This window comes from Hakea prostrata, chromosome 1, assembly GCF_041222555.1.
Source record: "Hakea prostrata isolate BN-2017 chromosome 1, UWA_Hpros_2, whole genome shotgun sequence".
In the NCBI taxonomy this organism is placed as follows: domain Eukaryota; kingdom Viridiplantae; phylum Streptophyta; class Magnoliopsida; order Proteales; family Proteaceae; genus Hakea; species Hakea prostrata.
The window spans coordinates 28,385,669-28,529,847 of NC_142600.1; the positions used below are offsets into that span (position 1 = coordinate 28,385,669).

General features: G+C 37.2%; 6 protein-coding genes and 2 pseudogenes across 10 annotated transcripts; 4 read left to right on the forward strand and 4 right to left on the reverse strand.

Annotated features, from left to right (window-relative positions):
* The first annotated feature begins 3,165 nt into the window (after positions 1-3,165).
* Positions 3,166-11,886, forward strand: LOC149028617 (protein RDM1-like). 2 transcript variants are annotated; one of them, XM_089138294.1, is made up of 3 exons: positions 3,166-3,314; positions 3,722-3,892; positions 11,118-11,886. In XM_089138294.1, exons 2-3 carry the CDS (start codon positions 3,739-3,741, stop codon positions 11,498-11,500), a joined length of 537 nt encoding a protein of 178 aa, XP_088994420.1. In that variant the 5' UTR covers positions 3,166-3,314; positions 3,722-3,738; the 3' UTR covers positions 11,501-11,886. The 2 variants fall into 2 exon arrangements, with proteins under 2 accessions (XP_088994420.1, XP_088994427.1); XM_089138301.1 differs by lacking the exon at positions 11,118-11,886 and adding an exon at positions 10,225-10,710.
* Positions 11,887-12,113: 227 nt separating this feature from the next.
* Positions 12,114-18,253, reverse strand: LOC149028618 (homocysteine S-methyltransferase 2-like). Its single transcript, XM_089138283.1, has 7 exons — positions 17,956-18,253; positions 17,203-17,259; positions 16,878-17,107; positions 16,165-16,294; positions 15,478-15,678; positions 14,689-14,760; positions 12,114-13,015 (listed from the first exon to the last, which is right to left on the reverse strand). Exons 1-7 carry the CDS (start codon positions 18,133-18,135, stop codon positions 12,875-12,877), a joined length of 1,011 nt encoding a protein of 336 aa, XP_088994409.1. The 5' UTR covers positions 18,136-18,253; the 3' UTR covers positions 12,114-12,874.
* Positions 18,254-21,952: 3,699 nt separating this feature from the next.
* LOC149028619 (serine/threonine-protein kinase 54-like) lies at positions 21,953-38,616 on the reverse strand. The gene is made up of 6 exons (XM_089138313.1): positions 37,267-38,616; positions 28,016-28,137; positions 27,588-27,796; positions 27,328-27,502; positions 27,089-27,223; positions 21,953-22,372 (listed from the first exon to the last, which is right to left on the reverse strand). The coding sequence occupies exons 1-6, from the start codon at positions 37,589-37,591 to the stop codon at positions 22,166-22,168; spliced, it is 1,173 nt and encodes a 390-aa protein (XP_088994439.1). The 5' UTR covers positions 37,592-38,616; the 3' UTR covers positions 21,953-22,165.
* Positions 38,617-41,817: 3,201 nt separating this feature from the next.
* MCCA (methylcrotonyl-CoA carboxylase alpha chain) lies at positions 41,818-60,035 on the reverse strand. 2 transcript variants are annotated; one of them, XM_089138321.1, is made up of 16 exons: positions 59,491-60,035; positions 58,488-58,609; positions 58,098-58,245; positions 57,267-57,404; positions 56,938-57,033; positions 56,797-56,856; positions 47,614-47,706; positions 47,414-47,525; positions 46,788-46,892; positions 46,270-46,406; positions 45,350-45,584; positions 45,099-45,265; positions 44,798-44,914; positions 43,645-43,887; positions 43,450-43,545; positions 41,821-42,496 (listed from the first exon to the last, which is right to left on the reverse strand). In XM_089138321.1, the coding sequence occupies exons 1-16, from the start codon at positions 59,830-59,832 to the stop codon at positions 42,488-42,490; spliced, it is 2,220 nt and encodes a 739-aa protein (XP_088994447.1). In that variant the 5' UTR covers positions 59,833-60,035; the 3' UTR covers positions 41,821-42,487. The 2 variants fall into 2 exon arrangements, with proteins under 2 accessions (XP_088994452.1, XP_088994447.1); XM_089138326.1 differs by lacking the exon at positions 58,488-58,609 and having other exon boundaries at positions 41,818-42,496; positions 59,491-59,626.
* Positions 60,036-64,820: 4,785 nt separating this feature from the next.
* On the forward strand, positions 64,821-68,573 carry LOC149028621 (CRC domain-containing protein TSO1-like; annotated as a pseudogene).
* A 1,635-nt stretch (positions 68,574-70,208) lies between these two features.
* Positions 70,209-78,668, reverse strand: LOC149028622 (methylcrotonoyl-CoA carboxylase subunit alpha, mitochondrial-like). Of its 2 annotated transcripts, none has more exons than XM_089138337.1 (6): positions 76,452-78,668; positions 72,555-72,647; positions 72,355-72,466; positions 71,729-71,833; positions 71,211-71,347; positions 70,209-70,528 (listed from the first exon to the last, which is right to left on the reverse strand). In XM_089138337.1, exons 1-6 carry the CDS (start codon positions 76,476-76,478, stop codon positions 70,328-70,330), a joined length of 675 nt encoding a protein of 224 aa, XP_088994463.1. In that variant the 5' UTR covers positions 76,479-78,668; the 3' UTR covers positions 70,209-70,327. The 2 variants fall into 2 exon arrangements, with proteins under 2 accessions (XP_088994463.1, XP_088994470.1); XM_089138344.1 differs by lacking the exon at positions 76,452-78,668 and adding an exon at positions 74,759-75,505 and having other exon boundaries at positions 70,212-70,528.
* A 3,942-nt stretch (positions 78,669-82,610) lies between these two features.
* Positions 82,611-90,538, forward strand: LOC149028623 (CRC domain-containing protein TSO1-like; annotated as a pseudogene).
* A 28,128-nt stretch (positions 90,539-118,666) lies between these two features.
* Positions 118,667-129,527, forward strand: LOC149028624 (protein NETWORKED 1D-like). 2 transcript variants are annotated; one of them, XM_089138361.1, is made up of 5 exons: positions 118,667-118,891; positions 119,218-119,298; positions 119,517-119,673; positions 122,734-126,986; positions 128,027-129,527. In XM_089138361.1, exons 3-5 carry the CDS (start codon positions 119,571-119,573, stop codon positions 129,233-129,235), a joined length of 5,565 nt encoding a protein of 1,854 aa, XP_088994487.1. In that variant the 5' UTR covers positions 118,667-118,891; positions 119,218-119,298; positions 119,517-119,570; the 3' UTR covers positions 129,236-129,527. The 2 variants fall into 2 exon arrangements, with proteins under 2 accessions (XP_088994487.1, XP_088994480.1); XM_089138354.1 differs by having other exon boundaries at positions 119,522-119,673.
* The last annotated feature ends 14,652 nt before the right edge of the window (positions 129,528-144,179 follow it).

The following is a 144,179-nucleotide window of genomic DNA, read 5'->3' on the forward strand; positions in this document are numbered from 1 at the left end:
TTATATAAATATTTCATTTATTTTAATTGTCTCTTTTATCCGTGATTTTATTTAGTCCTCTCGGGTTGAGTGATCTGATTATACATAATAGCACTGTATTTTAACCCCCTCTTTTAAAAAAAAAATTATCAGAACATATTGGAAAAAAACTGGGCGAATAGTGAGATGGGGTTGTAAGTGCTATTTGTCTAGCTAAGAGGGGAGGTAAATGATATTTACCCCAAAAAAAAGTAACAACATTGATGAAGATTTAGAACTTTCATGGGGTGCCCTTAGAGCCTGACAGTTGTCAAGTGCTGATCGGGGTGCACCTTGAGGCTCAAGTGTCAAGGTTGTTTCGTGATGAAAAATTACCCATCAGTGCCATGTTCTGTTTTCAGGAATTTACTTGGGTCAGTGCCATATTAAGCAAAATTTTCTACGGTCGGATTGAGATCTAGGTGGAGACTATAAAAATCTCTATTAAGATCTCAATCCAACAACCCATGTTACATCGCTTAATGGTTAATTGTGTTGAACCCAAGCAAAATCCCTTTTTGAGGTAAAAGTCGGTCCATGTTCGAAAAATGGCTTTCACTTTGACCCCTAAAATTAGCTTCACTAATTCGCCCATATAGGGGAAAGAAAAAAAGATTGATTGAATCTAGATCTTCTACTATAAAATTTTCCAATTTTTTTTGAGACAAAAAATATATTAAAATTAGATGGTGCCGGTACATCTAAAGGGAACTTAATCACTGTACAACTAAGCCCTACATTTCTATGGTTAATTTGAGCAACCAATGTCTATTGGTGTGAGATAAACACTGATGCACTCTAAAGGTGGGAGGAACTAAAGGAGCCTTAGGCATTGTCATTCGAAACTCTTAAAGCATTTGGTAGCGGTATTTGAACATGCGGAGTTTGATGACATTCGAATGGGTGAAGCCTTAGCTCTTAGACATGGTCTACCATATGCTACTGGAGAGGGTTTTGATGAAGTGGTAGTGGAATCGGATAATCTTCAGCTCATTCGATGTCTCCGTGTTAGATCGACCTCAATTCTCAATTATATCAGGTTGATTGTTGAGGACATTTGGAGGCTACAAAGCTCCTTCATTTCTTGTTCCTTTAGTCATATTTCTAAGACCTGCAATGATGTCGCAAATTTCCTAGCTTTGAAAGCAGTCTTTGGCAGGGGAGCTTGTGTGCGATGTTTCCATTCCTTGGGTGCAAAACATGTGTATTGTAACATTGGTTTTGTTTGTTTCATTAATCAAGTTCATTACCCCCCCCCCCCCCCCCCCCCCAACAAAAAAAAAAAAGAAGGTCTAATGGTGTGAAATATGAAAATACAAATTTCTAACTTAATTGTAACAGTTATAACTTGTTCCAAGGTTGACATTAAAGTTGGAGAACAATCCATTATTTCCATGCCCTGTAGCATAATCCTTGTAGCTCTTCCATTACACCATATTTCTTTTAGTTGTATCCCTGTTGTTGAGCTCTTTGTATGGCTCTTAGAATGTGACGCATTAGTTCTTGCAAGACATCTCCTCGTTGCTCTATCCCTATTCTAATATATGTGGATAGTGTTATTCCAAAAAAGTCTAACACTCCATTTATCATGATATAGTTCATTAGATACCCCTACATACATTAATGTGGGTGAGTGACAAATGTTGTTAAAAAAGCATAAGCACGGGATAATATTTTTGATTGCATCAATTGGTTTTGAATAGGTTCTCTAGTAGTTTTAGGTTGTAATTTCTAAATCTCTTGTCCATTTATTGACACTATTAGGTTTCTTTAGTGGATTAGGATCCTTATTATACAAACATTGGGAGTTTCTTTCTATCCAAATATACTAGCAAGTTATTATAAAAATAGAAAGAAAAAACCCACAATTTAATATCCCTATTGTAAAATTTATAAAATCCTAACCCGATAACCAATCATTTAAGATCTTATAACACGGAGTGCTAGTAGAAGGCACTTTTACATCATTCAAGTTGAGCCTAGGAGCTTAAAAATTGAACCTATGGACTTGAATGAACTTGAAGAAGACATGACCACCCAATTTCACTTCAAGAGGAGAGAAAAAGTTAGTCCGAAAGGCATAAAAATGATATTTTAGCATAGACTAGAACCAATGCTAAAGGACTCCAATATCAAGATAAAGTATACCATTGATTCAAGCATATATAGAGGAACCTACCCTCTAAAACCCACATAAAACAATTTTCGCATGTGAAAGATTTAGGACCGGTTGATTGGGGCGGGTGGTTAGTTTGACCAACCTGTCCTCGCCCAGAAAAGGGCAGTTTATGGAATTTGAATCAATAAATCATATTTTATTATTTTCTCACATCATAAACAAATTGTTTATGCTAGGGGAGGCTGAAAGCTTAAGAGAAGAGAAGAGCTTGGAATTTGGAGAGATTCTTACACGTGAGGCGGTGCCGAAGCGCGGTTTGCGAGGATAATTGCATATAAAGGGAGCCAACCCCCACTCGGCCAATCCCAAAACAAATGTTAGCGGGGGAAGCGGGGGAAGAGCGGATTTGGGAGTTCTACACGTGGGGGGCGGTTTGCGAAGATAATTGCATATAAAGGTAAGAAGACCTAAAACCCTTTATTCCAACTACTTTTCATAGTATTTAGAGCAAATTGCACTGGCACCCAAAAATGGATGCCTTAAAGTATTGACACCCCATTTTATATTTAAAAAGCACATAGACTTCAAAATTGCATTTTCATTGGATATATCTATCAAATTTATCATTGAAAAACAATTAAATCATTGTTTATTTTTAAAAATATTCTATAATAGATAGGCTTTGGAAGGTTTCAGTAATAAATTGACAAATATATCCAATGAAAATCCAATTTTAAGGTCTTTGTACTTTTAAACATAAAGTGGGGTGTTAGTGTTTTAAGTCATTTACTTTGAGGGGTCAATGCAAATTGCTTTATTTATTTATTTATTTCTTATTTTTTTTGTAACAAAGGCGCTTTTTATATATGAAATTGGGGTTGGGATATTACATATGCGTAAGTTGACCCCATCCTCACTGAGAGGTGAGTCTCAACTGCACATTGCTTTATTAAAAAAATATATATATATATATTTTATTCATTTGGTATTGAGTGCTCTTTTTTGTTAGAGTGTTAATGAATCTATAATCTCCCTTCACCGATTTTTCCATGCCTAAGGTGATCGCGACTGATAAATCGAGGTGGACGGAGAATCCTCGTCTCTCCTCTCTATCTCACCCACTCAGACTCTGTTATTGAGATTGCACTCGGTCCTCCAGATAGGCACGTTCTTCAGTGTAAGGATTTCTTTCTCTCTTGTTTGATATCTTAGGGTTTAAGATTATGTTCCACCCAAATTAGTGTTCTCCTTGAGGGTGATTTAGCCTGTGCCACTAGGTTTTTTTTTGGTAAATGTGCCACTAGGGCTTTGCTTGAACAAGGAAGTGTTAGACGGGGAAGTTTACGCCTTCAAAATTACGGCAAAACATCTTTAACATTGAAAAATGCAAACTTTTCTATGCTTTTTTAAGTTCGTTTCCAATTGGTTGGTGATTCTGGAGTTTCATCTTTTTGGTATCTTGTTAAGATAACTATGAGTCGAAATTCACTGCACTGGTGGTTGTTAGGTTCTGCTGTTTATTTAATCTTAACCTCTCTGAATGAACTTATTTTTTGGGTACTTGTGCATGTTTATTTACTCCAGGATTTTTACTTAATGCCATGAAGAGGGCAATGCCATGGAGCAGCCAAGTGGATGTTTTATCATCAGATTCATCTTCTTCAGACTCGGATTCAGAAACCGATGGTGGGGTTGGTAATTCAAGTGATAATAAGAACACAACCAGTAAATCGACCAAGGAAGATACATTGGAAGGTATTTAAGCTCTTGATATACTGGTTATGGAGTTTCTTTATGTGCTATATAATACCAAGAAATTATGCTTTTCCTGTTTGTATTTTACATCATTTATTCAGTTGTTGACTGCTCCGCTTTCACCAGAGCAGATTATGTGGTCAGATAATATGATTAATTAAATAGGACACCTTCCTCCATTTTCTTGCTGTTACGAGGTGGCTTTATCAAGTGATGAGGTGGCAGCAGTTTATTAATTGTAGCAAGTATATAGTGTGGTAAAGGTCGGCAGTTGTTGAGGGTTGAGTAAGTCTTTTGAGGGCATATTAGGGGAAATAAATATCTTCTTTTTTTTTAATGGGTATGAGAATTGGTTGTAGCGAGTAACTTAATCCTCAAAGTTTAGAGAGTCGGTGTGTGGGTCTCTTTGTATATGGAATAATTGATATATTACAAATAAGGAAAATATTATTTATCTAATTAAGAATTTTTTTTATTGGGAGTTTGGTTCACTTGAAGAAACCATTTCTTGTTCCCCTATCATCTAAAAGTATAAGGTCAAACAAGGTTACTCGATCCAGTGTACGTAACCTTAACAAAGTGGCATCAGAGCTAGGCTTCACTGAACAATGACTTTAATGCGTGGAAGCTGATATGTGTAAGATGGCTACAAACAGGATTCCAAGTTTCAGGAGATGTTGGATTTGATGTAGCAATTTTTACAGCAATGAATACGAGGTTGGACAACATGATGTTAGTAGAGAATGCAGGGAAATTAGTCAAACTAGTATGGAAGTTGCATCCATGTTGACCCAACTTTAGGATCGATTAGTTGAACGTTGAGCACCTCTCTTCCTAAAATGGTGAAGATAGATTTTCCTAAAACGTTAGGTATGGCCTCACTTCATTTCAAGATTTTTTTTGGATATCTAACTAAGGTGCAACAAGTTGGAACGGTTAAAGAATATCAAACCCAGTTCGAAAGATTACTTTCGAGTGGGTTGGTTGACACAAGTGCAACAAGTTGGTTGTTTTGTTAGCAGATTCAAGGACAACTTAAAGGTGCATGTACAAGCTTGTAGACCAATAAGTTCATCGGCAGTGGTCGTGCTTGCTTACCTTTATGAGGTAAAAGCCCAATTTATGAAGCTTGGTGCACTAGCAGAGCCAAGAAAGACCGTCTTAACTGTACCTAGTTCAGGTCAACCCACTATGGTGATACCAAAAAAATCACTGAACCAAGTGATCTAAAGGCTTATGTTTTAATTGTGACGAGAAGTGGAACCCTGGCCATTGATGCAAAATGCTTTTTCTAATTGAGAGTATGGGGTGAGAAAGTGAGGGAGATGAAGCTACTGACACTGAAGAAATAGAAGAGGTGGTACCCGAAATATCCATTCATTTGATCTTAAGAATGCGGAATCTTCAAACCATGCAAGTCCAATGGAGGTTGGGTTGCAAACGGTAATATTTTTAATTGACTCAGGTAGTATGCTTGATTCTCTAGATACTTATATTAATGACAAAATGGGTCTGATTCTCAATGGTGAAGGCAAGTTTGAAGTAGCTACGGCTAATGGAGAAAAATTAACGAGCTCTGGACGTTGTAGGGGAGCTTTTTAACATGGTATTGCAGGGAATCCCAATTATGGTAGACTTGTATTTACTGTTGTTGGAGGCATATGATGTGGTATTGAGAGAGCCACCTCGTAACGTTCTCCATTGTGCTCCCATTAGTTGGGATATCTTTAAATTATGGATGTCTTCCAATATGGATGGAAGAATGGTGGAATTACAAGGTTCGAGATCAGTAGAAGACAAAGTGGTCGACATTGTTGAGTTTAATAAAGAGTTTAAAAAAAAGAAAAAGGCCCACTTTACTTCACATTAATGCTCTATCCAAGCAAGTGAAGGACAACCAAGTTTTGAAATTTTTAGTGACTTTTTTGATGTTGCAAACACCAAATTCTAGCAACTATCGCATGCTTTTAAGGATGCTTTTCAAGAACTGAAAGAGCTTCCTCCTAAGCGTATTCATGACCATCGTATTCCACTAAAAGAGGGAAGTGGGCCCGTTTCAACTTGGCTTTATCGACACCCTCATTATCAAAAGAATGAGATTGAGAAGATGGTTGTAGAATTATTGAAGTCGGGTGTTATTCATCCAAGTAATAGTCCATACTCTTCCCCAATTCTGCTAGTAAAGAAACATTACAATTCGGGGTGTATGTGAGTAGACTATCAGGCGCTCAATAAATCAACTACAAAGGATATTCTCGATGCCTATGATTGACGAATTGCTAGATGAGCTATACAGAGGTGATTACTTCACCAAACTTGATTTGAGATTAGGATATCACCAAATTTGCATGCACACATAAGATGTTGAGAAGATAGCCTTTTGCACACATCAAGGTCATTATGAATACTTGGTAATGCCATTTGGAGTGAGTAATGCTCCTTTTAACTTTCCAACCATTGATGAAGCCTATTCATCAAGGAATATCTTTGTAGAAGTTTTTCATGAGTATCTTTTTGATGATACCTTAATTTATAGTAAAACCTTGGAAGAACATGTTGAACATGTCAGCATTGTACTTTTCATTTTAAGATCTCACCAGTTGTATGCAAAGAAGGAAAAATGTAGTTTTTGCCAACAGAATTTGAGATTTCTTAGGCACATCATCAGCAAAGGGGTGGCGGTGGACCAAGAAAAGATAGCAGTTATGCTCGAATGGCCCAAGCCCCAATTAGAAATGACATTGGGAGCCTTTTTGGGATTGATAGGGTATTATCGTAAATTCATCCAAAGTAGCAGCAAAATTGCAACCACTATTGGTGCTCTCACCAACATGCTGAAGAGAGGAGGGTTCAAACGGGAGCCAAGTTCTAAAGAAGCATTTGAACAACTCAAAACAGCGATGACTCAGGTCACTGTGTTAGCACTCCTAGATTTTTTGTAAATCTTTTGATATTGAGTGTGATGCATTTGGCACTCGTAAAGGAGGAGTTTTGATGCAAGAAAAGCTGCCACTAGCTTTCTTTAGCCATGCATTGCAAGGTAAAAATTTATTTTTGTCCACCTATGACAAAGTACTGCTTGCTCTAGTTCTTGTAGTGTAATGTTGGAGGCATTATCTACTGGGTCAACAATTTATTGTGAACGGATCAAAGAAGCTTGAAGTATTTATGGAATCAAAAGATCACTACACCAGCCCAACAAAGATGGTTGGTCAAATTAATGGGGTATGATTTTGTAATTTCCTATGAAACAGGAAGACAAAGTGGTAGCAGACGCATTATCTAGACGTGAAGAAAATGGAGAGAACTTTACAATATCCAATCCGGTCCCACAGTGGCTTGATTTAATTAAAGAGAAGTTGTAGACTATTCCAAAGTTGCAAGAAATCAAGAAATGTATACAAGACGGAGAGGCAGTTGGGCTATGGAGTTACAATTTTGTAAAAATAAAATCTATTTGTTGGAACACCATCCACTAATTCCTATTATTGTGGAAGAGCTCCATGCTAGCACCCATGAAGGCTATCTCAAGTCTCCAATGGATATGATCCATTTTTTTATTGGAATGGAATGAGGAGAAAAAGCAGGGAGCACATCAAGCAATGTGACACTTGTTAATGACACAAGGGGGAAAATGCCTTTCTTGCAAGAGTAGTCCAACCACTTCATATTCCCACCCAGGTATGGACCAATATTCCAATGGATTGTTGTAGATGGATTGCCAATTTCTAAGGGAAAATCTACCATCTTTGTCTTGGTAGATCGACTTCCTAAATTTGTACGCTTCTATCCTATTTCTCATACATTCAGCCACCTTAGTGGCTCAAGTATTCTTTGAGAAAACTTTTAAATTGTATGGGATGCCTTAGACTATTGTTTGTGATAGAGATCTGGTCTTCATGAGTCAATTTTGGAAGGAATTGTTATGTTTGCAAGGAACCCATTTCAATTTTTCATTAGCATATCATCCGTAGACAGACGGTCAAACTAAGGTGGTGAATCGGATGGTGGAGATGTACTTGTGGTGTTCTACTAGTCATAAGCCAAAGGAATGGGTCCATTGGATTCCATGGGCTGTACAATACTAGTGTGCTTTCTACAACAAAAGTCTATGGTCATGTTCCACCCACGCTTTTGTCTTATGTCCCTGGCACAACTCAAGTGAATTGGTAGACAAAGAACTCAACATGCGAGATCAAGTTCTTAAAAAAATACAGGGAACAGTCGCAAGTGGTGCAAATCGCATGAAGTGTATGACAAGAAGCATGTGGACAGAAGTTTTGATGTAGGAGATTTTGTCTACCAATGACTTCAACCTCACTGACAAATCTCGATAGCACTTTGAAGAAATCTCAAGTTATCAGCATATTACTGTGGATTATTTGAAGTCATCCGAAAGATAGGTTAAGTGGTGTACAAGCTTCAGTTGGCAAGTATCTTGTCTCAAGAAAAGATCCAAGTGCTTGGGAGCTTCTGGACATCCAAGAGGAAGAAGACGGTTATTGTTCAGCCACAAGTTTTGTTAGATCAAAGAGTTTGAAGAAAAAAGGATGAAGTTTTGGTGCACTAGAAGGATTGGCTCCTGCAAATGCAACTTGGAAGAATTTAGAGGAATTAAAGAAATGTTTCCTACCCTGAGGACAAGTGTGAAATCAAAAGGGGGAGGGAACTTTACAAGATGGCTCTCTCAAGTGATGAGGTGGCAGCAGTTGATTATTTCTAGCAAGTATATAGGGTGGAACCGGTCAGCAGTTATTGAGGGTTGAATAAGTCTTATGAGAGCATCTTAAGGGAAATAAATATCTCAATGTTAGGTTGTTTTCTAAATTGTAAGTAGGGAGTTGGGGAATTGGTTTAGGGTCTAACAGATGTATTGGTTGTAGTGGGTAACTTAATCCTCAAGTTTAAAGAGTCATCGGTGTGGGTCTCTTTATATATGGGATAATTGATGTAGTACGAATAAGGAAAATATTGTTCTCTCATTAAGCATTTGCTCATTGGGAGTTTGGTTATTTCTTGTTTCCCTCTCATCTAAAAGTAAAGGTTGAAACAAGGTTACTCGATCCAGTGTACGTAACCTTAACACCCACATTCTCTTTTGACATGATCTGAACTTATCAATTGTGAAAAATGAGAGAAGGTTTAATGATTGTTTTACATGAGTATATGGTCAAGTGTTGGTCTGTATAAAGGTATTCTACAAATGATCCCCTACTAGTTGACTGCCCATTCATTGATGATTTCCCTTCTTTCTTGCCTAAATATAACAATTAAAAAGGAAAAGGAATATCTCCTCGCAGAGAGTCTGCAGGCTGGAGGAACATGATGCATTTTTAAGGAAGGAAGAAACTTCAATATGTATAGTGCTTTTCTATTCATTTTGTTTCTGTAGCTTTTTGATTTTGCTGGTTTCTTAATTATTCCCAAACAAATCAGTCATTTATAAGAAGATTGTATTCTATTGTTTTTCCTGTAACTTTCTTGGTTTGGAATCAGAATCTTAACTTCCCTCCTTTGTTGGAAAGTATCAATTGTCCTATCCCTCAAGCTAGAAACCAATTCAGGATCGGATCACAAAAGGGTGACTCAGTTAGGGTTAAACTATTGGAAAATGTTAACGTTAAGGTTAGATTTTAGTGGAAGTTAGGGTTCAATGACGTATGGAGTTCTTCAAGGGAATTGAGGAAGCTGATGGGGAGTATTCCCTATTTGATTCCCTATGTCATCTACGAAAAAAGAAAAAAAGAAAAAAAAATATTCAGTTAGAAGGATAATTTGGTCAAAGTAAACTTTATTCTAATGTTTTCTGTCTGATAGCGCAGGTCAGCTGTTGTGGTTTTAGGACTTAAGGAAGCCATATGTCATTTTCAATGTCTGATGGGTGTGTATTTAATTATGTGATACCTCCAGGGAGGTACATGTGAATCCCCCCTTCCTCCCTCCCTCCCCCCCCAAAAAAAAAAAAGAAAAGAAGAAGAGATCTGTGAAGATATGTCCTTATCTGTGGCCCTTTTCACCTCTGGCTAGCTCATGAGCTAATGTGTAGCATGATTGAAGTCTATTTGTTTACTACCCAGTTTGGTTTAGCTAGGTTGGAAATGTTGTGCCTAGTAAATTTATGATCGGTATGTTGACTCCTCGAAGGCTCAAACTAAATTGTCTATGCTTCAGACTGGTTTGGGTACTACCATAGATTCTGTCATTCACATTCTCTGCATTCTAGAAGGTTCCATCTTGTGTATCCTAAGTATTTCCCTCCTCTCTCCCCCCTTAGTTTTTATTTAGATGCAGGACCAGTGTCAGAATGGTGTAAAGCATGATCCATGATGCAGGTTCAGTGACCAGACGAGCAGAAATTTATCAGGAATATATGAAGCAGATTCAAATTCCTTCTCAGCGTGCTTCAGTCATTCCATTTAGTTCATGGGAGGGACTGGCTAAATCCATCAAGCAGATATATGGGCAACCCCTGCATTACCTCACCAATGTCCTCCTTAAAAAATGGGACCAATCAAGGATTGGCGCTGATAATGAACATCAGCCACTGGATACCATCATCCATTCATGTAAAGCCGAAGCTATCATCTGGCTCATGGAAGAAGTTCACAGGCTGACTGCTTCACACCATCATATAGCAAAACTCTGGCTATCTGACCCCATGTATCATTCTTATGTTGATCCAATCTATCCAATGATATGAAGACTGTCTCCAAAACCTGCTTGTTTCCATACCCAGATTGGTATGCTGGCAATTCTGTAAAATTTGTAGACATGGTTTTGGATCTGAATTCTGTCAGTGAATGAATAAATTTTAGTTCTTCTTCTCCTCCTCTCTCTCTCACTATTAGTCTTCTGATTATTTACTTGTTAATAATGTCTTGCAATCATATCACTATTCTACATGCATTTAGCTTTCAGTCGTGATCCAACATTAATGTCTTCCACCTAGGATTACCTAGTAGGAGATTCAACCTACTTGCTTGGAGTAACTCTGCCAATCTATTTTTGGTCAACAAAGGTTAAGTAGGTTGACAAATTTCCATTGAGATAATTTATGTATATTCTCAATGTACATTGATATGCCTTCTTTGGAATCCAATTAGATCTGAACATAGTGCCACCAAATTTGCATATACTATGTTAGCAATTTTCTTGCTCATTTAATTTCTAATATTTCTTAGATATCCGTAGACTTTCTTGACCTTGCTTACCTGCACGGATACAGCCAAGACTGGAAGATCAAGGAGCAATGTTATAGACTTCAAGGCATTAAGCGAGCATGGGTACAAAGGTGGCCCCTCTATATTGAACATTCGACCACCAAAGATGGATGAGAAGGAGCCAAACTGGTCCTGGTCTACTGGCAAGGAAAAATCTGCAGACAAAGACAATGAAGAATCTTATGAGGAGCGGCAGAGAACCAGAGCTGCATTGGCTGAGGGAGAAAGGCTGCCTAACGTGCAAACTCGGAAGGATAAGAATATTTCTTTTTCACAGAAGGAGAAGAGGAAGAGAGAACTTGGTCAGGCCAGTAGGGGAAAGAATTACGTTGAAGAAGAAAAAAGGTTGTTGAGGGATAATGGTGTCTACTCTGGCTTTGATTCTTAATACTCAGGTTTTCGTGTACCACCAGGAAGAGTGAAAACAGAAAATGTTGGTTGGGTCATATTGATAGTTTTCCAGAAGGATAGTTCTGATGTAGAACTATAAAAGAAAAGCTACGATTACAGCTTGTGGGTTGTAAAGTTGTTTACTCTGGTTTATATTTGCAGGACTGGATTTGTCCACAATATTGGTTAAAACTTGTATGTCTTTAACGGTTAATCAAAACAGTTAAGAAATCACCAACACACCCACAGACAGTATTGTGGATGACAATTGATGAGATTTGGACTTCCAAGGGTTCACAAGGTGTCGGCTGACATGTCCTCCTTGTAGCGATGTATTGGGATCAGGCCTCTCTTAAAACTGGATTTCTTCTCTGAGAAGCTCAATTCGGATTCTATTGCTAAGGTTCTCGCAGAATCTGGCCCATTTTTTTATGGAAGTGACATAGCAGAAACCTTACTCTGATTCAAATTCAAATGACCTTGGCTGGGATTAAATCATACTGAAGATTTAAAAGAAAGCGGTAATCTCCACGGATGGCAAAGGCATATACAGATTCCAGACCCATGAACAAGGGATTTTCCTGTCACCTTGTACATGGAAAAAATGCCAAGGGGAACTGCCACCATTCAAATAGATAAATTCGCTTCCATTCCATCCAGACATATTCTATCCAGACATAACCATCTGTGTCTGGATAGAATTGCGACAATTCAGATAGATAAATTCGCTTCCATACCATCCAGACACTCGTTAATTCTGTTTTTTCAGGGGTAAGTACTCATTAACTTGTATGAGGCACAGTGATCTTTTCCAAATGCGTCTCTCCTCCCGTTTCTGCAACTTCTCTCTACAACTCCCCTTGTCTTGGCCTTTTGTCTCCGTGGGACGGCGGAGGGAAATCTGTGAGGGAAATCTTATTTTCCCCGGTCGTGCTACTGAATTTCCATTGTCTCCAACCAAGACATAACAACCCCTGTATGTGCCAACTCTAGCTTATGAAATTCTACAGCAAACGCATACACAAATTTACTCTTAACAATTTAAAGCAATAATGCTACAGAAGAGGCACAAAATCTTCAGGTGGGAAAGAAAATAATTCCGTTCAAACTAAAAGTGATAGCGGTTTATTTTTATTACATACAACCACTGAAACCCAGAATAACCTCTCTACTGTTGATGCTCCTGGAAAGCAAAGCTGTTGCCTATAGGCTCCAAGTAAGAGATACCAGTCACTTACAAGCTCAAGACAATAAGAGATCTCCAGTAGAGTCAAAACTCCAAAACAGATGTGATCATGTCTGATGACCCTCCTATTTACATTTCATTCTCTCTTCCTTCTGACCCTTTGTCCACACTGCAAAGATTAAGCTGCTATACCTTGTTGAGAGCTCTAGCTATACCTTTGATGGTGTTTGGAGTTGTCCTGCAACAACCTCCAATAAGTGAAGCACCAGTCTCATGCCACTTGCCAACGAATGAGACAAAATCTTGATCTGATACCCCAGTGGATGGCTGCAACAGTAGAATAAGAGGAATGGGTTAACTTGAATAAAAAAGCTTGGAAGGATGTTGGAACCAACCCGTGGCAAATAGTAAAAGATTTTTCAGTTAATATAATAAGTAAAAACTGCAAGATATCAGTTGAAATCACTGTTTCAGGAAAATTCAAACGTCTGCTTCGACAAAAAGATATAAATTTTTAGTACAAAACCCTAGTTTCAAATCAAATGGTTGGTTACGCTACTTTTGACTCTTTAAGATTTGTGGAAACATTTTACAAATTTTGACCAAATCCAACTTACTTGTTGAGCAACAGTAGAACACATTGAAGGTAACTAATTGCTGCGTTTGCTATTGGCAAGGTTCAAGGTTGAAGGCATATACACACTTAACCAAAAAACAAGGTAAAGAATGGTGGTTGGCCTCCAAAATTTTACATGGTCGACACCATATATGATGTGTGGAGTATATTAGAGAATGTTTACATTCATAATGCTTGCAGTTGTTTTATTTATGTTGCCAGACTTGTGTGGAGATATTAGAGAATGTCTACCATAACTGCAGTGTATGTTGCCAACTTGTGAATTAAATCTACCATTTTAGTGGCTATATATATATATTATATTAACAATATAAGCATTCCAAGATATTTAAAGGGCCTAAAATAGGGTTTCCTAGAAGTTCTGAGACCTAATTTGGTAACTTGAGCCTCACAACCACCACCGAAATTTCATGATTTCACAACATATTTAACCGTTGACCAGACACTAAAGAACAAAGAAATGGAGGGGAAAAGGTGATATGGCATATGGAAAAAAGAAACTTCTTTTCTCAAGTGGGGTAGACATCCAAAAATCAAAGTTCTATCCTCTAAAATATGAATGCATGTGTTAATCCATGAAGAGAATGCTGCACTTGGAATTTGTAACAGTATGTAAAAGATGACAATTATCGACCACATTTAGATATTTCTTTGGTTGTAAATGCATCAATCAGATGCAATTGTTATTCAATGAAAAATGAGGGCAGACCTCAATGCAACAACAATGTTCTTCCAATGTGAACTCGTGGTCCCAGGTTCAAGTTGTTTAAGTCAGGAACTTCTCCACAAAGAGGAGATAGGGACAAGCACGCTATGTCACTCCCCAGATGCCACAGTGGTGGGAGCCTCTTGGATTGGGTAGTAGACTACCCCATAAAATACGGATGTTCTGACATCTTGATTATTTAAATTTTGCACTTGAGCTACAGATGTAAAATTATATGGTTCATTTGGTTAGATGAAAATTCTGATATCTATATGAAGAAACCTGTAAACAATGTGGCAGGCCCTTTTTATGCATGTTTAAACTAGAAAACTTCTAAGCAATTCAATAAAAATTGGATTCCTCTCTCCTTTTTGGAGACATAGGACCATATGGGGTTTCCAGGACATGAAAATGTAACCAGACAGGTCCTCAGGATATGCATGTTAGGAGAATCAAATGATGAATCCCCAATTCATTTGTATAGGTTTCAGTATGACAGTCATTTCATTACTTCAGAGTTCAGACTATATAAAAAGCAGTAATTTCTACTGACAAAAAATAGAGGGAAAAAGGGGTGATCAACATTTTTTTGGGGGGGGGCTATCAGTGGAAGCAACTCATAAATTGCAATAGACGAGACCAGACAAGAAAACTCACCACCCACTCTTTACGATCACCATCATATGTCTCACCACTGTTTGGATAAATAAGTAGTGGTTTGGTCGTTACCTGCAGGACCAACCAGGAAAACAAAGAGTTTTTAAAAACAAGACATTTTACCAAGAGGGAATAATCAAATTTTTTAACTTGATGTGATGTAAGGACCAAATCAATTTTTGATTACTTGAAGATTTCAGGCTCTCCATATCAGTGCATCAGCTGTAAATGCTTTCTTATCATCATGCGTCAGGAATATCTTCTCATGACCATATTTCTTAACAGCTAGTTTCTAGTTTAATTTCTGAAACAGTCTTGAGGATTATGTTATTCTTCACATTAGAATTCCCATGAGTCATAGTTGTACTTATTTTAATGGGATGGAGCAAAAGGTATCATTACAATGACAGGGTTGCAAGGTTCCATGCAAGTGTAGCCTAAGATTCACCCATGGCAAGACAACTCATCTTCTGGATGGTCTGCTTTTCAAAAGAGGGATGGGGGTGGGATGGGGGGGGTTTGGGTTGGTAGAGGGGCACTTGCTACACAACCATTACTAAAACACCATTTCTCCTTAGGATCACCATAGACCTTTTTAAGCATCATAAATACTGGTCAAAAGTGGTTTCTACATGGCAGAGCACAAGTGACACATAATGAGAAGCATTAGTGAGATTTAATCTTGCCTGGACTAAGCATGCAGCATGAAACTGAGCACCAAAAAATGTTAAAAGTTCTTAAGCTAAAAAAAAACTCAATAATCTAGAACCCCTCTTTGCAGGAATATACCTTTTTGGCAGATGAAACAAGTCCATGAATAAATCTAGGAGGGGTACAGTTGATTCCAAGAGCAACAACCTTCTCACATGAATCAGCAATTGAGACACAGTCAAGCCAAGGATCTCCACTAACCACATTCACACCATCTTTAGAGTTAAAAGAAAACCATGCAGGAATATTAACACCTTCCTCGAGAAGCTGAGCAAAAGCCTGCATCAGTAAGCCAAATCCACAGAAAAGATCAGACCAAAGCCAAATCCATAGAAAAGATCAGACCAAACTTAGGCAGGTACAATCAAAAGATCCCCAAAATCCACACATTCTCTCATAACGGGAAGAAGAAAAAAAATCCCTCCAAATAACTGGTACCTCCAAAGTAGGACAAAAAGAGGACTAAAGAAGCTTATACCTGAAAATTTCCTTTAGATGTTGATCTGTCTTACTTACGTAGGGCATCCAAAATTTGGGTGGTCTACATTATAACATTCAGATTAGTCAATCTGAGTTTATGCCCCATCATGTTGGTTACAATATACCATAGTACATTTCATTGAGTTTGTCAGTCACTCAATAGTATGAGTTAGGGAGACAATGATGACAATGACAGACCTTACATGCATAATGCATGTTGAATCTTAGCCCCAAGTACAAATGGACAAACTAAGTTATCACTGGTTACAAGCAGTCTAGAAATACCTGAGCTTCCAGCTTATTGGGAATCGTTTCAAATGCAATTAGGTCAGCACCAGCACCAGCCAAAACCTGAACTCTTCGCCTGTGAAAATCTTTCAAAGTCTCCAGGGTGACTGCATCTCCATACTGCCCACTGAAAGGTGACACAAAATAGCAACATGGATTGTGGGACTAAGAATTTAAGCATCATGTCATTTAAAATTTGAAGAAGACAAAGCAAATCAATTTACACAAAAAGAAGTGAGCAGTCTAGGGAGATTACTTCTTTCCAGCCCAAGTAGCCCTACTGTCAAAAAGAAGAAATAAAGCAGAAAACTAAGGCCAGGTAAGCTACCATCATCTCAGTGAATCTTTTTTCACCTCTATAGAGAGAGAAAGAACAACCCAATTTAAAAGGAGAGAAAAATATCCCTCCTTGGCATATCTTACGGGTCTAGATTGCAAGTAGTTAAGGCATATAACTCGATGAATACTAACCAAAGAACTATATATTTTGTTATGGACCCTCTCAATACTATATATTGTTTCCCTACTAAATATCTTATTGATGAAGAATATTTTGTTATGGACCCTCTCAATACTATATATTGTTTCCCTACTAAATATCTTATTGATGAAGAACTGTTTTTCAACCTACTCTTGGGAAACAGGACTTTGTCAAGCAGCAAATTAATATACAGATTTATCTCAGGCAACTCGCTTCAATAAGAACCCACCTGTATTCAGATCCATCAGCTAAATAAGCACCATAGCTTCCTACAGATGCTGCAACTAAGATCGGACGTGTTCTGAAAATTCTTCCATCGCCAGCATCATTTGTTTTACAATCTTTACATCTCTTATAATAGACATTTCGTGCATCCAGTGCAATCTTGACACTCCTTTGCAGCAAATCTTCACTTTCTTCTTTTGAAAACCCTTTAGTCTCAAAGCCCTGAATGGTAGCCTGCCACAAATGTAAAAGCCCTTTTTTCAATTTCAGCCCTCCTTTCAAACATGATCATAGGAAATATCAATTACAAAGGGAGACAGTTCAAGTACCTGGTAAGAAGATGTGATTATAATATCTGCACCAGCTTCAAGGTAATCCAGGTGTACCTGTTTCATTGAGAGAGCAGAAAACTTTACAAAAGGATCATTGATTCTTAATCTACACGTAAAAATCCAACCACCAAATGGGCCTTCAAAGTCAGCAATAACTCAAATTGACTGCAACCTAAGTGTACAGGATGTTCATGTTATTGTCAAGATTTTATGGTTTCTAGGTAAATTTGGGTCAACAGGCTCTTCTAAGCTATATACCACTAGAAAAGAAAAAACCAAAAAAGAAAGAAGCAGAGGAACTCATAAATTAGCAGGGGAAAGCAGCCACACAAGTAAAGCTCTGTTTGTGCTTCTAAGGGAAACAGCAGTTTGGGAAATATCGAGATATACCTCGTCACTTCTTTAAGGATAAGTCGGACGTATGACTCTAACAAACTAGTCTGTAATAAATTGCAACTTTGGACCAGTTTAAACAAATTGTGAGCAACAGGGCATGCAGTGATGCAAGTATATATATATATGGTTCCACCTTGGTCCTCACATTAACAACTCAATATAAAAATGTAACATTCGAAGAGTACGAAGAGGGTTCTTAAATCTTTCTCCAGCACAGAAAGAAGAAGAGAAACATCAAAAGAATAGCAAAATGAGATCTCTCACTTGAGGATCATCAAGATATTGGATCTTTCCAAGTTATTAGAAAAGAAATCACTTGTCACACATAGAAACGAAATGGAGAAGAATTATTACCCTTTGAATGAGTTCAGGAGAACTTAAGAGGCATTTGGCGCTCCAAAGAGGATCATTGAGATCAGCACCGTGTCTTTCGAGCTCCGTTGCAAGGCCTCCATCAATAACTGCACAACCACCGGATTTTTGCAGGAAATCCTGCATTAGTGAGGGTTTTACGCTTCCTAATCCCATACCCATCAGTATCAAATCAAACCCAGACAAAGTTACGAGGTGGGGCGGCGAGTTCTTGGCGACTGCTGTGTACGACCGGCTTATGGAGAGACAGCGAGTGAGAGCGGCATTATATATAGCAAATAGATGTAAGACTTGCAACAAGAACAAACCAAACAATGCCAACGTAGGCTTGCTTCATTGGAAATATAGTTTTAATTACCAACTAATCAAACTTTTTTTTTTTTATGAAATCACTCTTATTTCCCTCATTTTCAACGGTGTTAAAGAGACTAATAAAGTTGGATGTGTAAGCGTCAAAATTACTGATGTCAGCTTGTATTATAGCTTAATCACTACTTTATCCACTATATATATTTTAAATTATTTACTTAACCTAAGACTTCGACAAATATTACTGATGTCATTATCATTAATTTTCATTAATTAATTGATAATGTGATTTTTCCTTTTTGGTAGAAGTTTATTATTATTTATGTAATACTAAAATATAAAGATAAATTACACTCTATATAACTTTTCTAATGGAATGTAAATCTTTTAGTTTCAATTCCATTGAGGGCAAAAGTATTACATACCAAACTTGAACAATTTTTAAACCATCAAAGTAGGAAAGTAAAATTAATTTTACAAAAAGCATGATTTTTTTAGTAATTAAGGTATAATACAATGAGATGCACATTTACTATTTTCGGTAAATAATAAATTCTATACTGATTCCCTACCAAAAAAAGAAAAAGAAAAAGAAATTCTAAAATGGTTCAGTAGGATGATTCTGGATGCCAGTGGAGTCATTCTATTTATGATTGAATCATATCCAAAATAGTGAATGAAATTTGATTTGCATTATCAAAAGAAGAGAATAAATGAGATTTGATATTTGATATGCTCTTTTTTTAGGTAGAGATTTGATATGATAAGAGAACCAAAAGTGCCTCACGGTTCAGCCTCGCACGTGGCATATATTTATGTGTTGGTAACACGTCTCTCTCTCACATGGAATCGCCGACACGTGTCACAGTCATGTGACTCATGACTCATCATCTTCGTCATATCTGATATGAATGGTTTCTATCCAAGTATGCTTTTCTTCCTTTCTCAACTTTCTACCAAAAAAAAAAAAAACTTTCTACCAATTTATGGAACATGACCAAGTTGCCCAAAAGAATTTCTATCTATTCAAAATAATAATAATAATAATTTATGATCTATTTAGTGGGACCATGTCTCCCTCCGCATCAAGATGATATAGATTGATGTTTAGTTTTTTTTTTCTTATTTTTTTTTTTTCACAAGAAAGGGACCAACAAGCCCAGACACACCCAACTATGTCAAATAATCTGTCAAATTTGTCTGAAGGTTCTCTATCAAGTTCAGGTGAAGATTTTGAAAGAACACTGAAAATAGGTTGGAGATTCTTATGCAAGTCAAGAAAAGAGCTGCCAAAGACCGGCATCTGGTCAACAAACCCTTATTTGGGTTAAAGGAATTGTAGATTAAAGACTAATGACCATGCTACTAGGATGCTCTCTCCATGGTGTGATTTTCTATTTCATTTTATTGAAGGACTTGAGCAAAAGTCATTTTCAATGGTGAAGTATGTCTAGATAGAATGCCCAAATAGTCTCAATGTTTATGTGTAACACTCTTGACACGAAATTCATAAATTGAGAGAGAATTTGAATTTGTGTTAATGTGCATTCTCTACTCGCTCGCGTTTGTCTTAATAACATGTCTTCTAGATGAATGCACAACATGCTATTATCCCATTCCACCCACATGATGTTGAAAATGACCAAACACCTAAGGATGATGTGGATTTTCTTCAAATTTAATCAAATTATTCTATTCCTACCCAAACATATGCTTTCGCATATCTCCATTACCAATTACTCAAGTGGAAATGGTCCTCCTCACATAATTAGAATATCGCAGGGAATATGGTCTACCTTCGTAATGGAAAATGAACAAACCAAACCATTAAGAAGGTTATGTTTAGCTCTCCATTCCTTTCTCTTTATCATGTTGTCTTCTTTTGGGGTCAATTCTTTGATACAATGTTCAATATCACAAGGAATATGGTCTACCTTCATAATAGCAAATGAACATACCCATTAAAAAGGTTATGTTCAGCTCTCCATTCCTCTCTCTATCATGTTGTCTTCTTTTGGGAGTCAATCAATCCATTGGATATAATGTTCAATGTCATCTCACATAATTAGAATCTCTTGGGGAAAATGGTCTACCTTCATAATAGCAAATGAACATACCCATTAAGAAGGTTATGTACATTGTATGTTGAAATGACATTCAACAGTGTATCAAACGGATCGACCCCCAAAAGAAGACAACATGATAGAGAGAGAAGAATCACAACCACCCCACCATAAGCATTTTAAGAACAAAGTGGAAACTCAAGTCACCTTCAGATAAGATAATTTATCTGTTCCAACCTCGACTTAATCAGGCTGGGTGGACCAACAGTAACCCCATGTTTTCATTGGTCTCATGAGTTATGATGCTGCTGTTAAGGGGAAACTAAATTAATGAAGAGATGGAATATAAACCTAAGAATATCTTTTCAATCCTTGCTTTAAAAACAAAATAAAAGTATTTATATATCATTACTATCATATTATTATTATATAAAAACATGTACTTCTCTTTCGGATAGAATAGGAATATTCTTGGAATTGAAAGAAAATTAACAGTGATTTAACGGTTTTCAGTGACAAATTAGGACTAATATACTCAATGAAAATCTAATTTTGGGGTGGCTATGTTTTTCAAACATAAAATAGGGTGTTAGTGCTTTAAGGCCTCCATTTTGGGGAGCCAATGCAATTTGCTCTAAAAATTATGTTATCTAGTTATTTAACATATAAATAAGAAAACCACGAAAAACTTTAGCTATTTTTTCATGAAAAAAAACATTATTTAGTAGATAAGGATAAAAAATTAAAAACTAATGAGTTGTATTAGGTAATTTTGAGAAAAGAAAAACTTTAATATCTATTTAAACATCAACATAATATAATAAAAAGTCGATTCCCAAGGCATTTTCTTTCTTACCTTACATATATGGTCACACGTGTTGTTTTTACTAGTATATATAATAATTTAAATAAATTATGTTATCGTCGTTTGTAACTTTTTCCTATTTCACTTCTTTACTATTTCTTTCATTTGAAAAGATACTCAGCATCCCATCCCATTTATCAATATCTGTATGGTAATAAGGCACTGTTTAGCTTCAAATGACTTTCTTGAGATGAGAAGTATTTTTCATAGCAACCATCTCCTTCACTTCCCTTCACTTCCCTTCTTTCATTTCTAATTCATGATCAAAGATTATTGTCCCTAACCCTAAGCCCTACAGGGCCAAGCCAAGCCCATTCCTGCCCTGATTGGCCATGTCCCTAGCTTTGATTGATCATATCCTTGGCCCTATCCTTGATTGCCTATACTTGGCCCTATCCTTGTCCCTGTTCCTAATTCATTCAGATCAAGCATTAGGACCAAAATAAAGGGGCCCGCCCTTGATCCTAACTCACCCTCAGGGCAAAAATCTTAAGCCAAACCCTATTTGGGCTCAGAGTTGATCAAAGCCGTCAGTGCCAAACTTGCGCCCCTATTCATTCCCTAGTACAAATAGAACCAAGAATTGTTATATATGATGGATCGCTCCAAGTTTTATGTTTTCTTCAAGCTTTTTGAAAACTATGAGTTTCACTAAATATATGAGCTCCCCATTCCCCACCGCCACCACCGAAAAAAAAAAAAAAAAAAAAAAGAAAAAGAAGAAGAAGAAGTAATACAGTAGGCTACAAAGTCAGCAAATTTTCCAATGACCATATATGTATCATGTGCTACAGAATCTTATAGTCTATACACAATAAGCCTAATTAGTAAGCTAGCAATTTGAGGATTTGAACAGCTACTTCACAGTGCAAATTACCAGGAGAGTTGCTCAATTGTCCTATTGTTCATTAACCAACTTATGAAGGGGGAAGGAGGGCCCGGGGGGGGAAGAGAATCAAGGACCGCGAGCAGCACTAAAGCAGAAACATCCATGCTTCTGATCTTCAGGTATCATGCCTCCTCCCTTGCTTGTATCAATTGCTTCCAACAACCTCACCACTTCATCCATGTCAGGGCGTTTCTCTGAATTTGCATCCCAACACTTTCGCATGATATTGGCCAACGAGCTTGGGCAACATCTGGGGATTTCTGGGCGTAGGTTCTGTACAAAGATAAACCACCAAGTTTTATGCTTTGTGTAAATTAAGCATGAAAACCATATATGTACTTTACAGAAACAAATTTCAGAATGTATTGCAAGTGGGAAGAAAAGCATAACATTAATTCCTCTTGACAATTGAAAAACAAATGGCAAAGTAGAACAGAACAAGCTACTCTTCACATGGCGTACAAAGAGGACATGTTGGGCCAATAATATTATCTAGTAAGTAAATTTTGTAAACTGCATATCCAGTTATACTTCTGTGCTTTTTGTCGATAAGAATGGTACACAACAGAAATTAATGATGGAAAGGAGAATCCATTAAGCATCAAGAATAAAGGTGGAATTCTCCAATTGATCCCAAAATGTTAGGTGCTTTTCACCATGATGTTGAGATGCCTGTTATCCATGACACCTTGAAAATGTTGAATATAAAGTCTTAAAGGACCCATAAGCTGGGATAATGTCAAAGAACTTCTTGTTCGTGGAAGCTCTGTGTTGGTTCAGTTCTACTAGGAGTTCAACTCTATTAGAGTTTTCATTCATGTAATTTTCTATTTCTTGTTATCTACGTAATGGTATTTATGTAATAGTATTATTTCCACTTTATTATAAATAGAGGGTTTGAGATCACACTAATCAATTCAAGGAATTCTACCAAAATCGTGTTTCTCAACATGGTATCAAAGCTTAAGTTCAATTAGGAAAGAGAAGGAAGAAAAAAGAGAAAAGAAAAATCTCCATCTTTCTTGTTGACAAAGACCTACCTCCACCGCCACTGCAACTGCTCCATCGCCAAAAACCTCAACTTGCAATTACACCACTGCTGCTGCAACCTAACATGATCTTCTTCACCTACAACTGCTCTAAAAGCCATCTCCCAGTCCTAGAAGCCATTTCAGAAACCTATCGCTCAACACTATTCCTTCCACCTTCTTCTTCTTCTTTTTTTCTTTTCTTTTTTATTTATTTATTTATTATTTATAGTAGAAAGGGCACATAGAAGGGGAAAACCGAATGGTAATATTTTTGAGACGGTTTCCACAACACCTTTTGCAGACGTTGGTTTTTCACAAGAGGAGTTAGCTATTTTGCGACGTAGTTTTAAGTCTTCTACTACCATTACAGTCACTACTACTACTTGCTTCACTACCCATACCAATTCCTACCTTACTACTTCAGGTAAAACATTTACAGGCTCCATGTTTCTTCAGTTTTTGCTAATTGAATCATCGATACAGGAACCACAAATCATATGACAAGTTCATCCTCCTTTTTCTTACATTATTCTACAACTTCCGAAAAAGATAAAGTTCGAATGCTAATGGCTCTTATTCTTCCATTGCTAGAAAATGGACCATTCAACATTTTTCATCACTATCTTTGTCTAAAGTTTTACATGTTCCTTTCTCTACTAACTTGATCTATATCAATAGTCTTACACATAACTTAAATTGTAAAGTGATTTTTTCCCATCTTACTGTGACTTTTAGGATCTGGCAACGAGAAAGGAGATCGGACATGATAAACTAGACAATGGATTTGGAGTGCCATCCATTTTGATGTCTCTTCTAGGCTGGCAGCTATTCCCCATCCCCCTGTTGATGACACCCCAAGGAGCAGGTTCATTGTTGTATCCTAGGGTTTTAGTTATGCTTTTTGGTCCTCTTCTTAAAGGCCTTGTTGTCTTGTTCTCGTTTCTTTAATATATTTATTTATTCATCTAAAAAAAACAAGACAATGGACTTTATCTGCTAGAGCCAATTGGAGGATCTACTTCTACTCTGGTTAAATCTTATAATCAGGTCCATTCGGTAATATCAGACCTTCATCAGTGGCACCGTAGGCTAGGTCACCCCCTTTAAGAACTCTTAAGAAAGTATTTCTTGATTTAGTTTCTTCTTGTAACAAGGATGATTTTTTTTGTGAAGCATGTATTTTTGCAAAGCAGACTCATTCTATTTATTTACCTTCTCTTCATAATAGAAAATCTATTCTTTCTGTGCTAATTCATACTGATGTGTGAGGTCCCTGCTGACATGTGTTTATTACTCGCCATAGGTACTTTGTTATTTTTATTAATTGTCACTCTTGTTCCACATGGATTTATCTTTTAAAATAGAAAATTGAGGTTTTTCGATGTTTTCGTGATTTTCCTAATATGATTAAATCCCAGTTCAATGCCACTAGGAAGATCCTTTGCAATAACAACGTCATAGAGTATACTGGTGGTTAATTTCATAAATATCTCTCTGACTCTGGCATAATACACCAGACTAATTGTGTTGATCTTGCTTCCCAAAATGGGATTGCCAAAAGGAAGAATCATCATCTTTTAGAGATAGCCCGTTCAATTATGATTGCTATGAATGTCCCTAAAAAATATTGGAGTGATGTTATACTCACTGCCACTTACCTTATAAATAGGATGATCAGTTGGATACTTGGTTTTAAATGTCCTAATGAGATTCTCCGGGGAGCCTCTTCTTTTGTTATTCCCCCAAAAGTTTTTAAATGCGTGTTATGTCAAAATCATAGCACCCCCAGAGTAAACTGGCTCCCTGCGGTCTACGTTGCATATTTATGGGGTATTCAGCAACTTAGAAAGGGTATAAATGTTATTAGCCTCCTTCCAAGAAAACCATTGTATCCACGGATGTAATTTTTAATGAGTCTTGCCCTTACCATCCACCTCTCTAAGGGGAGAGTCCTAGAGGAGAGTTGTTCTTTCCAACTCTGGACCTTCCTATCACACACATAGACTCCCACACACAACTACAACACAACTTAGGAGTTCAATAATAGTTTCCTAAGCAAGGGGAGACTTTGGCCAATACCTGAGGACTCTACTTTCCCCTCAATTATCTGAACCATATGAAGAACCTGATTAGGGGGAGACCACTCCTATGAGGCGCACTACTGAGGTCTTTCAAAACAAGATTGACCAAAATAAGGAGGTGCAGACTTATCAGAGAAGAATTACAACCGGCCAAAGCAGGTGGGGAAAGGTGACACGTTACCACTTCAATCCCTTGCTCCAAAATAAGATTCTATTGCTCTCCCTGAGGTATCTTCTTTTGATCTTCCTATTGCTGTTAAAAAAAGAGTTAGATCTTGTACTCAACATCCTATAGCTAAATATGTTACTTATGACTCTTTGTTTAACTTTCACCTTGCTTTTATATCCTCTCTATCATCTATTTATATTCCTAAAAGTTGGCAAGAAGCATATACTAATCAGAGATGGAAGGCAGCTATAGTAGAGGAAATGCATACAGTGAAGAAAAATGATACTTGGGAGCTGGTCACACTTCCCTTTAGGAAAAAAAAAACAATGGGTTGCAAATGGGTGTTTGTGGTTAAACAAAAGATAGATGGATCAATCAACAAGTTGAAGGCTAGACTAGCTGCAAAGGGATTTACCCAGACCTATGGGATTGATTATCAAAAGACTTGTCCTTGTTTCAAAACTTAACACTGTCATAGTTCTATAGTCTATAGCTGTGAACAAAGACTGGAACTTACACCAACTAGACGTAAATAATGCCTTTTTACATGGGGGGGGGGGTGGAGGAAGAGGTTTATATGGAAATCTTAAGACCCAGCCTATCTCTCCCCCTCCCTAACCCCTCTTCTAGGCTTGACCCAACCTTTTCTTCCCCTTCCCACCCATTCCTCATTCCCCACCCCCACATTTGCAGTTCTAATCGCCAGCAGCAATAGGGCCTCTTTCGACATAACACCCCTTCTCCTCCACTTCGGGGTCACTGGAGAAGAAACAGTGTGCATGAGGAAATTGCCCTTGAGATTGTTCCCGTGGCTAAAACCCCTCCCCCAAAAAAATAAAAATCACTCATCTCTAATTGTGAAGGCTATAGAAGAGCATTTGAGTTCCAAAAAACAGCTACCATCCTAATGGACATTTTCTAATTGATTTTACGTCTTCTAGGAAAAAAGAAAGAAAGAAAGAAAGAAAGAAAAAGCATAGGACAAAATCCTAGTCTAGTGTCTTTTTCTTATTTCTTTGTTGCTTTAGTTGTTAGGTTGGTGCCTCTTTTGCACTTATTTGTTGGGAGGCTGGGCTCTACCATTGGTCCTTTATATTCTTTTCCCTCCCCCTTTCTCTCCTTTTGGTTAATGATTTTTTTTTTCATTCGAAGAAAGAATAGAAGTGACTACAATTTTAGTTTCATTTTCTTTCCCCCTAAAAGCAAGTCAACAATCATAACCTTATTAAACAGTAAAATTCCTGTTAAACAGCCCCATCTGATCGAAATAAATCCACCATTTTGAGTCCTTTGAACAAATGATGTAGCACTTCTGGCCATAACACTCATCCCCAATACCATGTCTACTCTATTTGCCACTTGAGAAACTCAGGTTGTCTGAAACTAGATATATAAGCAAGTAAAATATGGGTTTACCAACTAAACATAATTTGAATCCCATCTGAGTTTCCATATGACAGTTTTTACGGACGCATCTTAAACCATTTACTAAGCAAAGAATTTGCGAACCCTTACCCTGTTAAAGAATAAGGCAGCAATTACTCAGGGAATTAGCACTTCTTTTCGGAAAATGCATCAAAACAAGTTTGAAGCAGCTAGCTTTTATCACACACAAAATCCTAGAAATTTCTCTTTACCAAAGTAAGTAATTGGCTTATGTATTCTTTTGTGTGCAATTCTTGTGAATTTATAGGTAACGATATATTACCTGCTGAACCACTGCGGATGAGACTTCAGAAAAACTAAGATCAGCGTATGGCATGTCACAACAATATATCTCCCATAAGCATATACCAAAGCTATAGACGTCACATCTTCTATTATAAGGTTTTCCATCAAGCACCTATAGAAATCAGTGTAACAATTCTTCAAGTAAAAAGAAATAAATAAAGCTTCTTCTATATACATCATATGGACATCACATTTGATGTTAAAAGTTGTGAGTACCTCTGGGGCCATATACCCAAGTGTACCAGTTTCAGTAGTCATGTCCCTCGGATTTTGAGCTTCAACACGAGCAACACCAAAGTCTGCGATTTTCAGATTTCGATTAGTATCTAGCAACATATTTTCTGTCTTAACATCCCTGTGTACAATCTTCTTCGAATGTAGGTAACTCAAACTGCAAGTCAAACAACAAAATTAGTCTCCGCTTTTCATAAAATCATCAAACTTTCAAATTCATGTAAAAGAGAACTCGCACTAACCCTCGAGAGAGGTCTAAAGCAAGTTGAATGACAATTTTAAGGGCAAGTTTCTTTCGCCTATTTCTTATTAAAAATTGCTTTAATGTCCCTCCTGGAAGATACTCCACAATGACACAACAAGCTCTAGAAGGAAGAGAATTCTGAGAGTCGCTTGATGCATTCTGTGAAGGAAACTTAAGATTCGAAGTTCCCATTGAAGCTCCAATAAACTGTGAGAAAAGACTATGTGATTAGCACATTGAACTTTTAACCATAAAATGCATAAAGATAACCGCTTGCTGCACCATTTTGAGTCTTAAAAGGATGAGCTCTTCTAGAAGAAAAAATAAAAGAAAGTTCACTTCTAAGAAAATAACATTCAGCAACGAGATTTAACCAGTGCAGGATAACAAACTGGATCATGCTTATTGCATAAAAAACAGCATCACCTTTGTAACATTCAGATGGTCAAGTTTGTGCCAGACAGCAACCTCTTGTAGAAATGTTGCCCGAAGACTGGCAATTTCAGCTGTTGTGGCAATAGCATCCTCTCCCCAATTCAATATCTTCACTATAATATTGAACATAACACCAAGTAATATGAAGCAGTTAGTATTTAATTGACTGACTGCAGTTCAAGATGGACGGTGAAGAAAAATAAGGATCTATCTCATCAAAGTGACTGCATAGTGGATTCTCAATGTATGAATCCCAGTCTAAGGCGGGAAACTAAAATCATTCTTAGAGCCATTGAGAAAAGCAAGAATTTATATACATCTTTCAACCTATCCTAATGCATTGTGAATCTTATATACTCCACCTATCCACCAAAGACAGTCCTATCCATTTTCTGACCATGCCAAATTGTTCATCTGATAAAAAATTGAAGCAAAAGGGTACATGGGCATTACAAGACTGGGGGAGCACTGCACTTGTACATTCAACACTTTCATATTTAGCCTATCCAAACAAGCAAAATAATGAAATCCTACTTTGAAGAATATCAAAATACCACGAAAGTATCTAAAATTTACTCCATCAAAATTGAACATTGGTTTTACTCAAAGATAATAGTCTCCTGAAATTTGTAGTGGACCAGAAAATGGCCTAAGTATCAATCCTATGTGATAACATTCAGAAAAAACAAGAAGACAAGCAGTAAAACAGATAATTAATAGGGTTAGGTTAGACATAGAACTGACTAATAGGCTTTGGATTATGACTGTCCAATGGGTTATATATGCCATGGGCTTAAAATGTTTTGGTTCTCTAGTATAATGGGCCAAATCTAGGTTATCAATGCCTATATGGGATTGGTGTTAGTTTCTATTTTAGCAAGCTGTACTATTTATTTTAGTAGTGTTTCTAGAAGGCTGGATAGCTTTCCTATATTCCAATCCCTGGTTTTGTTGTAGCTCTAGAATAGTTTCTGTTTGGAGAAGATGTTAGTTATAAGAGGTTCCCCCTCACCATACGTGGGGGTTTCTTAAATCCTTATCTTCTTATGTCTGTAAAAGTATACTAGATTTATACACACCTGAACAACTTGAGAAATAAATTAGCTTTGAGAGTCTTTGACTTCTGTGACAAACTTTTGCTGATCCACAATCAATTTGAGGCTTCTTCTTTAATGGAATAAGCCTATGGATGGGACTGTTCTAAGTTTACTTCATCAAGGGCCTTCCCTACAGGCCTAAAACATGTTGTACCAAGGTCGTACACATATTTTATAATTTTAATTAGTTTAATTATGTTACACAACAACCAAAACCAGGAAACAATAAAAGAGATGGTGAGACAAGAAGGAGAGAGAGAAGAATGGAGGAGAAGAAGAGATAAGGAAGAAAATCTGCAGAACCACATATCTCACCCTAATGGATAGATTATATAGATTAATTACAATATTATGTTTAGGAAAAGTTCCTAACACGTTACAATCAATTTAGATCTTCTTCCTAGCAATCCAGAAACAAATAAAATCAAATCTGTCCCACATATATCTTTCCTACAATAACCAAAAGACTATTGATCAACATAAGATCCACGAATATCCTATGATATCTTACTGACCAAGTAACAGTAAAATATTATTCTGACTCCATCATTAACAATCCCCCTCAAGCTGGAGCATACAAGTCAAAGGCTCTAGCTTGTAATAGCAAGAACATATATTGAGAACTTCGTCAATCTTCAGCAAAAGCCAACACTAGTATGCTCCGATATCATGTTAGAATCTCAGGATCCTGTAACCAGCCCAATAATTAAGAGAGAAGAAGAGGAAGAAGAGAGAGCTCATGTGTGTTGAGGCTCTCCCCAATACTTTTGTTATAATATGAAATGAAATTTTGGCTTAGGAAAACTTTCCTAAATTGAGTTATAGTAAAAAAGATAACTACATATTGCATAGAATCTCACATTACTTGTAAACCAAACAATAAGAAAATTAGAAAGTGACCAAAATAGAAACCTAAGCTAAAATAAAAAGTGGAATATCAACACTTCCCCTCAAGTTGGAGTACACATATCAAATGCTCTAGCTTGGAATAACAACAACATATGTTAAAAACTTCATCAAGCTTGAGCACAAGGAGCAATAGCAGACAACAGTAATCACTGAGAAAATTTCACCCAAAAGATAATCAACAACTACTTTAAAAAACCATCTTCAATTCTTCAAGTCGAACAAACCATCAAACAATGAAAATGTGTAGCTCGAACATCCATATAAGTAGGTAAAAAGTGTAGCTCTAATGTTGCATACAAGCTCTTCGCAAGAATGCAATTAGTAGTTAAAGAGTATGGGCTGGTAAAAGGCAATATTGGTCATTATAGACCAAGTAGGAAGGTAAAAGACAATATGGGTTATTGTAGACGGCATAGATAGGTAAAAAGTAGTATGGGTTACTGTGATCCAAGTAGGTGGACAAAAGACAATATAGGTTACTGCGGACCAAATAGGTAGGTAAAAAGCAGTATGGGTTACTGTAGACTAAGTAGGTAGGTAAAAGGTAGTATTGGTTACTACTGACCAAATAAGTAAATAAAGGCAATATGGGTTACTGTGGAATAAATGGAGGTATGTAAAAGGTAGTGAGGGTTACGAACCAAGTGGATAAGTAAAAAACAATATACATTACTATGGACCAAGTAGGTAGATAAAAGGTAGTATCGGTTACCGTGGACCAAATGGGTAAGTAAAACAAACTAGATAGATCTAGGGTCATAATAATGACACAAATTAAAAAACAAAGTAGATCTAGGGTCCTAATAACATGCTGGACCAATGACACCCTAACCTTGGACTCCATGAAAATTGTCAAAATGCCCAAAATACCCCTAGTATGGATAGGGGCCATAGGGTTTGGGGAAGGTAACCCGCCCTATTGCTGCCCCTGGAAACAGTTAACATTACTTCTAGTTTCTATTCCTATATCCTCATCTCATTCACCTACTTTGTGTGTTGTTTAAACATTACTTGTGGTTTTCCTATGGTTACTAATTCTAAATTCCAGCTTCAGCAAGTTAAAATTCGGTAATCTACTACTATACTCAATTCAGACCATTGGTCTTGTTCAAACTCAAAGGAATTATTTCTCTTTCCCTTCTAATCCACTTAACCAGAATTCTGGCGATGCAGTTGCTCTAACCTGGTTACAGAAACATGATCAACTTTGAAGGCCCAAACCAAGAATCAGTCCAACCTGAGTTCTATTGGTCCAACAAGGAGTGGAAGACTTAATTCTTTTAAATTTTTTTCTTTGTTTCAAACCGAACAGGTAATTACAAATTATTTTTCAATTTAGAGCCTATATATGGATCTTAGTGTTTTACATCTTGAAAATGAGCATTGCTAGTAACTGATGGACAGAACTGACGAAACATGGTAGGGCTTTGCTTTATGTTTGTGTATGATGAATGTGTGATCCTCTCTGCACTCTGAGACTATTACAGACTCCCCTTTGTAACTGGCCCTCTACCAACTTGGTATCATAGACGAAGTTCCCCACCTATCTTTTTAGTTAATCTTTCTGGTGGAGGGATAGTTAGGAGAAAATCAGGACTGAAAGAAATCAAAGTTGCAGGGGAGAGAAGAATACACAAGATCTTTGTTGTCTTTCTTTTTCTTTTTTGGGGGGTGGGGGCAGCGCCAGAGCTCAGACACACCCACAGGCTGCTCAAAACCATGAGTCAACAATACGCTTCAATAAGGAAGCATATACTAGGACTTTTTTAACAATTTAAAACTTGCTAGAACTAAAGACCTCTTTACAAATTATCCCAATATTATAAATAATAAAATCCTATTTACTAGACTAAAACCCATATTTGGACGCAGTTCTTTATCTAGGTTCCATACGGGTGGTTTGGTTAAAAGTGGTGCTACATCTGTTACCCCCATTTAAAGGGGGGGGGGGAAACTCGACTTTGAGATTTATAGAATGATAGAAATAAGGACTTATAAACAGGAAGCTATAGGTTACATGTCTTCAAATTCAAAAGGAGGGGGGAGGGCGCTCAAAATATGAAGCTTTGAGGTATGGATGGAAACCATGGGAAAGAAGAATTCATGATGGAGAATAGCTTTCACAACACTGGATTGTGTCATTTCTTCATCCACAATCTCTACATCCTCCATGCCACTATTTTCTCTTCTAATTGAAGTTGTATCACTGATGCTGCCCTTTTTTGGTCCGAAACAAACATCATCAATTAAGCCATGAAGAATAAATATCTTGGATATGTAAAGGATGTAAGATTCACAAGTTCTCATGATGATCTATGGTGGCTATTTGATCTTCTAGCCACTTGCATCCCAATTTAATAACAGACCAAGGAGAATCAAATACTTCACAATAAGTACCGTCAAAATGATAAGAAAAAAAAAATCCTCAGAATGAATAATGATCTGTTGTTTTTTCACTTCTTTGATAACATCTGCACCACAGATCAGAAGAAACTTATAAGGGAATGAAGGGAAGGAGGTGAAGTTCATTAGGCTGGGTTGAAATTATACACATTGTAAGTTTTAATGTTTAATGGAGGTTCAATGGTGAAAGAATGAAGAAGGAAGATGATTGGGTTGCAGAGGTAGTGATAGGCTTGAAGGTTAGGTTGGAGAAGGGGATTAGAGGGCCTAAAATATGAGAGAACTCTAAGACAGAAGTTCTCAGCGGTGACAAGGAAAGTATGGCTCAAGTGGGCTGTTTAACCTCAAGGAAAATGGGAAATTAATGAGAAGGAAGGGGGACAGGTGTACAGTATTGTACCTGGGCTAGTGGAGAATGAATGGTGGCTGTTGAGGACTGATTCCACAGTCAATTGAAGGAGAAGGCATGCAGCTATGCACCACAGAGCTGCTTCTAGGGTTCCCCACCTAAGTAGCAGCTGTCTTCAATCCTTTGGCAGATCTCAAGCAAAAGAATGCCAGAGCAAATTTGAATTATAAAAGGGGTGAACCCGGTATTGAAGGCTTACACAAGCAGAGTCTTTTCTTTTTTTTTTTTTTTTTTTTGGGGGGGGGGGGGGGGGGGGAATATTCCTATGCAGCCTTACCCCTGCAACTTGTTGCTGAGATGCTGTTTTCATACCTTTACCTCAGGCAACAATTATGGTCCACCTACCATTGCGCCGAGGCCTGCCCCTTTTGGCAAATTGCAATTATAATTGTAGTTAATCGGTGTAACTGATGTAGGTACAGTGCCAAATTGGACTGTTTCCATTTGAAATCAACTTAGGATTGATAGATACGGGTGTTGGGCCTTAGTTCAGGGGGTCTATGAGGTCATAGTCATATTCTATGGGCCCATAAGTTATTGTTTAGGTCAAGTACAAAAATAGATTTTTATTTTAGTTTAATTGGTTTCATACGTAAATTCTCCCCAACTTAAGTTACAAGGGTAGAACACTCTTTTTCTTATGTTTTATTGTAGTTTTAAGAGCTTAAGTCAGTCTAGGTTATGTCAGGTCTAAAAGGGATAATGTAATTAATTAAATAGACCTCATAAGGAATCCTTTTAGGTTAGTGAGAAAAATCCTATTTGAGTTGAAGTCAGAGTACATGTTGAGTAGGAAAGTCAAACTAAGGCTATAAATAGAAGGCCTGTGCATGTAACAAAACTCAGAATTCAGATAAATAAAGAGTTTTGTGGCCTAAGAGCAAACTGTTAATAGAGCTTCTCATTAGAGTGTTGTAACTTAAGCGCAAACTGTTAATAAAGCTTCTCATTGGTCGTAAGGGACCTCCATGTCATCACGTAAGCAACCTAAGGCTTTTTATTTGAAGGATTATACTTTGATAGTGCTTGCAGCCTGCCTTCACTACTCCACCATCATCTCAGCCATTTAGACTTGAGTCACAGGAAAGTAACAAGTCAGCACTTATCCTATATCCCCATTCCCCTTCAAATTTTTGGTTTTGAAAATTCTACCCCATTCAACCACTTCTTCTTCTTATTCATAAACCCTGGAATCTATATCTCCAAAACCCTCAATCAGAATTCTACCTCATTGCAGATTTATTATCCCTTTACCTCCACTATCACTCAATCCCAATCGCACAGCGCTAATCACCAATTCACCATTCCAAACCCCTAGTTTCTTACTGTTCTACATCTCTAAACTCTACCCTAAAACTGCAAAACCCTAACTCTAAAACTACACAAAACCCTAATGCTGAAAGTATAAACCCTAACCTGTACTGTAAGAAACCTAGCTCCACAATTACCAAGCTTTCTTTATAGAACCCTAACACCTTAACCCCAACCAGTCCCCTTAACAGCCCGCCCAGAGCTCTGGAGAAAACCTAAAAACAGAGGCCATTAGAGTCCCCTTTAAACCCTAACCCTAATCTCCAAATTCAATAAGTTCAGCTCAGCAGTTTGTTATACCAAGAAGTCAAAAACAGAAAACATATTTGAGAGATCTAGAAAAGAAGGCTTAGTTTGAGACTTCAATTTCCATGTCAAAATTTTGTTCTAGCCCTAAAGAGTAGCGTGATTCAGTCAATCCCAATTTATTCACTGCTGATCATCTAAAGCTCTTGCAAGAACTGGTCCTCATTCACTTGAGGCTCCATCAAAATCTCATCCCTCAAAAGGGTTTGTAAAGGCAAAATTGCATGAGGAATAGGAGTCCCAAATAGGCCCCAAGTACTCTAACTACTCTGCTAAAAAACTAGGTAACAAATCTCCTACTTGTAGGAGAGCTTTTTCAACAAGTGAACCGAAAGTAATCTCATCTAGACCAGCAATCCAAAGCCTTAATTAAGCCTAGCCTTCTTGCGGATCCATTGATCTGCATCAGCTGCTGCAACTCTTGCTTTTACTGGTTAAAGACAACCAAAATATCCTCACAAGATAAGTCCTACTTTCTTAAACCCAACTTTTACAACTTTACTCATCCCTTCCCTTTTTATTTTGATTTAACCTTTTTTCATTGAGTTTCCATGTCCCCCCCCCCCTTTTTCTCCAATGCATAATACTCTCTTGTGTTTTCTTATTAACTTCCCATAATTATTATACAGACTTCCTATTAAGACTTTTACTTTACATAGAATTCTGCACTTTATCAAAGAGATTCTTTTATAGAAGTTCCACCACTAACTCATTGATTTGAGTATCCTCTTAATTGTGTAATGCTGTGAACCATAGAAATTCTAAATAGGATTTCAGAACTCCGAGATTGTCATCAATTTGAGATTCTATCAATATCTTAACCTTGGTGAACTATAGGTGAGATTCTTCAACAGGTTAACTTCTGCAAAGGTGAGACAGATCCAAAAATAGACAGACACCTTCACCGAACGTGTTGAAAACCTGACTCCAGTAATCTGTTCCCTCATAATATGATGACATTCATGAAAAATTCTAACAAACAAATAGTGGCTTCTAATGAAAGAAGAGTTCCATGCAATCTGGGGACTGATGCAGGGCATCCGCTATTCCAGCGGTTGGCACACCCATTCTCCAAGAAATACTTGTGCAGGCCCAACCCAAGCCCATAAACCTAGGCCTAGGCTGGCGAAGGAATTTATAGGCCCTATGGCTCTGCTGAGGTGCATATAGTAGCCTAGCCACTTGAGTTTATCCCAGTTTTCAGTACTCATCTTCTAGTACCAAAGGGGTGATTATGAACCTTTTCTTACCAGCAGTTAGTCTTTTCAGTTTCTAACTAGTAGTCTATAAAGTCTATTGCTAAGTCATAGTGCCACCCCTCCCCCCCCCCCCCCTTTCTTTTTTTCTCCTCTTCCTAAGTAGCTCTCTAAAGACTTTTAGTTAGTCTGTTCAATTAAGAACCTATTGAATCCTGACGATTTCATGTAGGGCTGAAGGCATATTCTTGAAAGAAGAAGCCCAAGGGGTCAGTCAATGGCCTAGGAAAATGAACCAAATCAGTCCATATTTTTCAAAAAGCCAGAACTATTCAGGTGGATAAGAGTTAGCCCACATATTACGGTCTTCTTGAGCTAGACCTAAGCCCATGTCTAGTCTAATTTGAAAGGAATTTGAGAAATATCTCAAAGTCAATAAAAAGGGTTGTAGTGTGAGAATAAGAAGCTCCTTTGTCAAAGAAGCTTTCCTTTGTCAAGAGTCGGCTAGTAGTTGAGTTAATGTTAGGTCTGAGTTATCTACGTCTTTAGGTTTGCTATATAAAAGGGTTTACGTAAGAGGGTTGAGCACATCACTCCTAAAGAAATTTGAATTGCTATTTGCAAACTTGTTCCTATGGAATCCTCTTGTGTTTGGTCAAGTTAGGTTAACATCTCCAATCAATTCACCTTGCATTGTTATTTTGATTGCCCTATCGTTTCCTCCTCTCATCATCCATTAGCAAGTCTCCTTTTTTTTCTCTCTTTTTCTTTTGGGGGGGGGGCGCTAAAGCAGTAGCAAATCTATTTCAGCGATTTATTTGCTGTTTTCAGTTATTAGTCAAATCTACCCACCTGAATGATATCAGATTTCAGGGTATTTATCTCACCTCTATTGGGTGAACCTCACTTCCACCTTATTCTAATTCTGTCAGGCAGATCTGCACCTATAGTGAATTTACAATTCTGCCCTAATGTTATAATATATTCTTCTAAAGTTATCTTTAAGATATCAGTTTCAGTTTCAATTCTATTTACCATCTGGTGGTTTTGTGTTATTGATAATATTCCAAATCTGAACTTCCTTCTCTGTTATCTTGACTGGCTACTATTTTGATTATTCAAATAGGGTACAAATTACAAATCCATGTATAATACCAAGGGCTGAGTAAAGGAGGAAATACGGCAAGCTCTAAACACATAATTAGAATTTGAATAAAAGATGCACATAAACAATTTCTTGACCACAACGTCAAACATTCTCATAAATAACCTCTAAGATCTCAGACATCCAAGCAAGCAAGTGGATTCCATTACACAGGAATCCTGAGGCATATTTTTCAGCCTCAAGAATCACACAGTACCAAGGAAGCAGTTAACAGGCTATAGATTGATATGGAATTCCTTAATCCCAGAAAGTAAATGCTAACCAAATACCAAATTCACACATAGAAGCAGAGGCATTTTCAGCACAAATACACATAGCAACACATCCACCAAAAATAACAATAATAACAATGCTAACGTAAAAGACGCATACAGATTCTGTCACCAGATGAGATAATCCAATTTAATAGCAAGGAAGGAAGAAGGAAGGAAGAAAATCATAATTACCAGCAACATCCTGGCCATCATAAACACCCCGATAGACAGTACCATAAGTCCCATGGGCTACAACATATCTTATATCCAATTTAGCTACATCAATTTCCCACGGTTCCTTTGGCTTCGGGGCTATCTGGTCCTTCGACCAAACCCTGCTAAGGTGCTTCTCTAGCTGCAAATCCAAGCTCTTCAAATCTATCTTATCTGCTCTCAAAAATAGGTCTTTGCTACTAATACTTCCAACACCTGTCTTTGAACCCATACCTCTACCTTGAACATTGACGTTTTCAGCTGTCCCAACCCTTCCATCTTCCTCACCAGTTTTGAAATCCATGGTAACAAATTCTGTCTGGAACAAAAGAAATCCCCCCAAACAAAAACACAAGAAGGCGGAAAAAATACCAGAGAAAGAAGAGGGGGATCTCTATCAATGACAAAATCCTGACAGACTGACTACAAATAGTCCTTCATCATAGAAAGATTAGGCTTACAGCATTTCTGAAATTTTCCAAACAAATTCAAACTTATACTAACACCCGGAAAAGTTAACTCCCAAAATCAGCAAAATTAATATAAAATTTTCTTTTAATTACTCAACTTTACCCTTGAATTCTTAGGGGAACCATGCAATAAAACTCCAACCTGGTCAACTGCCGTAACTCAGAAACACATTGAACCCCCAATAACAAAATCCCAGATTAAGGACCAATTTCTTAAAATAAGGATCACAAAGTAGAAAATAAAATATTAGAAACGATCAAAACGCCAGCAGAAAAGGGGAAGGGGGAATGATTCGATTCAATTTGTCTCAGAGCATACTGATCCTGATTACCACTTTCCAGCATCGACCTAAGCCCCAAAACGAATAAATGGTAAACACTAATCAATAAGAAAACAAAGACCAATCACCACTCCCTTCCCCTACCCTAAAAAAACTTCACCTTATTCACAAACCCTGAATTACAAATCCCCACCGACTTCCAAAGCTTTTCTAAGAAAAAGAAAAAGAAATTCAACACCTTAGGAAAACGACCTAATCTCTACCTCTAAACAGTAATAACCAAGGAGCGAAAACGAAAATAAACTGAAAATTGAAATTTGAGAAGACCCCACGTCCAAATCCTACGGCTAGTGAACAGAGGGGCAAAAAAAAATCTCCCAAATACCAAATTACAAAGTCCAGAACACCCAGGGCCCCAACAAAAATCAGGAGAAAAGGGTAAGTAAAACCGAACAAATATATTATTTACGGCACAAAGAGGGGTTGACCAAAAAACTAAACTTCAATCGTTAATAGTAGAGAGAGATTAAAGAAGAAGTTTCAGATGACATCATGGTAGACATCATCAGCTCTCAATCAATTGTTGAAGACGCTTAAAGAAATGGAAAGAGACAACAAAATAAAGAATCAGAAAAAACAGAATTAGAAGAAAGAGGTGGAGCACAGTTCATTATTTTTTTATATTATTATTATTATATTATTTATTATTTATTAAAAGTAAAAGGCAGAAAAAGCGCGGGTAAACCTAACCGAATATATAAATATTCAATGCCGCAAAATTCACCCAAGATCGACACGACGTTCACCCACCGAAACTTTCTCTTCACTCTCCTGTCAAAAGAATTTACCGGTACATCATCGATTATTTTATGTCGATTGACAAAATTACCCTTCTGACATAAAAAAATTATTTTTTAATTTAATATTCAAACCCGTCACTAAAATGAAGGTCAATAAGAACTCAATACATTCTTGGTACCCACGGAATCATTATATAAAAAAAATCCAAATAAAATACAAACAATAAGTTGATGTCTATTCTAGTTGGTTAGACCCACGAGGCATGTCAAATTTGAGACTTTTTATCGTTTGCAAGATTACTATAATTAATAGATAATCTCATAATCAGAAAAAAAGGCCAAAGCCTAATAAAGGATGTTTCAGACATTCTCGCGGTGGTAACTGAGATATCTTGAGAAATCTTAGATTAGATAAGGACTTTTTCGGTAAATCCTGTCCGACTTGCCGACCATTTTAAAGGAGCTGTACCGACTACCGATTGATAAAAAGGGAATCCAGAGAACACGAATTTCGAGGCAGGCAAGACCGTTGCAATCTTAACCGTCGAACACATGCAACGGTGTCAGATGATGATGTTACGTGGGTAGGGACTAGGGAGCACATGGAGCATTTTCCTTAAACGGGAATCGCGATAATTCCGTTACTTCCGTATAATCTGTACTTCACCGGATGACCGTGCCAATTGAATGTTTTGTTATGTCATTTTCCGTCGCTTTATCCCAAAAGAGAAAACTGACATCACAATGGCCCCACCATCAAATATTATGTTTGAAGCAATTCCACCAAAATAAATAACAAAAGTGAGCACTTTGCCAATGCAGAGATAGTAGAATAGTTAAGAACTTAAACTTCTCAAATGAAGTAGTCGTGGGTTTAGTCTTAGCCGGTTGTATACATAATATTCCTATCCCTAATTTCTGTATATAAAGGTAGACCTATAAACGGATCGGATTCGGCTCGGATACACTAGTATTCGATTGATAATTGTCACTTTTTTATATTTTTTTATTATAAAATTCTAATTTCCAATTACTGAATACCAGTATCTGCAATCCGATTATCATCCATTTTTAAAGAAAAAAATATTAAATACTTTACTTTATTCGGATAAAATTTGATTCGGATATTATCCGATTCGATAAGCAATTATCCAAATCCGGTTGCTTAGCGGACGGATACAGATATTTTCCGGTAAGAAAAATTCCGGATACGAATACCCTTAAATGAATATGAATGCAAATTCGGAGGCGGATTTCAGCTATCCATTTACAAGTCTATATAAAGGTGTTCTTGTACCCAAAAAATAAAAATAAATAGCCAAAGTGATCATAACATGGTTGCTCAAGTGATGATCAACGCTTTTCAGTGAAGAAAAATGTATTCGACTCTTTGGTGGTATATATAGTATTTTCCACCCTAATATAAAGTTACCCATCTCAAAAATAATAATAAATAAATTATTTGTGTAGGTTGATTTTGGATTTTCCCCCTTCTTTTTGTACAATGAAGCTTTTTATATATATAGGGAAAGGAAATATTATATGTATCACTAGGAGCATCAAATTTATGAACTCTTCACAAAAGGTGTTGTATTAAGTATGACCTTTTTATTTTTTTGGTTGTTGATACGGGAAGATTTATACCCTACTAGCTTAAGCCCCGGCATAGCTGGTCGAGATTATTGGTCGGGACTTATGCCGACCGAATGACTTAAAGCGTAATGTACGTAGGACTTATATGGCAAACACTCTTAAGATGGAAGGTCAACTCAGTGGCAGATTGAGCAGGACCAGCAATAAGGAGGCATAATCTTAGGAGAAACAACAGTCCTTGTCGGGTAAACTTACCAAATACAAGAAAGGTAATACTTACAATATAAAAGCAAGGACATGCCCCTCTGGTAAGCATCTAATACATTTTGAACATAGTCTTGTGTAGCTCTTGCACGGGATCTTAAGATATTCACTGTCTAACTAAGCCATCGGAGGCGGCTGCCTAGCACACGAGTCGGCCCTGCGTCTAACCTTTCTCTCGAGAATGAAAGAGGCTTAGTCGAGATCAGAGGTATAACTGTGACACATCAGTTGTAAATATTAAGTACAACCTTGAGTAAAACTAATTAAAAAATAAATAAATAAATAAATAAAGATAATTTTATTCTAACTGCTCAACACAATTCAAGTACAAAGCTTCTGAGTGCCTAAGAGGCTAAGAAACAAAGAGCTGATACAAACATCTTTGTAACCATTCTCATAATGAGAATGTAGTTACTTGCAAGTCAAGAAAAATTATAGAAAATTACAAATTTTACTAGAATAAAATAATATAAAAATTTTGATCTCTTATGTCAAGACCTGCACCTTATATGCTAAAAAAAAATAAATAAAAAAGGAAACACAATCTATATCTTATAAACTCAGCTCAAGTCAACCTTATGCCAAACTTCCGTGGGGTTTTGAAAAAACAAAACAAAAGAAAACAAGGTTCCTAATGCACTCATGGTAGAACAGGTCAAAGTGGCTTGAATCACGATGTCCTGGTTATGAAACCCTAGATATAACTAAAGTTAGAAAATTATTTGATTGTCCTTTATCATCAAACATGCTAAAATCCATCCTACATATGTTTAATCAGATGAACCCCAGAAGACCAAATGGCCTGGAAACACATAAATAATTGTTGTTACACGTTTTTTTATATTTTGTTGTTGTAAAATATACAGTTAGGTCATTTTGGTCAGATGTGGGCCTCAATGAGACATCATCCATGTCTTTATCAAACAAATAAGCTAAATAATAAATATGAACAGTTGGTTTGACATGCAGGAAAGGGACAATTCATGAAGTGAATACAAGTTGCAGAAAAAAAGAAAGCAGAGCATGCAGCATTCATCACCACAATCCTTGTCACCATTCCATCAAAATCGTTGCCATCATTTTGCATTGAAATGCATAGGAATTAGGGTCGGAATTGCGGACTTTGCTTCAGTCGTGTGCATTTACGTCAAGCAAGACCATGTGGACCATTGGATTGAAATCTCAACCGAAATTTCAAATCCAACGGTCCAAATGCGCATGACTAAGCTTTTCTGGTATTGACGAATATTTCAATAATTACAGATCCCCTTCCCATAGAGCCACTGAAAGTCAAATCCTCAGTCATTAACTACAGAGACATTATTAACCAGGGAGATAATCTGGAAAGGATACAAAATCTTATCAAATGGAACTTAATTTCTTGGTACTAATATTTTTTCTTTTTAACCTTCAGGTTGTATAATTATTAATGTGAAAGCCGTGTAAAACTGTGTACCAGTGAGGAAATCCAAAACAATAAAAATACTTAGTCATGATTCATGAGTCATGATGCTCAATACTGATGAACTGAAAAATTCATGCTTAATTTTATTGAACCACCCAAAATAATATACAAAGTTTCTTCCATTACAACAGTGATAGCTTATCCCCAAGCCTTGTTTTCGTACCAGGTAAGACAGGGGCAAAAATAATTTAACATCAAGATCAGTGTAGATCATTTTCGTACCACAGAAATGAAACCAAGCTTAGTCAGCTCCCATAACACATTGATGCACAAAACAAGCTTTGTCAGATAGAGGTTTGTCTTGGTAGAGGAGCTCGGTGACAGAAGCTATTCATCCTGGAAGAGGCATGCATCACTTCAGAATTAATATAAGAATAAATCTCTATTCAGGGGAAGTTTTTAACAGTTTAGCACATCATAAACCATGAAAGAGAAAGCTGTTGTTTAAACATATCACAAAGAGGCGTAAAGCCTTAGAATGTCATATGCATTTTCCCATCAAAATACTTGATATTAAAAACATATCACAAAAGCAACCACATTAAAATTTTATGGATGCTCAAAACATTTCAGGTTGGGAAATTACAAGCAAGAAATATGATAGTGTCTTAAAGATTCCATGAAGTATAAACAAGAACAGGGTTTGAATAAAAAAACAATATTTTGCAATATGGTGAGATTCTATTTCAAAAGGAGGAAGGGGATTTTATCTTCTCAAGGCTTAATCTATAATTTTATCTGGCAGAAGTAACAGTTTGACAACTCTAGGTGATGGGCTGAAACGACTATTTATGAGAAGCAAGAAAAGACATGCATAGATTAGGACTAGAATAAGTATGGCTTTAAATAGCGCTGATTGGATAAACATGATCTGTTTATCCATTTAGCCTGCACTATTTAGTTGGGGTAAAGCCTTAGTTGAATTAACTTTCTAGAGTATAATTTCAATACTCCAGATGCTTGTCATTTTATTTTAGAGGGAACAAAAGATGACAGGATTAAAGAAAATAGTTGAATATCACTTCACAGGGGGCAAAACCTCGCCTTCTTTTGCTTACTTCCATTATTTTCAAGGGGATGCATTTAATTATTATGCCTCAGGTCTTCAAGTCAAAAGAACTAATATAACTACGCAGTTCTGAAGCAGACTAAGAAACCTACGCCCTTGTGGTTTCATTAGGGTTCCCAAAATCTCTGTAAGATTTATGTTAATAACCGGTAAGCACCATTGGTAACTTCCAAAGGCATCTCTGTGTTTGCTCATGGTATCAGCAAAATGTAAGAGTTACCTTAATCCTTAGGAGAATGCCACCATCAAAGACTTGCTGACCAGTCTTGACCTGAAGCCCATGAACATTTCCAGCACACGGTGCCTTGACAATATGCTGAAACAAATTACAGGAAACTCCATCAGTTTGTTTGCTTTATTTTACATTCTTTTTCAAATTAAATTTGCAGAGGTAGACACTGGCATTAGTACAGACCTCCATCTTCATTGCTTCCATGACTAAGATAGGCTGTCCTTCATCCACCTTTACACCATTCTCAACCAAAACCTTAACCACCAAACCAGCCATAGGCGCCACCACAGTCCCTTTAGGATGGGATGCTGTCTCAAAACTTGGCTTATGCTCGGATTCATCATTATTAGACAGCTGAAGGCCTATTCTCTGTCTGAAAGAATGATGATCCTTACCATGCCATATATGAAGGTGCTTAGTATCTCCCTGCCAGCAGAAACCAGAAATTTTAAATCAATCGAAGGCATATGTGCATGCCTATATGCTTGTGTTTATAGTGAGAGAGAGATTTTGTACCCAATCATGATATTCCACTTATGATCTAGCCTGGATCCAATCATGATATTGAAGGACAGGACCTTTTCTCAAAAACTCTGAATCCCAATAAGAGTTGTTTTTTCATTTTTACCCCCTTTGCTTATATGTGTCAAACGAAGAGCCATCTATATATGGCTGGACATAGGAAAGGGTACTCAAATCATATCACGACTCAATATAACAATTTGTATTTCAATCAATGATCAAGAGGAAATGGTGCTTGGTGACAAATAGCACTACCCCCATAAACCACCACCCCCCCCCCCCCAAAAGGAAAAAAGGAAAAAAAAAAAAACAGTTTGTATTTCAATCAATGATCAGGAGGAGACAGTGAAATGAAGGGGGGGGGGGGAGGGTAATTTCATTTGAACCCCTTGAGCTTTGACCCAAGTCATTTTTATCCAAACAAAATGACATTTTGCATTTGCCTCCCCTTTGGGATCCAAAAAAGACAAACTAAGGACACACCGCTATTTTGTGACCAAAATGTCTTGTGCCTTTTCAGTTTGCCTTCTTCAACTTTACCTAGATCTTGAACCAATCTTCTAACTGAATATGCTGCCCCTTCATTTCTGCAGATCTTTAAATCAAAAGAGCATAAGGGCACTTTGTTCATAAAAATAACGATGTCCCTAGTTGGTCCTTTTGGATACCACAGGGGAGGCAAATGCAAAATATCATTTTTTAATTTTTTTTTTATAAAAAATGACTTGGATCGAACCTGAGGGTCCAATGAAAATAGACCAAAAGACATGTTATAGAACCCCAAAAACCAATTTTCAGGAATACAGGAATTCACCTTGGTATAAATGGCTAAACAAACATCCATGCATATCCCGTCAGCTTCAACTCTGAAATCATGGTGTTCTACATGCAAGACCTTGATTTCCAAACCTTGAGAATCACTATGATCTGTCTGAAGCAACATGCACAGTATACTGAGTCGGCACAGAGTATCTAAAGATAAACAATACAGGCTTTACAGGGAGAAAAAGTGAATAAATATACCATAAAAACCAATGGATCTGAGGACATTACAAAATTAAAGTACCGAAACCAGCCTTTAGAACCATCTATAATCCAAATTATAAGGAGGGTACCTCGACAAAATAGCTCCCATCTGGGGAATAAGTGATAGAAAGCTTCAAAACCTTTGACCTACTGGTATCATCTTCGTTCTGCAACTCAAGTTCCATTGTTTGCCTTGCAGGGTAATGGACCCTGAAAGGTGGATGAGCATACCATAATGAGAGTAAACTGTTGCCCCCTACATATACAAGGTTAGAAAGATTAGAACTCTTTGAATGGTTAAACAAGTATCAGTAAGGAATTCTGGAGCCCCCAACTTTACCTGAAAGACTTTCCTTTGAAGCAGTCTGCTCCATTTTGCAAACACAGGCAGCAACCAATGCAGCACCAAATCTGGCAGCATCACTTACATCCTTTTGCACTGTTGCACCATGTGAATCAACGAAAAGATCATCCTTAAAATGCTCTATAAAATGGGTTTCAACTAAACCCTTTTCAAATGCCCAGTGGCTTGCAAGCTTTTGGAGGAAATTGATATTGGTTGGCAAGCCTGCAACCTGAAAAAAAAATAATAAAATTGGGGAATATTATATCAACATTTTCTGAAACAAATTTTTGAAGATACCCAATAAAAAGACTTAAAACTGGGAATTTTTTTTTGGAGGGTGGGGGGAACAAAAAACAACTGCAATCTCGGTTCAATGTTGAACTTGTACCATCACAACTACTTTTACCTAACAAAAGCGAATGAGCTAGCAGTCTATCGGACATAAAGTATTTATGAATGTAGTGATACACTTAAAACATTTGTACAAGGGATTGTCCACCTAAACCTCTTTCCAGAAATTAAAATGGTCAGAAAATCCTGACATAATGAGAAGTTAGTTTGTCTCTTTCTAAAGAAGGAAGAAGAACATAGCATTTACAACAAAAACATAGATAGTGACAGGAGAAATGCTGATAAGCAGGGGACACAATACCACAATTCCTGAGCACATCCACCATGTCTGATGCTGAAGCCCCAAAAGTAAGAAATATCCAATTACTGTGATCCAATTAAGTTCAATCCTGAACTAGGAAATATTCTCGGGGTCACCAATCAAAAGTAAGTGATGGGCTCCAGATGATCTGGCAGCTCACTCTTAGATTGATGCATTTGAAAGTATTTAAAACCATAGTTGACTGACATTATAAATTTTATTTCACAATGTACAGCTGACAGAAGTTGAGCACTACTTGTACCTGAAATTTTGACAAGCAATCTTTCATCTTAACCAATGCCGCATTCCGACTTTCTCCCCAGACCACAAGTTTAGCAATCATTGGATCATAGTGCATGCTAACAGCATCTCCCTGTTCAACTCCCGTCTCAACTCGAACTGCCCAACAATGTGAATCAAAAAATAACTAACACAAAGTAGTAATGCTGGCCATGAGAGAATACAAGTTAACAACTAAATGAATTGACCATCTGATCTATAGATTTCTCCCCCTGCTCCACTCTAATGTCAAAAATAATCTGAAACTCTCAAAGTATCATGGACCATAAGGATAGAATAGATAATTTGAGTTGGTGAACTTCGAGTGACAGATCCCATAAACGAACCCATGATTTGTAGCGCCTAACCACATAGAATGCATATATATGGGCTTTCTAAGGAAACTTCTTCATCTACTCCAATTTTAACTAAGATATCATCTAGGTAAACTAAAATATCATGATATTTGAGTAGACTTTTGTCACAGAAATGTGTGTGTACCTGTTGGTGAAACAGGGGCAGGATGGTAATGATGAAGGATTCCTGTTGCTGGGAGAAATCCTTTTGGAACATTTTCAGCATATATCCGAGCTTCAAAGGCATGACCTGTTATTACAATTGGAGAGTCTAGCTCAAATATAACAATTATTCAGCTTATCATGCTGGAAACTATACGAAACACAACAAAAATGAAGAGCAGATGAAAAATAGACAAGCTCCATATGGATAATAAATGGAATGTTCAAGGTGGAGTTGTGACATCAGCTACTCACAGACTTCAAACAAATAATTGCATATTCCATCTTAAGAGCCACAAATCAGTGGCAATGTTTTAGATCAAACTTTAACATAATAATAACCTTGTTGCAGGACAAAGGTTCGGTGCTTAGTGGATCAGCAAGCGGAAACATGTTCCCAGTCTGTTCTCTCAACAAGCTCTTGGATATGTTGAGTACAGCCAGAAATTCACATTTAAGTTTGATAACAATATTTGATAGAAGATGGTTAATTTATTGAAAAGACCAAGTAGAAATGATCTCAAAATTTTCACTAGCAATACCAGGAGCTACATCATGTTTTGAAATTGAATAACATTCTCTATGCAAGCAAGAAAGGAACACAGATACCTCTTAAGGGCACCTGAGACTGGCTCAAGGGAAGAGGTTCTCCATTTGCAACACGGATCTGCCACTCAACAAGATCTTGACCAACAATCATCTCAGTTACAGGGTGTTCCACCTGCAAAAGTTATTTATGCTCTCAAGTAGTACTCTTTATTATCTTTCCTGCTTCAAGGAAAAGAAGACAAAAGAGAAAGGTGATGCACCTGAAGACGGGTATTCATCTCCATGAAATAAAATTTGCCCGTGTCTGTATCTACTATAAACTCAACAGTGCCAGCATTATGGTAACCAACTGCCTTCTCACCCAGTCAACATCAAACAGAGTCAAGTCAGTGCAAATGATGATATCGGCTCAGTGATGAATATAACATAAGACAGTCCACTTACTAAGTTCCCTAAAGTGCATGATCAGAAATACGAGGTTGTGAAGGAAAATGAACATTTGGTCACTAACCTAAGGGTCTATAGCTGACAGTAAACCTTACCAATTATGCAGATTCATCACAAAATTAGGTTTCTTTTCTTAATAATAAATCTACAGCTTGGATTGTATGTGTTAGGGCTTTGATCCAATGGGTTTTCTATGTAATAGGCTACTACTATAATGGGGCCTAAAATGGGTTGTTAGGTTGCACACGGAAATATCCTCGTTACTTGGTTCATTTTAAGTTGTTCTGGTTCATTCAGTAGAACCAGTTCTACATCATTCAATCTAAGTTGCAATTAATTGTTAGCAAGTATTTCAGTTGGACAGGGTCAGGACTTCACAGATCCAGTCTTATTTTGACTTTTGAGTCACTTTTCATTTCCTAGTCACACCCATCTGTTTTCAGTATGGAGTCTATTTTTGAGCCTTTTGGGTGAACCTGGTGCCAAAGGCTTCCGCTCAACCCCATGCAAGCAATTTTTGCTAAGAGTCTGTTTTGATGCCTTGACCTCAGGCTACAACTGTGGTCCACCACCCATTGCACTGAGGCTTACCCCTTCTTTGAGCCTTTTATATGAGGTTAGAAGAGGGTCCATTATAATTGGACAAGAATTTGACTAATGAAATTGCTATTGCGCTGCCTTCTCCTTGCATAAGGGCTTTTAGCTTATCTAAACAGGTGGGACTGGTTGGACCATCAACTCCTTGATGGTGTGAAGCCTAGGGAAGTTCTAATCAAAGCTTCCTCTTCAACTAGGTTGAAAATTTCTCTCCATCAACAAGCTTCTAGTTCATTTTGCAAGCTGCTGCAATTCAAGGATTGCAACCACAGTGGGATAAACTAATGAATTTTGCAATTTATCTTCTAAACCCTCTAATCCCCAAGCCCTAATTTCCCTTTGTTTTGTTTATGAAAACTGTAATCCACAGAAACCCACCCACTGCCTATATCTACCACTCAAATCCATCCTACTTCAACCTACAGCTTCCACCCCCCCCCCCAACAAAAAAAAAAAACTTTAATCCAGCCTGTTTCCTCATAAAACCATAAAAAACCCTAGTTCTCCCAATTCATCATTAAGTTTCTGATTATATAACATTTTCAACTACTTGATGTCTAACCATAAGAAACCTCACTGTAGTTTGATCACAAACTCCCCATTTCCTTATAACAAAACCATTTACATTTGATTGTGATTCAAACTCCCCATTTCTTTCTGGTCCGTCCCTATCTCTCCTAACCCTTCCTGGATCTGGAGGAAACTTCTTCTCCTCAGACCCTGTGCTCTCCCTGCCTTCACCATTCAAATCTCCTCTGGCCTCTCCACCAAGTTCTAGCTAGATCCTTGGCATCCGATGGGTATTCTCTTTTCTCTTTTTCCCGCCCGCACCATTTATGACTCCCGCATCCCCAAGTCTTCTCTCTTATCGGACTTCATCTCCGATGGATCTTGGGCCCCTGTCCCCCACCCTAGCCTCACACAAGTCTGGAATTCCCTTCCACCAACTACCCCCTCCGCTCATGACACTCTAGTCTAGCTCCCCTCTACTACAAAATCCTTTACCTCGGCTTCTGCTTGGAACCTTGTTCGTTCCCCTTCCCCTTCCCCTTCCCCTTCCCCCCTTGGCCTTCCCTTGTCTGATTCCCTGGCCACATTCCCCGGCATGCCCTAACCCTTTGGAGAGCCCTAAACCTCGCCCTCCCAACCTAGGCCTTCCTCATCCCCCGCCACATCCCTTCGAACCCAAACTGTACCCTTTGCTGGACTAGTACCGAGGACATTGAGCATTTATTTTTCTCTTGCCCCTTCTCCAGTTCTCTCTGGAGAAAAGCCCTTGCTTTCATCTGGCCCCGTTCCCACCGCTCATTTGGGTTTGATCGTGATTGGGTTTGGATTTTGAGTAATTTCTCAGGCTCCTCTATTTGCGATCGGGTTGGTAAGCTTGTTTATGGTGCTATGATCCATCATCTCTGGTGGGAGCGGAATCTAAGGCGTTGGACTTCTAAATCCCGCTCTCTTGATTCGATTTGGAGCGCAATTTATTTTGATGTATCGGCTAGACTCATCAGCATTCCCCATCCCCCGGTTGTTGACTCCCCAAGGAACAGGCTCATTGTTGTCTCCTGGGGCCTCAACTCCCAAATCATCCCTTCTCCCTGAATCCTTTTGTTTGATTTCTTCTTGTAGTTCGCTGTTCTCTTAATATGATTATTTATTCATCCAAAAAAAAAAAAAAAACCCAAAATTTTAATCTTGCAGCTTTCTAGAGAAAGACCCAATTTTCAGATCTATTCTGTGCAAATAACACTCTTCAATAGTTAGGAAATTAATCAAGCCCCTTCCCCAAATTGCGGCCCTAATCCCTTTGCCCCCTCCCCCTTTTCAAAACCCAAAACCAAACCCTAATTTGTTGGAACTTCAAATTCAGGATTAAATCCTCTTCCACAAGTCCTAACCTTCACTGTTAGATTCCTCACATGCATTGGTCCTAACTCCTAACCATACCTTCAAAACCCAACCTTGTTCTATCCTTAACCTTTAGTGGGCCCCAGACACAACTGTTATCTACCAGAATGGCTAGTCCATACAAGATTCTGGTTAACTGGCACCTAGTTGATCCTTTCAATCTTTGGACACATCACCAAGACCACATTTCAATTCCAAGCAACTTTTCAGAACTGGAAGAATGATGATCTAAGAAACACTTAAAAAGAATGTCGGATTTCAAGTACCTGTGATCAGCCTAAGATCAGAAAGAAGAGAAATGATAGAAAAAAAGATAGAAGAAGAGAGAGAGCAATCACAAGCCTGGAAGAGGAAGCACGTGAATAGTTAACTTTATTCTAATTGCAGGCCCTCATATATGTTAAGTTTTAACAAAACAAAGTACTGTTCTGCCCCTGACTTAGTGGCAGCAGGAATACAAAACAAATCTTAAAAGAAGAAAAAAAAATCCTAAAAGTAAACTACCAGCAACAACAAAAATAAGAAGAGATCTGACCTACAGAAAATAGGACAGATATGAAAGCTCTTCGTATTGCAGATGGCTTTTAACACTCCCCCACAAGCTGAAGCATACAAATCACCCATGCTCAGTTTGGTAGAATTAGACGAAAGCTAGGAGCAAACAGCCCCTTGGTAAACATGTCTACCAGCTGGTTAGAAGAGGACACAAAGGGTGTGACGATTAGCTTTTCAATCACAGCAACTCTGACAAAATGACAGTCTACCTCTACGTGTTTGGTGCTCTCATGGAGCACAGGATTACTAGCAATATAGGTAGCAGTTTGATTGTCATAATACATCTTCATTGGAGAATCCACAAAAAACCCCAATTCAAGAAGTAATGACCTAAGCCACATCAATTCAATGGCAATATGGGCCATGGCTCTGTATTCAGCTTCAGCATTAGACCTGACAATTATATCCTGCATCTTACTCCACCATGTGACTAAGTTTCCTCCAACAAAGGTACAATATCATGTGGTAGAACGTCTACCACTGGCTCAACATGCCCAATCAGCATTAGAAAAAACCACCAAATCCATGCATGTTGGGATGATAAATTATCCCTTTTCCTGGAGCACCCTTATGATATTGAAGAACTCGAATTGCAGCATCCCAATAAGTTTTTCCAGGAGATTGCATGAACCAACTCAAAACTCCAACAGCAAAGGTGATGTCAAGTCTTGTAACAGTGAGGTAGATCAATTTTCCAATCAAGCTCTTGAAGTGATGAACATCATCCAGTAACTCCTCATCATAAACTCCAAGTTCCTGGCGAGGATTCAATGGAACATCCATTGGTTTTGAAGCAAGAACTCTTATGTTAATTAGAAGATTCAACACATATTTCTGTTGGGATAGGCTAATGCCTTTCTTGCTGCGAATCACCACTATCCCAAAATAATAGTGAAGGTCCCCAAGGTTTTTGGTTTGAGAACGTGATTGTAGTTTCTTCACTTATTCAATGCTAACCTTGTCATTTCATGAAATGATTATGTCATCCATATAGATAACCATGATGACAACCTTGGTCTTATGGTTTCAGACAAAACTGACTGGTACATTGGTTAAACCCATTAGCACTAATAGTAGTACTAAATTTCTCAAACCAGGCCTTAGGAGATTGTTTGAGTCCATAGATTGCTTTATGCAGGTTGCACACCCAATGTTTATTCTCCCCTTGAGCAAACATACCTTGGAGGTTGCTCCATGTAAACCTCCTCCTAAAGATCTCCACATAAAAAGCACTTTTTTATGTCAAGTTGTAGAAAGGGCAATCAAATTTAACTACTTAGGAAATGATTAGACTAACCGAATTCAATCTAACTACTGGAGAAAAGGACACAAATTAATTCACTCCCTAAATTTAAGTGTAACCTTTCGCAACCAACCGGGCTTTGAGCCCTCTCAATAGAGCCCTCAAAGTGATGCTTATTAGTAAACACCCAGCAACAGTTAACCACATTCTTACTAGGAGGTAAGTCAACCAAACTCCACATGTTTCTTGAGGGCAAGGCATCCATTTCTACATCCATGGCAGCCTTCCATTTAGGGTTTTGGAGAGCCACAGAGTGATGAGAAGGGATTAAAAAAAGTGGAAAGAGACACAACAGGATTATGCAAGTGGGGAGCTAAGATAAAGAAACAAATTGGTTAATGGATAAACAATATTAGAAAGTAGAGTGCGAAAATGTTTACCTTTACAAAGAGCCACAGGAAAGTCATTGGAGGCAAGGAGGCACAAGCTTCATCTGAGAAAGACAATGGTGCAAGGTTGGTGGCAAAGGAATTGTATTTGGTGGATTTGTAGTGCCCATCATAAGTTGCCACTAATATACTTGTAAAGGAGGGGAGGCAAGAGTAGGGATTAGAGAGAGGATGAGGGGTTGGGGGAGAAACAGGTCATCTAGAGATTCCCTCGAGTGAAAAAAGTAGGTGTGTCCTCAAAGAAAGTCACATTGGCACTGATGAGGTGCCTATGAGTGATATGGTCATAGCACCAGCCGCTAGTACACCTTTTGTGTGCAAGAGTAACCTAAGAACACACACTTGGTCAACCAAGGTGAAAGCTTGTCAGTGACAAGGTGTAGATGATTGACAAAGCAAACTCAACCAAAAACCCTAGGCTATAAAGGAAAGGGGATACAGTCATATAGAGGGATGAGCTACAAAAAATGGGGATTTGTTAAAGAGCACTCTAGAAGGCATCTTGTTAATGAGGTAACAGGCAGTCAGAAAACCATCACCTCAATGTGGTTTAGGAACACACAAATGGAACACTAGTGCTCAGGTGACCTTAAGAAGGTGGTAGTTTTCCATTCTGCAACACCATTTTGCTAAGGGGCATAGGTCTAGCTAGTTCAATGAGTCATTCTATTTTTATCACAAAAATTAGAAATATCATGTTGAACATATTCTAAGGCATTGTCAAAACGAAAAACTTTAATGAACACAGGAATTTGAGTTTTAATTTCACTAACAAAAAGTATGAAAAGTAGGCAAAAACTCTGCTCTATCTTTTAACAAATAAAACCATGTGAGACGAGAACAAATGTTGACAAAAGTAAGAAAATAATGAATACCATGTCAATTAAGAACAAAAAAGGGTCCCCAAATATCAAAATGAAATAAATCAAATAAAAATGAACTACGATTAATAGAATGAGCTGAGTAGGAAAGAACCACTGGCAATAAAAATAGAGAAAGGGTGGTTAGATCTGAAAAATAAAGTGAGTACTGATGACTTACCCATCATATGAGCAGAAGCCCAAGAGTCAATGGTCCAAGGAGAGGATGTAGGAGTTAAGAAGGGATAAGGTTGCATTAGACGTGGAGGTTCCATGTGCACTGGAAGTGGATGGTTTAATGTACTGTAGGCAGCGCATGAGTTGACTTACATCATCACATAGACTTTTGGATGATCTATTAACATAGAAATTGGCGTAGTACCAGTAGGGTGGACTATATCAGGACCACCATCAAATGCCACATGATCAACTAGTCAGTGAGCCCAATTAGGTTTCCCATTTTTGCCCAACAAGATTCCACCAGATGACCAGACTTGCCACAAAATGTACCCTATTGTGAGGCATAATCAATGTGCTGTCCACCACGACCACCAGATACTACCTTCCCCTGAACCACGACCATGACCACGGCCACGGGAAGTGGCAAATGCCGAGTTACTTTAGAGATAGTTGATGGAGTAGAGTCATCGGATGAAACAATGTGTTGAAGGCAAAATAAGAAATCATTTAGTGTGGGTACACTTTCTCCAGCTAATAGATGCCCCTTTTGTATGCTTGTGTTCAAGTTCAAGTTCAGCAAGGAATTTGGAAACAAGGAACTCATTATTCTGATTCTTAAGATTCTCAATACCAGTGGTGATGAGCTGAAAAAATGTTTAGTTCTTCTATCATACCTTCAAAGGAGCTCCGGGTTGTAGGTGATGCACATTGGCACTTTCAGCTATTTAGGCCTCTAAAGACCAAGTCCCATAAGGCAGCAGATGCTAGCATTTTAATGATACTATTTTATGATTCTAGTGTTTATTAGTTAGAAAAACATAAGAAACAGCAGTTCTTAAAGACTAGATGATGTAACCCAGGGTATGGGTTAGACCTTCCATGACCCTCTTTAATAAGAACCAGCACAAATTAGTTTAAGCCTTTCTGTTCAGGTTGAAACCTAAGTGGACAGCAGCTATTTTACTCAAAATACCCCCACAGAATAGGCTATCTTGCAGCCCAAGTCTTAGGTTAAGATTAGGGTAGTCTACCGTTACATTAGGAAGGGGTTTTAGGGTTCTGTCAGCTTAGGTCTAGGGCTGGAACTAATGAAAAGTATTCTGTATTAACAGAGGTGTTAGTGCAGAATTTTCACAAGTTAGGGTTTCTACGTTTTAAGGCTTCTAGGGTTGAGTATGGAATGATTCAAGGGTTAGGTTAGGCAAGAACTAACTCTGATTTTGTTTGTTTTACAATTTCAGAATTACTCCTTTAAACCTGTGGTTTAAACTAGGTTTCTTACTTTGCTTAGGACTCTTGGTTAGTGTTAGGTCATGGTCTGATTGCATTGAAATTAGGATGGAGGATCACTAGGGTTAGGGGGATGATGTTCCTAAAGTTTGGGACAGATCTAATGGTTAGATTGCTGTACATCTGACCTTGAATTTTAGGTCTAAGAAAAAGTCCAAAATTTCGAAGAAGTCTGGAAGATAAAAAGGAAGTATATGGGGAGGTGAGGAGAAGCTTTCAGGTGATCTATAAGAAGAGGAAGGGGGTCAGGAAGGGCTAGGGTTTCTGTTTAATTACTTGGAGTTGAAGGTAGGCTGCTGTAAGGGTTTAACTGCTGCTTGAATTGAAGGCTGTTTGCCAACAGTGTTGCTGGATTGCTCTACTTGGGTGCTTGAAGAACACTTGCCGGAAATTCAGAATGGTACTGAAAATTGAAGAACTTTACTAAAAATCTGCCGAGGCCCCCTCAACAGGAACCCCAGTCCTCAACTCAATAACCTTTTTCTTTCTAAACCTTTTTCTTTCAATAATTTGACTTCAGGAATTAGAAAGAAAAATAAGCTTATTTATAGCCTACTAAAAGACTCTTAACACTAAGTGGGATTCCCTAATGAACTAGGATCCCATCGCATTATCTGGACTCTTGAACTGGAATCTAAAAAAGACACATGCTGAAAATAAAACTTTAAGTTATCTCAAACTCTAATAAGCACATGCCTGGATTCTATTTTACTTACAAACTCTAATGGTCCATGTGCAAGAGTTTAAAATAACTAAGGACTCAATGACTAGCTCAAAACAAACTCTAATCAAAAGAAAACTCCTAAAAGATAAGAACCCTCCTAAAATATAGGAACCCTTTTTGTTAAATAGTCCTATCTTGTCTATACCTTAACCAACACAAACACAACTCTTTAAGAAGTAAAACCCAAATAGAACTCTAATAATAAATCTGGAATTAATTTCAGCAATAAAAGAGGCTGAAAATGCCCTAAATACCCCTACTAGGGGGTTTGGCCAGCCTATGGGGCTCTTTCGAGCCATCTAGGGGGGCCCACCTAGGGTTTTGGCCACAGGTCAAACTCGTGGTCACATCAATAGAAGGATGAAACCCTACTATTGTTCCAGAGAATAGTTTCAAGAGGATTCAGTGAAAAGTGTTTTCATGAGACATTTAAAGGACTTGAACTCGATGAGCATCAGATCTTCCCTGCAATGTCTTCGGGTTGTAGTTGCATCTTTCACCAATGTGACTAATGGTGATTTAAGGTTCCTATGCAGCTCCTCATACTTTATTTAAGTTACACTTTAAATATTTTTATTCATTGTCGCAACTAAATTTCCTTAAGCTCCATTTATTCTATGTAAAAGCCATGTGAAACAAAACTTCTTAAATAGTGAGAGTAAGGATTTTACTTGAAAGTTTTCTTTTTACACAGGTTTTACTGTGCCATCTCATTCAATGCTTCAAAAGAATAAAAGTACAAATATCAATTTGGAAACTGAGGATGTAGGTCTCTAAATACACAACCCTCCTCTGTCTTAATAAGTTCTAGGAAGTTTCTCTATCCTGATGTTACTCTGGGTATGTCCTACTCAATTTAGTACCTGCATAGAGGTGGAATTCATTTGGACAGAAACAGAAATTTAATAATGGAATATGTTGTAAGGAAAAAGATTTGCAGATGAAAACAGGAAGCAGACATTTCATTTTTTATTACGTGAAAATAATATTTATCAAGAATCTAGAAACTTCTATATTCAAGTTCAGTTCTGTAAAAAACCTGTAAATCATTGATGCTATAGACACTCAAAAATTTAAGGCGTACAATGTTTCAGAAAACTCAATTTCTCCTCTTTGTAATAGCATATGTCAACCACAACTGGCAACAGATATTACAACAGTTCAGAAATCAAATATCAAAAGCATATCACCTTAGCTGCAGAAACAGCAGCTTCACCCAAGTGGGAGCGAAATTCATTGGCGACATCTGGCTGCAACAAAAAAGATTCTCTTACAGATGCAGCAAATCTAGAAACAAAATCCTAAATAAGCAATATGACAGTGTGCATTACTGCTGGTGCTTCTTCAATTATTTTCTGGTGTCTTCTCTGCACACTGCAATCCCTTTCATATAAATGTACAACATTACCATGTTTGTCCCCAAATATCTGCACCATTAAGCAGAGTCAAAGTGATGAATACCAACATAAAACAATTAACAAATAAATACATATTATTCATTTGAATATGCAAATTCTAAAATTTGTTACACAGTTTGAATCACAAACTTCATCTATAAAAGAAGCCCAAGGGAGGAGGGGGGCGACTGTTTTTCCAGGTGTCAAAGTCCAAGTCTCATTGTCTAATTGAACAGAAGGCAGTTAACAATATCAAAAACTACCTGGACTTCTATATGTCGTGGTCGAGTAATGTATTTCTCCAGTAATATGGTACTAACACCAAAAGAAGCAGCAGCCTCACGCTGGGCTCCTAAGAAGGATTCAACAAATTCATCTTGACTTCGAACAATCCTCATACCCTGAAAACAGAAGTCAAGATTTTCGCAAACAAGTATGTGAGGGATTTAATTGTAAACATAATCAGTTTCAATAATAACAACAGAAAAAAACTTTCCCATTTCTCTGCATGCTGTAAATCACATACATATAAAATGGGTAAAATTTTCCACATATAACAAAGTTCAAGACTTGTAACAAAAAGTATCCAGTGTGCATCTATGTAATTCTTTTTCTATACTTATTGGGGATGACATGGATTAAAATGCAGATATCAGAAGAAATAAGAGGACTAGAACATAAATGATCTGGATTACTGAAGTGTTTTCTGAGAACTGAGATTGCTTGAGAAATGGCATGCTTGTCCTGTATTCCTCACTTTTCTCAGTGGAGTTTTTTTCCACATGGGACCAACAAAGCATGGGACTGATCTGCCAGCCCTTCATGTACTTCTCAGATTTAAGGTGCTAATATATTAAATTTCAAATGACTGATGCCAAAAGTGATGTAGGAAATTTTGTCACTGATGCTCCCACAGCAGTAAAATTCATCAACAAGTTAGGCAAAGTAATTATTAGGGGGTAATGTACACCAAAAGAACAAAGTATCAGTTGCTATAATAGCTTCCCAGTTAAATTTACATTCCTAGTGTATGACACTACAACAGTCATCATTAGTACATTCAAATTAGTGAAAAAAATATGAAAAATCATAACCTTTCCTCCCCCGCCATGGGTTGGCTTTATCAAAAGAGGATATCCAATTTTTTCTGCTTCCAATTTCATTATGTCAATATCTTGCTGATTGCCATGATATCCAGGAACAATAGGCACCCCTGCTGCACCCATTATCCTTTTCGAAGCACTGTCAGGGAACAAAAAGATTTGAAAAATAAGAACTTTCCTTCTAGACTTCGAAGGAATTATAGTTCAAAGTTTCACCATTATAATTTAAAGATGTACCAAAGTGGATTTATGTATGCATATTATATATCCTATAAATACATTATATATACAATGATTTTGCACAAAAGCACATACTCATGGAAATGGGCTCATTCATGTACAAATATGTTTGGGACCACAGAAGAAGATGTTAAACTTTACCTTTTATCACCCATGTCTCTTATTGCAGATGCGGGAGGTCCAATAAAAGAAAGCCCCTCAGATTCACATAGTTGAGAAAACTCAGCACTTTCTGACAGAAAACCATAGCCCGGGTGTATAGCCTAAAGACGAGATGCCCACACAGAACTCCTTCAATCCAGAGCCATTACTTACTTATCTTTACCAATGCTATGAAATTGAATTCAACCAACAATAACTTGATGCTAAACTGATGGAGATTTAGAAAAGATAGCCACAAGTTAAAGAACAAAATAAGCTGAAATTTAGTCCCAAAGAATATCGGGGAATATGACATGGGCAGTGGCTTAATCATAGCAGACATGTCAAACAGCTAAGCTTGTAAGACACCAGATACAGAGAAGATCTTATCCAATCCCTTTTCTTCACAAGTCAAAGAGAATTATATACCATATAATTATAACAGGGCTGTACTGTTGTGTATAAGATTCCAATATCTAAACCCTCCCGCTCATTGAATAATAAAAATCCACAAGTAACAGAGATCCGCAAGCTTTTTTTTCTTGTGAAGAAGATAATTTTAAATTATAGAAGATCGTAGAATTGAAATTTTATCTAGGATAAGTATACAGTTCTCACAGGAGGAGTCTTCTTAGTTTACCACTATTGCTTTAACCCCACCAAAATAAAATAAAAAAATGGAAAAAAGAAGAAGAAGACGACCAACTATTGATTTAGTTGAGACATATGTTTCCCAGTGGTAATATTCAGGATATCACTGCTCACTCAATGACATGTTGATATCCAGCTATTTATTCATTTAAGACATATATGCTTCCCACAGGTAATATTCAGGATACGACTGCTCACTGAATAACTTGCTGAAATCCAACTAAGGAAATATTTAAGACTCATTAAGTAATTCCAATCAGAAGTATTTACATGCCATCTTATCCCAGTGGCATAAACTGATTGATGTAAGGAAAACAGAGAAATAAAATTAGGGCAAGTTCAATTATATAACCTGCGCACCAGTACGAATTGCAGCTTGAATAATCGCCGAAGCATTCAAATAGCTTAGGCGAGCGGGAGGTGTCCCGAGTCGAACAGCTTCATCTGCCGTTTTAACATGAAGACTGTCTTTATCTGCATCACTATAAACTGCGACGGTTCGGATACCTAGTCTATTCGAAGTTCTCATAATTCTGCATGCGATCTCTCCTCTGTTAGCTATTAAAATTTTCTCTATACATTGGGTTCTCTTTTCCGTTGTTGATGACAACGTTTTTCTGTTTATGAGGATGTGGCTTTGCACCAGATGATTTGGATGAATTTTCCGACGAAAAATGGACGCCATTAACGACATTATTGAAACTCTGCAAATGTGAAATAAACAGGCAAGAGGATGGGAGAAAGATCAAAGAGAAAGCAATAGTACAGAGGAAACGACTGTAAGTTCTGGCTGTCGATAGTTAGATTGGGATCGGGGAGGTATTTAACTAATTCAAGTTATCAGATAGCTGCGAATCCAACAATTGTTCTTTCTTTTTTTAGGAAAATATAACTGAACCAGTCCTTTTTCATGTTAGGTAAGGATAAATCATATGATCTGGTGCTTACGTGGAGGATGAGTGGTTCGCTTTTCAAAGTTCAAATGCCCTACATGCTGGTTTCGGATGGTCTCCTCTGTTTCCTCTCTTTTAGTGTAATAATAAATTTCGTTAACTTTTTTTTTTTTATTTTTTTTTTAATTCGGGCCTAAACTAGGGCTGCAACAAGGCCGGGCTGGGCTGGACTGGACTTTTGCAATCCTAAACCCAGCCCTATATATTCTAATTTAAGCCTATTCCCACCCTGAAAGACCTGACCCTAATTCAGGGCCAACGATTATTGTCCCTGACCCTAAGCTCTACAGGGCCTGTAGAAACTAATGCTTCAGGACATGGCGTTGGAGCAATTCTATCCCAGCACGGGCATCCCATTGCTTACTATAGTCGCAAGTTATCCCCCAAATTACAAGTTGCTTCAGCCTATACTCGTGAAATGTTCGTTCTTACTCAAGCTGTTTCCAAATGGAGACAATATCTTTTGGGTAGTCGATTCATCATCCGAACGGATCACAGAAGTCTTAAGGATCTCACCAACCAGGTCATTCAAACACCAGACCAACAATACTGGTTGAGCAAGCTGTTGGGTTTTGAATTTGAAATCCAGTACAAACCTGGAAAAGAGAACCAGGGGGCAAATGCTTTGTCTCACACACCCTCCTTCAATTCATTATCAATTGCGCTTCCTTCCACTATTTTCCTTGAACAATTACTCATCGAAACCAAGTCCTCCACAGAGCTGCAACGCATATACGAAGGCCTCCAGACAAATGCAGCTGAGTTTCCACTGTATACGGAACGTAATGGTATTTTATTGTATAAAGGGCGTGTCTTATTGCCGTCTACTTCAGCTTTATGCCAAGTCTTTCTTAAAGAATTCCATGATTCTCCTTCTGGTGGTCAAGCGGGGTACATGTGCACACTTAAACGGCTTACTGCCAATGGATGGTGGAATGGGGTTGCCAAAGATGTTCACAAATATGTCTCTGAGTGCCAGGTCTGCCAACAACTCAAAACTCCTACACAACACCCTGCAGGGTTACTCCAACCCTTACCTATTCCTGATCAAGTTTGGGAGGCAATTTCCATGGATGTCATTACTGGGCTTTCCTCCTTCTCCAAGGTAAAACCTCTGTTATGGTGGTTGTTGATCGACTTTCTAAATATGGCCACTTCAACCCCTTGCCAAGTGCCTTCACCAGTGTACAGGTAGCTGAAGTTTTCTTTTCTGATGTGCTACGCCATCATGGGGTTCCCCGCACCATTGTGAGCGATAGAGATCCTCTATTCTTAAGTCATTTTTGGAAGGAACTTCATCGTCTTCAAGGAACAACATTGACTTACAGCTCTGCCTACCATCCACAAACTGATGGCCAAAGCGAGGTCCTCAATCGCACCTTAGAGATATACCTTCGAAGCTTTGTCGCTGATGCACCCCAACGCTGGACCAAATACTTGGGTTGGGCCGAATTGTGGTATAACACTGCCCACCATTCTGCCGTCAACACCACTCCATATCATGCTTTGTATGGATGTCCTCCTCCAGTTCGAGTCGTTATCTGCCTCATACAACTACTAATGATACTGTGGATACCATCTTATACACACGTGAGCAGCTCTTCTCCACTCTCAAACAAAATCTGCTTCGCGCCCAAGAACGCATGAAACTTCAAGCTGATCGCCATCGTCGTGATGTGGAATTCCACGTAGGGGACTGGGTCTTCGTTTGACTGCGTCCCTACCGACAATCTACTAGTTGCTCGACGCCTTAATACCAAGCTCGGTCGCCGTTATTTTGGCCCATATTAGGTGTTGACCCGAATTGGGAAGGTTGCCTGTAAACTTGCCTTACTGCCAGGTTCCCAAGTGCATCTTGTGTTTCACATTTTGGTGCTCAAACCCTGCACAGGTAACCCACCACCCTTTACTATCACTCCCCAACTTCCTCCTTCAGATCTTTTTCCTGTGGCCATCCTTCAAACTCGCCAGCTTGTGCTTGCCGGCATTCCCACCACACAGTTGTTAGTACAATGGGAAGGCCTACCTTTGGAGGACACCTCCTGGGTCACTTTGGCAGAATTTCAACATAGTTTTCCTACTTTCAACCTTGAGGACAAGGTTGTCTTACATGGGAATGGCAATGATACACATCAGACACCAACAGCAGGCCCACCTAATTTGCCACGTAGATCATCACGCATAAGCAAACCCCCAACCTCACTCCAAGATTATATTCACTAGAATGTTCGAAAGTTATTAGAGGTGAAGAGAGTGGTGAAGAGAAAGGATGAAAGGGATATTCTAAGATCAGAACCAAGTGCCCGTTTGGGTTTATCAATATAAATGTAATTGAGTAACAGAGGATAGCTATGAAAGAATTGATTCCCAAATTTCTCTTGCTCTCATCTATTCTCTCCCATGTTCTTCTCTGTTCTACTCTCTCTGTAACTTCCCCTTTCCTCTGGTTGTAACATTTTGTGTCCATGAAAGTACGGCAAATGCACTGAGTTTGAGTTTGTATTATGATTTTTCCTTCATCGAGAATTTATGTCACCGACATTCTTTTTAAGAATGTTTTTGGCGAAATAAGAAGGCATAGATGTAGTTTCTCGAGAACTCTTCCAGAAAAAGCTTTTGTTTCGTATGGGATTGATGAATTGGTACTTAGATATCGCATTGCATCGCGAAGAGTTCATCTTGATGTCTCTGCATGTTTCATGTTAAAGTTTGTCCACATTTCCTCTCAGGCGTTTTTTAGTCGGATTAGGGTTTGCATTCATAGTCCTGAAAGCATTTCTGCGATGAGCTTGAGGAACTTTTACGTTCTCTAATTTGAGGCTCTGATGTGTGTGGGTTATCTTTCCTTTCTGAGATGTTGCGGTGATGCCTTTTTTTTTTTTTTTTTGGATGAATAAATAAATATATTAAAGACGACAACGCTAATACAACACCGCAAACAAAGAGAAAGAGCTAAAAACACTAGCAAACCACATAGAAAGGATGAAGAAAATTGGGCCGGAACAACAGAGGGCCAAACAACTATTTAGCGGATTTCTTCTTTTTCTTCTTTTTCTTAGAAGACTTGAGGTCCACTAAGAAATTCGTCTCCAAATGGGTTGTGCTCTTTAGCAGGGCGATTGCTCCTACGACACTCAGCACGTTCAAGGGCAAGCGAAGGGGGAGAGAGGAGAGGATCCGAAACGATGTTGGTAGTGGTCGGGCTACAGGCCTGAGGTGAAGAAGTGCAAGCAAATTTGGGGGAGTGGGCTTGGAAGTTTTGAGGAGGGGAGATGGGCGAGATTAGAGCAAAGCTAGAGATGGGCTGATTAGACCCATGGGCCAAAGGGCGAGGAGAGTGAGGCCAGCTTGTGGAAAGAATTAGGAAAAGAGGGCTTGGGCCCATTGGGTAAGGGGCCCAACAAAGAGGGTGTAGGGGTTAAATTGGACAAGTTGAAAACTTGGGAATTAGGGATGCAATTGGGAGCATCGACTAGGTCAATGACCGAATTGGAAGGGAGCAGAGACGGAGGCGGGTTTGCAAAAAAAGTAGAATCTGAAGAATCATGGAAGGGGAAAGCTGCAGGTTGGGGTTTAGGCAAGGGTTGCGGTGACTCGAGGAGGATGGGAGAGGAGCTCTCGATCTCCGTGGAAGCAGCAGGGATGGCAGCGGCATCGATGGTCGTGAGATGGCAGGGATTCGATGGCTGGGAAGACTGAGACTTAGGACGACGCCTCCGGTAAGTGCAGGCTACCGGCGCCGGGGAAGAAAGAGCAATAGAAGATGTTTCGGCGGTAATTTGGGGGGCCAGCGGTAAGGAGGAAGAGGTTAGGGAAGCAGATGACATATTGGTAGAAAGGGAAAACGATGGATGGGGACGGTGGGTTAACAGAAGCAGGAAAAATTCTAGTTGCAGCATCAATAGAACATTTTTTCAAAGAATCGATGATAAGATGAGAGGGCAAAGAAGCAGGAGCAGGAACAGGCATCATTTCATTGATCGATGGTGGCTCACGAGCGAGGGATGAACCCAGTTGGATGGAGGGCATAGGGTCTATAGGCAACGACAATGGAGAAGACAACTTCGGGCCAGAGATTACTTGAAATTTCGAACCAACAGGGCATAGCAAGTCATCGTGGCCGAAAGAAGCACAAATGGAGCATCTGATGGGGATCCAGTCATAGACAATGATTTGGTCGTAATGGAGACCAAGATCATCTTCAATGGAGATTCAAGGGGGAAGGGGCTTATCAGCAGAAATCTCCACACAAATACGGGCATATGAAAGTCTTTGCAGATTGAGAGTCTTTGGGTCAGCACGTAGAGGGCGACCGAGAGTAGAGCCAATACGACTGAGGCAGTCAGGACTCCAGAATTCGAGAGGGAGACCAAGGAGATTGATCCAAAGGGGGAGAGAACGAAACAAGTCCCGGCGAAATGGCATTGAGGGCTCCCAAGACTTGGTGAAAACAAGAATCTTACCAACGAACTAGGGAGAGCCTGCAAGAGCTTTGGCTTTGCTGGAAGGGGATGGGAGCTTAAACAGAAAGATGCCTGAGTCTATGGAAAAAATTTCAAAGGAGGAGTGAGCAGACCATTGCTTGGAAAGGGATGCTTTGATAACGTTTAAGGGGGGACATGGGCCTAGAAATTGACCGATGACTGCCAATTTCCAAGGGAGGGCACCAGGATTGGTTTCAGAAGAGGGGCAATGAACGAGGGGGTGGGGAGCCGAACTTAGTGGAGGGATGAAGGAAAGCGAGCAGTCAGCGGGGGGTGATTCCAGAGAGGAGGTAGAGAAAAGGGAGCTCCAAGGGAGTGGTGGCGGAGGAGATGGAGAGGAAGAGGAGGGGTTAATGGGAGAAGCAGCAGAGGGGGAAGAGGAGCCACCGGAGCCATCAAACGCAAGGGGAGAAGCCATTACAGGTCATTATAGAACAGAGAAAAGGTGAGAGGCATTGTTCTCATTGCATCTTACATCTTCCATTCGTCCGAGAGTGCCCCGATGCGGTGACACATCTTAATTCATCACAGACACAAGAGAGGACGGGGAAAAGTGTCATCTTTGGGGCATGAAAGTTTCCATAATTATTTAGACGAACGGAGAAAAACTGAAAAGGTGTAACGCTACAAGGGTCTGCGGTGACGCATCTTAATTCATCGCAGACCCTTGTAGCATTACACCTATTCAAATTTTTTCCATTCGTCTAAATAATTATGGAAACTTTCATGCCCCAAAGATGACACTTCTCCCTGGCCTCTCTTGGGTTTTAACTTGGTTTACTAGTACCGCCTGATGAAGCTATTAAGCTTGAGGTTCTATTTGTCGGACTTCAGGTGATGTTGTCATTTTTCTCTTGCTTTTGCTCTCTCAATTTCACCCATTGTTTTGGGTAACGCTGATCTAGCGGCACCCATATTTATCTTTCCATTTGTTGTTCTAAGTTGATTTGCAAAATGTCTGGGCTACTTCAATCTTTGATTCATAAAAATCGACCTAAGATTGACTCCTCAATCCTCACACACAATAATAAAGTCTTGGGATTGCCTGTACATGAGAGAAAATAAGTCTTGTTCTAATAAGCCCTTTTTTGTTTGTGCATCTTTTGTGCCCATCAACTCTTTACCGTCATATTATTTTTTGTTATTAAACAATCTTGTTTTAATAAGCCCTCTTTTTGTGTGTGGTTTTTGTGCGTATGAATTCTTCACTCTCGTATTTTTCTTTCTTATTTCTTATTCCTTGTTCCTGGTTATGGTTTCCTCTTTCTTTAATGGTCTCTTGAGTTGTGATTTAACCATGCTAATACTTATGTCCATGCAGGACTTTCCTCTCTTTCGTTTTACCAGCTACCTTTCTTTTATTAATCATGTTGAGCCTCTACATAGAGCTCAAAAATTCAACTCACCTGCTTTTGCCTCAGTACCACCAGTGTTTACTTCACCAAATCTCAATTCATACAAGGATTGTGGATTCTTAAGAAGGTGACTCCTGCTTCATTTCATGTTCATGCTCTTTGAAAACTAATTGCCCTAGTTTTATGTAGTGTTTTATAACTTGTTGCTTTTGTTCCCATTTCTCAGTCATAATTTATCAGATCTGTCAAAGCCTGATTTTTCTAGTAATGGATATGAAGTCAATCGACTCAATACTAGTGCTGGGTTTTTGGATTCTGTTCAAAGCCACAAGTGCTTTTCATCACAGGAAAGTTTTGATCCGGAGTGTTCTATCACAGAAGTTACTGTGCCATCTAATGAACTCCCAAATCTGGCTATTGAGCAGCAAAGTAATTTGAAGAAATACTATGGTAGTCTTGATTGCAACCCAATGCCTTCCCATGGAATATACACTGACCTTCTGCCCGAGATCGGACCACCAGCATTACCGGTTCATTCTGTTCAAGAGGTGTCAGAAGGAAGACAACATTTGTTTGAAAGTAATGTGGAAATTCAAGGGATTTGTCAGGTTAATCAAAACAAAGATGAAGAGGCTGAATATGATTGGAAAAGATTTGTTTATGATGAATCTGATCTATTAAATTTTGACACTTACAAGGACGTTGAATTATTGTTGCATTTCTGTTTTCTTTTGGCTTGACTTTTTAATGGAGTTTTTGATATTTCACAAAATGAAGGCGTAAGTTGGAAAATGTCGGAGAAAGTGGAGGATGCAAGCGTTGCAACTGTAAGAAGTCAAAATGCTTGAAGCTGTAAGTTCCATACTGTAGGAATTCATACTTAGTAGTGGTATATTCAAATTTGGTGCCAACTATATGAGAATTTTTGTTGGTTATGAGATTTAGTTATTTCCTTTTCTAATATCAAAGGTTACTGTTACATTCTAGCTTGCAACTCTTATTTTATGAGTTTTCCATCAAGATTTTCTCGAGGTTTTATTGATGCCCAAATTGAACTTTGGAGTTGCACCCATCCAATTCCTTATGATGTGCTTATTTTTAACCAGACAATATTTTGTATGCAGTTATTGTGAATGCTTTGCTGCCGGTGTGTATTGTATAGAGCCTTGTTCTTGTCAAGAATGCTTTGACAAGCCTATCCATAAAGATACTATTCTGGCAACTCGCAAACAGATTGCAGCCCGCAATCCGCTTGCATTTGTACCCAAAGTTATTAGAAGCTTTGAGCCTGTTCTGGAAATTGGGGTTGGATTATAGATCTCTTACCTTGTTAATTTTATTTCTGAAGAAATTTCTAAATTGTCAAATTTGAGTTGACATATCAATTGAGGTATTTTGAACTTTGTAGGATGATTCCAACAACACTCCATCTTCTGCCCGGCATAAAAGAGGATGCAATTGCAAGAAATCCAGTTACCAAAAGAAATACTGTGAATGCTATCAGGTGCTGCAAATAGCTCATTCTACGTTTGTTTTTTTATTTAGTATGCCATTGACTCGGATATATTGGCTTCTCTTTTAGGGAGGAGTTGGGTGTTCAATCAACTGCAGATGTGAAGGGTGCAAAAATACATTTGGTAGAAAAGATGGTGAGTCTTTGTTTGATATGATTCACTTGGTCTACGAAATATGAAATAGGGAAAACTAGAAGCTTCACCCCAGCAGCCCCTCCTCATTAAGATCCTAGAGCAGAGTGCTCCAATGTGTTCACTCTTTCTCATTCTAAAGTGATCATAATGCCGTCTTCTTTTGGGACACAATGGCTATTTTCCTTTCCCAACCATTTTGGGTTCAATCCAACAAGATCAGTTACTCAAATTGAATACATCTGAAGGTTTTGGCACATCTCCCCATGCCCCGATGTTCTCTTTCCATCCATTCTTCCTATTTCGTATTATATGTGGTTGTTTCCTTAGTTGTTGTTGATCCATTTTTCTCATTATGTACTTTTGAAATGCAAGATTTGTTCGATTAGGACCAGAAGAAGTAGAACTAGAACAGGAAGAAACCTATGAAAATAATGGGCCAGATCAAATTTTACAGAATACTGAGGTCTAGAAGAATGGGGAGAGATACTCAAACTCTTGTCTGTCAAATACACCAGCTATCCAGATTTGCAGGTTTGGTCTTCAATAATAAATTTGTTGGGTAGAATGTTATTGCATTTTATTTCAGGTATCATCCTAAATATCAAACATTATCTTGTATTCCAAGCCACCAATTCCACTGCCTTGTTCCTCTAGTGTTAGGCCACCACAATTTGAACTTTGTTCACCTTTTCAACTACATTCCATGCAGATACTAGGAAATTCAAATGTTATGTAGCTTCAGTCCATGTTTGGGAGACATTGTGGGACTGCTCCAGAAGATGAAACCCTTGAGATCCTAAAATACAATTCTTCACCTATCAGTAGCATAAAGACAGTCTCTCCCAATTGTAAGAGAGTGTCACTTCCGCATAATGAGTTTGGAATGTATCCTGATCAGCAGAGTGGGCGGAGCTTGATATTTCAAGCTATCCCTTCATTCCCATCTCTCACTGCTCACCGTGAAACCAGTGAATCCTCACTGAAGTTTGAATGAAGGTGATGTCTAAATTGTGGGGCAGGAGGTATTATTTCTAGTTATGTAAGTAGTTGGCTTATGGTATGATTATAATGTGATATACACCCCATTAGTGGCAGAATGATAATTTTCCATTGATTTAAGCCATGCCATTCTTTGTAGTATACTAGACAAATTGTGAGGTATAGCCGTAGTAGCACAATTTTTTTGTCTCTGCCTTTTTTCAACTGTGTGTGCATAGTTATGTTTTGACCTGATTGAAAGAGGAATAATGTCGTTATCTTTGGCCGTACATTGTAATTTCCAGCTGCCTATGAATAATCATCTGTTATTATATTCTGAAGAGTTCTATGTTTCCATTGTTCATTTATGGTTCTCTACTGTTGTATACTGAGTTCAATTCAAGCATGCACCAGAGTGCATTGTGCAGCCTTTGGGATCAATATCAACCATAAACTCAGGAAGCTCCAATGAAACTTTTATTAGCCGGTTGCATATTTCAAGGATTTACATCTTTCATCAAACCTAGAATCACTCTTTTGCTATATTTATTTTCGAAGGTAAAGCTATTAGTATAAAATTTGAATAGTTATTAAAGGCTTCTTGTTGGATTTTTGTTTTAAAATAAAATAATATTATAATATAATATACTATTTAGATAAGTTTCAAAACATTAAAACTCTATCTCCCTAGTTTTTGTTTTAGGACTCTTGTTTATTCTTACTCTATAGGATTTTTTTGGATGTATAGATTCCAATCAAAGGGTTTTGGTTATTCAGCATATATATTATGTAATTTAGATTACCATATGTGTTTAGTCCCACATCGGATGGAGTTAATGATTTATATATACATATATAGCTCCTAAGTGGGTGTATGCCGGTAGAGAGCTAAGTGTGGATCACGCACATGCACCGAGCTGGACCAAGTCGGGCGTGGTTGCGGTAGTGGTCCGTAGACCATAGTCTAACCAGGCCATGGGGCACTATAATATTATATAAATAATATTAAGTGTCTATGATGAGACGGGGGTCGTGGGAGGTGACTGATCATACAGTCACAACTCTTTGAAGGTGATCTTACGTACATGAAGGTGTCCATACGAGCCTATAAATAGAGGTGAAGCTCTGAACAAAGTACTTACTCGGTTTTGGTGAAAGGAAAAAAAACAGAAATTCGAATTCTAGAGTTAGAAAAATTCCATTTTGTTTTCTTCATTCCTGTGCTGTGTATTACCTTTGTAAGTAGACTTTGTTGGAGTGCTGCATTCAAATCTAGGAGTTGTTGTATCTTGGAGGTGAGAACGTCAAGGTCAAACCCAATCTGCACTAAAGGGGGCGTTCAAATACCTTAAGGAAAATTACTGTTTGTACAACTCAAGTCACCCTGTTCGAGTTCGTGTTGGTTTTCCTTTCGCTTATTCTACTACATTCGGGTAAGTGAATATATTTATTTCTCCTTGATTCTGTTATTGGTCTGCCTATACTGTGCCTCTGGTCTTCTGGTTTTAACAAACCACCTCTAAAACAAAACTAGGGAGATAAAGTTTTAATGTTTTGAAACTTATCTAAATAGTATATTATATTATAATATTATTTTATTTTAAAACAAAAATCCAACACTTCTCGATCTGTATGATTATCCTTTGCTCAACATGATTGAGTTTGTCTTACCCCAAAAAAGAAAAAACGAAAAAGAAAAAAGAACATACTTGAGTTTGTTATTTATAATAGGGAGTTACATTGTAATTTCACTCCTACATCCAGTTGTGCTTAAAATATGACACTAGCCCATAGAAGAAAAGCAGTCCTGTATGAGTTGGTGTCTTCTTGAAGGAAACCTAGCCCTTGTGAATCAACGAAAAGATCATCCTTAAAATGCTCTATAAAATGGGTTTCAACTAAACCCTTTTCAAATGCCCAGTGGCTTGCAAGCTTTTGGAGGAAATTGATATTGGTTGGCAAGCCTGCAACCTGAAAAAAAAATAAAAATTTGGGGAATATTATATCAACATTTTCTGAAACAAATTTTTGAAGATACCCAATAAAAAGACTTAAAACTGGGATTTTTTTTGGAGGGTGGGGGGAACAAAAAACAACTGCAATCTCGGTTCAATGTTGAACTTGTAACATCACAACTACTTTTACCTAACAAAAGCGAATGAGCTAGCAGTCTATCGGACATTAAGTATTTATGAATGTAGTGATACACTTAAAACATTTGTACAAGGGATTGTCCACCTAAACCTCTTTCCAGAAATTAAAATGGTCAGAAAATCCTGACATAATGAGAAGATAGTTTGTCTCTTTCTAAAGAAGGAAGAAGAACATAACATTTACAACAAAAACGTAGATATTGACAGGAGAAATGCTGATAAGCAGGGGACACAATACCACAATTCCTGAGCACATCCACCATGTCTGATGCTGAAGCCCCAAAAGTAAGAAATATCCAATTACTGTGATCCAATTAAGTTCAATCCTGAACTAGGAAATATTCTCGGGGTCACCAATCAAAAGTAAGTGATGGGCTCCAGATGATCTGGCAGCTCACTCTTAAATTGATGCATTTGAAAGTATTTAAAACCATAGTTGACTGACATTATAAATTTTATTTCACAATGTACAGCTGACAGAAGTTGAGCACTACTTGTACCTGAAATTTTGACAAGCAATCTTTCATCTTAACCAATGCCGCATTCCGACTTTCTCCCCAGACCACAAGTTTAGCAATCATTGGATCATAGTGCATGCTAACAGCATCTCCCTGTTCAACTCCCGTCTCAACTCGAACTGCCCAACAATGTGAATCAAAAAATAACTAACACAAAGTAGTAATGCTGGCCATGAGAGAATACAAGTTAACAACTAAATGAATTGACCATCTGATCTATAGATTTCTCCCCCTGCTCCTCTCTAATGTCAAAAATAATCTGAAACTCTCAAAGTATCATGGACCATAAGGATAGAATGGATAATTTGAGTTGGTGAACTTCGAGTGACAGATCCCATAAACGAACCCATGATTTGTAGTGCCTAACCACATAGAATGCATATATATGGGCTTTCTAAGGAAACTTCTTCATCTTCTCCAATTTTAACTAAGATATCATCTAGGTAAACTAAAATATCATGATATTTGAGTAGAATTTTGTCACAGAAATGTGTGTGTACCTGTTGGTGAAACAGGGGCAGGATGGTAATGATGAAGGATTCCTGTTGCTGGGAGAAATCCTTTTGGAACATTTTCAGCATATATCCGAGCTTCAAAGGCATGACCTGTTATTACAATTGGAGAGTCTAGCTCAAATATAACAATTATTCAGCTTATCATGCTGGAAACTATACGAAACACAACAAAAATGAAGAGCAGATGAAAAATAGACAAGCTCCATATGGATAATAAATGGAATGTTCAAGGTGGAGTTGTGACATCAGCTACTCACAGACTTCAAACAAATAACTGCATATTCCATCTTAAGAGCCACAAATCAGTGACAATGTTTTAGATCAAACTTTAACATAATAATAACCTTGTTGCAGGACAAAGGTTCGGTGCTTAGTGGATCAGCAAGCGGAAACATGTTCCCAGTCTGTTCTCTCAACAAGCTCCTGGATATGATGAGTACAGCCAGAAATTCACATTTAAGTTTGATAACAATATTTGATAGAAGATGGTTAATTTATTGAAAAGACCAAGTAGAAATGATCTCAAAATTTTCACTAGCAATACCAGGAGCTACATCATGTTTTGAAATTGAATAACATTCTCTATGCAAGCAAGAAAGGAACACAGATACCTCTTAAGGGCACCTGAGACTGGCTCAAGGGAAGAGGTTCTCCATTTGCAACACGGATCTGCCACTCAACAAGATCTTGACCAACAATCATCTCAGTTACAGGGTGTTCCACCTGCAAAAGTTATTTATGCTCTCAAGTAGTACTCTTTATTATCTTTCCTGCTTCAAGGAAACGAAGACAAAAGAGAAAGGTGATGCACCTGAAGATGGGTATTCATCTCCATGAAATAAAATTTGCCCGTGTATGTATCTACTATAAACTCAACAGTGCCAGCATTATGGTAACCAGCTGCCTTCTCACCCAGTCAATATCAAACAGAGTCAAGTCAGTGCAAATGATGATATCGGCTCAGTGGTGAATATAACATAAAACAGTCCACTTACTAAGTTCCCTAAAGTGCACGATCAGAAATACGAGGTTGTGAAGGAAAATGAACATTTGGTCACTAACCTAAGGGTCTATAGCTGACAGTAAACCTTACCAATGATGCAGATTCATCACAAAATTAGGTTTCTTTTCTTAATAATAAATCTACGGCTTGGATTGTATTTGTTAGGGCTTTGATCCAATGGGTTTTCTATGTAATAGGCTACTACTATAATGGGGCTTAAAATGGGTTGTTAGGTTGCACATGGAAATATCCTCGTTACTTGGTTCATTTTAAGTTGTTCTGGTTCATTCAGTAGAACCAGTTCTACATCATTCAATCTAAGTTGCAATTAATTGTTAGCAAGTATTTCAGTTGGACAGGGTCAGGACTTCACAGATCCAGTCTTATTTTGACTTTTGAGTCACTTTTCATTTCCTAGTCACATCCATCTGTTTTCAGTATGGAGTCTATTTTTGAGCCTTTTGGGTGAGCCTGGTGCCAAAGGCTTCCGCTCAACCCCATGCAAGCAATTTTTGCTAAGAGTCTGTTTTGATGCCTTGACCTCAGGCTACAACTGTGGTCCACCACCCATTGCACTAAGGCTTACCCCTTCTTTGAGCCTTTTATATGAGATTAGAAAAGGGTCCATTATAGATGGACAAGAATTTGACTAATGAAATTGCTATTGCGCCACCTTCTCCTTGCATAAGGGCTTTTAGCTTATCTAAACAGGTGGGACTGGTTGGACCATCAACTCCTTGATGGTGTGAAGCCTAGGGAAGTTCTAATCAAAGCTTCCTCTTCAACTAGGTTGAAAATTCTCTCCATCAACAAGCTTCTAGTTCATTTTGCAAGCTGCTGCAATTCAAGGATTGCAACCACGGTGGGATAAACTAATGAATTTTGCAATTTATCTTCTAAACCCTCTAATCCCCCAAGCCCTAATTTCCCTTTGTTTTGTTTATGAAAACCGTAATTCACAGAAACCCACCCACTGCCTATATCTACCACTCAAATCCATCCTACTTCAACCTACAGCTTCCACCCCCCAACCCCCCCCCCCACAAAAAAAAAACAAAAAACTTTAATCCAGCCTGTTTCCTCATAAAACCATAAAAAACACTAGTTCTCCCAATTCATCATTAAGTTTCTGATTATATAACTTTTCAACTACTTGACGTCTAACCATAAGAAACCTCACTGTAGTTTGATCACAAACTCCCCATTTCCTTTTAACAAAACCATTTACATTTGATTGTGATTCAAAACCCAAAATTTTAATCTTCCAGCTTTCTAGAGAAAGACCCAATTTTCAGATCTATTCTGTGCAATAACACTCTTCAATAGTTAGGAAATTGATCAAGCCCCTTCCCCAAATTGCGGCCCTAATCCCTTCGCCCCCTCCCCCTTTTCAAAACCCAAAACCAAACCCTAATTTGTTGGAACTTCAAATTCAGGATTAAATCCTCTTCCACAAGTCCTAACCTTCACTGTTAGATTCCTCACATGCATTGGTCCTAACTCCTAACCATACCTTCAAAACCCTACCTTGTTCTAACCTTAACCTTTAGTGGGCCCCAGACACAACTGTTATCTACCAGAATGGCTAGTCCATACAAGATTCTGGTTAACTGGCACCTAGTTGATCCTTTCAATCTTTGGACACATCACCAAGACCACATTTCAATTCCAAGCAACTTTTCAGAACTGGAAGAATGATGATCTAAGAAACACTTAAAAAGAATGTCGGATTTCAAGTACCTGTGATCAGCCTAAGATCAGAAAGAAGAGAAATGATAGAAAAAAAGATAGAAGAAGAGAGAGAGAGAGCAATCACAAGCCTGGAAGAGGAAGCACGTGAATAGTTAACTTTATTCTAATTGCAGGCCCTCATATATGTTAAGTTTTAACAAAACAAAGTCCTGTTCTGCCCCTGACTTAGAGGCAGCAGGAATACAAAACAAATCTTAAAAGAAGAAAAAAAATCCTAAAAGTAAACTACCAGCAACAACAAAAATAAGAAGAGATCTGACCTACAGAAAATAGGACAGATATGAAAGCTCTTCGTATTGCAGATGGCTTTTAAGACTCCCCCACAAGCTGAAGCATACAAATCACCCATGCTCAGTTTGGTAGAATTAGAAGAAAGCTAGGAGCAAACAGCCCCTTGGTAAACATGTCTACCAGCTGGTTAGAAGAGGACACAAAGGGTGTGACGATTAGCTTTTCAATCACAGCAACTCTGACAAAATGACAGTCTACCTCTACGTGTTTGGTGCTCTCATGGAGCACAGGATTACTAGCAATATAGGTAGCAGCTTGATTGTCATAATACATCTTCATTGGAGAATCCACAAAAAACCCGAATTCAAGAAGTAATGACCTAAGCCACATCAATTCAATGGCAATATGGGCCATGGCTCTGTATTCAGCTTCAGCATTAGACCTGACAATTATATCCTGCATCTTACTCCACCATGTGACTAAGTTTCCTCCAACAAAGGTACAATATCATGTGGTAGAACGTCTACCACTGGCTCAACAAGCCCAATCAGCATTAGAAAAAACCACCAAATCCATGCATGTTGGGATGATAAATTATCCCTTTGCCTGGAGCACCCTTACGATATTGAAGAACTCAAATTGCAGCATCCCAATAAGTTTTTCCAGGAGATTGCATGAACCGACTCAAAACTCCAACAGCAAAGGTGATGTCAAGTCTTGTAACAGTGAGGTAGATCAATTTTCCAATCAAGCTCTTGAAGTGATGAACATCATCCAGTAACTCATCATAAACTCCAAGTTCCTGGCGAGGATTCAATGGAACATCCATTGGTTTTGAAGCAAGAACTCTTGTGTTAATTAGAAGATTTAACACATATTTCTGTTGGGATAGGCTAATGCCTTTCTTGCTGCGAATCACCACTCCTGAAAAAATAGTGAAGGTCCCCAAGGTTTTTGGTTTGAGAACGTGATTGTAGTTTCTTCACTAATTCAATGCTAACCTTGTCATTTCATGAAATGATTATGTCATCCATATAGATAACCATGATGACAACCTTGCTCTTATGGTTTCAGACAAAACTGACTGGTACATTGGTTAAACCCATTAGCACTAATAGTAGTACTAAATTTCTCAAACCAGGCCTTAGGAGATTGTTTTAGTCCATAGATTGCTTTATGCAGGTTGCACACCCAATGTTTATTCTCCCCTTAGCAAACATACCTTGGAGGTTGCTCCATGTAAACCTCCTCCTAAAGATCTCCATAAAAAGCACTTTTTTATGTCAAGTTGTAGAAGGGGCAATCAAATTTAACTACTTAGGAAATGATTAGACTAACCGAATTCAATCTGACTACTGGAGAGGACTCAAATTAATTCACTCCCGAAATTTAAGTGTAACCTTTCGCAACCAACCGGGGCTTTGAGCCCTCTCAATAGAGCCCTCAAAGTGATGCTTATTAGTAAACACCCAGCAACAGTTAACCACATTCTTACTAGGAGGTAAGTCAACCAAACTCCACATGTTTCTTGAGGGCAAGGCATCCATTTCTACATCCATGGCAGCCTTCCATTTAGGGTTTTGGAGAGCCACAGAGTGATGAGAAGGGATTAAAAAAAGTGGAAAGAGACACAACAGGATTATGCAAGTGGGGAGCTAAGATAAAGAAACAAATTGGTTAATGGATAAACAATATTAGAAAGTAGAGTGCGACAACGTTTACCTTTACAAAGAGCCACAGGTAAGTCATTGGAGGCAAGGAGGCACAAGCTTCATCTGAGAAAGACAATGGTGCAAGGTTGGTGGCAAAGGAATTGTATTGGGTGGATTTGTAGTGCCCATCATAAGTTGCCGCAGATATACTTGTAAAGGAGGGGAGGCAAGAATAGGGATTAGAGAGAGGATGAGGGGTTGGGGGAGAAACGGGTCATCTAGAGATTCCCTCGAGTGAAAAAAGTAGGTGTTTCCTCAAAGAAAGTCACATTGGCACTGATGAGGTGCCTATGAGTAATATGGTCATAGCACCAGCCACCAGTACACCTTTTGTGTGCAAGAGTAACCTAAGAACACACACTTGGTCAACCAAGGTGAAAGCTTGTCAGTGACAAGGTGTAGATGATTGACAAAGCAAACTCAACCAAAAACCCTAGGCTATAAAGGAAAGGGGATACAGTCATATAAAGGGATAAGCTACAAAAAATGGGGATTTGTTAAAGAGCACTCTAGAAGGCATCTTGTTAATGAGGTAACAGGCAGTCAGAAAACCATCACCTCAATGTTGTTTAGGAACACACAAATGGAACACTAGTGCTCAGGTGACCTTTAGAAGGTGGTAGTTTTCCATTCTGCAACACCATTTTGCTAAGGGGCATAGGTCTAGCTAGTTCAATGAGTCATTCTATTTTTATCACAAAAATTAGAAATATCATGTTGAACATATTCTAAGGCATTGTCAAAACGAAAAACTTTAATGAACACAGGAATTTGAGTTTTAATTTCACCAACAAAAGTATGAAAAGTAGGCAAAAACTCTGCTCTATCTTTTAACAAATAAAACCATGTGAGACGAGAACAAATGTTGACAAAACTAAGAAAATAATGAATACCATGTCAATTAAGAACACAAAAGGGTCCCCAAATATCAAAATGAAATAAATCAAATAAAAATGAACTACGATTTATAGAATGAGCTGAGTAGGGAAGAACCACCGGCAATAATAATAGAGAAAGGGTGGTTAGATGTGAAAAATAAAGTGAGCACTGATGGCTTACCCATCATATGAGCAGAAGCCCAAGAGTCAATGGTCCAAGGAGAGGATGTAGAAGTTAAGAAGGGATAAGGTTGCATTAGACGTGGAGGTTCCATGTGCACTGGAAGTGGATGCTTTAATGTACTGTAGGCAGCGCATGAGTTGACTTACATCATCACATAGACTTTTGGATGATCTATTAACATAGAAATTAGCGTAGTACCAGTAGGGTGGACTATATCAGGACCACCATCAAATGCCACATGATCAACAAGTCAATGAGCCCAATTAGGTTTCCCATTTTTGCCCAACAAGCTTCCACCAGATGACCAAACTTGCCACAAAATGTACCCTATTGTGAGGCATAATCAATGTGCTGTCCACCACGACCACCAGATACTACCTTCCCCTGAACCACGACCATGACCACGGCCACGGGAAATGGCAAATGCCGAATTACTTTAGAGATAGTTGATGGAGTAGAGTCATCGAATGAAACAATGTGTTGAAGGCAAAATAAGAAATCATTTAGTGTGGGTACAGTTTCTCCAGCTAATAGATGCCCCTTTTGTATGCTTGTATTCAAGTTCAAGTGCAGCAAGGAATTTGGAAACAAGGAACTCATTATTCTGATTCTTAAGATTCTCAATACCAGTGGTGATGAGCTGAAAAAATGTTTAGTTCTTCTATCATACCTTCAAAGGAGCTCCGGGTTGTAGGTGATGCACATAGGCACTTTCAGCTATTTAGGCCTCTAAAGACCAAGTGATGATGTAGTCCCATAAGGCAGCAGATGCTAGCATTTTAATGATACTATTTTATGATTCTAGTGTTTATTAGTTAGAAAAACATAAGAAACAGCAGTTCTTAAAGACTAGATGATGTAACCCAGGGTATGGGTTAGACCTTCCACGACCCTCTTTAATAAGAACCAGCACAAATTAGTTTAAGCCTTTCTGTTCAGGTTGAAACCTAAGTGGACAGCAGCTATTTTACTCAAAATACCCCCACAGAATAGGCTATCTTGCAGCCCAAGTCTTAGGTTAAGATTAGGGTAGTCTACCGTTACATTAGGAAGGGGTTTTAGGGTTCTGTCAGATTAGGTCTAGGGCTGGAACTAATGAAAAGTATTCTGTATTAACAGAGGTGTTAGTGCAGAATTTTCACAATTTAGGGTTTCTACGTTTTAAGGCTTCTAGGGTTGAGTATGGAATGATTCAAGGGTTAGGTTAGGCTAGAACTAACTCTGATTTTGTTTGTTTTACAATTTCAGAATTACTCCTTTAAACCGGTGGTCCATTGACACTGCTTGTGAGTAGTGAGAGTGAGTGCGAGAACATTGTGGGAAAAAGCTGGCATCTAATTTCTACTGCAAAATTGAGCCAAATCCTATATTTGATTTATATTTCTATTACCCAAAAAACAGTTTTCCATTTTACAAAAATCAGTGCGAATTTCTGAAGTAGTTTTTACCCTGTGAAATTAAATATTCATTTTTCATATGTTAATGACTAAAATAGTCATTCTACCCTGACCGGTCCGACCAACGGGTTCAATACAGTTGTCTCGACCATAGTGTTAAAGGACGGTCCGACCATCGTGTCAAGAGTACTCGAGATCAGGATAAACTTCTATCATCTGCCAACTTCCTAGAAAGGATAAGTCAGGTAAAAGACTATTTCTAGAGTTATTTTCCTAACACAACTCTTCTTAGAATTATATTCGGAGTCTAATTTTGATATCTAAAACTATATAAGCACCTCAGGCAAGCTTTATGTAGTAAGTATTCATACTCTATGTGATCAATTACTTGAATTCTCTATTTAGTAGTTGAAATCATATCATTGGTACTGACTTGCTTGTTGGAGACGTACCTTGACCACACAAGGTCGAGCTCGTATTTTGCAGATTCGTGACAAGAGAAGGACGACAGAATTTCGTATCAACACCATAGTTTAGAGTTAATTTTATATCAGAGTAATTTGATGTATACATTGTGTATTCTGATATTTTGGTCCAAATTTTATCAGTTTCACAAAAACCCAAGATTGAACCTATCAGACGTAGATGTGATGAGGATTTGTTTTGTATCTTCTAAACTTATATATTGTATTATAGAAAATGGTTTACAACATTGATGAGTCTAGATCTTTTATGGCTCTATCCAAAATCTAAAATGGAGAGAAGTTTTTTTAATCTACATAGTTAGATTTATAACACATGTTTAATCTCAAAGTAAGATTTTTTTTATAAGTAATGGTGATTTATGGTGTTAACTGTTAAGTTATATTTTAGTTAATTTACTAAAAAAAAAAAAATCTTACTTTAAAATTGGATACATATAGAGTATTCAATATATTGGGTTTGAAATTTTTTTCTCCATTACATGAACTTCTTTTGTTTCAATTGAAAACTCGGCACACCCCTCAAATTGAAACCTTACAAATCCCCCCTCAACATTTACCACCGTCAAGTTTCCATTAGTTTCAAATTTGTTTTTACAATTTTATCTTCACTTGATAAATTTTTTTGAAATCTTAAATAATATTTATAATTTTTTTTTTTACATAATTCTCCCTTTGTTTTCATTGGAAACATGACACACTTCTTCTAAATTCAAAATCTTACAAAACACCATTCACATCTTTATTGAAAGTATATAGTTAACTGATTAACGTCAAATTAATTTGTTAATATGACCATATTGGCCAAGTGATAAAATGATCATACAAGAGTTTTTTCAATTGGAGAAATGGTCATTTAATCTATAGTAATATGATGACAATAATAATATTTTTTAGGATTTTAAAATAAATATAATAAATATTATTTTAGATTTTATATGAATTTATTAAATGTGGCTGAAAAGGTAAAATCATATTTACAGTTAAAAGAAAACTGATAGTGCGAAATGTGGAGAGTGACTTTATAGGATTTTGATTTTAGGAATGTGTAGAGTGTTTCCAATAGAAATTGAAGAGACTCATGTAAAATTCTTTAGGATTCCAAATATTAAATGATGGTAAAATTGTAAAATCAAAGTTAAAACTAATAAAAACCTGATGGTGTTAAGTTTGGGGGAGCATTTTGTAAGGTTTCACTTCTCAAGGGTGTGCCAAGTTTTTAATGAAAATGAAGAAGACTCGTATAAATTTTTTTTTATTTTTTATAAAAAAACCGTTTCTCAAATTTATGGAAAAAAGCTAATCAAACGTAAGAAGTTAAGAATTATGAATGGAGTTTTTTTCTCTTCTCTCTTTTGAGTACAATATTCTCAATGGAATCTGAAGTCTACAAACACGTGTTTATTTACCATTCACACGAGTTGACAATGTTGATGAGTCCGGATCAGCTACCCGAATTTGTGGTGGTAAATCCGTCGGGGAGCGTGCTCCCCGTCAAGGGTGATGATCCGGATTCCAATGTTGATATCTCCAAATTCCCAAGCCTTAGGTCGAAGGACAAAAAGATAGAGATGGGTAACCGTGTAAAAAATAATAATAATAATAATAAAAAAAAAAGAAATAAAAAAAAAGAAAAATTGGCCCAAAAAAGAGAGAAGTGAAAGTGTGTGAATGCCCCGCCCTTTTTTTTTTTTTGGATTGAAGTGTGTGAGAAGAAAATTAGGAGACATTCACTCAATTTTCTCCCGTTATAACCTATGATTAAAACTTAAAGAAAATATTTTGTAATTCCCTCATAAGATTGTGCTATGTGGCATTCAAGTAATCCAACGGTTATCTAATTTAAAATAAATTTGAATTTTATTTAAACCCACCCATAAATTTGAATTTTATTTAAATTCTAGTTTGTTGGGTAACCTTTGGATTACTTAAACCTGCCACAGCGGTTCCCCGCCTAACTAAAATCTAATCTGAATGATGGGTGGGAATTGCAGGGAATCCTGTCAATAAACAATGGAAAGGAATTACAGAGGATGAGAATGCCTCCTTAATTTTCTTCTCAGACACTTTCATGTCTCTTTTTTTATTTTTAATTTTTTATGAAAGTGTGTGAGAAGAAAATTAAGGAGACATTCACTCAATTTTCTCTCTGGTTATTATAAACTATGTTATTAAAAACTTAAAAGAAAATATTTTACAGTCATCACACACATGAGAAAAAAAAGAGTGCTTCACCGAAGCCTTGGGCTTTAAAAAAAAAAAAAACCATAGCCCTGGGTTTTGTTTTTTTTTTTAATTTTAAAAAAACATAGCCATGGGATTTTGTTCTTAAGCACAATGCTTCGAGTCTGGATCTCCGTTGGTTAGCACAAAAAACAGGAAGGCCCAGGGGTGGTGATGGGAGAGGTTTTTTTTATTTATTATTTTTTTAATATTTTTAGTGGTGGGGTCACCATTTTTGTGGTGGAAAAATCATCCGGGGTGATGATCCGGATTCCAATGCTTCTATGGGACGTGAGGAACAATGGGACGTTTTGTTGATTTCTTTTTTTTTCTTTGGTAAATAACCTGTTCATTGTCTTGAGTGTTAATGAGAAAAAATGTTTCACCATGAAAAAATGAGAGTGATGAGAAGAAACAAGACTTTTTTTTTTTTGTGGTAAACAGAAGAAACAAATTCATAAATATGATTGTCATTGTAAAATTTATCGCATTGGTTTTCATGAGAAAGATGCCATTCTCTTAATTGTTAGTGGCGTAATGTATAAGTGGCATCATGTGAAGAGATTAAAGCCCGCCGTATGATAATGGCTCTTTAATGTGCATTGGATATAGATGAAATTTTGTATATCTTATCACTGAGAGTGGAATCCACAACCTATGTTAACTCTTTACTAAGACGGGTTGATCAAAACGAATAGAAAAATTATTATTTACATCATTATTAATAGTTTTTCCGTGTTAGGGTTCCCTTTATTCTGTATATTTTAATATTTATTCCTGATTTCATAAGTGGTAGAGCCCAGCTGTAGCGGTGACGTGGATTGCTCCTGGTGCATAACCGTCCACGAGAAGAACTCTTTTCCCGCCTGGCTCTCTTCTTAAATCAAATCTCTCTCTCTTTCAAAGTAGTAACCAGAGTGAGCGAAAGAAGGAAAACAACCCTGTTTCGAAACAGATATGTAGACACAGAAGACTCATACCTATCTCGCTCTTCTATTTCTCGCCATGAGCACGCCGGCGAGAAACCAGTTCGGCACTCCGGTTTCCGAAGTTGAGGTGAAATTTTCTTGCCGGTTGTGATCAATTCACTCGTTCTCTCTGTTATCTAAATTTTCTTCTGGATTTCTTCTTTCGATTTTTTTGATGGTTATTTTTTTTCCAAATTCTCTTGTCGTTTACTCTGGCCTGTTTCCATGAAAGTACGGCAAATGCATTGAGTTTGAGTTTGTATTATGATTTTTCCTTCATCGAGAATTTATGTCACGGACTCTCTTATCAAAGAATGTTTTTGGCGAAATAAGAAGGCATAGATGTAGTTCCTCGAGAATTTTTTCAGAAAAAGCTTTTATATCATATGGGATTGATGAATTGGTGCTTAGATATAGCATTGCATTGCGAAGAGTTCATCTTGATGTCTCTGAATGTTTCATGTTAAAGTTTGTCCAATTTCCTCTCTGGCGTTTTTTAGTCGGATTAGGGTCAGCATTCATGGTCCTGAAAGCATTTCTTCGATGAGCTTGAGGAACTTTTACGTTCTCTAATTTGAGATTCTAATGTGTGTGGGTTATCTTTCCTTTTTGAGATGTTGCGGTGACGGATCTTAATTCCTCGCCGACCCTTAGCGTTAACCTTTTCAGTATTTTTTTGTTTGTCGAAATAATTATGGAAATTTTCATGCCCCAGAGAGACACTTCTCCCAGTCCTCTCTTGGGTTTTAACTTGGTTTACTAGTGCCGCTTGATGAAGCTTTTAAGCTTGAGGTTCTATTTGTTGGACTTCAGGTGATGTTGCCATTTTTCTCTTGCTTTTGCTCTCTCAATTCCACCCATTGTTTTGGGTAACGCTGATCTAGCAGCACCCATATTTATCTTTCCATTTGTTGTTCTAAGTTGATTGACTCCTTAGTCCTCACACACAATAATAAAGTCTTGGGATTGCCTGTACATGAGAGAAAACAAGTCTTGTTCTAATAAGCCCTTTTTTGTTTGTGCATCTTTTGTGCACATCAACTCTTTACCGTCATATTATTTTTTGTTATTAAACAGTCTTGTTTTAATAAGCCCTATTTTTGTGTGTGGTTTTTGTGCATATGAATTCTTCACTCTCGTATTTTTCTTTCTTATTTCTTATTCCTTGTTCCTGTTTATGGTTTCCTTTTTCTTTAATGGTCTCTTGAGTTGTGATTTAACCATGCTAATACTTATGTCCATGCAGGACTCTCCTCTCTTTCGTAATACCAGCTACCTTTCTTTTATTAATCATGTTGAGCCTCTACATAGAGCTCAAACATTCAACTCACCTGCTCTTGCCTCAGTACCACTAGTGTTTACTTCACCACATTTCAATTCATACAAGGATTGTGGATTCTTAAGAAGGTGACTCCTGCTTCATTTCATGTTCATGCTATTTGAAAACTAATTGCCCTAGTTTTATGTAGTGTTTTATAACTTGTTGCTTTTGTTCCCATTTCTCAGTCATAATTTATCAGATCTGTCAAAGCCTGATTTTGCTGGTAATGGATATGAAGTCAATCGACTCAATACTAGTGCTGGGTTTTTGGATTCTGTTCAAAGCCACAAGTGCTTTTCATCACAGGAAAGTTTTGATCCAGAGTGTTCTATCACAGAAGTTACTGTGCCATCTAATGAACCCCCAAATCTGGCTATTGAGCAGCAGAGTAATTTGAGGAAATACTATGGTAGTCTTGATTGCAACCCAATGCCTTCCCATGGAATATACACTGACCTTCTGCCAGAGATCGGACCACCAGCATTACCGGTTCGTTTTGTTCAAGAGGTGTCAGAAGGAAGACAACATTTGTTTGAAAGTAATGCGGAAATTCAAGGGATTTGTCAGGTTGATCAAAACAAAGATGAAGAGGCTGAATATGATTGGAAAAGATTTGTTTCTGATGAATCTGATCTGTTAAATCTTGACACTTACAAGGATGCTGAGGCTTCAAAGGAGTTGATTCTGAATTTAGGTCATCATGAGAGTTGTTTCCTTGCTTCTCGTGAGTCAAAGATTCCACTTGGTAGTAATGATGACTTGCAGATAACACAGCCCATGGGTCTGGCTGACCCTGGTGAAGAACATAAAGTGGAGGATACTGAGTCTCAATCAGAAGCAATTATGAAGCATAATGAAGTGGATAAAACACTGCATGTCTCTTCAGGTTCTTTTTCAAGCGAGCAAATGAATAGTAATCCAAATGAGGGAAATGATGAGACAGTTGAAAAGTATATTTCAGTTAGTGTCAAGGTGAAGTGTGTGAGCTTTTCTTTATTATTATTTTTTCTAACAGTTTACTCTATGAATGCTTTTGTATGAATTATAGCAATTTGCTAACAATTTACGTTTGTCATCCTGGTTCAAAGTTTTTAATCTCTTTATGGATCAACTACTGTCTATCTTTTTATATTAGACAAGCACTCTCTTGTTCAAGTTGACATGTCTTTCATGTTTCACCTCTGACTGTTGTCCTTTCAAGTGTAAGCGTACGTAATGAATTTAGATGTTATGTGTTTATCTCATTTATCAAGTTTATAACTTATGGGAGTTATACTTAGTAGTTATGGCTATCCATATCATTGAATACTAAAGTGGTAGAAGGAAAATTATGCATATGGGATTTCATGGTTTATTGCTTTCAGAATGATCACTGGGTTCATATGGTGCTTATGCAAACTTCTTGTGGAACTTTGTATTAAGATTCCATCACTTCCATCACTTCCAATTAATTTTTGTGTCTTCTACAGTATCTCCATGGCTTCTATAGTTGCTATGAAGTATGTGTTTTTCTTTGGAGTTGGAAGTTCATCCTTAATTGTAGCATGGAACTAAGGCTTAGAATCTAGCTTAGTTAATAAATTTTTATGAAAGTGAATGGTTAATCTTCTGTGCTTTTTGTATGTTCAATGTCCAAAAAGGCCAGAAAGAATCTTCAGATTCATGATTTATTTGACTCCACTTTCCCATATTTGATAAATCCAATTGTATAACTTTTGACGTTATGTTCCTGGGCTCTGATACCATTATTCTCTCTTCTCTTTGATTATGATTGTGGTTTTGGTTAATATTGTCCACCTGGTGCCAGAGAAATCTTAATCAGTTCTTTGGAAATACCAATGATATTTTTTTAGAGATACATTTTGGATTTCTCTTTTGTGGCATGCAGTGACACTATAATTTTCTACACTTAATACCTAGTTTTATGTCAATAGAAAACCTGTCTTCTTTTTGGTAATGCTACCTACGTGAAGACTACTTAATGCAGATCAGTTGCCAAAACAGGCTTGTTTAGGCTTGTTTTATGTGGAATAAGTTTAGGTTGGGTTATGTGGTATTGGGTTGATAGGACTCTTGTAGCTATGCTCTTCTCATGGCAGCATACGTGCAAATCCCTTGACACACCATCCTCAGTTCAGTCACGACTCATACACGTGCACACACACACATTCACTCTGCAATTGAATGGAATGAATAGGAATTCTAAAAGTAAATATTTTGATTAAAACATTACAAATGGATTAAAGACAATCTGCAATACAATATCTCTCCCAATTCCTATGTATCCTATTCTAAGTGCCTGTCACGTGAGAATCCTCCTCTCCTCACAAGCAATCTTGCCCTGTTTTCTACTTGTCCCCCACCTTTCTGTCTTCTCTACACGCTAATATAACCCAAAACAAATCCTGACTAACCCTCTTTCCACTTAGGCCATATCCCTTGTTGGAATCTTAGCATGAGTGTAGTTGCTCCTCAATAGGGCCTGCCACCTATCCTTGTCTTTACCATCCCACCATGACAAGAATCTTGAAATCCCATACAATCAACTTATACATCATTGGACTTCACTAAATCCCATCCCTTATTGCCACACTACTTATTGGTACCAAAACAACCACTAACCAAATTTGGCTGCTTTACCCATAAACAACCTAATTGGAGCTTTTTTTCTGAGATCTTGCTTTCTTGGCTCTTAGTTCTTCCATGGCTACATCGCTACTGCTTACAACAGATCCCCATGGAGTTACTTGTCTACTTGCATTAAGTTTTGAAGTTCTATATTTCATATCATTTCTGTTGACTCAATCTATTCCTTTTGGCAGTTACAATCTGGCGATAACTTTCAATTGAATTTTAGCGATGTATTGAGCCCTCAGGTATGAGCACTTGTTTCCTGGTTGATGACTAATAACGGTTTTTAAATTCTATTAAAGAAGTTATGCAAATTACTGCTTGTGGTACCCGGTTTCAGGGTATTTGTTTTATTTATTAATCTGAGTCTGGCCATCCATATTCAGGTATCCTTCTAGGTCATTAGTCGACCTCTTTGGAAGGTCCTTTGACCTTAATTTGGTGGCAACCTGCTTCTCAAGTTGGATTTAATTCTGAGAATCACCCAAAATTTGGTTGTTCTATATTTGGAGTAGAGCATATTGACCAGTGTTGCCAGGTTCTCATTGAATTAGTGTCACATTGTGGCATTTTCCCCTTGATTGCTTTATTCTATATCTCCAGTAGAGTTTGGAACAACATTTACTATATTTTCCCCATGACTTACTTCTTGTTGGCCATTGGATCTGCACTTTGATCTTTCTTTGAGAAAATTAGTGCATATTGCTGGCCTTCTTTGTGAAGTGCTAACTACAACTAGCCTTCTTTGTGAACTGCTTTTGATATTGTTGTTGCTGGTATGATGGTGGGTTGCTCCTTGTGTTCATCACTGCCTATTGTGCTCTTGCTGATGGTGGGTTGATCCAGAGATTACTATTCTAAAGCTGCTGATTTTTAGGCTTCACTGACCATATGATAAGGAAATGTTCATATGGTGGTACACATTAGGTGTTAGTGTTAGACTTTTTGAAGTTCTTTTTCTTTTGGATGATTGAGTTGTTATTGGTATGGTTTTTCAGACTTCCAGTACCTTGAGGACAAAAGAGTTTCTAGTTTTTGTGCTGTTGAGTGTTGTAGTTGGTAACCTATAGATACAATGTGACTGGACTCCCAATAGCTATTTAGGCATTCACTATTCTCTTTTTCAGTTTTCTTCTCTCTCTTTTCCTTTTTTTTTAAGATTTCTGGTTATAGCTTTGACATACTCAGATTTTAAATCATTGACATTCACTTCAAGGTTGTCTGCAAAGAAACCATTTTGTATGTTGTTTTACTAACTTATGTTGATGATTGGTTTTTCCTCCTTGTTTATGTAAATTCCTTTAGAAGTCTGTATGGAACCACACAGACTTCCTAGGTGATCTGCAATATGATAAACTTCAGCAATGGTCGGAAAGTGTTTCATATGGAATCAAGTGATTCTTTGATGGGCATCTCATACTCTTTATTGAAAGGAATAGAATGAGACCATAAATAGCATTGTCTATACTATGTCCTGATGTTCTATGTTCCCTCCTCTCCCCAAACAAATTATGTAATCCTGAAATAGTGTGTTTGAACTCATTGATTATTTTTTAGGTGGCCATTAGGTTGTTTCAAGAATTAATTGCTTTAGTCTGTTTTTGTGTAGCTTGACTCACAGTTTCAAAATGTCACGAGAAGGCGCTGTCCAGTTTTAGAGATGGCAAGAGCTCAAAATGAAAACATGGGTGAATATTTTAAAAACAGTTCTTCAATCCCTTCTCATTCCGATGATAAACAAGTGGTTCCTATAAAGCCTGGAAATAACTCTTCACCACGCATGCTACCAGGTATCGGTTTGCACTTGAATTCCCTTGCAAACACAATTATACCTGAAACTTTCGGATTCTGGAGGACAAATAATTCACATGAGAAGTTCCATTGCTTTTTTCCACTGTCACATCTAGTCAGATAACTTTGGCTAGTTCTTTTATTTATTCTATGGGTTTAAAATTGGTTTAGCTAACAATGAAAGTTTGGTTATGCAAGATGCTTCTCAAGAATCTAAATTTGGAGAGAGTGAAGAGTTCAATCTCCATAACACAGAAATGAAGAAGTATGGCTGGCTTTTAATTTTCTTGGCTGAATTATTATTGCATTTCTGTTTTCTTTTGGCTTGGCTTTTTAATGGAGTTTTTGATATTTCACAAAATGCAGGCGTAAGTCGGAAAATGTTGGAGAAAGTGGAGGATGCAAGCGTTGCAACTGTAAGAAGTCAAAATGCTTGAAGCTGTAAGTTCCATACTGTAGGAATTCATACTTAGTAGTGGTATATTCAAATTTGGTGCCGACTATATGAGAATTTTTGCTGGTTATGAGATTTAGTTATTTCCTTTTCTAATAACAAAGGTTACTGTTACATTCTGGCTTGCAACTCTTATTTTATGAGTTTTCCATCAAGATTTTCTCGAGGTTTTATTGATGCCCAAATTGAACTTTGGAGTTGCACCCATCCAATTCCTTATGATGTGCTTATTTTTAACCAGGCAATATTTTGTATGCAGTTATTGTGAATGCTTTGCTGCCGGTGTGTATTGTATAGAGCCTTGTTCCTGTCAAGAATGCTTTAACAAGCCTATCCATAAAGATACTGTTTTGGCAACTCGCAAACAGATTGCAGCCCGCAATCCGCTTGCATTTGTACCCAAAGTTATTAGAAGCTTTGAGCCTGTTCTGGAAATTGGGGTTGGATTATAGATCTCTTACCTTGTTAATTTTATTTCTGAAGAAATTTCTAAATTGTCAAATTTGAGTTAACATATCAATTGAGGTGTTTTGAACTTTGTAGGATGATTCCAACAACACTCCATCTTCTGCCCGGCATAAAAGAGGATGCAATTGCAAGAAATCCAGTTGCCGAAAGAAATACTGTGAATGCTATCAGGTGCTGCAAATAGCTCATTCTGTTTGCTTTTTTATTTAGTATGCCATTGACTCGGATATATTGGCTTCTCTTTTAGGGAGGAGTTGGGTGTTCAATCAACTGCAGATGTGAAGGGTGCAAAAATACATTTGGTAGAAAAGATGGTGAGTCTTTGTTTGATATGATTCACTTGTCTACGAAATATGAAATAGGGAAAACTAGAAGCTTCACCCCAGCAGCCCCTCCTCATTAAGATCCTAGAGCAGAGTGCTCCAATGTGTTCACTCTTTCTCATTCTAAAGTGATCATAATGCTGTCTTCTTTTGGGACACAATGGCTATTTTCCTTTCCCAACCATTTTGGGTTCAATCCAACAAGATCAGTTACTCAAATTCAATACATCTGAAGGTTTTGGCACATCTCCCCATGCCCCGATGTTCTCTTTCCATCCATTCTTCCTATTTCGTATTATATGTGGTTGTTTCCTTAGTTGTTGTTGATCCATTTTTCTCATTATGTACTTTTGAAATGCAGGATTTGTTCGATTAGGACCAGAAGAAGTAGAACTAGAACAGGAAGAAACCTATGAAAATAATGGGCCAGATAAAATTTTACGAAATACGGAGGTCCAAAAGAATGGGGAGAGATACTCAGACTCTTGTCTGTCAAATACACCAGCTATCCAGATTTGCAGGTTTGGTCTTTAATAATAAATTGTTGGGTAGAAAATGTTACTGCATTTTATTTTCAGGTATCATCCTGAATATCAAACATTATCTTGTATTCCAGGCCACCAATTCCATTGCCTTGTGTCAAGCCACCACAATTTGAACTTGGTTCACCTTTTCAGCTACGTTCCATGCAGATACTTGGAAATTCAAATGTTATGCAGCTTCAGTCCATGTTTGGGAAACATTGTGGGACTGCTCCAGAAGATGAAACCCTTGAGATCCTAAAATACAATTCTTCACCTATTAGTAGCATAAAGACAGTCTCTCCCAATCGTAAGAGGGTGTCACTTCCGCATAATGAGTTTGGAATGTATCCTGATCAGCGAGTTGGGCGGAGCTTGATATTTCAAGCTATCCCTTCATTCCCATCTCTCACTACTCACCGTGAAACCAGTGAATCCTCACTGAAGTTTGAATGAAGGTGATGTCTAAATTGTGGGGCTGGAGGTATTATTTCTAGTTATGCAAGTAGTTGGCTTATGGTATGATTATAATGTGATATACACCCCATCAGTGACAGAATGATAATTTTCCATTGATCTAAGCCATGCCATTCTTTGTAGTATATTAGACAAATTGTGAGGTATCGCCGTAGTAGCACCATTTTTTTGTCTCTGCCTTTTTTCAACTGTGTGTGCATAGTTATGTTTTTACCTGATTGAAAGAGGAATAATGTTGTTATCTTTGGCCGTACATTGTAATTTCCAGCTGCCTGTGAATAATCATCTATTATTATATTCTGAAGAGTTCTATGTTTCCATTGTTCATTTCGGTTCTCTCACTGTTGTATCCTGAGTTCGATTCAAGCATGCACCCTAGCGCATTGTGCAGCCTTTGGGATCAATATCAACCATAAACTCAGGAAGCTCCAATGAGACTTTTATTAGCCAGTTGCATATTTCAGGGATTTACATCTTTCATCAAACCTAGAATCACTCTTTTGCTATATTTATTTTCGAAGGTCAAGCTATTAGTATAAAATTTGTTTAGTTATTAAAGGCTTCTTGTTGGATTTTTGTTTTAAAATAAAATAATATTGTAATATAATATACTATTTAGATAAGTTTCAAAACATTAAAACTCTATCTCCCTAGTTTTGTTTTAAGACTCTTGTTTATTCTTACTCTATAGGACTCTTAGGATGTATAGATTCCAATCAAAGGGTTTTTGGCTATTCAGCGTATATATTAGGTAATTTAGATTACCATATGTGTTTAGTCCCACATCGGATGGAGCTAATGATTATATGATTATATATACATATATAGCTCCTAAGTGGGGTGTATGCCGATAGAGAGCTAAGTGTGGATCACACACATGCACCGAGCTAGACTGAGTCGGGCGTGGTCGCGGTAGTGGTCCGTAGACCCTAGTCTAACCAGGCCATGGGGCACTATAATATTATAAAATATATTAAGTGTCTATGATGGGACTTCGGACTTGGGGTCGGTTGTGGGTCGTGGATCCAGAAAATCCGGTTTTGGGTTTTGCAATAGGGAGGTGACTGATCATACAATAGTCACAACTCTCTGAAAGTGATCTTACGTACATATGTAGCTCTTTGAAGGTGTCCATACGAGCCTATAAATAGAGGTGAAGCTCTGAACAAAGTACTTACTCGGTTTTGGTGAAAAAAAAAAAAAGAAATTCGAATTCTAGAGTTAGAAAAATTCCATTTTGTTTTCTTCATTCTGTCGCTGTGTATTACCTTCGTATATCCTTTGCAAGTAGACTCTGTTGGAGTGCTACCTTCAGATCTAGGAGTTGTTGTATCTTGTGGGTGAGAACGTCAAGGTCAAACCTAGTCTGCACTGAAGATGGCGTTCAAATACCATAAGGAAAAGTACTGTTCGTACACCTCACCTCACCCTGTTCAAGTTCGTGCTGGTTTTCATTTCGCTTATTCTACTACATTCGGGTAAGTGATTCTGACATAAGTTATATTTTATATATTTGTTTCTCCTTGATTCTGTTATTGGTCTGTTTCTATACTGTGCCTCTGGTCTTCTGGTTTTAACAAACCACCTCTAAAACAAAACTAGGAAGATAGAGTTTTAATGTTTTGAAACTTATCTAAATAGTATATTATATTATAATATTATTTTATTTTAAAACAAAAATCCAACACTTCTCGGTCTGTATGATTATCCTTTGCTCAACATGATTGAGTTTGTCTTACCCCAAAAAAGGAAAAAAAGAACATATTTGAGTTTGCTATTTATAATAGGGAGTTACATTGTAATTTCACTCCTATATCCAGTTGTGCTTAAAATATGACACTAGCCCATAGAAGAAAAGCAGTCCTGTATGAGTTGGTGTTTTCTTGAAGGAAACCTAGCCCGTAGAAGTTTCATTATATGCTTTTCAAGAGACAACCTAGCAATCTGTAAGATATGCCTTCTAAGCCCTTGGAGAATCCCTCTCCGCTGAACTGATCTAAGGGAAATTAATTTTCTTATTCTTGAATAAAAAAGAAACGTTGAGATTTTATAGTGCGCTCCTGAACATCTCAAAAGAGCTTCATCTCAATCGTGTTTCACCATTCAACTCTTTCAAAATCATATTTGATGTCACCCCTAATTTGGCATGTCTTTTCTCAGGAATTCTTACAGAATCATCCTTGATATTGTCGAACTAATTTGGCTCTTACTACCATGCTTCCATTCATATTTTTGCTGAAGTTACATCAACATACCCTATACTGTTCGATTCCTCTTAAAACATACCATGAACCAAAAACTGCAGAGGCCATATCTTGCCCTAGAATTAATTAGATTTTGTCCACTTTACAACAACCGCTATCGTGCCCAGTAGCCACAAGCTTGCTCATCATCCATTTCCAGTCAACCAAAGTAGGCATCATATGGATCATTCTTAAGAGGCAATTAGTAAATCAACTGCTTCGTCCATCTGGTTGACAATATTAATAAGCTCTAATTAGCTGGATTTGTTACTGCTAGATATATAGGTCTTGAAGATGATCGATTTTCAAAGCACTGTTCATGTTATTAATCATATCATTATTTAATTACTTATATTAGAAGGTCTGCAATTGGAGCAATAGGTGCATATGTGGTTATGGTTATCTCTATCCCATCATCTACTACCAACTTGGTTATTATTTAGTAACTAATGTTTGATCAATTGTTGCCTTTTGGAACTGAGGTTCGTCCACACCAGCTTCCTTTTATTTTGACTAATGCTTAACTCTTGATATTTGTCCAGACCAGATTTTTATTTTGATAGGAAGGGGTTTGGGTGGGGGGGGAGGGAATAACTTTTTATACATACAGGATTTGATTTCTCTGCAATTCTAAGGAGATTCGGAACTCTTGACTTTTTATTACGAGGTATTGGCCTTTGCTTACTAAGTCAACCCCTTAGCGTATTAACTTTGCAATCAATTACTTGATCTGTCATGTTGTTCGCATTTCATCGTCATAATTAGCACCTGCTAATAAATCCTAGCCCCTTTTCCTACCTCCCTTTTGGGTATACTGTTAATAAGTCTTAGTCTAGACTTCATTATAGGACAAATCAAAATGCATATTTTTAATTAAATTTCCAAAATAATATAAGTGTCATATGGTATAGATGCTGACCGGCAGTATCGATCAACTAAACCTAACATTTGGAAATTAAACATGTCACGATAGATGTTAAGTTGAGAAGGGAAGTTTCAACAGAAAACGTTTCTCTAATCCATCTTGAAGAAGTTTGGATCCTGCGCTAGTGCTCCCCCTATATCTTATATGATGAAAACGAAAAGAACCTAGATTCCAAATGAAGAAATTCAAACTCAAAAAAATCTTTTTGATTCTTGGAGAATGTATTGTTAATATATTACCACAGGCAATCATATAAGACAAATAAAGGGGTACGAACAGACCTGAAGAAGAACGACCCTATCAAAGATGATCTCTCACACCATTTGAAGAAAGGCTTCTCTCGCCATAGATCCATCTGATTTACTTATTGTCTCAGTGACCAAACAACCACAAGCACATTGCTATGCAGAGTTAAACCAGACACAACCAAAGGTAATCGTGTTTGTATAAGCACCATCTCTGTAACACAATTGATGGCCTCTGTTGTTGTTGGCCAAGTAATTTGTCCAGACAAGATTATACCTACAACCACTCCATACAATCCAAGTGCACTATGGAAGATCTCCATAGCCAGAATTTTTGCAAATTTTGCAAAAGTGAGGAGTCCAAGACATTAATGATGACATCAAATCAGATGAGAAACGGATTATGAAATACATCGGATAATCAATCTGGTAGAAAGCCAGACGTCTAATATGATTTAAAAACGTCGTCGTGTTAAACCCAAATGGTGAATGTTAATCCAAAAGTCTTATATGACATTTAAATACCTTAAAATTGTTGGAAATACATTAGCACATGGGCAATCGTATAAAACAAATGAAACATAATTATAGAAATGAAAACTTATCTTATTTTGAATAGTATAAATGATCTCCTTGTTGAAAGCATTGTTGTATACATCCATCTAATGATGCACGAAAAGTGGTAGAGTTGAAACGTGCCGATCGTGGTCGGTACTTTCTTTAAGGTATTTAAACATCCCGAATAGTGCACACGGGTCTGAATGCGTTTTCACCCCCAAGATCAGTCAACCCCTCCATCATAGACGGTGCACCCCGTAAGTGATGGACTAAGGGATCCGTAAAGCTACATTCACCAATTGACACAATTTAAAGGAAACTAATGCTTCTCAAAAACAGGTTTCGCGCGATGAAAAACAAAACATCTCCCACCTTTATATAGAAGAGTAAGAGACACCGCCAAAGGTTGTCTCTCAAAGCACAAACCTCTTCTCTTAAGGCATGTTTGTTAGCAACAACACCTATTGGCCATTTAGGTGTCTTTAGAAAAATAAATTGTTTGAATTTTTCAAATAAAACTATGAAAATTACAACAGAATGAGGGACAAAGGAATTGATCGAGAAAGATCTCGTCTTTATCACGAATTGTGATTTGATATGCATATGTTTAGAAAAAAGAGTAATATTCTCCTCTGAGAATAACGAAAAATGATCATTATTTGGACCTAAAAATGATGGCATTATTGTGATGTGCCCCAAAAATTTCCTTCTCATAGCCACCTGACATAGGTGGGTTATTTGATTTGTGTCAAGTGGTCTGTGAGTGGGGATTTTGGGATACTGGGTCGTGGTGGAAAGGATCTGAATTGATATTGTGGTTTGGACTTGAAGATGATGGCATTCATGTAAGGTCCCATACTTGATATTTCTTAATCAAATTCAAAATCACCCCTTTGCTAGAAAGTTATCGTCTAGGGTTTTAGTTTGATCGTCACTTATTCCTGCTACACATTCATTTCTTTCTTCCACTTATCCTAGAAGTAATGGGAGCAATTGTGGGTTTCTGAACCCTGTGCCGAGTATTGTTGTGGGCATGCTTGCAAGGTCGACAGGTAGGGGTGTTGGGAGTTTTACTCAAAACAAGTTGCATTACCTGCAAAGCAATGGACACATCATGACGACTTCTGGCTGGCTTTCAACAAAGAAATCAATGCTAATGATGACACCAATGGTAGGGAAGATTCAACAAAGAGGTCATCTATTAATGAATGGAACACTCACCACAATTATCGATACCTCTTCTGATGATGGTATTGGGATCGTCAAGTGTCTTAGACGAAAGCGGTTTTTAATTAGTTTTTGTGATGGGGATTTCTTACTTGTAATGACACACAATTATACTGACTTTTGGCTCCCCTTGGGAGTTGAATTAGTTTTTGTGATGGGGATAAGCTTATTCACAGTTGTGTGTGCTTCTGAGGAACACCGAAATGGGGTTGTGTCTCTTTCACCATGGTGGCTAGCAGGGATCTTCTTACTCCACCTAGCTGTCAACCCTATACCTGAATAAAGAAAGGGTGATGTTGTATGGGTACAATTGAGGTGGGTCAAATATGATAACTTTGCCTTTGATAACATAAGAAAGGCTGCAGGGGAGTGTAGAAGAATTGTTGAAATACATCTGAACCCTGAAAAGGTTGGGTTACCTAATGATGCAGCAAGAATAAAAACTTCATACAAAAATGTGAATGCTGAGTGCGTCCCACTCAAAGTGCTCAATGAACTGAGGATGTTGTATATGAAATGTGGAAAGATTACCCATTCTATCAACCAATGTACTAAGGAAGGGGTGTGTGGGTTCGATGTGAATCTTGAAGGTCTGTTGACTGAACCTATTGAGGGAGGGGTAACAAGATGTCACTCATCTCAAAGTCTGGAGATGATGTACTCCGTCCCTTCTATTGACCGCATCAGCAAGCTGAATGATGAGGTTGAAAAACAATCCTCAAAATCGAAGTTTAGGGATGAATGTGAGGAAACCGCAACCTTTATTTCACAATCTCTAGCTTCCCCTCCAAATCTTATGGAGGAAATGGCACTGGGAAAGGAAATTTTTGAAGGAAATACTGCCAAAAATTGCTATCAAACACAAGTTGAATCAAGAATCACCAACTTTGTGGCCCCATGTTCAAACGTGGAAAACTCGACAGAACTTCTTGCTTTTATCACCATTGATGAAAAGAACTTACAACATACACAAGCTGTTAACAACCCTCAAGTGGTGAACCTGGAAGATGCAGGAGATATGATAGTCTCAAGGGTATAGTTCGGGTTGTCGATAGGGTCAACAAAAGGTAGAATTTTAGAGGTCCTTCTTTTCTTGCAGATGGTTAGGCTGCCAGCAGTAGTTCCCATTTCCCCTTCATTTGGATCAAAATGTGGCGCTTGGCTGCAGATGTGGAGCATTGGCAACATAAGCATGTACACTGTCATTCTCAGTGATCTTTTCTTTTTCCTTGATATGATAAATTATTCTCAGAATCAACTCATCTTCTATCAATCTCCAACCACAATGATATGATAAATAAAAGAGAAAATTACTGAGACCTTATTTATTTTGACAAATTATTCTCATTTCTTTACGTTTTACTAAATTATTAATAGACCCCTGAGTCCACCTAGATTTGAGGGATATTGCTTGATTGGTGGGTTTGACATGGTGGATCCTATGGTGTCCATGGATTTCATTTTTTTTTTTTTGGTAAACAGCACTTCATTTAGATAACTAACAAACATACCTGCATGAGAACACAAGGTTCAAATCGAACCAAGGAGCGGCAAAAGACCAAACGCGGCAGCATGCAATGTAGTGGGCCGGCCGGGGGTAAGGGTTGGGTCAAGCCCAAAGTGGATCACAACCACAAAACCCTTAGAACAAGAACACCAAAACAACACCAACACCTTCGAAGGGGGACAAGTTACACGCCTCAAGGGCGGACATAACACCCACATAGGGGGACAAGTTACACGCCTCAATGGCTGATTCAAAACTCCTACAATTACAGCGATGGTAGCAGCAAAAGTGTGGATAAGGTTCAGACCTCCCATCCAGCAATGCCGTATAGGCGTACTGGTCAAGCGCGACACAGAAAAACTTGTACCCGGACTTGGAGTTGGTGCGGACGGGGTGCACCAAAGAGCCGCGGCAATCAGAAGGAGCTGTTATGTAAAAAAAAAAAAAAAAAAAAAAAAAAAAAAAAAAAAAAAGAGAAAGAAAGAAAAAAAAAGAAGAAGAAAGAAAGAAAGAAAGAAAAAAAGAAAAAGAAAAAGAAAAAGAAAGAACGTGATGTTAATTTGAATCCATTAAATCTCAACTCACACAAAAGAGCATGTGCAGATTATATGAACTTATGTGATGTTAATCAAATTTTCTTTGATATGAACTAAACATTCTTTTGTGCACTTGAGATTTAATGGAGTTCATGTGACACCCATCCAACACCGGACGCCACAATAACCATGTCTGATGCCCTAATCTGCCAAGATGGGGATTTGTGTGTGGTTGGAAACAATTGGATGCACTACAAAAAAGCCTTTTTTTGGCGACAGTTTGAAATCGTCAACAAAAGCCTCCAAACCATCACCAAAATGTTCCACTACGGTTTATGACCGTCGTCGCTATTGTCGCCGAAACTGGCGTCATGGAAAATTCGCTACGGTTTTTTATGTTCGACTGGGAAAACACTTTTGGTGACGGTTGCCCCAAAAACCGTGGCCTAAAATCACATTTTCGGCGACGGTTATAGATAAACGTCGCCGAAAAGTACACTATTGGACGACAATTTCTCTTAAATCGTCGAAAATATAATTTTTTTGTGACGGTTTCTCATAAACCATCGCTAAAAAAATATTTTTAATGTGTTATCGTTTTTGGCGATGGTTCAACAAGTAACCGTAGCCAAAAATAACATTAAAAAAAAAAAATCGGTACAAATCTATCATCCTAATCATTTAATAACATACACTTAAAAGTGACAAATAACATTTAGAATTATCAAAATCCTATTAACATGCAACCAAAATAAAAATAAAGAAAAATTTTGTATAACAATCAATTTTTATATAATACAATATTGAAAAGTTGGTAAAATTGACCTATGAAGTACATGAACAACTAGCAATTCCAAATGAACAAAAATATATAATATGTTACTACAACAAAGGAAGGAAAGAAAAATATTTTTACAAAACTTACTTTGAAAATGACTGATATTTCTTGTTATATGTAGAGGCAAATGCCAATGCTAAGTGCCTCCACGAACTTAGATATCAATTGCATCAAATTCATACCCTCTTGCTTGACAAATCAGCTTTCTCATTAACTTCTGCATCAATTCAGGTTTCTTGAGAAGCAAATTGGATTCATTTTCCATACCTGAAACACACAAGGAAAAATTAAATGATTTCATATAGAATCCTGACCACTACATGTGTTAATATGTACCAAGGCAAATCCATATATTGAAGGGTTCAAAATTCCTATAGGATGAAAAGAAAATAGTTGAAAGGTTAGTTCAGATTTTAGGAAAAAATTGGGAACTTCTCCAAAACTCTCTCTTTTCTTTCTTTTTCTTTGATTCTTTTTACTATTCTTTTTACCATTCTATATTCATCTCATTTTTTCTTTTTCTCTTTTTTTCTTCTTTTTATTTTTTTTCTGCTCTTTGTTGTTTCTGTTTTTCTGCCAGAAACAGAACAGAGTACAGAGGGAGAGGAGAGGAGAGAATTTAGCAAATATAGAAGATAAATATATAAGATTCTGAAACATCCATTGAGACAATCATGAGATCTACATTTTTAACTACTGATAAAAACTCATATCAATTCAGAAGTTTTGCAAATAGGAGCTGCTTACCAAACAACTTCTTTTTCAGGACACTAACTCATCTAGATTATATTTGGTTTGTTTGTAAGCCTCGATCTTGTTCACCTCCTGCAAGACATGAATAAAGTGAAAGTTTTTATTAAGAGAAAATTACTTAGGGCTACAGAGCAAGGAGCAAGTAGGTTTGGCTTAGTGTAACACACTGTCTTGTAAAATTTCATGTTTTGTGATTCCTTTTCTTATCTAGTACATATATGAAACTGCCTCTTTCTATGAAAGACATTTACCATTAAACTAACCATGTGCTCTTCAAAGAGCAGGACTAAATCAAATTTCCATTGCAATGAAACATTTCATCAGTTATTTCAGAATTTTTATTCCCTTTGATTTCTATCTATCTGAAATAGCTGTTTGAAAAATGCAAAAGCCAAAAAAAAAAAAAAAAAAAAGAAAGGAAGGAAAAGGTAACCGTTTCAGAAATTGAAACAGAAATCCAATCAAATCAGGCCTAAACCGTTATTAAAATGGTTGAAACAGAAGACAACATAAACATTTATAAACAACCACAATAATCCAGAAGAAAGGTATATAAACAGTGAATTACAATAATTTGAAAGAGACGGGGCAAGATTAGGTGTATAGAAGGGCTCCTATCGAATGGAACTGCTGCTGGCTTAGCAGTTTACATGGAAAATAAGCCTTGGCAGGCTACAATCACAGCTGAAGGCTTCTTCAATTGAAAAACTAGGGAACACTACAAAAAACAACCTATATATGTTTGTGTTGCTCACTGAACCCCAAGTAGATTCAATATTTCCTCTACCACTTTCATCTCTTTCTCTACATCCAATCCAGTGGTTCCATTGAGAGTTTCTCCCATAAGAAGTGGTTTCTCCTGTATCAATCCTTCTCTCTCTCCGGCCACATAAGCTGATGAAACCAGGGGCGGACCTATGAAGGGGCCGAGGGGGGCCGCCGAGGGGGGCATGGCCCCCGGACTTTTAAAATTTTTATATAAATTCCCTTAATTCCCTTGTTTTTTCCACTTTTTTCTCTTATTATATGTGAAATGTTGCTATTTGGCCCCCTTAATATTGAGAACAATTTTTAAAGGTAAAATAATGGGCACATATGTCATTCCTGATTAAAAATTAATTACTCAATCCCTATTTATTCTCCCCACTATTCTCTCTTATCTTTTCTTCCTATTTATTCTCTTCTGTTTCTATAAACATGGTTAAAGAAAATTTTTGAAAAAAACATCCTATTAAGTATTCAAAAATCAAAATGTCATTCATAATTAGAAATTAACTCTTTAATTCCTATTTATTCCCTTCTATATCCTCTCTCTCCTCTATCCTCTTTTTTTCTTATTTATTCTCTTCATTTTCTTTCTTTCTATTTATTCTCTTCCCTTTCTATAAGCGTGGTTTAATAAAATTTGGAAAAAAAAATCTACTTCACAATTAGGTACTCTTTCTCTTTCTCAATTTATTTATTGTTTCTCTTTTTCTCCTTTTTTTTATTCTTTTTATTTGATTTTATATTCTATGTTTCTTTATTTCTTTTGCAATTTTTGTTATTTGAATTTTAATTGTGAATAAAATATCTATAGTTAGTAGGTAATTAATTGCCATTGGTTTGCATTTCTTACCTAAAAAAAATTTGGTTTACATCTCCTACCAAAGAAAAAATTGGTTTGCATCTAACTTTTTAGGGTTGAAGTCATGTGTATATATTTTTTCTATATTGTTGTTTTAATTTTATCTATATTTTGTCAGAAAAAAATATCATTGTCAATAATTTACCCATTTTTTTCAAAAATATGTGAGCCCCACAAAATATATGTGGGTCTATTTTTTAATATAATAAAATAATTTAGAGTTGGGACTTCAAAAGAATCTTATAAGGGCCCACATAATATGTGTGACAAAAAACATTAGTGTTTCCCTAACGGGAAGGTTATCTCGCTTTCATTCTTCGGATGAAACATATATTGATTAAGTAAGAACAACATAAAGAAGGCAAACACATTGTTGACAAACTTTCATTAGCTAATAAAAAAGAATGCACCATATGGATATCTTTTAATGTTCATCTGTAATGAAAAATATTTTTCAATTAATACTTTTCAACTTTGATAAATGACTAAAGCTTATATTGCAGCGGGCGATCCTTTTTTTTTTTGGGTAAAATAGTAGTTTATTGAAGATTAAAACCACGAGTTTTTCTACAACCTAAGCATCAATCTGCTACTTTATTTCCTTCCTGAAGAATATGAATAAACTGGATTGAATCAAACTCATTTGCCTAAATTATGTCGTCGTATAATGGACTTAATTTTCTAGCATGGGTCCCTTTAAGGATGTAAAAGAAGATCAATGACATCCCAATTGTCTCCTTCAAAAATAATATTTTAGAGCCCCAAATTCTGAGCCGGTATTAGTGCTGCCCTTACTGCCTCTGCCACAATTGCCGATTGTTCTCCAGAGCCTTCATAAAAATAAAATAACATCCGGCCCAAATCATCTCTCATGATTCCTCCATAACCAACTTGAATCTTAGAAGCAGCATTCAAAAGACAAGAATCATCAACGTTTATTCTTAGCGATACTTCTTTTAGTGTTACCCAGTAGATCATTCTGTTGTCTTTTGAATCTGCCACCTATTTTGTAGGCTTGCTCATATACTCCTCAGTTAAAATTGAAGCAGTTCTTGCTATTACCCAAGAATCTTGAAGAAATGATTATGAGTAACATAATTGCAGTTATTCTAGATTTAACCACAACATTCAGATGAAGAAGTAAATTTGTGCGTTCATCCTGTTGTTTTCCTTCATGCAAAATCATCTCCTTTACCTGTTTTGTTGCAAGCGATCTGAATCTCTAATTTTGGTGGGTAATGATTTGTGAGTAAACAAATCCTTTAGTTGAATGCCAATTTTAGTTAGTCTTTCTCATCATTTGATGACATGTCCATGCTTTCTCCATTCATGACCAGACAACGAGCTTCCTTGTGCATCAATCTCTTTGGTGACAACCCAGTAGTTGTCATGACATGTCCATTGCTTTGCAGATCGCAACACACAATTACTCCCCACTGGGAGAAGTGAAACAATTTAAGGCTAGACGAAGAAATTAAAGAAATGAAGTTGACATAGGAAAGGAAAACACATATGGATTAATTGAGTGCAAGCTGAAAAGGTTCCGAAACCCATTCACTTTCCACCATCACCTATGCAAAATACATGATTTCCTTAGTATTTTTGGGATCAGTTGTTATAGCAGGAGGTCTGGGAGCAGTAGTATTACTTATCATTTTCCTTTTTCCTGCATTCTCATTGGGATTAGATGGATTTAGCTACTGTATAGTCCTTTATTTAGCTGCGAGTCATAAATGTCTTAATTATATTTGCCAGAATATTAGAACGAGTGTTTTTCATGAAAGGAGCCTTTTTATATATTGGGCGGAGCAGGGGTGGACCCAGAATGCAATATTGGAGGTCCAAAGAATAAAAATCAGATAACCTTCTCATTGGGGAAGTACTATTATTATATTGTGGGCCCTTATATGACTTATTTGGGGTTCCACCTCTATATTATTTTATTATATTAAAGAATAGATCCACATATATTTTGTGGGGCCCACACGTATTTAGAAAAAAAGGTAAATTATTGATAATGATATTTTTCTCCAACAAAATATAGGTAAAATTAAAGCAACAATATATAAAAAAAGAATATACACATAACTTCAACCTAAAAAGTTAGATAAATGCCAAAATTTTCTTTGGTAAGAAATGTAAACCAATTTTATTCACAATACAAAATTAAATAATGAAAAATTGTAGAAGAAATAAAGAAACATAGAATATAAAAAAAAAAAAAAAAGAAGGAAAAAATCAAATATAAATTGTGGAGTAGATTTTTTTTTCCAAATTTTCTTAACCCACACTTATAGAAAGGGAAGAGAATAAATAGGAATCACAATACAAAATCAAATAACGAAAATTGCACAAGAAATAAAGAATCATAGAATATAAAATCAAATAGAATGAATAATAAAAAAAGAAAAGAAAAATATAAACGATAAAAAAATTGAAAAAGAGAAAGAATACCTAATTGTGGAGTATATTTTTTTCAAAATTTTCTTAACTTATAGAAAGGAAAGAGAATAAATAGGAAGAAAAGAAGAGAGACCTGATAGGAGATAGAAGAGAATAAATAGGGATTGAAGATTTAGTTTCTAATTATGAATGACATTTTGATTTTTGAATACCTAATAAGATTTTTTTTCTTTTTCTAAAATTTACTTTAACCCACATTTATAGAAATATAAGAGAATAAATAGGAAGAAAATATAAGAGAGAAAATAGGAGAAAATAAAGAGGGTTTGAGGAGTTAGTTTTTAATTAGGAATGACATTTATATCTATTATTTAACCCTAAAAACTTGTTTTCAATATTGGGGGCCAAATAGTAAAGTGGTTAAAGAACCAACCTCTCTAAGGGAGGTCTTGGATTTGCACTTATTCGGTGGCATTAATTATATAAAAGCTCTCTTGAGGATGTAATCGTGGTATCTCATTCTTTATTTTACCTACTTAAAAGAAATGAATATAAAAATAAGTTTGGTATATCAAAAATTAAAAAAATTAATAAAAATAATAAGGAATATTAAGAAAAAATGATTAGGGTTTGTGAGCAAGAAAAGATGTAATAGGGTTTTCATCAAGGAACGAACTTTCGTTTGTTTCGCCCGGTTCGGCGAGAAATGGTTCGCCAAGAAATGTTAAGTTCGCTTGATGTGAATTTAATATTATCCAACAGGTTGGGCTCCCAAGTCTCAAGGTCATTTTTTTTCTATTAAATATTTGAAATCAGAAATGTCCGGCTCCCAAGTTTTTTATACATGAAATATTAAATCCAAAACTAACACGTGAACTACACGACAAAACAAATGAACCGATGAAAGTCTGAAACTGCATTTAATACTTGAGGGATGAAAATTCGAAAAAACACTTGCGTGTGACAGAAGAAAAAGGCAAAACCCATTTTTGAAGTTTTTGCATATTCTTCATTTTGTTACAAGGACAGGGATGAAGTTCAGTGTTTTGGGACAATGGCCTTGGCGAAGTTTATGGGTCAATATGGCTTGACTCAACCATCGTTCTATTTGCATGTAAAACAATAACAAGAAACAGAAGAGAGAACAGAGCAAGGATTTCATCAGATTTCGGCGATCGGAGATATAATGGTGACTACCGGATTTCTTTCTCTTTCTTTCTTTCTTTTCCTTCTACTTCTCCTTCAATGATCCGGCCATTTTCTTGTGATTTGTTGGAAAATCGGCGATTTTTCAGCACTTTTCGCTGAATAGCCAACGATTTTCCAACGATATACTACAAATCTTGTTTCCCCCCTTGGTATCGTTTTGCCATATGAGAATATACTAGCAACCGCCACTAGCAACCGCCCCCAAGTATATTGTTATACAATGGTGCTTTGCTCAAGGGGTTGAAACCCAAACACAACCTTACCCAAAAAAAACACATGGGGGAGGTCTTACCTTCATTCCGGACATCTCCAAACACCACTTGCCTTCTACCAGAGATCCAACTTCCCAATAAGACAGATTCTTCAACAAGAGAATCCAGATCCATGGATTTTGGATATGGATCATGGACTTCTATTTGGACACTCCACAAAATTAATCCGACTAGACCTTCGGGTTCTTGGACCTGCAATACGGATTCCGGGTTAGAAATACGGGGGTTGTTACGAGATTACTTGAACTACCAACAAGTCTTCTATCACCATAGCTTTGATCACAACTTAAAAGGCTTGTCTCCTTCCATTAGTGTTTCAATATGTACAGAAGGGTGAGTGACTACACCACTTGGATTGAGAGTGGAAATTAAGTTTTGATCACTTGGGATAATAAAGGTCTTGAGCACTTGGTTGGTTTCTTCAAATCAAGGGCTTTTGATATTTATGAAGTCTTAAAACCCCCTTTGTTTCAATTCCCAACAAATAGAAAAAAACAACCATTTTCTGACTAAAATGCTACGCCATTTGGGCAAATATAGCTGTTGGACTTGGAAAACGGTGTGTCGTTGGACAGTAAGCCTGGACTTGTGTTTTTCATGAGATTTTGGTCCTCCTAACCAATCCTAAGTCCATATAGACTCTCCTAGCATGTCCGAGCCATTCCAATGACCTTATGCAAATGTTTTACTGAAAAATGAGTGCAAATGCATATAGGTGTGCATATAAGGCGTCCTAGGGCCTAAGTGCACTAAATCTTCGTCTTGAGCTTAATTTGTTTTTCATCTTTGCTCTTGAATCTTCTTGTGTTCAAGCATTGGTCTTCATGTCCAACTCGACTTGGTCTTCATTTCCAACTTGACTGGGTCATTGCATGGGACTTGAGTTGGGCCTTCATTAGTGTCTCAATCATGCTTAACCCATGCTTATAGAAAGGAAAGAGAATAAATAAGAATCACAATACAAAATCAAATAACAAAAATTGCACAAGAAATAAGGAATCATAGAATATAAAATCAAATAAAATGAATAAAAAATATATATATAAACGATAAAAAAAATTGAGAAAGAGAAATACCTAATTGTGGAGTAGATTTTTTTCTAAATTTTCTTAACTTATAGAAAGGGAAGAGAATAAATAGGAAGAAAAGAGGAGAGAGCTGATAAGAGATAGAAGAGAATAAATAGGGATTGAAGAGTTAGTTTCTAATTAGGAATAACATTTTGATTTTTGAATACCTAATAAGATTTTTTTTTCTTTTTCTAAAATTTACCTTAACCCACCTTTATAGAAATATAAGAGAATAAATAGAAAGAAAATATTAATTTCGCTTGATGTGAATTTAATATTATCCAGCAGGTTCGGCTCCCAAGTCTCAAGGTCATTTTTTTTCAATTAAATATTTGAAATCAGAAATGTCCAGCTCCCAAGTTTTTTATACATTAAATATTAAATCCAAAACTAACACATGAACTACACGACAAAATAAATGGACAGATGAAAGTCTGAAACTACATTTAATACTTGAGGGATGAAAATTGAAAAGACATTTGTGTGTGATAGAAGAAAAAGGCAAAACCCATTTTTGAAGTTTTTGCATCTTCTTCATTTTGTTGCACGGACAGGGATGAAGTTCAGTGTTTTGGGACGATGGCTCCGGCGAAGTTTATGGGTCAGTATGGTTTGACTCAACCATCGTTCTACTTGCAAGTAAAACAATAACAAGAAACAGAGAGAACAGAGAGCACGAATTTCATCAGATTTCGGCGATCGGAGATATAATGGCGACTATCGGATTTCTTTCTCTTTCTTTCTTCTCCTTCTACTTCTCCTTCAATGATCTGGCCATTTTCTTGTGATTCGCCAGAAAATCGGCAATTTTTCAGCACTTTTCGCTGAATCGCCAATGATTTTCCATTTGAACTCATTTCTGTAGTTGTTTTAGTTGTCTTAATAGGTCCAATTGCTATGGTGCGTCAATGATTTAGTGGAAAAAAAAAATGCTTATAATTAGAAGTCCAAATAGATAAAACTTTATAAGAAAAAAAATCTGTTTTATTCCATCTATTTTCACTTCAATTCCATTTTGAAAAATTTTCATGTATAAATGAAAATGTAATGTTTTTAGCTCTGTCTATGTACCACTTACTATGGCTCTTTTTGATATCAATTATTACTATCAATTATGAGAATTTTTCATTATTTTAAGTTATTTGGATTATGTTGAGAATTTCATTCTCTTCATTTATGTGCAAGTTTACTTATAGTTTTATAGTTAAGATGAGGGTAAAATAGTCAATACATATTATTTTATAAAAACTATACTTTTTCTCTCATTTCTCACTTGTTTACTATCATTTTTTAATAATTTTTTATTTCGACACCAAACTTATTTTTCATTTCATAATTTATTTTTAACAAAATTCGCCAAACTATTTTTCATTCTTGACTAATAATGAATTTTTGTACTTATGTCTTTTAAATATGCATAATAGAGAATGAGAATTTATACCAAAAAGAGCCTAAGTTTATTCTTTTTATATCCTTTCTAGTTAGCCACTAGTCAATTGAGACGGCCAAATTTTTGTTCATATCCTAACAAATTTAGATTGATGAGAACCAATTCAGTCATGCTGTCATCCTCAAATTGAAAACAGTCCCTTTTTTTGTTACTCTCAAAGGAGAATATTACTTTTTTTTCTAAACATATGCAGATCGAATCACGATTCGTAATAAATACGAGATCTTTCTCGATCAATTCCTTTGCCCCATTCTTAGTGAATTAAAAAAAAAAAAATCTTTTTTGAGTTTGAATTTCTTCATTTGGAATCTAGGTTATTTTTTCTTTTTACCAAAAGACCAGAAGACCAGAGGCACGGAACAGACAGACCAATTACAGAATCAAGGATAAACAAATATATAACGTATTCTTTATGTCAGAATCATTTACCCGAATGTAGTAGAATGAGCGAAAGGAAAACCAGCACGAACTTTCACAGGGTGAGTTGAGGTGTACGAACTGTACTTTTCCTTAAGGTATTTGAACGTCCCCTTTATGCTGCTGGGTTTGACCTTGATGTTCTTACCTCCAAAATACAACAACTCCTAGATCCGAAGGCAGCACTCCAACAGAGTCTACTTGCAAAGGAAATCCGAGGTAATACACAGCACGGAATGAAGAAAACAAAAATGAAATTTTCTAACACTAGATTTTCGAATTTCTGTTTTTCACCAAAAAACGGAATGGATTCTTTGTTCAGAGCTTAACATCTATTTACTGACTCGTATGGACACCTTCAGAAGGCTGCATATGTACGTAAGATCACCTGCAGAGAGTTGTGGCTGTATGATCAGTCACCTCCCTACTGCAAAACCCAAAATCGGGTTATCCACGACCCAAGAATCCCAAGTCCCATCATAGACACTTAATATTAGTTATTTAATATTATAGTGCCCCATGGCTTGGTTAGACTAGGGTCTACGGACCACTACCGCAACCACGCCCGACTCGGTCCAGCTCGTTGCATGCGCGTGATCCACACGTAGCTCTTTACCAGCATACACCCCACTTAGGAGCTATATATGCATATATAATCATATAATCATTAGCTCCATCCGATTTGGGATTAAACATATATGGTAATCTAAATCACCTAATATATATCCAGAAGAATCCTATAGAATAAGAATAAACAAGATTCCTAAAACAAAATTAGGGAGATAGAGTTTTAATGATTATGAAACTTATCTAAATAGTATATTATATTATAATATTATTTTCTTTTAAAAACAAAATCCAACAATGCTGAGTAGGCCCAGATTTTTTTTTTTCACATCTGTAGGAGCAAGCAGGGATGGGCTTACCATTAGTGGCTGTCGACACAAGTCCATGAGGAACAAAAGGAGGCAAGATATCACCAGTAGGCTGCTCATCTCTCTTTTGGTCCAGGTTATCACGTATGGATTAAGCACATTGAGATAGACTTTCATTTATTCATTAAAAATGTCTATCAAAGTGACCTTTGGCTTTGATTTGTGTCCATTTCTGAGTGGTTAAATTTTTGAAACAATTGAAGTTAATGGGCTTCTTTCTAACCGAAACAGAAAGAGTTCATGAGCTTGGTGTCATTGAGTTCAAAGGGATCGATGGATTCCTCTTTCTGCATCCCACATGAAAGATATTTAAGAAATATAAATTTCTGGCCCTGGCCCGATCAGCTAATCATTCCATCAACCAAGTTCTTTTTCTTCTTTCTGGTGCAACCATCAAGAAATTCGATGGTCAAGTCACTTGGGGTGGCGTGATTATGAAGATCAACTAGTCAGCAAACCCGGCCCTCTGTGAGTTGTTTTTGACAGATAGATCTAGGCCTTTTTTTCTGTTTGAATAAAATTGTTAACTTATGGGAACTGGAGGTTCTCCTACAAATTTGGTTTTCCATTGAACCATCAAAATAATAGCTGGAATTTAAGAACATGTGGGTGTTTGCTGGTACTTTTCTTCTCTTTTTTGTTTATTATCTTCGATGGTATTGGTTGAATCGCCTGTGATTGATCTTGATTTTGAATATTCTGGAATGGTGGTTCCAGAATGTAAGTTTATAAGATTGAGAGATCAATTCTCGGATTTCTGGGTTGATTCGAATGGTACATTCGACCTTCAATTCCTGAATATAATTAAGTTGATCACTGTCATTATTGCTCATAAGATAATAAGAAAGTTAGGCAGGTGAAGTGTTATCTGCTCCACCACAAAACAAAAATATGATTTGGAATCGATCTTACCTATGGCCTGGCCCATCTGATGGGTTCTCCTTGGCTTGTTTATGGGATTAGAGAAGTGAGGCACTCAATAATGGTGTTTGAAAGGGGAAGGTATGATTGAATGGGTGGTGCTTTGTCTGAGATTTTGTAGATGGGAATGAAATCTTACAGGTTACAACTTACAAGTGACTTGACTGACTTTTAGGTCTGAACCAGTGAATTTCTGAACTTCTGATCTCTATTAAGTAACTTTTCCATATTTATATTAGTTCAAAGTTTTAGTAATGATTCAAAGTGTCATCAAATGGAAATGGATAATTGGATATAGACTATAACATGACAGCTTAAGCTTCTATTAATGGGGAGAAAATTTTCCTACGCTGCCCAAGTGCTGCTTTGGTTGAATGAGCAAGTCTTTAGGAATTTGACAAAAGTAAGGACATTTATGACATATCACTCCTCACATGAATTCACATGGAAAAACAATTCGTCAAATTTTGGCCGTTTCGATAGTTAAATAATTTTTTTAACTAAACCAAGACGTACCATATATCTTCGAAATCATATATCGCGATATCTCGTGATTTCTTACAATTTTTAGACGATTTCTCTTGCAATTCTTTAGTGGAATCTTCAAAGTCAGTAGACAATCTTACCAGTTCTGTCTCAATGATTCAAGCCTTAGAATGCAATGTACCAAATGTTATTAGGGGGGAGAGTCTACATAGAATAATTTTTTGAAATAATTCAAATTAAGAATACATTTTGTAGCAAAATCTGTAAGATCAATGGGCAATCTTATCAATCATATCCTAGTGATTTAAGCCTCAAAAGGCAACGTGCCAAATGTAGTTAGAGAAGAATATACACATGAAAAAATTTATGGAAACAATTTAAATTATGAAAATATTTTGTTGTAGAATCTTCAAGATCAACGGGTAATCTTTTCAATGATGTCTCGATGATTTAAAGGTAACGTGCTAAATGCGGCTAAGAATGAGAATTTTGCATTGAAGAATTTATTGGAAATAATTCAGATTTACCAAGTCCTAGTGTGTTTATTAGCATCAAATTAGGCTAAACACCAAATTTGGGCACAAAATGTCTTAAAAAATTCCTAAAATGAGGGGTCGAAATCTGGCCTAAACTGGCCAATACTTCGGCCAAAATATCAGTAAAATTCGCCGGTTCGTTAGGCGGCGAGCTGGCGAATTTCACCTAAACTTCACACTCTTGAATTCACATGAGAGTGAGTTTATAAATTTTGTTTTGTGATAAACATTATGCACTTTTTTGCATTATAATTTTAACTACTACGTCTATTCATTTTAAGTTGAGATCGTATCAATGAGAATACTTGTTTTGTCCTCTATTATAGGAAAATAAGCCTAAAAGTTTGCCAATGCAGGGTTGCTTGAGTCGTAAAGATCCATACTTTTCAGTAAAGAGGTTTTGGGTTTGATCCTTACAGATGGCATTATATTTCCAGTATTAAAAAAGCACCAGCACTCCAAAAAAAAAAAAAAAAAAGCCTAAAAGGTAGTGCATGTAGCCTTGTGTTAACATAATGGACAATAATAAAAGTTTTTGTTCTCCATAAAAGATAGAAATCATATCCTTATTGATACTTTAAAGAATGCTTGCAGTGGATGAGTAGCATTTTGTTTCGGTGCTGCGTAATTAATTCGTAATACTTTGCAACGGATGATTGGATGGTGCCCATCTTATTTTTGTTAAATCCTGACCACTGAAATTGAACTTGAACTATTAGATTCACTTTAACCAAAACAAGATGGATGATGCCATTCGACCTTCCAATGTATAGTACTGTACACTAATTACGCAACACCGAAGCAAAATCCAGTGTTGGCATGTATTCATATTTTTTGAGGAAGAAAAAAAAACACTAAGGGTTTTCCAAACGAAAGACCTGAAATGTGATGAAGAGAATCAAAAGCTAAAGAATCTGCCAAACAAATAGAAAATCCAAAAATGTAGATGGTCCCAAACATAAACGGAAAGCAGCCAAGCAAAGACTCAAAAATGAATAACGACCAATTCAACATTCCAAATCAAAGTGGCCCGTTATACCTTATCTCCTCCTAGCTTGTCTAATTCTTCAAAAGAAAAGTCTGATTCTTCACGATAACCATGTTCTTCAACTTTCACAGGAATATTCATAACCATTCGGGAGGAGTTCTCCACCATTATTATTTATTTATTTATTTTCCCCATAGGCTGCTTTTGAGTTACGACTTGCAGAATAGAATGGATGGAATGATTGCTTCTAACTCATTTCGAAGCACTGTGGTTATGGTTTTTGGTTGTTAGATTAGAAAAATTACTTATGATGCAGAATAATAACCTTTGAGAATTACTTTAATGAAAGCATTTAAGGTGTGGACTTCCCATCATCTCAATCCATAATTTACTTGGTTACAAGTTACAACATCAAGATCTTTTTCTTCTGGTATACAACATCAAAATCTAGATTTTCAATTCATTTAGGAATCTCCACATTTCAATTGTACTATAATTTTCCCTTTTCTTTTTTCCTTTTTTGAGCTAAAAGGTCATTTTATTAAATTAAAAACAAAAAATAAGAAGAATGAAAAAAGAATATAAACAAAAAATTACATTTGCAAAACAGGATTCTTGCCTTCTACCATGAAATTCCAAAAGAATATCAAAGAAAACCCCTTCCCTATCATAAAAGGCAATGATTTAAGTTCAATTGTTCATTTTCTTTCTCTTTTGTTTATGCTTTAAAAGCAATTTCTCTTTGTTTCATCATTGGAAGATTAAGGTGCAATATAGGATTTCAAGACCGCATGCTCTAATTTGGAATAAGTCATCTGCGGAATGGGTTTCTCTCAATTGTGACGGCTATGTCGTGGGGAATCAAGGAGGATATGGGATTCTTGCAAAAAATGAAATGGGTGAAGTTATCTTTGCTATTGCTAGTAGGTGTCTGGAAACAAATGTTATTTGCATGTAGCTGCGGCCATTTGTCGAGGATTGATGCTAGCTTTGGAACATTCTATCCAAAGAGTCCAGATTCATTATGATTCATCGAATGCTATTGCAATGATTTTAGGTAGATTTGTCATACCCTGGTATGCAGCAAAGGATGTTTGTGACATCCAAGACTCATTGAGACGATTTTGCCAATATGAGCTCCGTCATGTTGTTCGTGACCTTAATGATGGGAGGCAGATTTTTTGGCTAGGCTTTACCCCTCTATATATGAAATTTCTTTCTCTCCTCATTCTTTACCTGAAGTGTTGTCTCGTATTGTAAGAGATGACACTGAAGGGAAAACTTATTTTCAGATTGTAACTTTTCTTTTGTTTTTTAATACATAGCTACCTTTTTCCCAAAAACAAAACAAAAAAATATTTCTTTGCCTACTTTTTGAGATTTTTCCCCTTCATTTAAACCTGCAAATATTGAGCAAAGCTACTTCATTTCTCCTTGTCAACCAAGTTGCACTGTTTTTTTTTTCTTTTCTTTTTTTGCCTCTAATTGATCTCATAATTCGTACCAAAACATCTTGGCCTCATTGCAACACCAAACAGTTTATGTTGTAATTTTCTTATTTTAAGTGTTTGTAAGAAATTGTAATATAATTATCCAAACAGTCCCCTAGTTCCATATAATACTTGTGCAAGTAGTATTTGTATTATGTCACATTTCAACATATTACTTCCTACAATAATAGAACTTTAATGGCTATTGTCTTACATTAAACCAGTCGACCAATGGGAGGTTGAAGAGACCCTTCAATGGTCACCTATCACCTACATGATACAGCTCACTTTAAATATAAAATTAAGGATTTAAATACCTACATAAATAGACTTGACATATAGATATAACAAAAATATAATAGGTAGAAATAGAATTCTAATGTCTTTCGCTTTCAAATCCACTTGTTCAACCCAAAACTCATTATTTTCCATATAATGACTGAACCATCTATAATGTGGCTACCAAATTAATTTCATTTAAAACCTAACATTCAAAGCCTCCAAAGTCCAAACTGTCTCTTGATTAACAGTTACAAAAATCAGACTAAACAATCCAAACCCCAAATATTCTTAATTAGCTTATCCTTTCTTCAATAATTCAACTTGGAATTTCTTTTTCTATGTCAGAAAGTAACCAAGAATATTAGAACTACAATGACATATAGACTTTTGGAATTTATATATATGAGAGAGATATACATATGCATGACAATATGACAGGACATTCAATCTATAAAATAAAGAAATAGAAAAATGTCTCAATCTGTACCAACCTTCTCTGGTAAGCATCATATTAATTAGGGAAGGGACTTTATAGGTGGAAGATATGGTAAAGATATTAATCATCATTTTGAGGGTATTTTTGAAATCTTGTCATGTCCAAAGTATTTATTCCATTGTTGTTGTGATAGTATTGTTTCAAATAATGATAATTTTTTTCTATTCTTTCGAATGCATAGTATGAGGTCAAGGGCGAAACCTGACATGATATTTAAATTATGTATAAAAGCTATCATGCAGATGTAATCGAGGTGTACGTGGACTTACCGGATAATGATCATTTCAATTACATCCCTGGTTGGTAGCCTTATATATAGGAGGATAAGTGGGTAACTACAATAGACATATGACAAGGTCTTACCATTGATTCAAAGGAAATTCAAACTTTTGATCTCATTTTATGGACATGTTGTGAATAAATTATTCCAACTCATGTTTACACTGGTCCGACCGGATTCAACCGGAGTCACAAGTTATAGTATGGGTCTGCCTAAAAATTAAAGAAGGATCAAATCATAACCATGCATCCAATGGCTATTAGCAATGGAAAGCCATGCGGAAAAGCAATAAATAGGGACGAAGCACACGTAGAAGGTAAAAACATTCAAATTCTCAAAAACTCTCACACTCTTCTCGCTTTTTTCCATTAAAGCTCTTCAGAAGCTCTCAATGAACTCTGAAACATTCTCTTCAGATTAGTTGCTAACTAGATCGTCGAGAACGGAACGCTGATCCAGCTAATCGGCACCATTTCTAACTGATTCGTTTGTTTTACAGAAAGTGTGAGCTCAAACCAAATCGATCAAGATCTGTGTTTGGTGCGAAGTTCTTGGTTCATAGATCCCGGCGAAATCTACACCAACATGACCAAATTAAACGAGTCCATGAGGTTAATTAAAATTTTCCAATTTATACTAACACCTTTAGTGGTTTCTTTATTTACTATGCAAAATTAATTGGATGGTGATCAACATATAGTTGTGAAATCAAAAATGAAAACCTCTTAAGAAATGAGAAATCAAAAATGAAAAAGTCCACATGGGTCTTGATAGATGGCTGGCTCTATACCTAACAATATAAAAGAGAATTCAAGCTTTGCCAACTACTTTATCAGGTCATAGGATTAATGCATCAAATATAAAACAATGGAGAAGTTTAGTTTATAGGTCCTACTGATTTTAAACCGATTGGTCCATCTTAACCGTCCAACAGCTCATTCCGGTCCACCAGATCAGCTTTTAGATGCTTTTGATTAATTCTTTAATAAAGATTACTTCTTTAATTTCAAGTGGAGCGTAGCTGTTCACATTAATTAGCTATCTCATCCTTCAAAGTTGAAGAATAAAACATTGAAAACTCAGTAGAAAACAGTATTCCTGAAAATCATGTTTCTAGTAGCGAATGGGGAATAAGATCTTAGTCATCAAATCAAACCAAATGACTTTATCATTTTATTTATTATTATGAGTAAAGAAGGAAAACAAAAGAAAGAAAGAGAGGCGTACCTTATAATCTTTCTAATGGTTGACGTATCAGCTTTTTTGTGCAGCGAATTTCTGTGGCCGAAAGTGATGACCGGCACCACCGTCCAGACATCACTGACGAAAGATGAGAGATGAACCACAAATATTTTCATAAAGTGTGAATTAACTAATCTATTTCTCAAAAATAATTTATTATTATTTCACCAATTTTCTTATTTTTCTTTATAACGATTTGATGTTCGGATGAATCAGTTTACATGCGCCTCAACTACATCTTGAAGGTAGTTTTTACATATAATTTAGTTATACCTTCAAGGAGATAGTAACGATGAGGTTACTTGAAATAGCTATCGCGACTCTGGGGACTCAGTGAGTAAGGATGCAAGCTTAGGCTTGATGATCTAAACTTGCCTTAGTTTGCCTTTTGGTCTGGACATGGCTTCAACATTGTTATTATGCGGGCAAGTTAAGGTTGGGCTAGCGTTAAAAGTGTTTGCTAGGACCTAGGTGACCCTATTACCTTGTAGGTTATTTTTTTTCGTTTCATAGTTAAGGCCAAGGTCACGCTAAGGTCAAATGTGTAACTTGACCTACCTACCTAGTGTGGCTCAACTTGGCCTATTAGAATTAGGGTTCGGGTGATATTAGGGGTTTTAGGGTTGGATTAGCAATTTAAGAAGCCTAGTCCAAGCTGACCTTATTGCAACTCTAGCATATATAGAGAGATTATTCATTTCAGATTCAAACATTTACTTAAGGCCTATTTGGTTACATGAATCTAGAGAATTCAAATAGCTAAAGATTTCAAATCTATGGAGTCATAATTTATAAAATTAACTGTTTGGTTAACCGAATATGTGGATTCATCAGTGATTGTTTTGGAATTAGCAAATTTTTAGTGTTTTTATAATAGGGATGAAATCCAGAGATTTCACCTCATACCCATAAATCTATAGATTCATGTTTTTAGTGTAAAAGATGAATATCTAGATTTGATGAATCTATAAATTTTCAAAACCAAACGGGTATAAATCTCGTATTTATGAATTCAGAGATTTCAAATATTTAGATTCATGTAACCAAACAGACCCTAAACAATTTTTATTTTTCTCGTCTACATAATCAATGTAGAATTGGTACCACAAATTAATTCAATGTTAATGTTATCTTTTGTGATTGATTACATTTCCATAGATGAAGCACAACCTTGGCTTCATGAACTAATTGTCAATAATCTTGGATAGTTCATGCTTGTCACAAAAATATTAAACTTCTCTCGTTCTAAAGAAACTAATATCATATTTTGATATTGATGATTTAGTGACTTTCGAAGTTTTGGAAAATTAATTAGTGTGATTTTATGATTAGGACGATGCACCAATAAAATCAATAATATTTATCTAATAATTAAAAACTTTTGGTGATTCAATAATATTCTTTCATTAATATTAGAAAGGTATCATCTTATTCATCTATCAGATAAAGACAATTCATAGCCTTGTTTCCTATATATGCTACCAAAAAGAGTTGCATCACCTTAATAAACTTATTCTTGTATGCAACATGGGATTGTGACCAATCTTTCAAATTTTCTTTTTTAATCTTCAAACTGAGTCATCAATGACACAAATTTAAATATAATAAATATTAACTTGATTAATGCATTTCTCATGCCATCTATATATATATATATATATATATTAACATATTATTGTATTTAATTTCAAGTATATATCATATATCAATGCGGAATAGCTTATTGAAGTAGTCAGCTTTGATGGATTTATTAAGGTAGTTGAAATTTGCATTGAATGGTTGATAAGTGAGAATCCAAATTTTTATAGGTAAGCAAACTTCAACATGTCTTATTCATATGTTTCACGTGAAAGAAACTATTCAATGAAAATAAAGAACTTTAAAACTAAATTAAAAAAAAGCTCACAAGTATATCATGATTAGGAGTGCTATTTAAGTATTAATATAAGACTAAACTCGTAATTAAGAAAACACAATTTGGTCAAATTTGTTGGTTCATTTTAGATTAAAAAACTTGAAAAAAATAAAAAGAGGAAAAAAGGAGGTCAGATTTGGTGGGATCGTAAGGTAGAAGTCAAAGTGAATACCTACTAGAAGGTACAAGAAAATGGAAGAAAATGAAGAGAAGAGAGCAAGGAAAGTGGAGGAAAATGAAGAGAGGAGAGCAACACGAGGAAAAACAAATCTAACTTGTCTAAGGGTGGCTGTTGTGTACTGAAACCGTTTAACCGTATCAAATCACGCCGTCTAAAATCGTACCATTCAAAATTTGATACGGTACATATCAAAACCGAATTTCTTTCATACAGTTTTGGTTTTAAGTACCCATACTGTCGGTATGTACCGAAACAGTACCGAATTGGTAGTCTACAAAATTAAGGTATATAAATGTAATTTTACAATTAAAACATTTTATCTTTATCCTATACATAATTCCCTATTTTAATTTTTCTTTCGTCCTTCATTCTTCTTCTTAGATTTACTTATTTTGCATCAATTAATTAGATTTATTTATTTTATCTTTGTTAATATTAGATTCTATCGATTGTTTGATTGCAATTTCTTTAGGATTTTAATGAACTAATAACAAAAATGAAATGGGTATGTTTGTACAAAAAAAATATCGCACTAAATACCATGTTTAAACCATTTTTCGTATTATTTTAATATTCAAACCGTATTTTTTGCAAATATCAAAATGGTATCTTCGTATTTGTGTGATTATGAATTTGATATTCAAAATTGATACGGTACCAAATTACCGAAACCATACCGGTTGACACCCTTAGTCCTTGCCTAACGCAGCGCGGAGGAGAAAACAAATCCACCTTGCCAAACGCGTTCTCCACGGCTCTAAATTTGATGGAGAGAACAAAAGAAGAAACCCGCGCACGAGCTCGGCACGTATCCTTCTAACAGTGGGGTCCACAAGACAGAGGAGAATTACTGTGCATGGGTCCCACAAGCTGTGTTTCCTACCTTTGATTTGATTTGATTTGTGACTCACACGTGCGTGGGATGTTTGTATGATTTTGAAAACAGAAATAAATCTTGAGAAAAATCTTTCCAAATTCATTTTTAAAAACCAGGTTGGTTTTTCTTTTTAAAATTTTATTAAAAAAAGGGTAAATCTTCTCTCTATATTCCTCCGCCACCTGTTTATTTCAATTTTTTTGTATGAAATGAAATAGTCTCTACTCTGTCTCTGTTCTATTGCTAGTGTTGCCTCCACTTTGAAGCAATTGTCCAAAACTCCAAAGAGAAAAAGAGAAAAGAGAAAAGAGAAATACGGAAGAATCTGTTTCATGCAATGGGGTGATGAAGGGAGGAAAGCAGCTGTTCGACTGTCAATCACAGCTGCGTGCACAAACTCTAGACTAATTCTTCATTTTTATGGTGAGTTCTTCTTCTTCTTCTTTGATCAATTCATGTTGAATTGATTTTGATCCTTGAAAAGACCTGTGTTTTTTTTTTTAATCTCATAATTTGATATCTGAACTTGTTTCTTTGCTTTGCTTTGCTTTGCTTTCTTTCCTTTTTGTTTTTGTTTATTATTTGGTTTGGTTCTAATGATCGATGGCGTGATGATTACGCTGGTTTTCAAATTTTTAGTTTTCAGTGAATTCTTGTTGGTTCCTCGCTTTTCCGTCTTGTTAATTGAGAAATTCTACAACTATTTGATGTTTTTCTAATCTTCTGTTTCGGATTTGTCTGTCGATCAGGTAGTGTTGAGGAGCTTCAAAAGAGAGGGAAGAGTTGTTGTGGCTTTTTAATACTTTCTGGACTTGTGGTCTGGTAATCAGGTAGTTCTCTTTCTATGTAGGAATTATGGACTACATAAAGCATGGTTTTAAGAAGCTTATTCCTTTTTTCTCCCTTCCTCTTGACCTCTATATGCAGGCATAGGGACTCACATAAAGCTTCAAAAACTTTACTTTTCATTTCCCTGCGGGATTTAAAATCCCTTCAAATTTGATTCTGGCTCGGATCCCTTACCTGGAATTTTTTTAACTTGTACAAGGATAGGGGTTTCTCTAAAGCAGAACAGATTACGTTGGTGATCTTCGCTGCAATCATGGCAAGTTTGTTACATTCTGATTCTAGACGCTTGTACCCCTGGTGGTGGGATAGCCATATAAGCCCAAAGAATTCTAAATGGCTTCAAGAAAATCTTAAAGGTATTTCCCTCTGTTACTGGTTTGATTGGAGTTTATTTTTATTTATTTATTTATGTTTTTTGGGGTAGGGATTGATTGGAGTTTTCTTTAGATCAAATTAGTGTGTGTTGTATTTTCCCTCGGGAAACGTGATAACGTTTATAAGTTTTCCAGAAACACATTTGTGAAATCTCATCCTCTTAAGTACCTGTACAGTATAGGCTGTATTGGTCAGTGCAGTGATTAAAAAAAAGAAAAGAAAAAAAACCTTTTGATCTCAACTCAGACCAATACTGACTGATTCAAACCTATAACCATGTTTCATAACCTCCGTTTCAACTAAGAATTTGGAGTCTAAGAACTAGCATGATATTGATTTGTACACTCCCAATTGTGCTTCTTCTGAACATCAATTTGTGGCTTTGCTGTTGCTCTGTATCAGCTACATCTGACTTTTCCATCTGGGAAAGGACCATAATGGCAAAAAGAAATTTCTTTATTGAGAGAATCACTTTGTCTTATAGGCGAGTTGGGTGAAATATTTTCTTTGATAAAGAGTAGGGGCATAAATTTTATTCCCCCAGGGGGGGGGGGGGAAGAGGAAGGTGAAGAGAGGGAACAATTCCAACTGTGTGAATGTGATAAGTTCTTTGTGAGTTTTCCTGTCTGGATGCTTTGATGTGATTATGTTTGAAGAGATAAATTATTGTGAGTACATTTGATCATGTTTGGGGGGTTTAGCTTACGTTCTATATAACTGATCTTAATATATATAAATAAGGTGCTTCAGTGGGCAGGGCATGGAAAATGAGCCCAGCTGGGGGTCTCATAGTCTCACTGGCCATCACTGACTGATATTGGCTCCTAGCACAGTTCTGTAGTTGGTTTTGGTAGAGAGCCTTCCAATTCTGAGTCAAGTGGCATTTGAACTATCAACTTGTATCTTTCATCTTATATGTGAGCCAAAGAAATTAACTAAACAAACTCAAGATTTGATTTCCATCAAACATGATGGAGGCATGAATTGATTTGGATAAGGCAGAGTCTTGTTCATGACAGATTTTATTTAGCAGAACTACATATTGTTCTTTGAACTTGTTAATTCACATAGCAGTATCCCTTTTTCAACATACTTGAGTTTGCTATTTGTGAATGGGCAGTTTGTTGTAATTTTCAGACTCCTGAAAGTGGCTGTGCTTGAAATATGACCTCATATTCTGTGATGGTTTGATCCACAAAGATATTAACTTCACTCAGTTAAACAAGTTCAAAATGTCCTCATCAAGGGAATGTGTGTTGTTTGATATGAAAAAAGATAGAAAGGTGGGACCATTTTAGAATTTCTATAAAAGGAATGTGCAGGTCCTGCATTTACTGATGACAATCACTGAATTTTTGTTTGGGGTTGGCGCGGGGGGGGGGGGGGGGGGGATTTTGTGCTAATGGTGTTTTCTTAAATGAGACTTGGTCTATAAAATTTTCATTATATGCCTTTCAAGAAACAACCTGGCAGTCTGTAAAGTATGCCTTCAATTCTTCAAAGTCCTTGGGAAATTCCTCTTTGCTGAACTGATCTAATGGGAATGTGGGTGTATGGAAATTAATTTTCTAATTTCTCAATAGCAAAGAAAAAGTGAGAAGTTATAATGCACTCCCTCAACAACTCAGCTAAGCCTTATCTCTGTCGTGTTTCGCAACCCAACTCTTTCAAAATCATTCTTTATTTTACCCCTAATTTGTGCATGTCTTTTCTTATGGGTTCTTCAAAATCATCTTGACCTTGTCAAACTCATTTAGCTCTTCCAAGTAAACCACATCATACCTTGTTACAAATCATTTAGGGTTCTTTCTTGCACATGCCACCTCAATGACTCTCTCAACTTATCAGGTATTGGAGTTACTCCTAGATTACCACTAATAGTGCTCATTTGTTATTATATTTCTAACTTTACCACTCACCCATCTTAATGTTTTTATCCGAATTACTCTAATTTTCTTTTATATGTTTATATCTTAGAGCAACATTCAATTCCCACATCATTGCTAGTTGTATACCTGTGCTATAGTTATTAATTTTTTGGGTGTGGCATTCATTGATCACACTAAACACAAAAAGCACCTCTTCACTGTGTCCACCTTCCTCTACTTCTATCTGCAACATCATCCTCTATTTTTCCTTATTTATTAATAATTGAATCTAGGTACCAATTACCACTTCAAGGTGCTCCTTACCATCAGTTCTTTCTACCACCCTTCCATTCTTATTTCTGCTAAAGTTACATCTACATACTGTGTTTTGTTCAGTTCTTTTATCTTAAAAAATACCATGAACCAAATGGTGAAAAGGTATGATTGGGCTGAATGTGATTAGTGAGGTGGCATCCCTTGAGAGCAGTGAAGTTTTATAAAAGGCTCAGCCCTCCAAGTGATTTTAGGTCGTCATTACTAAACAAAGATGCTGGAAAAGTATTTCTAGACAATAAACAGCTTCTCTTGAACTGATTCAAAATTTTGTAGTCTGTGTATGTAAAACAGTTGCTGGTGATGAATGATTGACATGATTTTGTAGTGAGTTATAATTATGGTCTGACCTTATGAGGGTCTCATCATTTAGTTGGTCTTAAATTTAATTGCAGTCTGGGAAAATTTTGGTAGGCCTCATGTCAACTTTGGAGAGGGTTAGGGGTGGACCGACTTAGTTTCCCCACCATGAACAGTAAATACACACTCAACGCTCAAGATCTCCTTTGATTACATTACAAGGGATTGTAGTCCAGTTGTTAGTTTCATTCTGCTTTTCTCGCTGAATGTTTATTTGAGCCTTCCCCAGGGTGGACTGCCCTTCTGTTTAACGAATTATACATCCTTATTGACATGTATACGGTGAATTGGTTTTGACTTAGGCTGTGACATGTCATTTCTTTTGGTATGTTTTAAGTGTGCAGTTTTGATGGTTGTTCATCAATGTAATTATGAGTAGTTTCCCTTATGATGATCATGAGTACTCCGTGGTTTCTCAGTCTTGTACTTTCTGGCCAAAGCACTTGTGGTTTGGTTACTGATAAATGGTGTACTTGACAGATATGGATGTCAAGGTCAAAACAATGATCAAACTTGTTGAAGAAGATGCAGATACCTTTAAAGGGAGGGTAGAGATGTACTACAGGAAACGTCCAGAACTTATGAAAATGATTGAGGAGTTCTACCGAGCCTATCGTGCTTTGGCAGAAAGATATGATCATGCAACTGGTGCACTCCGTCAAGCCCATCGTACCATGGCTGAAGCATTTCCTGACGAAGTTCCCCCTCTACCGGCTGATGATACTCCTTCCACCACAGAGGCTGAGCCTCACACACCGAAGACACCACGTCCTATACGTAGACTGCATGAACCTGACGACTTGCACAAAGATGCTTTCGAGCTTTCCTCATCACAGTTGCATACCAAGAAAAGCAATGGAGGCTATGCTGAAGAATCTGATGTTGAAATAAGAAAAAAGGGGTTGAAACAGTTCGGTGATTTACTTGGGTCAGGTGAAGTATCGCTGAATCATGCAAAGGTTGCAGAAGTTAAGGCGAGAAAAGGCCTGAACTTCCAGGAGGCAGATGGGCAAGAACATGAGTTACATGATGGTGTGTTTCACTTGTCAACTGAGAACCAGAATCTGAAGACCCAAATTAAATCAGAATCTGAGCGAGCATTTAAAGCTGAGATGGAGCTTCAAAAACTTCAAGATGCTCTTGCTAAATTGGAAGCTGAAAAGGAAGCAGGCCTTCTTTGCTACCAGCAAAGTATGGAGAAGATATCCCATTTAGAGACTGAAGTCTCAAGTTCCCAAGACAGTGCTAGAGGACTCCATGAACAAGCAAGTAAAGCAGAATCAGAAGTTCAGACCCTAAAAGAAATGCTTTCCAAACTAGAAGCTGAAATGGAAGCGAGGCTATTTCAATACCATGCATGTTTGGAAAGAATATCTAATATGGAGGCAAAAATTACTGATGCAGAACGTGATGCCAAACATCTTGATGAACGGGCAGGGAAAGCTGAAACTGAAGCCAAAAACTTGAAAGAAACTCTTGCCAGATTAGAAAATGAGAAGGAAACTCTTCTTCATCAATACAAGGGATGTTTAGAGACAATAACAAATTTGGAGAGCAAAATCTCTTCTGCCCAGGAGGAAGCAAAAAAGCTTAATGAGCGAGCTGAAAGAGCTGAAACTGAAGTCCAGGCACTAAAACTTGCCCTTTCTAAACTAGAGGAACAGAAGGAAGCGGCTGCTCTTCAGTATAATCAGTGTTTGGAGAGAATCTCTATTCTGGAGACTCAAGTATTTCATGCACAGGAGGAGGCCAGAAGACTAAACACTGAGCTAGAAACAGGAGTAGCAAAACTACACAGCTCTGAAGAACATTGTCTTGTATTGGAGAGTATTAATCAATCTCTACGATCGGAGCTGGATGCTTTTGTACGGAAGATGGGGATGCAAACTCAGGAACTTAAAGAGAAGCAGGAAGAATTGCAGAGATTCCACACTTGTGTACAAGAAGAGCATGTGCAATTCTTGCAGGCAGATGCGGCTTTGAGAACCATGCAGAGTTTGCACTCCCAATCTCAGGCAGAGCAGAGAAATCTTGCAGTGGAGCTGCAAAAAACTGTTCAGTTGTTGAAGGATGTGGAGCATCAGAAGCAGGGTTTGGAGGACAGAGTCCAGAAAATCAAGGAGGACAACAAGAAACTGGAGGACCAAAACTTGTCATCTGCCAATTCAATTAGTGGTCTGCAGGGTGAGATATTTGACTTGAAGGAGACAAAACAAAATCTTGAAGCGGAGGTTGAACTTCGCTTGGACCAAAGAAATGCTCTTCAACAAGAGATTTACTGTCTGAAAGAGGAAATAAATGACTTGAACAGGCACCTGCAGAGTATAATGGAGCAAATTGAATCATTAGGTTTGAACCCCGAGTCCTTTGCTTCAGCAGTCAAGAACTTGCAGGATGAGAACTTAAAGCTGAAAGAAATTTGTCAGAGAGGCAGCAATGAAAAAGTATCTCTATTGGAGAAGTTGGAAAACATGGAAAAACTTCTGGAGAAAAATTCTCTATTAGAGAACTCCCTCTCAGATGTGACTGTTGAGTTAGAAGCATTGAGAGAGAAGGTGAAACTCTTAGGTGCTTCCTGCCAGTCTCTCCATGAAGAAAAATCTGCTCTTGTTGCTGAGAAGGGTAGCCTGGTTTCCCAGTTAGAGATGATGACTGAAAAAGTGGAAAAGCTCCTAGAGAGGAGCACATTACTTGAGAATTCCCTTTCTGATACAGTTTTTGAACTGGAAGGTTCAAAGACAAAAGTGAAGAGCTTGGAAGAATCTTGCCAGTCTCTTGATAATGAAAAGTCCGCACTTCTTTCTGAAAAAGAATCTGTGGTCTCTCAGCTACAAAGTGTTCAGCAAAGATTGGAAGAACTAGAGATCAAATGCACACAATTAGAAGAAAGATATTTTGGCCTGGAGAAGGAGAAAGAGACCACACTTTTCCAAGTCAAAGAGCTACGTGTCTCCTTGGATCTAGAAAAGGAAGAACGTGCAAGGTATGCTGAGTCAAGTGACACTAGGCTAGATTCTCTAGAAAAGCACATCCATGTCCTGCAAGAAGAAGGTATTTGTAGGAAGAAAGAAATTGAGGAACAACTTGACAAGTCAATGAACACTCAGGTTGAGATCTTCATCCTGCAGAAGTTTATCCGAGATATGGAAGAAAAGAATCTCTCTCTTTTCATAGAGTCTCAGAAACACTTCGAGGCCTCCAAGTTATCTGAGAAATTAATTTTGGAACTGGAACAGAAAAACCACAAGCTACATGCAGAAACAAAATTCCTCTCTGACCAAATTGAGAAGCTTAGAGCAGGGATTATTGAGATCTTGAATTCCCTTGAAGTTGATACAGATTTTGCAAGACATGATAAGGTCAGAGAAGATCAAATGCTGCTGAAGAATATTCTTAGGAAGATTGAAAATACGAACCACTCTTTCTTGAAAGTTCAGGATGAGAAGCAGCAGTTGTCATTTCAAAATTTGGTTTTGCTTACTCTACTAGAACAAATGAGACTGCACACAACACATCTTGAGCGTGAAAGGAACACCCTTGATAAGGAGTTCAAACTCCGGATGGAGGAGCTTTTGATGCTGCAAAATGAGAAACATAAACTTCTGGAGATGAATTTGCAGTTACAATCAGATGTCAGGATGGGAGAGCACCAGGAGGAGATACTAAATGCTGAAATGGATAAGCTACAGGCTAAACTTTCAGACTTGGAGGAGGTGTACCTAGTGTCCCAGAATGAAAATTCTAAATTTCTTGAAGTTAATGGAGTTCTGAGCAAGGAGTTGTCAGACACAAAGGAAGTGGCACATATGCTTGAAGAAGAAGTAAGTAGTGTTCTTGGTGAGGCATTTGCTTTGGAAATTCTCTCCTTGATTTTTGAGGGCTGCATCTCTGAGAAATCTGTGAAACTGAAAGAGCTTAGCAAAGACCTGGACCGTCTTCATGAAGTTAACAGTGGCCTCCAGAGAGCAATTAGCATTATAGTGGAAAAGTTGGAATTGTTAGAGAGGGAAAAGCTGCATCTTAAGAAGTCTTATGAGGAATTGGAGGATGAGATGAATGGAGTCAGAAAGATAAATGAGCAACTGAATCATCAAATCATGATGGGAAAGGATCTAGTTTGTCAGAAGGAAATTGAACTTTCAGTTGCAGAACAGATGCTTGTAGTTGTAGCACATGAGAACAAAGTGTTATTCACAGATGTCAAGGGCCTGAAGAAGGAACTCTTGGAATCTGAGGTGTTGAGACGGAAGAAAGAGGAACATATTCTTGAGCTATCTGCAGATAAAAGCCGTCAGATAGTGGAGATTGGTTGCATTATTGAAGCAAATAGGAGGTTGGAATCTGAACTGAGCAAATTACATGAGGAAACCATAGAACTTAAAAGTGAGGAGAAAAATATTAGTTATGAGCTGCAAGAGAGAAGAAATGAAATCATACTCCTGGAGGCCGATGCTACAAAATTCTATGGAGACCTGCAGATGTCCAGTATGTGTGAAGCTCTACTTAAACAGAAGTTTCATGAGCTTATTGGAGACTATGAAATCCTTGAACATGAAAGTGCTTCAAAAACAGTAGAGATTGAACAGCTGAACAGAGAACTTTCTGTTTTGAATGGTGAAAATGGAGAACTCAAAGCTGAGATGGCTGCATATTTGCCTGCCATAGTTTCCCTGAGGGATAGTATCTCATCTCTTGAAGAGCATGCTTCTTTACAGGCAAAGATGGAACCAATGGTAAGTTACTTATTTCTGCTTATATTATAGACTTATTCTTCTGATCAGAAATTCATGAGTTAAGCCCACGGTTCTGTTTGAGTTGTTCCAACCCAGGCTATAATGAGATTTCAAAACCTTGAGAGGTTTATCTACCTTCAAATTTTAATACACATCATTGAACACTTACATCAACCGATTGAGGTCATTACAGTATTTACTGTTTAATGTTGAATTTGGACAGTGAAGATAGGGGATCTTATATGCTTATAATAATTCTTTGTTGACCAGCATATGTTTAGTTTGTTGGCCAAGTGCATCTGAATGGATTCCCATTTATTGTCTGACATTAGATCACTACGTTAGCCAAAAACTAGACAATCAGGCTCCACGTTATATAATGTGGCATATCCTGGCCAACCCAGATACAAATCAGTACTTGGATCGTACACAAAGATATTGTCCATGTTCAAAATGTCTAGCAAAGTGCATTATTAATTTCCCTTTTCATATTTTTGAAGTATAATATAGCTATGTCAATGCGGAAAATTGATAGAACTTTTGGGCTTGAAATATAATGGATGTGACACAATTCTTTCTAAGTCAAGATTAACTAAGTAAATGACTATATCTGAAGTCTCTAATTTTTGAAAATTTGTCTGAATTCCCAACCTAGACACCCTAATTTTCAAGTTGGACAAATAATTTTGCTCAGACTCACTTTAATTAACCAAGTTAATCAATCTCTCTTCTTTTTTTCTTTTTTTTTTTTTTTTGCTTCCATATTAGTTTGGATTACCTTGTATCTTCAATATGGGATTAGTAAAAGACTTCCTAAGGAATGCCATGATCTAATACCATCTTTTTTCAATTCATGGTTTTAGTCTTGTGCAATATTAAGTTTAGATGGGTTTACCTTTTGAATTCTTATTCCCAGCACCACTTGCCACTTCATGAAGATTGTTTAAGCATTCTCTGTCTTTCTATGATTCCACCTATATTCCCTGTGTTTACTTTAGTGATCTTAACTGCAAAATGTAACTTCATATACTTGTTTCCAGGGTTTAGAATTGGAAAATCAATATCATGAGAGCCAACGACTGATTAGTGGAGATCACAGAGCTGTGCTGCCAAATGGGGTTTCTGAGTTGCAGGAATTGCTGAATAGGGTTCAAGCTATTGAGAAGATAGTGATGGAGAAGGAGAGGCTTGCAGTGCTGCACGGCTTAGACAAAGACAAGCAAGAGGCTGTGAAGAAAGAGACCATAGGTATAAAATCTAGGAGCAGTTCCAGGAAAGACTTTGAAGTTCAAACAAGCAGGGATGTCATCTTGCCTCTGGAAGGCTCTGAACTCAGGGATGGGTCCAGTGAAGGCCATCTAGAGAAAACAGAGCTTCAAAGATCCAAAGTAAAGAATGTGCTACTGATGAAAGATATTCCACTTGATCATGTTTCTGAACAGTCATCCTATGGCCATGGAGTTGGACAATATGGATGGAACAAGGAACAAAATGTTGACACAGATGATGACATGCTTGAGGTGTGGGAAACTGTTGAACATGACTACAACCTGGATCTTGCAGTTAACAAGGGACAGAAGTTGCCGTCTACACCTACCAAGGGTGAGACTGGTGTAAGGGAACAGAAGAGAAAGCATTCCTTCTCAAAGTCACAAGTTGAGAAGGAGTTAGGTGTTGACATACTAGAGGTGTCTAGCAGGAGATCAGAGCCTCAAAAGGGGAACAGGAGGAAGATACTAGAAAGACTAGCTTCTGATGCTCAGAAGTTGATGAACCTTTATGTAACAGTGGAAGATCTAAAAAAGAAGGTGGAAATATTGGGGAAGAGCAAAAATTCCAAGGATATTGAGTATGATACTGTGAAAGGGCAATTACAGGAAGTTGAAGAGGCCATCATGCAGCTGTCTGACGTTAACACCAAATTGACTAAGAGTGCAGAGGGTTTCTTGTCCTCTGATGAAAAATCCATGTTGGAAATGGAGGAGACTAATAATGTTCGGAGGAGAAGAATCTCAGAACAAGCACGGCGGGTGTCTGAAAAGATTGGACGGCTGCAAGTTCAGTTGCAGAAAGTCCAGTTTGATGTGTTGAAGCTTGAGGAGTATAGAAGAAACAAAGGACAAATTAAAGTGCCAGAAAGGAGGGTTCTCTTGAGGGACTATCTTTATGGTTATGGTGTTGGCAGAAACAGCCCCAGGCGAAAGAAGGTTTCATTTTGTGGTTGTTCAAGACCTTCAACGAAGAACTAGAGTGGTAAGCATATTTTGTGCTTTTTCTGTGAATTTTGATAAGACTCTATCTGTACTGTCTAAACTTTCATTCCTAGAGGTGGCATTTACATTGAGAGAGATACAAGTTCCCCATTTTTTCCCCGGGATATTTGTAATTGTCTGCTCTAGTTAATAGAATTGTACATTTGATATCTGGTAATCAAAAGAAGATGCTCGTGTGAACTTCTGTCCAGTTCTGCATAAACTTTAGCTGCTCGGTCATTCCCAATTCATTTTGATCATGTCAGTTGCATCTATAGTATCAATAATGATCTCAATAATATGGAGAAGTACCTCCTGGATTCTTCATGATGGCTTTCTTGTTAACAGTGTCAGCATCCAACTTCTAGACTTGACACTGTTAATTAGCAAGAAGAGAGGAAAGCAAATCAAATGAGTGGAGCAGTCTGATTTATAGAGAGAAATACGAAGACATGCCATCATCCATGGTATTGACTAGCTTATGTAACACTTCATTAGGTATAACTACATTCATAGGATCTAAAACTTTTTTTTTCCCCTTCTCTTGATGAACTCTCAAAAACTCTGTTCCACCACATGCCCAATTCATTTTGGGTTGAAAGCAAACTCAATTATAGACTAAATTTTCGTTCACACCTAATTTGCTCATGGTAGCTATTTTTGATTAGAAATGTTCTATATAGAAGAGGGCACCTCATGTTGCAGACACATGGGAGGAAAATGACCTCTCCTCTCAACTCCATGAAAGGTACTGATGCCGCAATGCGTGCTTGCATTGACCCTTGTGCATATCTCTACCAATGAATTTTCTTGTCCTTGGGTTGCATAAGAAAGCTTTACCAAAAAAGAGGGTTACCTAAGCAAAGTCAGGAACTTAAAAAATTGGCCGACGAGATGAGATGAAGCCTATCCAGCTTAAATCAGTTCTACATGATAACTCGGATAAGGATATTGTAGAGCCAATTCTTACAGCTTTTGGTTAAAATCTAATCCAAATTCTGGGTTTTCAAACATCAACTTCAGAGCTTTTTGCGCACTGGTCAAATACATAACATTTAAGTGCACGACAAGAAAACTGTCACTAGATCTCCTTTGCTTTGGCGAAAAGCCCGTCGGGCCAATCAAGTTCTCCCCTCTGCTAGCAGCATCACGGCAATGATCAATGTATTCTTGCCTCCACCATCGGGGTGTCGTAGATGGACTAAGTCATCCTGTTGGCTCCCTATAATTTGTTTGTCCGGCCCAGAGTTTTCCACACTACAGCCGCAGCTCTTACCAGTCTGCAGTAACTACATCCTCAGGCCGTGTAGAGGCTCCATTAAACACCAAATCGTTTGGTGACTTCCACAAATTCCAGCAAAGGGCGGATAGTCTACACAGACACAGCACCTCCCTCCCATAATCCTTCGTTCGGTAGGTGATGGTGTTTCCCAGTGCTCCAAAGCTACTGCTAATGAAAGATTGGTCTCCTGAGGAAGCACATCCGAACTAGATCACTTTCGCATATGGGCATTCAAACAGGATCCAGTGGCACACCCCTTTTCAGCAGCATTACTCCTGATGCTACTGCTTCACAACAAACCCACTATAAGAAATTTTTGATTTTAGGTAGACTTCTGCAGTTCTACAGCCTCTTCCAAATCTTTTCAGGATGCTTTCCCATCCACGGGTCTAGATGTCGACGCTTGTACCTGTCTGTCTATACATCTCTCAGATTAATTAGCCAATGATAAGCAGATTTGGTATTGAACCTTCCATTTTTTGCAACTCCCCACATCATACAATCTTTAGTCAACCTAATTTGCAGAATAGCATCCACATCTTCCGGTTGAAACAACTCTCTTCTCAAGCCCTGTTTGCATATTAAATATGCTACAGTAGCTAATGGGCAGTTAAAAGGCTTTATAGTTTTCACTCTTGACATTCTGATAGGAGGGGATACAGTTTTGGTCCACATGCTCCCCTGTACCTATTTGCCACAACAAACCTTCCTTCCACCCTTCAGCCCCGCCAGGGGACCTACCTAACTTAGCTTTGAGAAACTGACGTTGCGGGAAGTAGACAGCACTGTAGAATTGGGTCCATAGAGTGTTTTATTCAGCCCACATTCGCCAAGCCACTAACAATTTTGAAGCTTGAGGTTCGCTTGATTTGACTACTGCATGTGTCAGTCTCAGAACAAGTAACAATCCAATTTTGCTTCAGTAGTGCCTCATAAATGCGCTTGACCGTGCAGCCAGCCGTTAGATCGGACGGCTGGCATCATCCTCTCATTCAATTAATCAAGTTATATCAAAACCCACCTCATAAAGCTTGTTTGTTCAGTTCGGTTCGGTCTGATGCAAACCCAACGGTCCGTCTGGGCGGTTCGAGTGGGTTAGTATAAGATTGGTTAATACGTTTTATGAAGTATTACATAACCAAACACTATACGTATATACACGAATGTGTAATCGTATAAACAACCAGGTTCAAAACATTTTGAAACTACCCAAAACCCCTGTTCTTCACCTCGCCCATTTCATTTGACGTTTTTGGAGCTCTGAACCAAGCTGGAGAAGAAGAACATCAAGAGAAGCTAGCAAGACAGCCATTCAGCTCTTCGTTTTCTTTTCAAGTTGAGACTTGTTGCAGAGGGAGAAGACGAAGACGAAGACGAAGACGTTCATCGTTTTCTTCTTTGCAGAGGAGAAGACGAAGACGAATTTGGGGGTTGCAGCTTGAGACCTGGAGTGCGTTGCAGGTGTACTTACCCTTGAACACGCACTTGCAGAGCAGCTCTACAAAGACATTTTCAATCGATATCTTCTACCCCAACACTTGGTCTAGGTCAACCTCGAATCCTCTTGTTCTAGGCGATATCCTTCAAATTCAGGTATCCATCATCTCTCCCAATCTCTTTTGTCGATTTTGGCTAACGTTTTCACTGCATTTCCTTGTTTGAGAGTGGATGGTTTGGTTCTAAATCTGATAATCGTTCTAAGTCATTCTGTTTCTTCCATTGTAGAGTCCAATATTTTGGGTTTTATAATGATTATTTGGTCCAGTATATGGGAAATAGAAATACTACCCCTCATCTCATTGCGTGAATACACACACAAATTTTTTGTGCCTTCTAGAATGCTTAACTTCAAAGATGGTACATGAAGTGCTTCTATTAGCCTATCTTTTTCTCTATATGAGTTTGCCACTTCTACAGCTCTCACATTAGTGATATGATTATGGTGGAAAAAGAAGAGCCGAATGGTCCTCTGCTTCTCTTTTCTCTCAAATTTGTTTCAAGCTAATTTAAGATCAGATGCGAAGATGTTATTGCAGCATGTGGATAGATTCTATAGCCTTTGGTCTTGTTTTGTTCTATTATCATTTGTTTTCAAGTAATTTGTAGCAATTATGGTTGGCAAATAGGGTTTTTTTATATAATTTTTTTGTTTGGGGGGGGGGGGGAGAGGGGGATAAATGGCTTGGCATACAGGATTGGTACCCATAGATTGTCTTTTCTCTTTTGTCTGTTGATTATGAAGTTAGTTTATGCACTTCCCTTCTCATCATGTAGATGTTCTTACTTCTGATTCCTTTTCTGGCATGAAATCTTATATTTTCCAACTAGGGATGTACTGAAGCTTTAAAATTAATTGTTCGATTTAAAATTTGCTTCAGTGCTATATATCTGGTTTCTGTTATGAACCATCGTGTGGTTGCAGTATTTGGTTTATGTTTTGATTTATTAGAGTCCTATTGTGAGTTTGATGTCAAACTCTACTGTTTTAAGATCAGATGTGAATCTCTTGCAGCATATTAATCATATATCATTGCTGAAAGTTGTTGGTTTTTGATACTCTTGCGGGTTTGAATCTCACATGTATAATTGGTTATCACTTAATAACTTCTAATAGTTTGTTTCAAATAACCCTATTCTTAGTGGGATAACCTTTTTCTTCCTTGTTCTATGCATCTTATTTGCATTTCATGATCTCCTTAACCGTGGAGCGCATTAATTATGCTCCACAAAAGCAAAATTGCAATTTCTCACCCTTCCAAAATAAGCATCTCTTGTTGATCTTTCTTTCTTGTCAGACTTAATTGGAAAAGAAAAGGAAAAGCATTTGAATCCCAGGTACTGTAGTGTGTAGACTTCCATGTGTTGTTTTGTCACTGTTTCTATTATCTTTCTTGGTATTGATGTGTATTTCTTTTTTGTCCAAATTCAGGTTTTCTCTTCATGCACCTTCAGTAGAAATATATATACACAGTGGTCACTGTTCATTTTCTTTCCCTACATACGCAAACTCAGAAACTCCATGAGATTGATTGATTACAATGTATTCCCAAATCTTAATCTCCTCTTGCCTTCACTTCCTTTTTCCTATTTTGAAGAACAAATATTAATTTCTTTTTCAACAACTACAGTGTTTGAGAAGGCAATTTTCTCTCTCATCTCCTCTTTCTCACATCATCTATGTTTGGAAGATAGAGAGAGAAAGAATGCCTGGGTGAAAATGCAATTTTGCTTCTGTGGAGTGTAATTAATGCGCTCCACAGTTAAGCGAGCCGTCCGATCTAATTGGATGGCTCGCAGTTTATTTCCATTAAAAAATGATAAACCCACCTCATAAAGCATTGTTTCGTCGGTTTGGTTCGGTCAAACTGGTACTAGGCGGTCCGAGTTGTGTGGTTCAAGTGATATGGGTAAGTGAAGTATTGGTATGGAATACCAATTGGTTAATACGTTATAAACAGAATACGTACATACGTATATACAAATTTAAAAAACCTGAACAGACACTTCATTTTTAATTTTCAAAAGTGTGTTTGGTTCGTTTTCTCCTTTGCTTCTTCTTCTTCCTCAACCTGCTGCTTCTCGAGGTTCTCCAAGTTCTTGAGGCTTTGATCGTTGTCAATATCTTGGGAGGACTGGAGAAGCTCGAGAAGCAGCAGGTTGAGGTAGCGGAGAAGACAAACCAAAGTTGTGTTTCATTTCAAATCAAAAGCCCCAACTTTCAGATTCAACCATCAACCTCAGCAACAACTCTAGGGCTTTGCTCTCGTCCGATTCCGGTCCGAATTTATCCCAAACAAGTTCGATTTCCTTCGCTCTTTCAGTGCGAAATTTGGTTCTTCTTATTATTTATGTTAGTTTCTTAAGTTGTAGAGGTTCTTCTACGTTTCTCGAGTATGATTTCAAATCGGTGTGTTAATTAATTTTTCCTTTGTTTTCTTTTATTTGGATTTGAGTTTTTTACCTAAGTTTAAGCAGTTGTTAGTGTATTTCGTTGAGTTGATTACAATGTTGTTTTTCTGAATTTTTAGTTGTGGTTTTTAAGATTTGCTAATTGACTGACTACAACTTGCACTTATATTAGTCTGAAATTTTCCATTTCACTCCCACAAAACCACAATTAGTTAGGACTTTATCTTGCACTCCTTTTATGATGAAGTTTGGTGTAATGGAAGTGATGCATTACGTTTGTCTAATCAATGTAATTGGTATTTGGAAGATTTTATTTTGGCATGTGGATAGATTCTATAGCCCTCAGCAAGTGTCTGTTGTTTTGTTCTATTATTAGTTGTTTGGAAGTATTTTGTTTATGTTATGATCCTAACACAGGGTTTTGCTATAAATTTTTATTTTTGTTTGGAGGAGGGGGATAAATGGCTTGGCATACAGGATTGATGTCCATAGATCTTCTTTTCTCTTTTGTCAGTTGATTATGAAGTTAGTTTCTGTAGTTTCCTTCTCATCATATAAGTTCTTACTTCTGATTCCTTTCCTGGCATGAAATCTTATATTTATATTTTCCAACTAGGGATTTACTGAAGCTTTAAAACTAACTGTTTGATTTAAAATCTAATATCGTGCTAAATATCTGGTTTATGTTTTGATTTATTATAGTCCTATTGTGAGTTTGATGTCAAACTCTACTGTTTTAAGATCATATGCGATTCTCTTGCAGTATATTAATCATATATCATTGCTGAAAGTTGTTGGTTTTTGATACTCTTGATTGCCAATTTTGCTACTGTCATTCGCATGAGTGCGGTTGAAAATAGCAAAATTGCTTAATTGTGGGTTTGAATCCCATATGAATAAATGGTAATAAATTTACAACATCTAATAGTTTCATTCAAATAACCCTATATTTAGTGGGATAACGTTATTAACTTTCAGATCAGTCCATTGGATCAAACTCATCTTTTGAAGTCTTGTACTACACAACTAAAGTGGCATCAGATTAACTAAAGTGTTCCCGATATAACACATTGTCCATTATTTCTAATTTGACCAGTCCTATATCTTTCCTTATGTTTTTCTACTTTTGTCGCATTTAGTGTCTTTAAAATGTCATTTCTATTTGGGTCTTAAAGTTGTTTGTTATCATACTGTTTTTGTGGGACTTCCTTTATTATTTGTTGTTGATAGCTAATGATGCTATAGATGTACTTTAGCCTAGGGTAAGATGAGTGATAGTGCAAATAAAGGTTTTATGACCTAGAAAATCTAGGGATGTACCTTTAGTAACATGTGGAATGCTGAAGAAGTGGGTCCTCAGTCTAAGATACTCAAATGCTGATGTTGTTATGCAATTTGTGGATATTTTATCACTTCTTTCGTGAATGTTTAGAACTTAAACTACTTCACTTTGATACTTTTTAGATTTGTTGCATGTTTTTTTGTTAATGGTTTGTATTTTAACCTGTTAGGGTTTGTAAATTTGAAGCATTTTGGTGTTAAGATTAGAGGGTTCTTTCCCCTTCTTTGTGATGTGTTGAGGGTGGGTGGATGCTTGGCACATGAGATGTGGAAATGTTTGTCTTTAATATGACTTGTTGGGGCTAGCTTTCAATCCAGGCCAATGGTTGGCATCCAATTTTGAATAACTAATGTGTGGACTTAATGTTTTTCATGGTTAGAATGATTGTCTTCTCTCTTTAATGTTGTATCATCCGTAGAATTATTATTTGTTTTGTTATACTTTAGTTTCATTGTAATACTATGTTGTTTAGCTAATATGTTTTGTGATCTATGCAGCAAAAACCAGCATAACTCTCACCAAAGATGGCTCCTAAGGCAAGCACTAAACATAAGGCAAAAGCAAAAAAAGGCAAGGAAAAGCAACAGCAAGTCGACGTTTCAGGTTTAGTGGATGACGATGCTAGAGCCTCATTTACTCTCATAAATAAGCAATGCATAGAAGAAGGAAGGGATCTAGACATGTGTTCCTTTGAGAGTGGAGGTGTAGCACAACGGTTTAGATACATTGGGTGGGAAAACATGCTTTAGTTACCTCCCAAATGTTATTACCAGCTGGTGAAAATATTTTATTCTAACTTGAGATTCAAGGGTGAGGAGGGAATGTTAACTGCCATCTCCAATGTTAAAGGGGTGGAGATTGAGTTGAATATTGTTGAGCTAGGTAGTAGGCTTGGACTCTCAAGTGAAGGACGTTTACTTTTTTGGGAGCCTAAGAAAAAGTTTGATCATCTGATTGATGTGGGTGGCACCTATAGTGATATAGTGGTTAACTACACGGGTGACACCCACGTGAAGTTGAAGACCCTGAAACCAATTCCACATGCCATTGCGTACATAGTGCAACACAATATTATCCCACATAGAGGTCACCGTGAAGGGCTGAGTTCTTTTGAAGCCTATGTCACCCATTGCGTTCATTCAGGGACGCCGCTCAACATGCCGTACATAATTCTTTGAATGATGAAGTATGCGAAAGAGGCCCACAATTGTGCTCTCCCATATGGTAGACTCCTTACCCACATCTTTACTAGCCATTTTATTGATCCTGAGGGGGAGGATTGTGAAAGTGGGAAGAATAAGAATAAGAACCACGATGTTAAAATCCATGGAAGAAATTTTCCTTGTGAGGTGGCGGATGTAGGAGTGCAGCCTCAAGATGTAGGAGCACATGCTGGTGTTGATGCATACATCACTCGAGCTGAATTTGTGGGTTTTCAGAAAGAATTATCACGAACCAGGGGTCATATGCGTAACATGCGTCGGCGCGTGGACCAAATCGCCAATAAGCTGGACCTCCCAGAAATTTCCGAGTCAGCACCACATTCGTCATAAGCTGAAGGATCTGCATTAGAATCTGAATAGATTGACTATTTTTGTTAAATTTAATTTGGATGTTATGTGAATGGGATTATTTGTTTGAATCCTTTGAACAATGCTTATTTAAGAGGCAGAGAACAAGTTGTAAGCTTCCCAGTTCCTTTTTATTTCTTATATTTTGTTATTTGACTATACTATGTGTGAGATACAATTAGAATATCAGCTATTGGTTTTCCTTGTGTTATCTGAGTATACTGTGTGTGAAATACATATTGAATACATGTTTGTATCAGTTATGCAAGAATAATGTTTTATTCTCACAATAGCCATTATTTAAAAGAGTTGATGATCCAGGGGCTTTGGTGAGGGAAGATGTTGAAGGAATATCAAAATAGTTAGTTCAGTACTTTGTCTTCTGAATTTGCTGATCGTTTCTAATTGATGTACTAGGTGGGAACTCATTGGTTATAATAACCACCATTTGTTAGCCAAATCTTATGTCAATCTCAACCATCAAGTTTGTCACATATTAGGGTATTTAAGCTAGTTTATCAGATATTAGGGTAGTTAAGCAAATTTGTCACAGATTGGGGATATTTAACCAAGTTTGTCACAATTTGGCCAAAAGCACATCTTTTAGTTTATTTATAAAAGAAATGTAATTTTGTGTTTTGACTACATGTTTAGTAATTGTGATGTAGTTCATATCATTATTGTATTGGTCATTTGCTTGTGTCATTAACCAAACATCCTGAAGCTGAAAGTTTTGCTCCTGGGGTTGCACATGTTTCTTTAATTGGTACACATGCTACTTCAGAGTCACTGGATTTTTCTATTCCTTACGTGTACTATCAATTTAGTACTGGTTTCCTTGTTTCTCTCGGATAGGTGGTGCATTTGATGGTGACAGAAAGATGGATGACTTGAAGCTCCTTTACAGACCTTATGTGGTAGAATATTTGTCTTCTGGACACAAACTCAGCTCTTGTGGTGCACTCTGTGCTCAGATACAAAGAGGCGTTGAATGAGCACCCCATGAAAGGCACCACTGCTGATGCTTCTATCTGAGAATTTTCTAGTTAGCCCCTGAGTTGATGTAGGAGCCACCCTATGTTCAGGAAATCTTCTCACTGACTTATTATATTCTTTTATATCCCGGAAGTTACTGTAAATAAATTATCTTACTTAATATACTCTCTCTTTCCATCCAACTTTTTCAATTCAAAAATAAAAGAATCTGAGAATCAATATTTGTTTACTACTTTGGTTGGTTGCGTGAAATTCATCGAATACATCCATATACACACACAAAATTCCTCTTAACCTAAGATTAAACGTAATGAGATAGGATGGTTGACTTTCTCTCCCCATACAGAATGGAGGAACTAAATTTAAGGAGGTTGGTGTTTGTTACAGGTTGAAATGGTGCTCAGCATCTGCACCCTGTGCTCCTACATTTGGCACTTGTTTTCCAAAATGAAAATTAGTGGCAGATATTTTTGCATCATTCTTCTTCTTCTTCCCCGCTTCACAATCCTCCCCTGTCAGATCAATCTGATAATGGTTAAAAATGTGTGTCAGGAGTTTACCATAGGGGAGAGCACGATTAGGTGCCATTCTCGCATACTACATCATTTTCAGAATGATGTACGGTAGGTTCACACTTGTTGTATGCACGCAATAAGTCACATAAGCTTCAAATGAATTTAAGCTTTCATGGTGACCACTGCGAGGTACAACATTGTGTTGCACGATGTATGCAATGGCGTGCGGAAGTAGTTTCAGCTGCTTGACCTTCACGTGCCTGGTGTCACCCGTATAATTCACCATTATATCCTTAAATGTGGCATCCACATTAATCAGGTCCTTGAACTTCTTCTTAGGCTCCCAAAAAACATAATCTCCTGCAGTTGAGATTTGTAGAATCCGACCTAGTGTAGGAATATCTAAGGGTATTTCCACCCCTTTTAACTTTGCTGATGGCTCCAATCTTTTCCCCAACTCCTTCGACAAACAAATTTTTATAAAATTCTTTCACTAGGTCCTCATAACAGTTGGTATTTACCTCAAGTATTTTTTTCCCACCCAAGCTGTCTAAATTTGGCTGCTACACCTACAGCCTCGAACAAAAGAATGTCTACCTCTCTTCCTTCTACTATAGGTTGCTTCTTTAACCTTTTGGGATCGCATTGGGGATAATCATCATTGAACCATTTGTCCTCAGCTTCTACGACTACTTTTCTCTTTCCCTTATCCTTCGCCATTCCCTTCCCCTTTGGCCTTCCCTTTGCTGCAGCCTTATGACCCATTTCACTAGTACTAGTACAACTGTAATTGCTGCACATATGAAAAAACATATTAGATAACAACATATAAGTGCCTAACAATATATTATGACAATGAGAGTAAACTATAACAAAGCAAATTATAATTCTAAGGATGAGACAACATTAAAGAGAGAAGACGAGCATTCTAAGCATGAAACGATTGCCATCTTCCTAAGGTCAAAAAATAGAACAACCCACTACGAAAAACAATATTAAAGAGAGAAGACGAGCATTCTCAATTGACTGTATATGTTGCAAGTGGAACACCAATTCAGTGATATGAGTTTGGTAGCAAAGCATATACATAAAGATCCTGAGGGTTATGGTAGATATCTCTGTATTGATTAGACAAAGTATAACATCTAGAGATACTATTGCTTAGGCAATTGTTTGATTTTTTAAGTAACTCGACAATTTTAATACAGCTCTTTTGTAAACTTGCATCCTTAAAGAAGATAAAGACACTCATATGGCTTTTTGTATGCCAAAGCTGAAACCATTGAAGGGGACAGGCATGTGTTTAATCAAATCCACTGGAGGAGAGATACACTGTCTCTTGGACCTCTATGATCAGAGCTTTAGCTGAACATGGTCTGGGAGAAGAATCCATTGCGTTGTTTGAAAAGATGCTTACATTTGGAGTCCAACCTGATCATATAACATATGTCGGAGTGATATCTGCATGTACCCATGCAGGATTAGTAGAAAAAGGTTGGAGCTACTTTAATTTGATGCAGAATGTGCACAAGATTGAACCCACCCAAAGCCATTATGGCTGCATGATTGATCTGTTTGGTCGTGCTGGGTTATTTCCAAAAGCTCAAGAAGTCATAGAGAAGATGCCTATCGAACCAGATGTTATAGGTTGGGGTTCACTTTTAGCTTCTTGCAAGGTTCATAAAAATGTAGAGTTGGCTAGAATTTGCTGAGTATTAACCCAGAACACAATGGGGCCTATTCTGCTCTTGCCAATGTATATTCTACTTGTGGAAGATGGGCTGATGCTGCTAGGATCCGAAAGTTGATGAAAGATAGAGGTGTAAAGAAAGATCAAGGATTTAGTTGGATTCAGATCAAGGATAAAGTTCATGTTTTTGGGGTTGAAGATGAAGTCCATCCACAGAAGGATGCAATCTATCAGGTGATCGAAAAGTTGTGGGAAGAGATAAAAAAGATGGGTTTCATCCCTGACACTGAAGCAGTATTGCATGATCTAGAAGAAGAGTTGAAGGAACAGATACTGAGCCATCACAGTTAGAAGCTAGCACTTGCATTTGGGCTTATGAGTACTCCTGAGAAAACGACTCTGAGGATCATGAAGGAATCTGATTTCAGAATATGTCAGAATTGTATCTTCTTCATCTCTGGTATAGCTTGGTATATTGTGTAAGCTTAAATCATTCAAAGTTGTCTTACCATTGAAGTAAGAATGTTGTGCTAATTTCCTCCACCGTTTGAAAGCTTTGTATAACTAAATTGGATTTTAGTTTTTCACAAGTAGGAGGGTTTTCACTCCGCTTTGTGTTACCTTATTACTCCTTTTTGTTTTTCTTTGCATTTGACTTGCTAATTTGAAGATCTCCAGACATCCCAAAACTAATAGTGATGTCAAGGTTTCACTGTTTCCCCCCTTAGTAGTTCCCATGCTGGAGAAATCTGTGTGGTTCTGGTTCTCGAATGCATATTCAATTTGTCTAACTAAATTGGATTTTAGTTCTTTCATTGGGAGGAGGTTTTTTCACACCTTTTTCTTTTCTATTATCATTGTTAAGACTTGTTTCTTTCTTACTCATCTCTGCTTCTTCTTTTTTGTTCTTTTTTGTTCTTTTTTGTTTATTTTATTATTATTTTTTTTTTCAATTTGCTCATTTCCAGACTTTTGGATATCCAAAGCTAATAGAAAAGTCAGGGATTTCTCCTTGTTTTCCCTTTCTATAGTTCCCATGCTGGAGAAATTTGTCTTACTCTGGTTCTCCAGCTGCTGGAGAATGCATATCAGCATATCCAATCTGTTTTCATTGCTTCTGCTTATCTAGGCTTGATAACCTTGCTTTGGCATTCATCCTCTCCACCCCCCCCCCCAAGTTAAAACATAGGGAAGTAAAAATCCACCTCTGGTTCTGTCCTCATTCCCTCAGGACTGAAAATGCAAATTCATTTCCCTCTTCCCATAAGCAGAAAACTGAGTAATATTCTAGTGAAATGTGTTTGCGTTTGACCTTCTTTCCATCATCACTGACAATCTTTAGAACACAAGAACAGAGAAGCAAAGGACCAATTGAATGAGCATAAATAAGACCAATCCATTTCTCAATCTGGGAAGCCAGGAAAGGGAGAAATCTGAATCAAATCAATTAAGGAAAGCTACCAGCTTTGATGAGGCTCGGATTGCTTGGACGAGTAAATGATTGTTGTTAATAAGTGTCTTTATTTTCTTTAAGGATGCAATAACATATATTGGAATTGTTACAATACCACAAACCGTATATATGCACAAAAATTAAAATTGCAGTTTGGATCGAAAGGATCTAGGACTCTTGTCTCTGTCCACTGGAGTTGACAAAGACTCCGGCGAATGACTAGACCACGATGGCGACAATGACTGATTATGATGACAAGATGGAGAAAATCGAGCTTCCTAAATCAGTAAGTAGTATTCTCCACAATCTATCTCCAAAGGATGCATATTCTACGAACTTATTGATGAAATGTTTGTCAAACCTATATTGTACAACTTGGTTCAAATGTAAAGATTGACAATGGTATTTTGTGGAGGTTTTTTATTTTTATATATATATTTTTTATTTTTGATACTAAGTCCTTTAGCTCAATATGGAAGAGCACCTGTAGAAAAACCAGGGGATGGTGGTTCGATTCCACTGGGATTCGTACATTATTGTTATTTTTTTATTTATTTGTTCATTTTCTTGGAGAACTAAATTGGGCAAAAGCACATTGAAATGTCATACCAAATTTCTAAGTAAAAGGTGTCAAATCATATTGTGTATTGTTTGTGGTTTTCTTTGTGGTGTGTTCATCTTCTTGTTGGAAATTCTGACAATCTTTGTTATCTTACTTGTGTGTATCTAAGTTTGAATCCATCCATTCAAAAGTATCAGTGGCAAATGCTTTCAAACTTGGCATCTTTCATTTACCAACCATGGGCCATTGGAGGAGATTGAAACTCATATCTTAAGCCAATTGATCTTAGAGGGGATAAGCCTTTAACTTATGTATCCTTGGCTCCATTCCAATCTTTTGTTAATGAGTTTGGCATTCTCAAACTCCATTCTACTAGAAGCAACTTTACATTGTCAAATAAACAAAGAAATGCTAATCGGATTGAGGGACTACTGGATCTTGTTATATGCAACATGGAATGGTTTTCTAAATTCCTAGAGGCTACTATCCACCATATTATTATCTCTCATTCTGATCATAAGGCACTTTTTCCTAAGGGTGGATCCACAGGAAGGAAAATAGAGGCATCCTTTCAGGTTTGAGCTCTTCTAGACTCATGAAGAATCTTATTTGGACCTTCTTATTCAGAGTTGGGCAGTGTCAGTTAATGTATCTCCTTCATATATTCTGGCAAGCTATCATCTTTATCTTCTTCTTTAAGATCTTGGAATAAGAAAACAGTGAAAAAGTTGGAGCTAAAAGAAAAGGCTATAAGGAATTTTGTTGTTGTGCATGAAAGTGTGAACCTAGAGGACAAATCAGAGCAATAGTATATCGAAGAAAAGCGCAGACTCGCCCTTCATTACTCTTACACCTAAGGAAGACTCCCCTCACACAGTAGGAGATTTTTGCCGATCAGTCTCTTCAATATGAGCTACAAAATCATTTCCAAGATTTTGGTGAATCGCTTGAAACATATTGTCCCTTATCTAGTTTCCTTTCAACAAAATGGCTTTGTCAAAGGTTGGCACATTTAGGACAATATTCTCATTGCACATGACATTCTTAAGAAGATCAATCGACACAAGACAAGAAAGAAAGGTCTTATGGCAATCAAACTTGATATGAGCAAGGCCTATGATCGCCTGAAATGGAACTTCATTCAGTAGGCCCTTCATTTATATGGATTCTCTCCTAAGTGGATTGAGTGGATTATGTTCTATGTTACAACAGTTAAATACTGCCTTCTTATTAATGGATCGGTTGCAGGCAACTTTTGTCCTACCAGGGGACTTCGACAGGGGGATCATCTCTCACTGTATTTATTTATACTATGTGTTGAACTATTGACCTTGCATTTAGAGCTGGCTGCTATGGAATAGAAGAAATTAAAAGGCATTCAACTAGTACATGGTGGTGTATCACATCTTGCTTTTGCTGATGATTTAATCTTATTTGGTCTAGCTACAAAGGCAAAAGCTCAAACTTTCGGCTAGATTATTCAGGACTATTGCTCTCAATCGGGGCAGGAGCTGAATTTCAACAAAACCAAAGGTCATTATAGTCCGAGTACACCAGCCAATCGGAAGAGGGATCTTTCAATCCGGTTTCATATGACGCCAACATAAAAAATGGATATCTA

Coding starts and splice junctions, on each gene's coding strand:
- LOC149028617 (XM_089138294.1), top strand. CDS start 3,739: ATGAAGAGGGCAATGCCATGGAGCAGCCAAGTGGATGTTTTATCATCA. Junction 3,893..11,117: donor CAAGGAAGATACATTGGAAG/GTATTTAAGCTC, acceptor GCACGGATACAG/CCAAGACTGGAAGATCAAGG.
- LOC149028618 (XM_089138283.1), bottom strand. CDS start 18,135: ATGGGTATGGGATTAGGAAGCGTAAAACCCTCACTAATGCAGGATTTC. Junction 17,260..17,955: donor CTCCTGAACTCATTCAAAGG/GTAATAATTCTT, acceptor TCAATGAAACAG/GTACACCTGGATTACCTTGA. Junction 14,761..15,477: donor TTGTTTCATCTGCCAAAAAG/GTATATTCCTGC, acceptor TTGGTCCTGCAG/GTAACGACCAAACCACTACT.
- LOC149028619 (XM_089138313.1), bottom strand. CDS start 37,591: ATGGATTTCAAAACTGGTGAGGAAGATGGAAGGGTTGGGACAGCTGAA. Junction 27,797..28,015: donor ACCATCTGAATGTTACAAAG/GTGATGCTGTTT, acceptor CTTTTCTCACAG/TTTATTGGAGCTTCAATGGG. Junction 27,503..27,587: donor GCTTTAGACCTCTCTCGAGG/GTTAGTGCGAGT, acceptor TTTGACTTGCAG/TTTGAGTTACCTACATTCGA.
- MCCA (XM_089138321.1), bottom strand. CDS start 59,832: ATGTCGTTAATGGCGTCCATTTTTCGTCGGAAAATTCATCCAAATCAT. Junction 58,610..59,490: donor CAATTCGTACTGGTGCGCAG/GTTATATAATTG, acceptor TCTCGTCTTTAG/GCTATACACCCGGGCTATGG. Junction 57,405..58,097: donor CCCATGGCGGGGGAGGAAAG/GTTATGATTTTT, acceptor TTCTGTTTTCAG/GGTATGAGGATTGTTCGAAG.
- LOC149028622 (XM_089138337.1), bottom strand. CDS start 76,478: ATGACTTACCTGTGGCTCTTTGTAAAG. Junction 72,467..72,554: donor AGATGAATACCCATCTTCAG/GTGCATCACCTT, acceptor TAACTTTTGCAG/GTGGAACACCCTGTAACTGA. Junction 71,348..71,728: donor TGCCCCTGTTTCACCAACAG/GTACACACACAT, acceptor ATTGTTGGGCAG/TTCGAGTTGAGACGGGAGTT.
- LOC149028624 (XM_089138361.1), top strand. CDS start 119,571: ATGGCAAGTTTGTTACATTCTGATTCTAGACGCTTGTACCCCTGGTGG. Junction 119,674..122,733: donor GCTTCAAGAAAATCTTAAAG/GTATTTCCCTCT, acceptor TGTACTTGACAG/ATATGGATGTCAAGGTCAAA. Junction 126,987..128,026: donor AGGCAAAGATGGAACCAATG/GTAAGTTACTTA, acceptor ACTTGTTTCCAG/GGTTTAGAATTGGAAAATCA.